The sequence below is a fragment of the Ictalurus punctatus genome, chromosome 5, assembly GCF_001660625.3.
Source record: "Ictalurus punctatus breed USDA103 chromosome 5, Coco_2.0, whole genome shotgun sequence".
NCBI lineage: Eukaryota > Metazoa > Chordata > Actinopteri > Siluriformes > Ictaluridae > Ictalurus > Ictalurus punctatus.
Genome location: NC_030420.2, coordinates 33,421,982 through 33,552,308, shown reverse-complemented (window position 1 = coordinate 33,552,308; position 130,327 = coordinate 33,421,982). Strand labels below are relative to the sequence as shown.

The following is a 130,327-nucleotide window of genomic DNA, read 5'->3' as shown; positions in this document are numbered from 1 at the left end:
ACTCCTCCAGACCTGAGAAAGATATCGGCATGTACAGTATACGGTGTCGGATTCTAGCTTCGTAAAGGAATCTATTCTGTTGTAATGTCCTACATAATGTCTTTAAGGGTCCTGTTAGAGAGAACCCTTGCTAGGTCTAAGCTTTCTTTCTGTTTATGTACACAAATAAGCATTCCTCTGTAGATGAAGTGACGTCAGCAGTTTCGCCAAATTGGTGTGGAAAAAGCAAGTCCGCAGATGGCGGTTTAAAAATGTTGGGCTGAACAGGGACGTCCAATTACCTCTTGCCTCTGTATGATACATTACCTGTATCCATGGTGAGGTGGGCGTGGCAGGAAGCGTGGCCTGAGCTGTTCCTGGCTGTACAAGAGTAAGTGCCGCAATCGGAAATGTGGACGCTCAGTAAAGTGAGAGAGACACGAGCGCCACTCTGCTTCACTTCCGTGTGTTCACCGGAGACGAGCTCGATGCCGTCCTATAGTAATAACAAACAGAGCGGATTATGGGACTTCGGTTTCACCAGCCGTTGAAAGAGTCTCAAATTTCTTACACTTGTTCAGTAAGGAAATATAGACCTTAAAGGATTAGGAAGTCTACTCTATCTTCTAATGAATGTCTAGATGACTTTACCTTTATGCTGCCCTGGAAACCAACCAATCATGTCCATGAATTAGTAACTTCTAAAGTACTGTGGGAATTATTATCCGTGATTGGGAGCCTATACCAAATATAATAAATTCGCCACTCCTCAAGTTTTTAAAGACACCATCCGATACGCAATGTGCCTTTTCTATCTAAGATTGTAGAGAAGGTTATCACCAAAAAGCTTGGTCCTTTCTAAGTAGGAAGAACAAACATGAAGTATTTCAGTCTGGTTGGCAGAAACATGATGGTACAGATTCAGCGTTTGCTAAAGTGGTCAGTGATACACCAGTTTGTTTAGAGCCTTAAAAAAGTGCAAGGTGGTATCCCACAAGGTTCTCTTTCAAGCCCCTTATTTTTTCCTTTTATACTCAGCTGCTTGGACATGACATTCATTAAAAAAAAAAAAGAAGAAGAAGAAGAGAAGAAGAATGGAAAAGGGTGTCAAATGTAAGACTGGGTAAAAATTTGAGAAGATGAAAAATTCCCATGCTGCTTACTTCTTGCGCACATCTTCTTGCTGTAAAATGAATTTCACCATAGTGCTTGATGGCTATTTTTGTCCTCTAAGACTCTCCTATTTATATCAACGTAAAAAAATTGCCAAATTCTGGAACAAACTACTCAGAATGAAGCAGGTCACGTGCATTGACCAGTATCTGTCTTGTGTGTAAAGTGTGTGTGATTACTTCATACCTTGAACCACCTGATCTCTGGGATTGGCTGCCCGGTAATAACCACAGAAAAGGTTGCAGGTTGTCCAGGCTGTACACACAGATCCTCCATGTCCACCTGCACCACTGGAGGATCTGCAAAAATACATATTAGTGGCTTACCTTAAACACGGATGTTGCAACTGTCACTCTGGAGTTTTCCAGATTAAACACTTTTACAAAAACTGAGGAATTTCGAGTCTTCGGCCAGGATGAGTCTATGGAAGCAGCGATGGAAGAAATGCTACAAACTTGGAAACATACTGTACATGGAGACATCGTACATCAACACTGACACATGAATGCCCTGCCGAAACGTTCCTGTCCAGATTTCCCAAAGTAAACTCAATAAACTCCTCCAAAAACTGTGTTCACCTGTGCACCTGTCATCTTCTCCTCTTGACACACGTGTCTCCTCATGCTCTTCCTCTGGTATGTCCAATTGTTCCTCGTCTACATCTTGTGTAGCTTGAGCCTCGCTGGTACCAAGTGCAGATCTGCAGAACGTGTGCCATGATTTCATGTGATCTTATTGGTATTGAAATGTTCTAACCCTGCGTACCAGATGTGGTACACCATGTGCAAGATATGGACTCACTGGTTAGAAGGTCCAGATTGAAAGAGCATCTGGAAAAGGTTCTTCAACAAAGCACTGGACCAGCCTTCTGAATCTGCTGCTGTACCCGAGAAAGACAGAGTCAGGATCTCACAGCAGTGAGAGTCTTATTAATTCTGTTTTGTTGTTTTATTTTGGTAAATTTTAGCATAAATAGCTATTACCAGCTACAAACCAGTGATGTGGCTGCAGATACATATTCCATAATAATTTTAAGCATAGGTAGATACAAGTATATAAATATTTGAGAATGCTATGCTACCTTAGCTTCATAGCTCCAAGGCTAACCTAAAAATGCAAAGACTGGGTAGCAAACATGTCTCTACTGACTACATTTTGGGTAAATGCTAAAAAGATCATTGCATTTTTATTTCTTTCTTTCTTTTTTTTTTTTTTTTAACCAAAATGCTATATTTGCATGTCTATTGTCAGCTAACACTTACCTTTATAACTCCAAGGATATAAGCATATCATCTCATATAATCTCAGAGACCACCATGGTTGTACTTTTTCTTTGTAAAACATATATATAGACAGAGCACATGAGCCCAAAGGCAGCAGAAGAAATGACACTGACACAACAATTGTGGTCCAAGCATATAACCAGCTTTGAAAATGAAGGAAGTTGCAAGTTAGCGCTGACAAGAAGGTAATGGGTTCATGGGAAAGAGACGTAGAGAGAGAGAGAGAGAGAGAGAGAGGGAGGGAGAGCAAGCAAGAGAAAGAAAGAGACAGAAGAGAGGTTTACATGCAATGTGTATGGGCGTCTCTCTGTATTTGTCAGGACACTTACATGAGGATGGCTCTGATTGGATCTTTAGTCTCCTGCTCTGGGACTAAAAAAGGGAGTGGGATGGAGAGAATGAAGTTAAATAAAGAGTATGGATGAACATGGTCAACAGGTTTGCAAAAGCCACTCATAACCCACTCCTATGGTATGAGTGACTTTTGATAGTGAAGATAGTGAGGCTTTCGAATGGAACGTCTGAATCATGACTTTTGCACCAGATGGATCTGTTTCAAAGGCATGCGGGTATCTCAAACTATAAACCAAGCTTCATACTGTAATATAAATCATAACAGTGAAACTTTAATGCACTGAGATGTTGTCTGAGGATGACAAGATGGTATTATGGTCAGTTTGGTTCACACAACCACAGGCAAAATTATATAAGGAAGAACCTTTTACCATAATAATCGTCAGGTTCGAGATAGAAGACATTGTTCGTTTATAGAGAATGGATGCACTGGATCGACGTACCCCTTTAACTTTTTAAAATAATAATAAAAAAGTACAATGCAAATACAAAATGATGTCACGATGAAACAAGAAAAAAAAGTTGTCAGGAAATGGCAAATTCAAATTTCGGCAATTGTCCGAGTGGACAGAATTGCCCTGCTCTCTGGGGGTTGGATAGATTTGTTGGTGTGCAGGGAACCAGGAATTTTCATTAGCAACAGACTCCATCGCTCCCAAATGTGACAGTCTAAGTACCAGAGAATAAGGCTCTAAGAATCGAGTCTGATTTTTGTATCGACTTGGACTTGTCTTAGTCTATCGTATTGGTCTCGCTAAATATGGTCTTAGTCTTGACTGAATGTATTTAAAAAAATGTATTTTTTTTTCAATGCACAAATAAAGCCAACTAGTTGAAGTAAAAGCTTGGCTTCGTAAAGAATTTGATGGTTTTCCGTCTCGATCTAGACCAGTGGTTTTCAATGTGGGGGGGCCACGGCCCCCTTGGGGGCCACCAGGGGGCACCCGGGGGGCCTCAACAATTTGGTGTGAAAAATAACTAAATGTATGTTTTCTCTTTCTCACTCTCAGACAACCACACACACACACACACACACACACAATCAATTCCTAATGCAATGTAATGTAAAGATGTAAGATGTAATTATTAATAAAAAAAAAGGCGGCTATATTCAGAAGTCTGTATTTTTAAAGACGTCTTGCAAAAGGGGGCCTCGGTCAAATTTTAATGCAGTTTGGGGGGCCTTGCCCTGGAAAAGTTTGGGAACCCCTGATCTAGACTATGTATCGCTTTCTTTTACTCAGGCTTGACTTGACCTTGACCCCCTTAAGACTCGGTTTTGAATCGCTCTTGGCTAGTCCTGGTCTTGGCAGTCTTGACTACAGTCTTGACAGTGAGTATTCAAAAGGGTATACATCAGGACTTGGTGGATTCGGGGCTGCATGGAAACCATTAACTGACAAATACTTCATTTGATGCAAGGAACCGGAACAAGGCTGAGAGGTGAAGACAAGATTTTGGACTAGGTTTGCCCCAGATGGAAGCGGATGGGTAACGGTTGTTGGTAATTGTTCTCCAGAACCTTACTGACTTTCTCTTTTCCGACAGTGAATTGCACAGGTTTTTCAAAACCATCTGTAACACAGACATCTCACACAAGGTCGGACCTGTGGGTTGGGCAGAAGCTTCAAGGAAAACCTGAGACTATTTGAGTAAATTATGGTTCGCAGTCAAAAATGTACACCCCCTGAGTTAGTGACATCATAGTAACATCAAACAAATCAGTTTTCTATACAAACATGTAAAAAATCTTGTGCTGTGTAAACAAATTTGGCCTAAATACCAGTGATATAATTATTATAAGCTATCCAAGTAACGTTGTCACGGATTCCCCCTTTAGCCGTGCGCTTTGTTTTGTCTTTGTCATTGGGTGGTTCCTCTATTGTGTACACCTGTTTTATGTTAGCTCACTAATCAGGTTCTCGATGTATACATGTCCATGTTTTGTTGCAAAGTCTGGCCTCGGTTCCGAGATCTGTTTATCTTCGTGGTTATGACTCTCCCGCACAATTCCGGTTATGAATATCGATTATCCAGGTCTGTTGCCTGTCGAGTGGACTTTGGACCGTACGGACAATGATTTTTGGATTCACCCTATTAATACGCACGTGGAGTTTTCGCACTTGTGTCCTGCCTCTATCTGCACAGTACTGGAGTGAAACATAGTAATGTTTTCAGGTACAGAGGTACTTTAAAGATACAATCAAGGATATGACCACAAAGAAGATCCTGTGAAGAAGACCTGGCGTGCTGGATTCTCTAAATTCATAAAACGTTTGGATGAAAGAAGCAAAAGCTCTCATGTCTGAAGGCAAGGTGTATGAACTAGGAAGCTTTGCTGCAGTGGTACCTTTATGAATCAGTCAACTGTATAAAATTTGTATATTTGACAGATTTGACGGAAATTCAAAGCCGTTCATATCCGTGATTGCAGCTTTACTGCATGTCTTTGGTTCCTTGGTTGATCATGGTCTGCTGACTACAGGACTCATGTCAGGTGTTAGACATAACAGATGATCTGGGGGGAAACAAAAGGATGGAAGGACTGGTGGTGGAACTGGTATGTGCTCTGTCAAACCCATGAGACCATGTCATTGCCGTAAGCAGTAGTTTCCGGTTGGAAATACTTGTTTTACCTTGTCTTATGCGGACCCTCATACCTGGAGCTGAGGTGACTTGTGGTTGGTCTTTGGCGCTGTCTGTTGCAGGGTGTGGAGTGGAGTACAACTGCGCCTTGCACTTAGCACTGCCCATCTGATTCATTATCTAAAACACAGGCAGAGTGGGCTAGTAGAACATGTAGAATTCATAGAAACGCATAGAAATAGATATACGCATAGAAATACACACATACGCTTGGAAAGCAGTGACCTGAACAGCACTTTCTGAGCATAATTGCTCCAATTCGGATGTAAATTGTCCACGATGTACCTTGTTTTGGTTAAATTTACTGTAGGTAATCTCAACATGGTGGGCTAATGTAGTGCTTCAACCAATGCGAACATTTATTAAAGTAAGTACACTGTACAGTCACAGTATAATTATATATATTGTATTTCCAGAATTTTTTTTTTACGTGCCTGAAACAAGTTCATTGACGTAATGCAATGTAGATAGCTTATCCGATTAACTGTCTAACTCGCTAGAGAGATCGGAATTCAACCTCTTGTAAGCCAATATAAGGAACAGAACAAGAAAGGGAATGGTGTTATAGGAAAATAACTAACGAGAGCATGGTGTGATGTAGCCCATCGTAAAGCAGAGTCAACCGAAGTTGATTGTTTTTCTAAAAGAACACGTCCCTAAGTGTTTTATTCCTGTTATACTAGAGAAATTTGCCCAAAAAAACAACCTGGAGACTCTTTCCATAAATGTAAAATAAACATTTCCACACGTCCATGCCTTCCCAAAATGGCAATTATGTTTGCGGATTCAACAACTCTGTGGCATAATGAGCATTATCGACAAGTTACGACAAATGATAACACCGACGGTTTATTTCTTTCGCTAAAACACTGCCCAGAGAGACAGGGATCACTGACAAACCGGGCTACCAAGTGAGTTGCCTCCAGAATGGAAAGTATGATTCAAAATGTGATTTAATAATTAGATAAAAATGTCAATATTCCAAAAGATCAAATAGAAATCAGTGTGTGTATATTGGTTGAAGTTACCTCACACTCATATTGCCCCACGTCTGTGTCTTCTGCTTTCTTTATAACCAGTAACAGGACTCCAGTCTGTGTATCACTGTCAATCTCATATTTCTTGCTTTTCTCCAGCTGTGTGCCATCCTTAAACCACCTAGGGTTAGTGATATGATGATTATATATATATATATATATATATATATATATACTGTGATGCGTTTAGCTTTTTTAAAAAAATAATTATAAATTGACCGGGAAAACAAAAATTATGATGTAATATTTTCATCACCCCTAAAACAACAGAGGTGTAAGTGGAGTAAAACTGGACAGAGCGACTGAGTGATATGAAATCAGCGTCACCTGAAAGTGGGTACAGGAATACATCCTGTTGAACACTGCAACTTCACGTCCTTCCCTTTCACCAGCGGCGTGTTCTGAAGTCTGCTTGTGAAACTAGGAGGCACTGTAAAGTGTAAATTACAGTTGGTGCTGTTACAGTTCTCACTTCAGCGCATCAAGCTACGCCAGTTAGCTTGCTAAACAACAAATAAAGAGTCACCAGAACCATGGGGTTAGGGTTTCTCAGTATCAATTTGCGCTCCTGGAAAGACCATTCGTACCAGGATAGCTTCTAACAACAACCTCGCGAGGACCTGAGAACGTTCTTTCCTGGTACGCAAATGGGTTTTGAGAAGCACAACGTTCGTCCGGTGAGTCTGTATTCGCTGTTCAGCCTGAGTAGTCGTGATGTAAATCAGAGTGCATTTTGGTGCCACCGTAAGTTGAATGTATGAAGAGAAGGAAAGTTTACAGATCCAGATCACTATTGTGCTTACCATCAACAACGATCTTGGCCAGGGTGCTAGCGTTCCCCATGGGGTTCGCTGCGTAGCACATGTACTGACCCGAATCTTCCACGGACACAGACGTCAGAACCAAATAGCAAGCGCCAGAGTTTCCCTCGGAGATAATGTGATGCTGGCCAGCCTTCAGAGCAATGCCGTCTGAGAAAGCAAGAAAGATTTAAGTGCCAGGATTCGCCGTTCCAAAAATTCTGAGAAGAACATTGACGTAAATACTACCTTTGTACCAAGTAACAAGAGGTTTTGGGATTCCCGTGACATTGCAAGCGAGTTTCATGGTCTGTCCGAGTTTAACTAGAGAATCGGTAAGAATCAGCTCGAAGCATGGCGTGCCTGTCAACATACACAAATTAAAACATTTAACGAACCAGCTATTTGTTAGAGAGACGTTATTGGACCAGTGTGCGCTGGAGTTTTACTGTAAACCCACTCCATGCTGGAAGTTTGCTGCGCTGTTGCAAATCTCGAAGGTCTTTGAGCCAGGACAAGCGGGTAAGCATGGAATGAGCTTGAAGAGTGACTTTTCGGATTGTACCTCGATGCTCATGCCAGATACCCCAGGACCGGTCATCTCCTTCTACCGTATCCTTCAAATCGACATCGCTCAGCTGCACAAAAACAAGAGCAACGGTTATCAGGAGTCTTTTTGATCAGAGATACCGAGAACACCACCTGATGATCTCCAGATCTCTTCTGCCAACCACTTCCAGGTTGACAACCACTCCTCATTCAACCCTGGAGCTGAGGCAGCAACGCTACCGACTGCACCACCATCCAGCTTTTACTAAAACAAAATTATTTATATGTGTGCGTCTTGCACATACTGCAGTTTCTAAAGTTACCTTCATCTTGTTCCTGAAGACATAGAATACGGACTGGGTGCTCAGGTCTCTTTTGGTTTTGCAGAAGACGATACAGTCCTTGAACAGGAAGATGTGACGATGATGACCCCTGAGTGAAATTTTAGTCCCGGGTGCTTCCTCCCATACAATGAAGGAACCCTGGGACGGCAAACAACCGAGAGATCACGAATCGGAGCAAAGTCTCGTGCACTGAGTTGGCGTGTTGATGTCTGATGTTCTACTGTCTGATGACCCACCTGTCGGATTGGTTCTCCGAGCCCTTTGAGAGGTGCTGGATAGTTCTCAATCAGGGACACATGCTGCATGTTCTCTGCACGCCAAGGCAAGCTGGACACCATGGAAAAGGCGTCTTCGATTAGGCAACAGCTCTGACCACTCTTCGCTTTGTTCCAGATCAACTCCTGCAAATGAACAACGAAACCACAACTTGCTTTGTTATGGTGGTTTACAGAAATGACTATCATTTTGTGAGAGCAAGTTCACAACACTACCTTGAACAGGGTTTTGTACGTCTGAAGCCTCTCCAGAGGTCTGTCCAAATACGTGCTGACGCTAAAGACTCGAGTATCCAGAGGTGCAAAAGCAGTGTTGACATATTGCTGAGAAACACATCGTCTGTAATTCCAATATGCTCTTGTGGGACAAGTTTCAGTGGGGAATCTACTTTGCAATCGTGCGTACGTACCTTAAAGAAGTGCTGTGTGTTTTTGTCTGAGATGCAGGCCTCGGCTGGAGTCTGGCCTATAATGTACTGAAGATACATTTCAAAGTCTGGGGCGTAATTTATAAAACACTGAGCCACGTCATCGTCTGTGGTGCACTGGTTTAGCTTCGGTAAAATACAACTGCAAGATGGAAACACGCGAGAAGATGCAGACTTATCGCAACAAAAACAATCAATCGTAACATTAAGCACGGAATAAAACACTCCGCATGGCGCTGTTATAGGAAAACAATCAACAAGAATGGTCGCTGTTCTGGTCACCACCCTGAAGTTTGTTCTGTTCCTAAAACAGCAACGTGTTTTATTCCTCTTATACCACAGCATGTTGCCAGCGCTACAACTTTTCATTCATTTAAAAAAAAAAAAAACATCGTCCATTTATCATCGCATCTAATGTTGTGGAACGTCCACGAGACGAGTTCATTCCTGTTCTGACTTACATTATCGAGGCTATAAAGAGACATTACCGCTTTACCTCTGACTGTTACAAAGCACTGACACTGGAGACTCCTTACATCAACGTTAAACGAATGTGTGTGTCCGCCGTACAATTCCCTGTTGTCATATCACAGCAAACCAGTGACTACATTTCCCATCCTGCACTGCGGCCTACAAACATGGCCGCCATGGACCGCAATTCCCAGAACACTCATAAATTCTAATCACGCACACCTGGATCCGATCTCACACACAATCACACCACAGTTTAAAAGGACTCACTCTTTGCATTCACTCTTTGCGAAGTATTGAGTGTTATCACCATACCAAGCGTTTGTACCCTGATCCTCGTTTGGATTCATGGTCTTTGAGCTTGTTTCTGGTTTCTCGTTCTCGATTCTTGCCTTGCCTCGTTTATGCCTGTTCGCAGATCGCCCGACCCATTGCCCGTTTTTGACCCCGCTATTGTCTCATTTCTTGGATTTGTCTGCCTGCCTCTCTTTATTAAAAGCTCTTATCTGCACTTGCGTCCATCCTAACCTCCATTACGTCGATTTCCTGACACCTGTGAATGAGCTGTTACTATAGAAACGAGAACGTATTAATATAAACCTGTGATTTGCAGCTGCGCTACCGTCAGAGCTGCCGATTAATAGAAAATGAATCAACACCTTCTGACCAACAGTGCTGTGGTAAACAAATACAGTATATTACATAAAAAAGTTTGTTTGCTTTTTGCTTTGGGTTACCATTCATGGAAGCTTGCGATGTCCTTTATGTTGCGGAATATGTACTCTTTCTGGCTAAGTATAGTGAGCGGAACCTTGTGGTTTGTCTCTACGTGCTGTAAATGGTGCTCCACAAAGAAATTCATTTCTCTCACGAACTCGATTTCACCATCCAGCAGACCTTTGATCAACTGACTGAAAAGTAAAAGCATGCAAACTTGATGTTTTTTGTCAAAAAAAAACAACAACAAAAAAGTATTGCAAACCGTATAAACTTGCTCATGCGCTAGCCCACCTTGATGTCTCTCTATATTCATCTTTAGAGGGTGTTTTTCTTCTTTTTCCGGAAATGTCTTTTGTCTCTGTTTCTTGCACCAGAGAAAGTAGTTCCTTTGAAAAGAGTCATCACACGATGGATCAGGGACAGGGGCGGAAAATACTTCAGTAAATATGCTTCGTTACTGTACTTAAGAACTATTTGGTACTAGTTGGCGAATTACTCAATTATCACTGAAATTCAAATACAAGTTCAAGAGAAATTTCGACCTTCAAAGGTCTCTCAAACTCTGTGAGATTTCTTTTTTTTTCTTATTGAGATGTTCACTTTTGCCGGATTTACCAGCGGTCGTGTCTCATTTGCCTCCCACGTAAATAAATAAATAAATACATACAATTTAAACAATTAAAACCATATTTTAAACCATATTTTTAAAACCATAAATTAAAAAAAATAAAACCATCAAAGCTAAGGACATATGTCGAGTTAGCGTTAAGTTTGGAAAATTAGCTAGTTACGTTTTGTAATTTAGCTAGATGCTTTAGCTAGTTACGTTTTGCAAATTAGCTTTGTAAATGAGCTCGCGAGTTACATTTTGTAAATTACCCTGTTAAATTCAGTAGCTAGTCATATTTTTTAATTTAGCTAGTTAAACTTGCTAACACGTTAAGCTTTGTAAATGAACTTTTTGAAGTTTTGTTTTTGTTACTAACGTGCCTTAACGTTCATTCCAAAAGGGTTACACTAGCCAACAAGCTAAATACTTGGTGTGTCTGAGTTACCAGAATGTTTTCTAGGTGAACTGGTTAGTCATGCAGGGGTTAGGTATGATGAACTTGAATACTTGAGTAGGTTTAAATGTAGATACTTTCTGATTTTCACTCAAGTATACTGTATTTTTGGCTCTGTACACCTACTTTGAATTGAAAAAGATTTCGACTTTTACTCGAGTACAATTTCTCTGTACATTTTCCAGCCCTGCTCATGAAGACGCATTCAAATTATCTGTTGACGCCACAACAATGCTAACCTTTGTCTTTTTCTCAAGGTATGCTGGAGACAACCATCCCTGTCTGGACGGAGTGGTTTTGCTTGGCTTAGTACGGACAAGCCACTTCACAGGGTGCACGGAATCGAGGATCTCCACAAACTGGCCTTCCTTAAGAATAAAGTTCTCTTTATTGCCTCCGATGGGGTGACAGTCCACTTTGGCCACGTAGATATCAAATGTCTGGGGAAGAAATACCACATGTCAAAATGACGTAGAACTCAGTGTAGAACAATAGAACCTTCATAACAATACGATATTACCTCTTCTCTTTCATCATCCTCGTCTGACTCTGAGACGGACTCTACATTGGATGAGGTCTTGAGGTTATGAGGGTATTTAGGAGATGGAGTTTTGCTTACCGGCTTTCCCTCTGTGAAAAATATCATTTGTGTTTATTCAATCGAGAAGAAATTTATCAGCATGATACAGCCAGTTGTCATAGTAGAGCTTCTTTACTTTGTGGTTAATTTTTAAACAATGAGTTAAGCTATATAAATTCACACTCGCAAGCAATAAAGAGACAGGCGACCATTCAGTTTCCGAGTTTCTACACGCGTGACACAGCCACAATTTCAGAGACTGAGCGATAAGTGACATTTGAACTGAGATGTTCTCAATTCTATGCAAATTAGGTATGACCTTCAAAAGAGGTGACAAACTCATAGAGGAAGAGACTGACCTTTTACTTTGAACTGTCCGGTGATTGTTTGTGGTTGGGGGCCGATAGCGTTTTCCTCTTCTGAACTGTTAGACAGCTGCATTTTGGGTTTTGTCTTTTCCACTACTTTGTCTCTGTAAAAACCCAAAAAATGGCTATTTCTTTTATAATTATGGATTTAAAATTAATATTAGGTTTATAGTCAGGTCTTCTTACCTGCATAGGTCACCTGTATCCACATCAGGGGCAGGGTCATAATCTGAAGGACAGGACCCTACAAAACACGAACATGGTAAGGTGTGCCATAGACAACTTCAAGTGAATATTGATAAGCGCAGGAGGAAATGTCGCATTTCTTAGAACATGTCTGGTTGATGGTAAACACCAGTGAAACGCCAGTGAAGATCCCATACTCCACTCCATGGAAAGTTTTTATGCAACTGGCAGCTTGATTTAATGACAGGATGTCCAAATTAAAATGAGGGAATAGCTGGTTAGATGTTGTGTGTTCTCTCATGCCGGGAACAATCCTGATTTTAGAAATCAAAGTGTATCGATTTTCAAAAGACAAACAATGCCTGCAAAATGCTTAGATTGCTGCAGTGACGAAGGATGCCTGGATACTACACTAAACAAGAACGCTAACCGGCTAGTTACCTAACTGATGCGGCAATACACGTGCAGTGTCAGCTTCTCCTTCGATTTTAGAGGGCAGTTGACTTGCTCTAGCTTCACCCGACACAACACAGAAGCCATCTGCCTTATAAGAGCAAATATTCCCCAACTTTCCACAAAAAAAAGTAACTGTAAGCATAGAATGGACACGTGCCATTGAAACGGTCTATAAAACGCGAGTCATGCAACACGCATAGATCTGAAACAATTATTTAAGGCAACTTACTAGAACTAACTGAAATGAGACTTTTCCTTTTCTCCTGAATTTTTCTGTAGGTGTCATCTGTAGAGAGATTGTAGATGAGCCTCAGTGAGTCCTCTTCCGTATTAGAGATCTGCCCAACTTCTCTTCCAGGAGCTGGTTCTGTTGCTGATGGCTGTGCCGTTTCACTTATAGGTTTCTTCGGATGACTGACTGTCACGTTCCCGTTGTAACTGATAGTACCAAACTTGTTGGCAACTTCACAAGTGTAGATCCCTGCATCTTTGAAACCTGCATTAGCTATAACCAGCAAGCACATACCATCTTCATGATGGCTGATCTTGTGACGCTTCCCAGGCTTTATCTCAACACCGTCCTTCAGCCACCGTACTATGCTGGGTTTCCCCTCAACGACACACTCCAAACAAAATGTATCACTCAGCTCCACATTCTGGGTCTTGAACACTGCCTTGAAAACAGGCCGCATCTCCTTCCGAGCCTTGTAGCCCTTGAAAGCAGCTTGGATCTTGATAGCTGCCTCTAGTATCTCTGTCTCATCCTCTTGACTTATGTCTATACCAGGGGGTTCTTGAGCATGCTGTTCCGGAGAGTTGGTGTCCTTTGTCGGCTCTTGGTGATCTTTGGTGATCTCTTCCCAAGATTCATGGTTGACAGTACCAACAACCAGACCCTCTATTTTGGTCTGGACTGCTACCTTTTCCTGAGATTGGATTGTTAAAGGTTCTGGGTCCACTTCCATTTGCTTCATGTTTGTCTGGTCTGTAAAACCCATCTGCACAACTGGCTCTGCTTTCTGTTGCAGGGCTTGTTTAATGGAAAGTTCTGTTGTTGTTCCTACACTAAGATGTTGCTTCTTGTATTCCTGATCTGTAATATGTGGACTTGACGCTTTCTCTGCAAGATGATCCTCAGCTTCACTTAAGGATTGGATCTTTTCACGTGCTAAAAGTTTTTCACTATGGACACCTGGTTTCTCTTCTTTTACTTCTTGCTTTACTAATGCTTCCATTGTGGTGTATTTCTCTTTGGCCATTTTAACTCCGAAATCCAGGAACCGACTCTCAGTATCTGAGGAACCTATGGAGGTTGCTTCTTCAAATGGCTCCATGACCAAAACCTGTTTCTTTGGCTCAAGAACACTGTCTTGCACTTGAAGAACAATCTGTGGCTGGGTGAACGTTCCCTTGTTGTGAGGTGGTGCTAGTGGTACAATTTTGCCTTGAATGTCGATTTTTTTCTCTGTGGTATCTATGCACTCTGGTGCTTGTTTTATATTGTCTCGATTTTGGTTGGCAGGAATATCTGTGGTAGACGTAACTGCCATCCTCTCTGCTCTGTTACTCTGCTCAGCGGTACCATGATCGTCAGGAGAAGGAGTGGGTTTCCTAATATCCACCACCACCTCGTCCTTCCAAGGGAATATTTCATTTTCCTTCACCGTTTCCCTCACTAATGTCTTCTTCTCAAAGTCTTGCTCCTCTGTCTTATTTAGACTATGATCCAAATGGTCATCCTCCCATTGCTCTAGTATAATATTAGCAGACTGCTGGCTTACAGGTGAGATTTTTGATTTGATGACATTGCCTTGTCCACCTTGCTGGGATCTCTTTCCCTTTGAGCGTGGTGGTACCTGAGGGACTTCCTTAGGTTTGGTTGGAAACACTAGATAGCATTAACAAAGAAAAATAAACATATACAGTTATCAAGATGTCAAGAAAACCTTTTTTCAGTAGTTTATTAGGATGCATCAATACCAATACCGTATGGATATCATCCTGTTACTGTGCTCATTTGCTTGTACTCATACTCGACAAACGTACCATGTGATACTATGTAATGTAAGCCTGGTGTACATCGTCATGCTAATGAACAAGCGGCACGAGATGGCGGCAATCTGAAGCTTTTTCACAATTAACATTAACCAAGCAAAGAAAACTGCAAACTGTGCTTTGTAAAAATATCAAGAAGAGGAACTACATCGTCTTCCTACAGTATAAGTAACCTGGAACATCTTATGGTGTTTAAATGGTACGTTTAATAGTGAGCCAGTTTTACGTGAATTACTGGTTATTCACGAATGTAGAGCAGTGAAGCAAGCATGCGGAGAAACTTCCACATGTAAGTGAAAGTACAGAACAGAAAAGACTTAATAAAGAACATGAACCTTTTACACCAACAGTTGCCGTTGTCTCCAGTTTGCTAGCACAGCACTTGTAAACACCACAATCTTCAGTGTTGAAGTCATAAATCGTAAGCTGTAGTTCACAGCCATTTTGCTTCATCTCATACTTATTTCCAGGCATCAGCAGAACTGTGTCCTTCTTCCACTGCGCTGAAGATCCAGGTTTAGAGAGCTCACAACACAGCACCACAGTCTTGCCTTCATCTACCTCTTGACTTTCAAGCTCCTTAGAGAAAAATAATGGATGTTCTGGAACAGAAAAAGAACATGTCTATCAGTTCTGTCTCACACAATTCATCTCTTGATTGCTCTCTGCACTGACTAAACTATATACCTTTAACCGTGATGGAGGCTGTGGTCACTAAACTACCAGCACAACATCTGTAGCACCCAGTGTCTTGATTCTTCAGGCCATAGATCTTAAGTTGATGTTTACACCCATCTTGCATCATCTCATACTTGCTTCCTGTTCTAAGCAGCTTCTTTTCCTTGTTCCACTGCACAAAAATTCCAGGTTTAGAGAGCTCACAGCAGAGCAAGGCAGTTTTACCCTCTTCTACATCCAGATTCTGAAGCTCCTTGCAGAAGAACAAAGGTTTTTCTGGAGAGAGTAAAGAGCATGGTGGTCAATGTTCTTCCACAATGATGCACTTTGGTCAACCATATTTGTTGTGTTGGTCACAACAAACCACACACCTTTCACCACAATAGATGCTGTGGTGACGAGACTGCCAGCACAACATTTGTAGGAGCCACTATCAGAACTCCTCAGATCATGGATCATAAGCTGCAGTTCACACCCATCCTGCTTCATTTCATACTTCTCTCCAGGTTTCAGAAGAAGAGCTCCTTTCTTCCACTGCACGGCAACTCCTTGTTTTGAGAGCTCACAGGACAACAAGGCAGTATTTCCCTCTTCTACCTCCAGATTTTGAAGCTCTTTACAGAAGAACAAAGATTTTTCTGGAGAGAACAGAGGACACGGTGGTCAATACTTTACTCACTAAGAAGAACATTGTAAAGAATACTGCAGAATTCATGTTTCAACTGTATTTACCCTCGTGTTGGTCGTAATATATGACCTACCCTTCACTACAATAGATGATGTCGTGACGAGGGTACCAGCACAGCATTTGTAGGAGCCACTATCAGAACTTCTCAGCTCATGGATCATAAGCTGCAGTTCACACCCATCCTGCTTCATCTCATACTTCTCTCCAGGTTTCAGAAGAAGAGCTCCTTTCTTCCACTGCACGGCAACTCCAGGTTTCGAGATCTCACAGCACAGCAAGGCAATTGTACCCTCTTCTACCTCCAGATTTTGAAGCTCCTTATAGAAGAACAAAGGTTTTTCTGGAGAGAACATAGTACATGCTGGTCAGTTCTATATCTCACAAAGGCGTAGTACCTAAAACCTATTGTTAAATGTATGCTCCACTCTTTGGTCAATCATATTTATTATGATGATCACAAGAAACTACACACCTTTCACTACAATAGATGCTGTGGTGACCAGACTACCAGCACAGCATTTGTAGGAGCCACTATCAGAACTTCTTAGATCATGGATCTTAAGCTGCAGTTCACATCCATCTTGCTCCATTTGATACTTTTCTCCAGGTTTCAGAAGAAGAGCTCCTTTCTTCCATTGTACAGCAACTCCAGTTTTAGATAGCTCACAGCAGAACACAGCAGTTTCACCTTCTTCTACCTCCAGAATCTGTAGCTCCTGGCAAAAGAACAAGGGTTTTTCTGGGGAGAGCAAAGAAGATGGTGGTCAGTTCTTTTCTCACAAAAATCTCATCATAAAACTTGTTGCCAAATACATGTTCCAACTTTATTTACCCTTATATTCACCATAGTACCCCACCTACCCTTTACAAGAATTGAGGCTGTCGTGGTGTGTATACCAGCACAACATTTGTAGGAGCCACTATCAGAACTCCTCAGATCATGGATCTTAAGTTGTAGTTCACATCCATCTTGCATCATTTCATACTTCTCTCCAGGTTTCAGAAGAAGAGCTCCTTTCTTCCATTGCACTACAACTCCAGGTTTAGAGAGTTCACAGTAGAACAAGGCAGTTGTACCTTCTTCTACCTCCAGATTTTGTAGCTCCTTGCAGAAGAACAAAGGTTTTTCTGGAGAGAAAAAATAATGCAGTGGTCAGATTTTTCTCACAACAACACAGTACATGAAGCAGACTGTCAAATTTATGCCCTCACTCTTTGGTCAATCGTATTTGCACACAACAAATATGTCATCTAAAACCACATACCTTTCACTACAATGGATGCAGTACTGACCAGGCTACCAGCGAAGCATTTGTAGGAGCCACGGTCAGATCCCCTCAGATCATGGATCTTAAGTTGTAGTTCACATCCATCTTGCATCATTTCATACTTCTCTCCAGGTTTCAGAAGAAGAGCTCCTTTCTTCCATTGCACTGCAACTCCAGGTTTTGATGTCTCACAACTCAGCAAGGCAGTTGTACCCTCTTCTACCTCCAGATTTTGTAGCTCCTTACAGAAGAACAAAGGTTTTTCTGGAAAGAACAAATAACCTGGTGGTCAGTTCTTATCTCACTAAGGTGGTCATCATAAAACATATTGCGGAATTCATGTTTCAACTGTATTTACCCTCGTGTTGGTCGTAATATATGACCTACCCTTCACTACAATAGATGATGTCGTGACGAGGGTACCAGCACAGCATTTGTAGGAGCCACTATCAGAACTTCTCAGATCCTGGATCATAAGCTGCAGTTCACATCCATCCTGCTTCATCTCATACTTCTCTCCAGGTTTCAGAAGAAGAGCTCCTTTCTTCCACTGCACTGCAACTCCAGGTTTCGAGATCTCACAGCACAGCAAGGCAATTGTACCCTCTTCTACCCCCAGATTTTGAAGCTCCTTACAGAAGAACAAAGGCTTTTCTGGAGAGAACAGAGATCATGGTGGTCAAAGTTCTCTCCCAATGACAGAGTTCATAAAACTTATTGTCGAATGTATGGCCCCACTCTTCAAAAACATACCTTTCACTACAATAGATGCTGTAGTGACCACACTACCAGCATAACATTTGTAAGAGCCACTGTCAGAACTTTTTAGATCACGAATCTTAAGCTGCAGTTCGCATCCATTCTGCTTCATTTCATACTTCTCTCCAGGCTTCAGAACTATTGTTTCCTTTTCCCACTGCACGGAAACCCCAGGTTTCGAGAGCTCACAACACAACAAGCTGGTTTCACCTTCCTCTGCTTCTTGATTTTTGAGCCCCTTGTAGAAGTACAAAGGTTGTTCTGAACACGACAGATTAATACGTTGTTAAATAGTCGTGTAACCTTTCTCAGCTCTTGGCAGATTAATGCATGCATGGAGAAGGTAATCAGTGTAATAATGGAAAATGATTACACATACCTTTGACAAGAATGATCGCTGTGGTCGCTATGGTATCAGCATGACAACTATAAGTGCCACTGTCCTCACATGTTAGATGACAAATTTGAAGTTGTAGCTCACATCCATTCTCCTTCATTTTATACTTATCTCCTGGTCTAAGCAGGACTGATCCCTTCTTCCACTGCACTGCAACCCCAGGTTTAGAGATCTCGCAGGTTAGCAAAGCAATTCCACCCTCCTCCAACTCCATATTTTGGAGTGCCTCATGAAAGAATACTGGTACTTCTACAGAGAATTCAAGGGTTATTACTAAAGTTTATTTTTACTAAACGTTATTACCATACTCTTAAATACGGTGCCCATTCTGCCAAAATGCCGTGTACCTTTCACTTCGAGGGATGCCGTGGATTCAAAGCTACCAGCGCAGCACTTGTAGGAACCACTGTCTTGATGTGTTAAGTTATGTATTTTAAGCTGTACTTTACAGCCATTTTGCCTTATCTCATATTTACCCCCAGGCCTCAGACGGGTCGTACCTTTCTTCCACAGCACTGGAACTCCAGGTTTAGAGAGCTCACAGAACAGCGAGGCAGTCTCTCCTTCCACTGCTTGCATACTTTTGAGTTCCTCAAGAAAGAATGGTGGCTGTTCTACGTGTACATAAAATATAAATACATCAGTTGATCTTACGTCACTTATTTAGTGGTTAAATTACAGGGGACCAAAACACCAACTGTAGGTTTCCATGATGTACTGTATATCAAGCTTCTTGAATTACCCGATTGCATCACTAGCGGTAATCTAGTAAATGGTTGACATTATGCGAGTAAGAAGCAACTTGCTACATAATTAGACAAGCAGGTGAATGGATATTTTACTCCTTAACATGTTCCCTTCGTGCCGCTAGCATGGCTCAATTTGACCCACTATTCCTCAAGACAGAAGGAAGGTTCGGCTCTGTCCTGGTACCGTGGTGGTGGAATGAATTTCCCCTGGCTGTCTTCAAGTAAAGACTGAAGACCTACCTCTTCACTGAGCAGTTAAATGAGCACTGATTAAAAAGAAAAAACATGTAGTAATTTTATTGCTGTACCAACTCGTACTTACTCATCTCTAAGTGTTTTAGGTTAATGGTATTCTTAGACCCTGGCTTATTTTTACGAGCATGAGGGTATGTTTTTGATAGTGACTACAAACACTTCTTTAAGTTGTTCTAGATCAGGGGTGTCCAATCTTATCCGGAAAGGGCCGGTGTGGGTGCAGGTTTTCATTCCAACCAATCAGGAGGCACACCTGATTCCACCTGTTTAATCAGTTGATCTTGGCTTTCAATAGACTTTAGGTGTGGCTTCTAATCGGTTGGAATGAAAACCTGCACCCACACTGGCCCTTTCCGGAATAAGATCGGACACCCCTGCTCTAGACAGTTGGCCATCTGACATTGTAAATGTCAATTTTGGCTTTAGACAAACTCTTCTACCTGACATGACGATCCAAAAAATGCATTGTACATACCTTTCACATCAAGGGATGCTGTAGTCACAATGCCACCTGTACAGCATTTGTAGGTACCACTGTCGTGATTTGTTAAGTCATGGATTTTAAGCTGAAATTCGCAATCATTCTGTTTCATTTCATACTTAGTTCCAGGCTTCAGCACTACTGCTCCTTTTTTCCACTGCACTGGAACTCCAGGTTTAGAGACTTTACAGCAAAGGGAAGCGGTCTCACCCTCTACTGCTTCCAGATTTTGAAGTTCCGCATGGAAAAACAGGGGTTGTTCTGAAATAGTAAAATGGACAATCTTGAGCTGGATGACTTTACATATACACATATACATACATATATATACATATATATGTATATATAGGATTTTAGAGAATTTGCATGCAATATTACCCAGAGACTGGACATACCTTTTACCATAACAGACGCTCTAGTAACCAAGCCACCAGCACAGCATTTGTAATTTCCACTGTCCAGACCCTTCACGTCATGGATCTTAAGCTGCAGTTTGCAACCATCCTGCTTTAATTCATACTTGTCTCCTGGTCTAAGCAGCACTCCTCCTTTCTTCCACTGCACCGAAACCCCAGGTTTAGAAAGCTCACAGCACAAGAAGGCGGTTTCACCCTCCTCTAACTGCTGACTTTGTAGCTCCTCGGAGAAGAAGAGTGGTTGTTCTGGGGGCGGGGGTTATTCCATTAAAGGTTTTGTAGCTCAATTCCAAATATATACATCCAACAGAAAACTTGTCATTCCTGAAATTTTATATTCTTTACCTTTTACTAGGATATTAGCCGTTGTCTCTAGGCTACCAATACAACACCTGTAGACTCCGCTGTCCTCACATTTCAAGTCATTTATCTGGAGCTCTAATTCACAACCATTCTGCTTCATCTCATATTTGATTCCAGGTCTCAGCAGCACGGTTCCCTTCTTCCACTGCACTGGAACTCCAGGCTTAGAGAGCTCACAGCACAGGAAAGAGGTTTCACCCTCTTCGACTTCCGTACTTTGGAGTTCCTCACGAAAGAACAGAGGTTGTTCTAGGAACAGGTGGCTTCAATTTAGACGTCATTAACAGAAAACATTTTTGATCATTGAATACGCTTGACACATTATGTCGAATACCTTTAACACTGAGACTAGCCTTCGTCTCAATGCTATCCACACAGCACCTGTAGATGCCGCTATCCTGAACTTCCAGGTCGTCGATTTGAAGTTGTACTTCACGACCGTCCTGCTTCATTTTATACTTGTTTCCTGGTCTAAGCAGAACACCTCCCTTCTTCCATTGCACTAAAACTCCAGGTTTCGAGAGCTCACAACGCAGGAACGCAGTTTCACCCTCTTCTACCTGTTGATTTTGAAGTTCCTCACGAAAGGAAAGTGGATGTTCTGGAACACAGAATATAGGTCCAGTTTCAACATCAACGATCCGTGTACTAATAAGGCGCAATGGGATTTACATTACAAATCATACGTACATTGACAATCTGCGTGATAATGTTTTGTAACTTTGATAACACTCTAGAACAAGGATGTGAAAGGTTCTAATGAAATTAATTTGAGATCCAAATGCCATAAATGTCAACAGTGTCTATATACAAAAACATATCATTTATAGATTCAGTCCCAGGTTGTACAAATATACTGCATATACCGATTTTTAGATTAAGCTTAATGAGTTTGACAACCATGGTCTGGAAATTATACAAGAACATACCCTAATGTTCATATTACATTACCTCTGATGGTGAGAGCAGCCATACTTTGCATGTCTCCTGTGTCACACATATAAACCCCAGTATCCTCTTTGTCCACTCTATGTATTAAAAGCAGGTTGCGCTTCCCTTCTTTACGAGGTTCATACTTTTCCCCTGCCAGAAGGGTGACGTTGTTTCGTTTCCATGTGACGGGCGTGCAGTCGTCCGAGGTAACACAGGATAATGTGGCAGTATCGCCCTCAAAGACGACCATGTCTTTCAATTGCTCTTCTATCAAGACTGTGCAAACAGAAGGTCATTAAGGATGGATGGTATAAGTTATTATTGGAGAAAACTATTCGAAAACACTCTCTTGGCATCTGACTAAGCTTTAAATAAGTCAAGGTTTCACATGTGCAGTGTTTATTCTGTTTGATTGGAACCCTTGTATGTTCTCCCCTCTCTGTGGTTCTTTAGGCAAGTAAGAACCCAGCAATCATGCTCCAGTGTGGACCAAACCAACCAGTCTGAGAGCATCTGAGTGAGGTCAGTTACAGTTAAATTTATATAGCGCTTTTCTAGACACTCAAAGTGCTTTACATAGTATGGGGAAGGGGATCTCCTCAACCACCACTAGTATGTAGAATCTACCTGGATGATGTGACGGCGGCCAGAACACCCATCACACACCAGCTGTTAGTGGAGAGGAGAGAGTGATGTAGTCTATTCAGAGATGGAGATTATTAGGGGGCCATGATAGATAAAGGCCAATGGGGGAATTTCACCAGTTATATCCCTACTCTTTACGAGAAGTGTCCTGGGATTTTTAACGACCACAGAGAGTCAGGACCTCGGTTTAACGTCTCATCTGAAAGATGGTGCTGTTTTTACAGTATAGTGTCCCTGTCACTATACTGGGGCATTAGGCCCCACACAGACCACAGGGTGAGTGCCCCCTGCTGGCCTCACTAATATCACTTCCAGCAGGTTGTTTCCATCTGTTTCAAAGCATACTCTAGCATGGTTCATTTGTAGTGCGAAAGTGATTCAAACCTGAAGTGACTCGACTTCAAGAGTATCAAAGATGGAAGAGGAATCAAACATTATGAGGGAGTTTTTAGCCATTTTTGGTTTTCTGGTTTCATTAATTTGATTAACATTTTCATTATTCGATTAAAATGTTAAATGTCCAGTGTGAAACCAAATCAAACCAAAAAGCAAATAAACCAAAAGTATTCATTTTGTTCTAATTCGGACGTGAGAACTCGACTAATCGGTGTGAAAGTGTCCTAAGGGTAAATAGGCGGCGGAAGGACCCTCACTTCCATTCTCACCTTTGGGTTTACTATTTACTCGTAGACGAGCTGAAGTCCACTCTTCTCCTACCACAAACGCCACGATACCCGACTCCTCGGGTGTTGTCATGGTAAGTGTCAGGTGATGCTCACGACCGCAACACCTCATCTGATTCATTTCATTTTCCTGCAGAACAGTGGAGTCAAGCCACCACACTCCATCTGTGACATCGCTATGTGAAAGCTCGCACACAAAATGAGCGTTTTCTCCTGCAGTTACAGTCAGGTCTCGTAGCTCTCTCACAATTCTCACACGCTCTAAGAGATAAAAAATAAATAAATAAACCCTTTAACACGACGATGGAAGCGTCGTCAAATATTTTACGCATTTCCTAAAAAGACTTTTGCCATTTACCGATCACTCTAAGGTGTGCTGATGTCGTCTTGCCCCTTGTGCTACATGTGTACACACCAGCATCCTCAGACCTTACTTTCCTGATCTCAAGCTCCTGTGTTGAGCCCTTTTGGTGTAGAGTAAATCGGCCACCTTGTGTGATCTGCTGTGAGTCTTTTTTCCAAGCCACTGGTGCATTAGGACTTGACAGCAAACAACTGAACACCACAGAGTTCCCCTCCTTCGCCTCCTGGTCCTGTAGTTCTTTCTCAAAGAACACAGAAGCTGCAGCTGCGTTTAAAGAGGAGTCATGAAAACAAGGTTTGAATGCAGGGTCTCACTTCTTTCTAAGATCTTAGAAAGTGATGTTTTTTTATTTTATTTGAAGTGGTATATGAAGCAAAATCTTTACAGATTCAGGTTTAGATAAAAAACAAAACGTCTCAGTGGTCCAACATGGTCGTCAGACGTATTCTCTTCATTTAAAAATGGGTGCAACGTGAGAATGGGAATGTGTTTGAGCAGAACAGCATGAAATTTTGAACAACGAAATGTTCTGTACAATGATATTCCGTTCATTACACGATGAAGCAGGTGTATATGGGCATGTATAATGAGTAATGGATGTATAACGAACGAGAAAACGATTGCAATACATTTTCCTGCATTTATTAAAATCAACACCTTCTTGTTTAGGAGATGAAACAGCCTGCACTGGACCTACCCCTGACGTTAACTTCAGCCGTTGTCTTTTGGTCTCCGATAACACAGCTATACTCCCCGACGTCCATAGGAAGCACATTCCGGATGTGTAACTCAGCAACTAACCCATCCTGCTTCATCTTGTACTTAGATCCGTTACTAAGTTCCTCTTCATCTTTCCACCACTGCACAGGTACCCCGGGTTTAGAAAGCTCACAGTGCAGGACTATGATCCCTCCTTCTGGAGCCTCCTGGCTCATTAGATGTTGTCTGAATGTGACCGGAGTGGCTAAACAACCAAAATAGTTGATTATGAGGAGGCAAGACATTTACTCAAGTGACAATAAAAGCTTGTGAAGACCTCGTCCTACCAGACACTTTGATGCTGGCTTTAGTAATCTGATCCCCACATGTGCAGCTATACACTCCACTGTCTTCAGGCATCGCTTTCTTGATCATTAGAGCCACTGTAGTATCTCGGTGTGTAATTTGGTATTTCAGTCCAGACTTGAGCAGTTCCTCCCCTTTTTTCCACTGAACAGGAACACCAGCTTTGGAGAGTTCACAGTGCAGGAGTACATTGCTCTCCTCTTCGACGTCTTGGTTTTTTAACTTCACTTTAAAGATAATGGGTGGAACTGGAAATAGTAGCCAAAGGGATGAAAAATGACTGAGAGGCTTAGCTTGCCTACATTCTAACTGAAAGCCATGCAAAGCCTGAGAGCACAAGAAGCAGATTTATATACTATACGAAGGAAAGTACTTTGCCACAGCAAGCAAAGCAGGAGCCGTCAAAAGCTATCCGTGCTAGCTGAATGGTGCACACCACTGGGAAACCTGCACGCCTTACCGTGAACCGTAAGCTCAGCGGTCGACTCAGAATCCTTGGTTTTGCATGAATAGTACCCAGCATCACTTTCCTCAATGTTGTGTATGATAAGCATGGTGATTTTTCCATCTTGCTTAATCTCATATTTATCTCCTGCTTTCAGAATAACTCTTCCTTTCCTCCAGTCCACCGGTGCGCCAGGTTTTGAGAGCTCACAACTGAACACGGCAGTTCCCCCTTCTTTGGCAACTCCGTTTTGGAGCTCTCGTTTGAATGTGACTGGTAGAGCTACAAACCCATAGAAATGTGACATATCCATGTGGAACAATATGAACGAAAGAATAACGTGATACATTTTTTAAATTAACCTGCCGTGAGTGTAGCAAAACCTACCCCGAACTTTGATTTCTGAGGTAGTCTTTTGGTCTCCTATTGTGCAAATGTATACACCAGCGTCCTCACATAAAACGTTCCTAATAACCATCTCGACACTCTTTCCCTCAGTCTTCATGTGGTATTTTTCACTGCAGGTCAGCTCCTCCTGACCCTTCCACCATTTCACCAATGCTCCCGGTTTAGAAAGTTCACAACGTAAAGTGATGCTCTGGCCTTCCGCTGTTTCTTGGTTTCTCAGGTTTTGTCTGAAGACCACTGGTAAAGCTGAGAACATTATACAAATTATACATGTGACATCAGAAGAATCCCAGTCAACATGTCTGTGTTATGAGGTATCCTGATGTAAGTGGTTTCATACCTTTTATTGTAACTATAGCATTGGATTTCTGATCCGGTCCTACACAAGTGTAGACACCACTATCTTGAGGTACTACTTTTCTGATGACAAGCTCCATTTTTGTGGCCATATGTCTCATCTGGTATTTCTCCCCAGGCTTGAGCAGTTCTTCTCCTCTCCACCACTCTACCTGAGCGCCGGACTTTGAGAGTTCGCAACGCAATGTGACATTGTTCCCTTCTTCAGCTTCTTGGTTCTTCAGTTCTTGCTTGAAGGTGATTGGTAGAGCTACACAAAACAATAGTTTACACCTACAGGAAATCTGCTTTTTTGCATTAAATGGTGCCCCGTATGAGGCTTCAAGATGATTGACTATCAGCTGATGATAATCAGTCTTTCCTACCATTGACTTTGATGTGTGCCTCGGCACTCTGCTCTCCACAAACACAGCGATACACTCCACTATCGTCTGGCTGTGTTCTTCTTATTAAAAGTTCTGCTGTTGCGTCTTTTTTTCTCAACTGATACCTCTCCCCAGTGCTTAGCATTTCATCTCCCTTCCACCACTCCACATGTACTCCAGCTTTGGAAAGTTCACACTGCAAACTGACGCTGTTTCCCTCTTGAACTTCCTGGTTCTTCAGAACATTTTTGAAGGTTGCAGGAAGTGCTACAAAAAGCCAGGGAAATTGTTGGGTTTCAACATGTTCCAGCATAAGCATGACAAGGAGTCCAAGAAGACATTAGTAAATAAAGTGCTGATTCCGACATTTTGAATTTTAATTTAGTCACTTTAACCAGACCAGTGCAAGCGATGGGGTTGAGCGTCTTCTTCCAAGTAACAATGGAAGTATCTGCTAAAGGCAAATTTCTGACTATAGGAATAGGATGAATCTCTGAAAGGGGGTTAAACATGACCTTATAGAGAGAAGTTCAAATGTGATGTTCTGGTGCATCAAATCTTACAGTGGATCATGGAATCTTCAACAGAAGTTCTTCTGTTGCTAGTTAGTATATGGCATGCAACCGTCCATGTTCTGGATAGAATTATGTGTAACACAGGTACTAGGAATCTATTGTGCAATCTGTTTTGTGCCTTATATGTCTTACCTTGCACAGTAAGTTCAGCGGTCGATTGTGCGTCTTTGGTTTTACAGTTATAGTTTCCAGAATCACGCACTTCCAGGTGGTTTATTTCCAATTTGGTTAACCTTCCCTCCAGCCTCATCTTGTACTTCTCTCCTGGTTTCAAAATAACTCTTCCTTTTCTCCACTCTACTGGAGCCCCAGGTTTGGACAGTTCACAGATGAACACAGCCACGTCCCCTTCTTTACAAACCTGATCCTGGAGCTCCCGTTTGAAAGTAATCGGAAGAGCTGAGGCACCAGAAACAGACTTTTCAATCCAACACTGTAGATTACAGAATGCGTATTCAACTGATTTGAGCAAACCTTTCATGAGTACCTGTGATTTTAACCTCTGCAGAGCTTTTGTTCTTTCCTGTATCACAACTGTACATTCCAGCATCGCTAGGAAGAACATTTGTGATCGCCATCTCAGCAATCTTGCCGTCTTGTCTCATCCGGTACCTCCCACCTGGCATCAAACGCTCTTCACCTTTCCACCATTGCACAGGTGCTCCTGCTTTAGAGAGCTCGCATCTTAGTACAACATTGCCTCCTTCTAAAGCTTCCTGGTTCTTCAGGTTTTGCTTGAAAGTAGCAGCCACACCTCCAAAAACCCAAAAGCAAGCCATGTAATTAAGGTAATTGGTAGAACTGTCATACTTTGAAAAATGAAACATAATACAACTGAGTAATAACTGACTCTCTTACCAACAATCTTTATCATGGCTTTGGTCTTCTGGGTTCCACATACGCATCTGTAGACTCCACTGTCTTCAGGCACAGTGTCGCAGATAATAAGCTCATGTGTTGCATCTCTTTCTCTCATCTGATACTTTTGTCCAGGTCGGAGAAGCTCTTCTCCTTTCCACCATTCCACTGGAACACCAGCTTTCGACAGTTCACAGCGCAAGGTCACTGTCTTGCCCTCCTCAGCGACCACGTTTGTTAGCTTCTCTGTGAAACGGATCGGTTGCACTACAGAAAACAATTCACCACAATAACAAAAGCGTTAACTCCAGACATACCCCTGACGAACCACAAATCAAGTAGAACAACTGGTGGAATTTTATGACACTTACTGCTAACAGTAACCCTAGCTGATGTCTGGACATCGCCACATGAGCAGCTGTATACGTCACTGTCCTCGCATATCAAACTGAAAATCGTTAGCTCTAATGCACAACTGCGTTGTCGCATCCGGTACTTTTCTCCAGACTTGAGCAACTCTTGGCCCTTTCTCCATTCTACAGGAAGTCCATCATTTGATACCTCACAGTGCAAGGTGACACTGTTTCCTTCTTCAACAACTTGAGATTTAAGCTTCTGTTTGAAGGTAATGGGTTGGGCTAGGGGAACAAAAGTTTCAGGCAATCTTCCGGTATTTATAACACCAATGCTACTAATAATGCGCTTTTATTTACCAAGTGTCCAAAAACACTGCCAACCTTTTATCTTAATCGTGGCATTGGTCCGTTGGTCAGTACACACACAGCTGTAGGTTCCGCTGTCCTCTGGCACTGGATTCCTAATGACCAGCTCATGTATGGATACTATTTGTCGCATCTGATACTTCATCCCAGGGCTGAGCACTTCCTCGTTCCTCATCCACTCCACTGGTACTCCGGCTTTGGAGAGCTCACAGCGTAATGTCACGGCCATGCCCTCCTCTGCTTCTTGATTTTTAAGTTCTTTGATGAATGTGATGGGAATATCTGCCGACAAAAATGGCAGATGTTACCCTACTGTCTTGCTCTAAAGCAAAAATACTTAAGTGAGAATATTTTTTTCTGTTTGTCATATCTTACCACGGACTGTAACAGTGGCCATGGTCCGCTGGTTTCTGCAAATGCACGTGTAAGTCCCTGAGTCCTCAAGTTTCACGTTGTGGATTGTGAGAGAAAGATAGTTTTTCCTTTGCTTCATTAGGTATTTCTGTCCTGACCTGAGCGTCTCGGCTCCTTTACGCCACAAGTACTGAACGCCAGGTACGGAGAATTCGCAGAACAGCGTCACACTACTTCCCTCGTCAGCTTCTTGACTATACAGCTGCCTTGTAAACTCAGCAGGCACAGCTAATAATGATGAAACAGAGAACAGATTCAGGGTAAACATTAGCTGGACTCTTTTAAGGTTTTAGACCAAAGGCATGTTAATTTGGTAAATACAAAGGGACAGGTATGAAAAGCTCAATTTCAAATTCAGGGGTACCAACTTTAAACAGCTGGTTTAATAAGATCTCTAGAGTCTCTTGAAGTATCTAACCTCAAAATATGCATTACAGAATTGACGCTCTCACTATTACACTGTTATGAAGGACTTTTCCGGATGCAGAAAAACGGAAAGTTTTAATGTTGCGTGAAGCTTCACCTTTAACAGTCACTGTCGCCTTGGTGCTGACGGATCCCGCGTTACACTCATACACTCCTGCATCAGTGTCCTTGACCTCGCGGATGGTCAACCTGGCCTCATTTCCATTGCGAGTCATGAAATAACTGGAGGAATTCCACATTAAGCAGCCATCCTTATACCACAGGATATGGCATGGTTTTGAGGTCTTGCATAACAGATTTAAACTTCCTCCCTCTATAGCTTCAGCGTCCTCTAACGGTTTGATAATTGTTGGACGTCTTTCTGAAAAAAAAGGCTAAATTCAGTATATCAACCTCAACACCACTTTCAGTGTATTCTGTCTAAATGCTGTTTTACAGTGTCCGATTTCCTCACGATAATGTCTCGCAGACAAAAATTTCGTTCATTTCGGTCGAGATTTCTATCGCGCAAACGTCTGGACAAAATCTCGGAATATCATATTCCATCATAGGACAATCAGGAGAGCATCTATCATGTAGTCTGATATGGAAAAATATGCGAACACGAATTAGATCGCACGGCCGGCCACGGAATCGTTACCTCTTACCTCTTACTAGCAGCGAAGCGTAAGATCTCTTGTCCCCAGCTTCGAAAGATATTGTTCCTGTGTCTTTGCGTGCAAGCTGTTTGATGGTAAGCGTGTGGTAGCCACCACTGGTCATTTGGATCTCGTTTAAATCATTAGTATACAGCAGAGTCTCGTCAAGATACCATTTAACCTCGGTGAAGACACTTGGACAGATACGACACTTGAATACGGCAGTGTCCCCTTCCAGACATTTAACATCCTCCAGTTCATCTAAAATAAGCACTTTCTGACCTGAAGCAGAGATCAGCAAGGATATAAAGAGGGTTATATAGTGTTTATAAGAATTCCTCATATGAGCGAATGCAGAAAAGCCTTACCTTGTACCGTGAGTAACGCCCTGCTCTGCATCGACCCAACATCACATGTGTACAAATCGCTGTCACCCTTCTCAAGGCTGAATATGGTGAGTGAGAGGACAACACCTTTCTTCACCATCAGGTACTTCTGACCTGACTTTAGCACCACCATGCCTTTTAACCAGGTCACCTTGGCGGCAGGTCGTTTGGTCTCACACTCCAGGACTACCATATTCTTTTCCTCTGCAGTTACATCTCTTAGCTCCTTAGCAAATGTGTGCTGTAAGTCTACCAGGGAGAAAGGGAGAGTTTTGGACATAAAGTATATTATAAAAGCTCAGTAGGCAACTGCAGGAAGCGAATCAAACTTGGCCGATGCTTGGAGAATGCATTTTGCTGTCTGGTTAGATTACCTACGTATGTACAGTGAGAAAACGAACCAAAACGCAAACGAACCCAAAGTAGTACATTTTGTTCTGATTCGGACTTGGCAACCGGAATAACAGTTGCCCTGAAAGGTATCTAAAATCTCTTGATGTCAAAGGATTCCTCCGTATATTTCATCATAACTTCACTTAGCTACAAGTTGCACAATATGACATTGCTGCACTCGCAGCAACGAGCCCATTTTATAATTACATCAACCAATAAATAATGCACTTACCTCTGACCTCTAACCTTGCCCTAGTGGCGATTCCGTCAGCCTCGCAGCAGTACTCTCCGGAGTCCTTTACAGTCGCATTTTGGACTACTAGTGTAACCAAATAGCCTTTTTGGACCATTTTATACTTAGAACTAGACTTGATCAACCGGCCATTTTTCAACCACTTGATGGTCGCTTCAGGTTTGGTAATCTCACAGCTAAGCTCTGGATCTTCTCCAGGTACTGCCTTAATGTTTAGCATGTCCTTAAATACCCGTACAGGCTTCTCTGAGAACAGACGACACGGAATATGTGCTCAATTTTACAGTTAACCAAAACAGTGTACCTTCTTCAAAATCAAGATGTACAGTATGGTATACCTTTGACAAACAGCATGGTCCTGCAACTGAGATCCTTGATTGTGAAGACCACATCTCCAGCATCAGTAATCATAACCTCTTGGATGTTCATGGTGTACTTGCGCCCCTGGTTAGCAACTTGGATTCGACCATTGCTGACGATCGGCTGGCCATTCAGTGTCCATGAGGGTTCATCAATGATGTCATGTGACAGAGTACATTCGAAACTGCAATATTCCCCCTCAAGAACCGAAATTGTCCGTAAGCGCTTGACAATGGTGATGTACAGGTCTACAAAAGAAAAAAGGAAGTCAATTTGAATTACTAGAAATGCCATGTCTGTTAGTCGGTTGATTAGATTTCAGAGTTCAGATTGGACTTACCACGAACGACAACCTTGGCTTTTGTTTGGCTAGTCCCTACGTCACAAGAATATTCCCCAGCATCGTCTTTTCTGAGCTTGTGAATGATCAGAGATAACAACTTTCCCAATTGAAGAATTTCATGTTTCTCACTGCCATTTAGGACCGTACCGTCTTTCCTCCAAACAGGGGTTACTTCTTGCTTGGAGACCTCACAGTGTAAGCAAGCTTTGTCACGTTCCTCAGCCACAACATCTTCCAAAGATCTAAGAAACACTGCTGGCCTTTCTGAGCAACGGAGACATACCAAATAAATTTCTTCTTAGATTTCTCATCGGAGTATAAATAAAAACACAATCCTTACCTTTGACCCTAAGTATGGTGGACTCACTGATGCCGACAGTCTTGAAGGTCACCCTGCTCTCCTGCTGGGTAAGCCTTTTCAGGACCAAAGTGTACACTTTGCCTGAATTCTGGATCTTGTTTGTGTGACTGGCATGAATTACCCTGTCATTGAGAAGCCACTGGACACTTGGTGCTTCATGGTTTAGCTCGCAGGAAAACACAGCTGTTCCTTCTTCTTCGACCTCTACGTGTTCCAGATGCCGTGTGATCTTCAGCTGTTTCACTGAAAAAAAAAACTTAGTTGTTTCTTACTATAAGAGCATTCCCCTACCCCCAGTTTTTCCCCCAATTTGGTCACTTTCCCATCCATCAGCTGTCATATGACAGCTACGAACCGGGGACACAGCTACCAACACATTCATCTGAAAGTTGTGATCCCAGCCGCCATATCTTCTCAAAGTGATGTTCATGCTGTGTCACAGGGCAGTGTATCGATAGGGTGAACAGTTTTCGGTTACACCACTCTGGAGCCCTAGCATAACAGTATTTTCTTCACACCGTACAACTTGATTAAAACTTTCAGGCAACACAGAGGCTTTGGAAACATTTAGACCCATACCTTCTACATTGACTCGACCCTTGCTCTCAGCTCCACCAGCCAGGCACCGATATTCCCCTGCATCTGCAGCCTTCACATTCCTGATGGTCATCTCAATGTGGTTCTTCTCCTGCCTCATGTTGTACTTGCTTGAGGGCAGCAAAGGAGCTCTACCTTTGAACCAGCGCACCACTCTTGGTGAAGGACAAAACTCACACCTGAGAGTCACCAAGCAGTTCTCTTTAACCTCCACATCTGAAATGGGCTGGGTGACCACCAAGGGGCGCTCTGTTTGGTTAAATCGAGAGGTACGTATTAATTCGTAGCAGCAAACAGATCTCTGGATCACCCCTTTGCTTTCTTTACCTGTAACAGTAAGCTGGGCGGTCGACCTGCTCTTCCCTGAGCTGAACTGGACGATGCCACACATGCTGCTGTTGGTGTTGGTGAAAGTGAGTCGGTGTGATGTTCCTTTCCTCTCGATCCTCACCTCGGGGCCGGAACTTAGCAGCTCCCCATTCAAAGTCCACTTAGGGGCTCGTTCTGCATCAATGCTTGTCTCCACTCTGAAACACGCCTCCTTAGGCTCCATTACTTCGACTGAGCTCAGTCCACGGACAATGCTGATAGCCTGCTCTGGAAGGACAGGCATAACTTAGAATCTGTAAAAGTTTATCCAGTCTTGAATGGCAGTTAGAGGAAAGGGTGGAGCTACTGTAATCACCAGGCTGGATTAGTACAAATAATTAGGATACTAGTTGGTACGTAGTAATAGTACATAATCTGAGAATCAGTACCCGCTAAATTTGGTCGAAAACATAGAAAACAAAAACATCAAACATGAGAGGTAGCTGAGCTCTGAGCCAGAATTTACACACCAGGAAGAACAATGACATACTGATACACCTCTATTACATGTAATATAAAACATGCTAAAACTGAAAATCCAAGCCATGACCATGACTCTTCTGATTTAAGTCGAACTACAGTCCGTGACTCGCCTCACGTCTCCAGGTTCTCTGGTTTGATCCCGAGGTTGGGGTACTGTTTGTGTGGAGTTTCGCATGTTCTCCACTCTCCCCCTGGTTCTCCAGTTCCTTCCCACCTCCCAGAAACATGGCAGGAAGTAGACCGACTATAATAAATTATCCCTAGGTGTGAATGAGTACCCTGCGATGGACTGGCTCATATTCGTCCAGGTATACTCCTGACTCAGTGATACACTGGTACATCGACACCATATTGTCACGACGACCCAAGGATGTACATTTTTTTAAGATGCCTACGTTCTGAGATTGTAAGTGATCCGATTGTAAGTGTCTCACCCTCTACAAACAGTCGGCAAGAAGTCTTATCATCACCGGCATCACAGACGAAGGTGTCCTCGTCCGACGAGCCCACTTCTTCAATGCTCAGCTGCCTGTAAAGACCTTCACTAATAACCTGGTACTTCTCATCAGGTGCGATTTCTCTGTCCCGTTTGTACCATGTAACCTCAGCGTTCGCGCGGGAGACCTGGCACTCCAGCAGGGCGCGGTGTCTGTACAAGGCAATCTTCACCCGGAGCGGTTTCACAATCTGAACCGGAAGCTCTGAAACACATCGCTCGGTTTTAAACTTTGGTGCGTCACACATCCCAACGCTAAGCGTTTTTAAAATATCGCATCATTGATGTTTTTACCTTTCACTCTTAGCATTGCTGTCGATGACGCTCTCTCTGCCACGAAGGTGATTTCACCAGCATCTTCTGGCTTGATGGCTTTGAAGATCAGTGAGTGAGTTTTACCTACATTTGTGTTTGGAGACAAGTTCACAAGAACAGGTCATGCTAGCGAGAAACCGCAAAGCGCAGACCTCGTCCGTTACGGCGTTCCCGCTAGGTGTTACAAAGAGCTGACGCTGGAGACTCCTTCCGTAAATGTTAAACAAACGTCTCCTTACAGAAAACTCCACCATCTGACCAATCAGAATTCGTAAGTGCTGTAAACCCCAAGTTAACAACTATTCAGGCGCCGACACTCACCTTCTTGTCTAATTCTAACGTCGTCCCTAGCTTTAATCCTGCTGCTGTTCTTGAACCATTTTCCATCCACGTCCTCCAGGTTCACTTCGCACACGAACGTCACGCTCTCCCTTTCCGTCACGCAGACATCCTGAAGATGTTTTAGGATCTGTATGTCTCTGGCTGGATGAAAAGAACAGCGGGAAATGAAAGTGGAAATAAAAATGTGTGTCTCAAAACGAGTTTTATAACGGTTTCATTAGCATTAATACAGTTCGCATGCACTTTTTTTTTTTTTGCCATTTACGTGGGGGAAAAAGCATTATTGCTGCTATCCCTATTATTCTCATGCGACTCCATCAATCTGATCAAACTTTTCTCATTATTCTATGATTATATTTATACTACAGCATGTAAAAAAAACAACAACAACAAACAAGCCCAGACTAACAATCTCATATAGTAGCGTATCTTTTTTTCATCCAGTAGCAGAAGTTTATAGCATAATGTACGACTTTGTTGTAATCTGTTCGAACTATAACAGTGTTTACCTGCTACAAAGTAATTTCATAGCTCGATACTAAAGCAATGGATATTCACTCCGCTTTAAATATCGTCATGACGCAAGTCAAAGATTGTATTTTACAGCACTCATTTTATATAAAACATCCCACGTCACCATGCAAATTATTGACCTGAGCTTATATACGTACAGCACATTCCCATGCATTATACACCTTCTTTAAACGTCGAATAAACATCGACTTACAGATAAACGTCCCACGTGTACTCCGTCCTGTTCGGTTATGTTTGATACGTTTGGTTTTTTTCAGGAGACGAGCTCACTTCACGTTGTTACCTGTTACCGTGAGATTAGCGAAGGTCTCCGCTCCGTCTGCCTGAAAGCCGATCAGGCCCACGTCTAACAGCGAGACGCATGTCAGCGTGAGAGTGTGTCTCTTCCCCCGCGTTGCGATACGACACGTGGGCTTCGATTTGAACGGCAGCCCGTTCCTCGTCCACACGCTTCGGACATAAGCGTGACTCAGAACCACCTCGAACGTCCAGGCTTCCTTTTCACACAGCGTCACATCTTCAAGACCTTTGATCACCTGGATCTTATTCACTACACAGCAAACAACGGATGAGCAAGCATTTATCAATAAAAACAAAACAAAACAATGGTTTAACCCTAAACAAATATGCGTCCTTACAAGTCATGGTAAAGCCGTCTATTCACTCACAAACGCTTGCGTCAGTTTCCACCTGGGTCACCATTTCCTCTCCTGGTGAAAAAATGATTCACATAGAATATATGCACATAAAATGGCGATTAAATTCATGCACTAATTGAAAATCCTGGATATGATCGTAGCGTTTTGCGATCCTGCTGATTCTTCACTCTACTGCAATCTACTCTCATGACCCGTTATTGTTTCTGGGTTCCTGGTCCCGTTTCACTCCACTTGAACAACTCTAGTTTCATCTAAGCCAGGGGTGTCCAATCTTATCTGGAAAGAACTGGTGTGGGTGCAGGTTTTCATTCCGACCAAGCAGGAGCCACACCTGAGTCTACTGAAAACCAAGATCCAGTGATTAAACAGGTGGAATCAGGTGTGGCTCCTGCTCGGTTGGAATGAAAACCCGCACCGGAACTTTCCGGATAAGACCGGACACCCCTGATCTAAGCCCCGGTGCGTGCACTCAACGAGAGATCACTACAACGGCTGCATAATAATCTGTCTACTCCTACTGATTTAGCGATGAAATACATTTTGGGGAAACGTTCTTGGTATTCAGATCTGGATTACACGTTAAATACAAAATGGCTTCCACGCTTCTTATCCAGCAGTGCGTAAAACAGCACCTGATCCAGTACGTCCCATTATTTTGCATTATTTAAAAAAAAAAAAAAAAACATTTTTATACCGTACATCAAAAGTAACTTGTAATGTGCTAGGTAATTAAGCCACGATACTAAACTGGTCTCATGGCTTGAAGGATAAGCTGACCAAGCGCTCATTCGCTGTGCATACAGCTCTGTGTAATTCAATTCGTAACTTTATCGGTGAATATTTCAGTTAACAAAAAAAAAAAAAGAGTAACGTCTCCGATTAAGTCTCCTCCGAAGACTTCCATACCCTCGCCTGGGTTAGGGTTCGAGTTAGGGTTAGTGATGATGACAAACGAGAAACGCGATGCTGTATAAACTGAAACATGATACCAAGCTAGCTCACTGAATAACAACAACAACAACAGCGTATGTCTAAAAAAAAATAAAATTCTGGATTATTCACAAGTAATAAATAAATAAACATACGATTGAACAGCACAAGGTATTCACACACATCATTAAACATCATGATACCGTGACGTCAGTGTCATTTCACTTTAATGAATTACTGGCAATGTTTATTAACATAACCTGAACCCCCCCCCCCCACACACACACACACACAATTATAAATAAAATTGGTGCAAAGAAAATCCAGAGACACATTTCTGCAAGTAATGTTCTACCGGTAGTGTTCACGCTCAGACTTCTGCAGAATATTACAGCAAGACGTTGCATATAAACTGACCGTCATGTTATTACTCACCCACTGCATTATTAGCCGAAGGTTTTGCACAAATCCCTAAAGATCAACAAAAACAAAAAAGGTTTGTCCGGAGTCTCCCGTGTCGCCCCGCGCGCACTCCCTCGTTCCCCGAGCTACCACACGGCAGAAAGTGTTTCCTCTCGGGGTTTTTTTTTTTTTCTTCTTCACTAAAGCTACACTAAAGCCGAACAGCTGACATGTCTATCCTCACGCTCTCTCTCTTTTTAAAATAGATACGCGTCATTACCCATAAAGATAGCAACGGGTGAGTATCGGCCTGCGCGAAGCAAAGCTCTATGACCGTACCAGTCTGAAAAGTTAGAACCGCGCGGGACAGAAACAAAGCATCTGATATCCGTCACTCTGATCTTTATTCTTAGTTGTTTTGTTATTTTTGAAAGAAAGATTTATTTTGACAAATAATCTGCTCAAATGACTACGTTTTTCATTGTTGCGTCATAAAATATAAGAGCCAATCACATTCCGTTATGCAAATACAGGACCTGCGACATGGGTTTTCCAGGGATTGGGGGGCGGGGTATGTAGGTTTGCAGGTGTTTCTAATTTGCATAATCAGAAAATAGGGATTTATTTGATGAGGGTGACTTTTGATTTGTTTAAATGATAATAATGAAAAATTTAAATGGTCAAAATAAAGACAGATATAGAAAAAAGTAGATATTAGGCAAATTTATCTAATATTTATTATTCGAATAATATTCTATGATTATTGTGAGATTTTTGGCTTCAAGGGAAACGACTGCATCTTATTGTACTGAATGATTATTTTGTTACTTTACACATTTATAATTCGTTTAGCTTATGGACGGAATATCCATAGAAACGGCTCGAATAATCGTATAATGATTCTATAATAACGTACTGATCAGATCAGCTAGCTGTATTTGACTGAATCCGTGATGTTTTCACCGCGATGCTTCGCTTGTAGGTGTCGGGCTTTGCGCGTATAGAATTATAGCAGCACGTGCACCGAGCCGTGAATTCTTGGATGCCTTTCGTCATCGGGGAACATCTCATGAGCACGAGCGGCACGCAGTGCGTCTCTGCCCATTAACCACCCATACTCCGTCGTCGTCCGAGTGACACGATCCATGTGAGACCCGTGTGAGAGAGGTTCGATGGAAAGGTCAGGGAAGGTCACCGTACCGATAAATCGTCACTCACACAATCGTCGATATTCCTCCGATACCCCGCCCTCTCGGAGTACTCGGAGTGATCGTCATAGCAAGCTTAATATTTATCAGTAAGAGAGGACGAATTAAACCCTCTGTAGTGTTTTATCGGTCCGTTCTGGACTCCTGAAGCCTTAGTTTAGTAATATAAAGCAAACAAGACTCCATTAATGGTCCGTCGCTACGTTAAAAATAGCGCGGTGGAATGTGGCACGTGAGCTTCGAAGGTCCGAGCACGCTGTTATGCGTTTCACGTTTCCTGCGGTCCCGTTTCTTTCCTCCGTGATGACAGGCATCTTAATGACTGCGTACGCGGGTACAGAGCCGACTCCAGACGTGATGTTATCGATGGAAATTCATCACCCGCCCGGACGTTTATAGATCCAGCCACCGTTATCGCGGTCTCAACATGAGCAGAGATCGCGGAAGACCAAATCCGAGCACCGCTTCCCGGGACACCATGGGCATGCGGCGGGGAACCACGGAGAACCTGACCTTTACGGCATCGAATCGGTATCGGCGAGGCGTTTCTCACCAAACCGAACGAAACGTGAAAGTGCTTTATGTATCTGTAACGGTGGTGGAGTTCAGAGAGCAGAAACGCGACAGAAACACTCATGGATCTGGATTTGTGAACGCTGATCCCCTGGCCATTTGTTGCTCTGAGATAATCTCTTAAATCCCCCGTCTGAGGGGAGCGTCTCAGTTTCACAGCTTCACCCGAGACCGATCACAGCGCTGCGGCTCTAACCGAGGCCCCAAATCCCCTTCTCCTATTAGCCGACCTTGAAACTATCCCGAATCGCATACCATCTCTTCCCCGCTGCGTACGGCTCCTAGCTCTGGTGTACGTTTCAGAAAGCAAGGATAGTTTCCTTTTTCCTTCATGTGCACCCCATGATTATTTAGACGTAGTACGTGTTTGTAAATCCGGTATCGGAATCCGTTCAGAAACGTAAAACATTGTGCTCTCGGTTCCGATCCGAGTCCTGACATACATGTACCGTACGAGCGATTAGTTCAGTAACAAGCACACACTGTTGGAAATGCGACTGGATTTGTGAGGACTTCAGTACAACATGGACACGGTATTACTCAGCATCAATCTATTCCTCCGATACCCCGCCCTCTCGGAGTACTCGGAGTGATCGTCGTAGCAAACTTAATATCTATCTGTAAGAGAGGACGAATTAAACCCTCTGTAGTGTTCCACCGGTCCGTTTTGGCCTTCTCGATCGCTGCAGCTGTGGACAAGCGGACTCCCGAAGCCTTGGTTTACCTTATAGCATAGTAATATATAAACACGGTGTATAATCACGTTCATCCGTTTAAAAGACTCATAGTCAAAAGTGTGTTCATAAAACGAAAGATCCATTTTTTAAGCAACTTTTTAATCGAATAAAACAGCAACGCACATCGCTCTCCGCGCATTGCCTCAGGCGGGATGCTAAAACACGCATTAGCGATGAGTGAAGGCGTGTACTAATCACCGACTAATGTAGAGATAACCTTAAGGCGGTCGTTACCGACGCACCAATTCATAAGACTCGCATCGTAAAGCTTAGCTCGTGATTAGTTGGCGATTGGTGCACGCCGTGGTTAGATCATATTTAAATAAGGATTAGTTCAGGTTTTAATTAGTGCATGATTATCCATGCACCGTTATTGTAAAGCGTTACGGTTGAAACACCCCAACACACACACACACACACACACACGCGCGGGCGCGTCCTGAAATGTTTAATTCCTGTTAAAAACATGTTGTACTTTTTATCCGCATATAGTTACGTTCATCGGTGGCGGTGGCTCGGTGGTTAAGACGGTGGACGTCTGACTGGACGGTCGTGAGTTCGGATCCCAGCAGGACCGAGCTGACACCGCTGGGCCCTTGGGCAAGACTATTAACTGCTCAGATACGAAATAAGATAAACGTAAGTCACCCTGAACGAGGGCGTCTTCCGAATGCTCCTGCCCAAGTTCCTTGCGAATGGGTTTTTCTATAAGGGAAAAATGGCAAAAAAAACATAACATTCTTAGGATATTTCCCATCGCTTGTTAGTTCTCTTACTAAAGGATTTCCTTTTGGTCTAATAATTCTAATGGACATCTCAGAAAACATCTCTGGAATGCCGACGCACTCATTTCTGCACAAACTTCACGTTTCACACCCTGACTCCAGAGAAACGTGACTCTAAAGACGCGTTTTATTTTTGCACCGCACTGTTTTATTGTTCGTGGAATGCGATACAGGCGTGGGTCGAGTCTACGTCCGAGTCACTTCTTTCCTTTCTTCTTGTCGTCTTTGCCTCCTTCAGCTGCCTCGTCTTCCTCTGCGTCCAGCCCTAAAGCCACCCTCGCTCTCTTCTTACCCAGAGGAGTATTCGCGTACCAGCTCTGTGGAAACAAACAAACAAACAAACAAACACATCAGGCGTCCGAGCTACAAAACGCTGAACGTCCGAGCGCGCCACCGGGATCTGGTGTTATTTTAACGCCTTGCGCCGGGTTTCTCTGGTCTCTGGAGACTGTGAAATACAGTATATTGTATATTCTGATATTTAAAAAATGATTTATTCTATCTCTGCCTCTTTCTTTCACACAGAGCCGGGGGTTTGTGTTGTTACTACATCAGTATTCCTAATAAACTGGCCACTCATATATCCATCCATCCATCCATCCATCACGGCATTACTTTGAGGGCTTCCTCTTCGTCCTGGAACACGGGGTCGATCTTGGCGAGAGGCGAGACGAACTCGGCGGCGGTCAGCGGGCGTTTAGAGAGCTGCTGAATGCGCCGCTCCGTCAGGATCCCCTTCACCACGCGCACCATGTGACCCGGCGTGTATCCGTCTGAGATCTTCACCAGGGAGCTGAGGTCCAGGGCGCTGGTCACAACGCCGCCGTTCCGCCGGATCAGCTCCTTCCACAAGACTACAGGAAAACACACGCTTTTATTCAAACCTTATTATTTACACCACGGCACTGTCGAATCCTGGATTCTGATTGGTCAGAAGGTGCTGATTAACTGCCTATAAGAGCAGCTCTGAAGGTAGTGCAGGTTTATATTAAATCGATACGTTATTGTTTCTATAGCAATAGCTACACCTCATTCACAGAGACTCGTACGACACGGCGCCGCGTAAATGGATTAGATACATTTCTTTGATACGTTTCAGAGATGTTTATGTAACGTTCACAGAAGGAGTCTCCAGTCTCGGTGCTCCGTAACAGGCGGAGGTAAAGCCGTACGGGTTCACGCTTCTTCGAGCCACGTTTTTGTTTTTTGTTTTTTAAATCGTATTTATTTGAAGAGAGAGAAAACAGAGCGTGCTGATGAGGAACGACGGAATTATAGCTGCTGGAACGTGAGCGAGAACAGGAACGAACTGGTTTCACCGACGTTCCAAAACATTAAACGTAACTAGAAATGGACAGAAAGTACGATATCGCGTGAGAATCGTAAACGTTGGTAAATTGCTGTGGTGTAAGAGAAATAAAACACTCCGAGATGTGCCGTTATAACTCTGCTTCATCACACCGCACCGACACTGATTGCTGTGTGCTATATTTTGACTTTTCTCTACTGATAATCTGAGAATTATTGTGGTTCTTGTACATAAATAAATCGATAGAAAGAGGGGCGGACTTTACCATTAGGCACAGGTCGGCAATCCCCCCCAGTCCCGCAAAACGCTAGATTTTTAGTTTTATTTTTCGCTAATTAATTATGTTTTTCTAAAAAAAAAACAACAGAATGCTTAATTCATGACTGTCTCAAACCAACCCCCCCCCGAATCCCCGAATCCGCCCCTGAATCTTCTTTTAAAAATATAATTTGACGTTCATCGTATGCGTTTTTCACGTCTTACAAAGTAAAACTTATTTCTGCTACTGGATTTCTTCTGTGTCTTCTTAACGGTACTAAATTAGCATGATCATGATGCGTCCAGGAATATATTTATACTCCCGAGTCGATACGGTTTGGATCACATACCGAATCGCGAGGCGTAGTCCGGCCGTGGTATGAGGATGATCTTGCTGTAAAGCTTACACAGAGACTTTAGGTCTGCGTTGAGAGGACTGTTTGTCGTCCCTACGATAAGGATACGGTCTTCACCTTTGAGAGTTTTAAGGATTTTGGGCAGATCTTTCTTTAGCCGCTTTGGATCTAACTGCAAGTAAAAATAAATAAATAAATGCAAGCAAGCGACGTGTTGAAACTTCAAAACACTTCCATCTAGGTGTTAATATACTGTAGATTGATTTAATTTAAGGATAACATTTTGAGCAAATTACCGCTTTCTCCTCCTTTGGTATTTTCTTATAAAACATTTTTTCAGCGTCTCCGATCCATACCACAGACGGCTGCATCAATCTGGCAACCTGGAGAGGACATGGAATTCCCAAAATCATTTCAATTCTCAATTCTGCTTATTATGGAAGTCCTTTATTAGCTTCAAACACTTGGGATCAACAATAAGTCTTTTTTTTTACGACGCTCTTACCGGTCCTAGCTAGTATCGGCTAACTAACTAGCATAGCTTGGTGTGGAAATGGAATAAAGACTGGCGTAACTCTGGTGGCGAGGACGTCTGCGTTTGCGTGGCAGTTAGAGTGATTAAAGAAGTGAAAGAGATGCAAAACTCTCCATCGATCTTCTAAGACCACATATCTTATCTAAGACACGGTAGCTTCACCTTAAACACCATGTGCAGCATCATCTGGAGCCCACTCTTCCCTGGATACTTCCCCACCAGGTTCAAAGGGGAAAGGTCAAACAGGTTAGCTCCCGTCTCCTGACAGATAGCATGGACTAGCATCTTCTTCCCCACTCCTGAAGGCCCCACCAGGAGTATGGACTTTACCAGAGGGGCTTTCTCATGGATCACCTGGGAACCTTCAGCCGAGCAAAAAAGACCGAGTGAGAACACGAGAGAGATCGAGAGAGAGATTTTCTTTCATTTAGCTCAAAATACACGGACTGAACTGCGTACCCAGCGGTAAGACGGCACAAAGACATACGACTTGGCGCACGTCCGATAACGAGGGCATGGGTTCGATGTCGGTCTGCCTCAGGGTCGTACCGAGATAGCTGTAGTCTCCTGTAATCGGAGATTTTAGAGGCATTGATAAGCGCTTTATGACCAACTAGGACTGAGTTTCCCAAAAGTGTAGACAGTACACAGATAGCTGTTAAATGGTGGCGCGAACATCATGATGAACTCTCCTAGTCACGTCTTAAACGACGCACCCGACGCTAACACAACCCGGACGTTAAAACGTCCGTACCTATGAAGTCGTGTAGCCTCACGTTAGTGGATGGTTTCAGCAGGCCCTCCACCGCCAGCTCTTCATACAGCGACTCCACGCTCCTGGTGAGAGAATTCAAAAAAAAATCAAATATACTTTACTTTACACCGGTGAATTCCGGATTCTGCAAACCACAGGTTTGTATTAATGCGCCCGTTCTGAAACGATATCGTTTCCATAGTAACAGCTCGTTCGCGGGGACGTGTGCGGCAGACGCACCCGCACAGACAGATTACAAAACCTTCGTAAATCGTTCGTACGGTTCATCCCGACATCTTCAGGACAGAAGAGAGAGTATGGACAGAACGTTTAGAGCTGCTGTACAGGAACGAGCAACATTAAATGTAGCAACAAATGGATAAAAAGTACAAACACGTGCCATCCTTTACTAAATAACAGCAGAATGCCACCGCGTGTTTTATTCTCTTACGTCAAACGCATTTTTAAAAACACAGAGAACCAAGTCACCTGTCGGCCGTAAGGTCTCGCTCTTTCTTTTTCTTCTTCTCAGCCTTTGGTGGCTTCTTCTTCTGCGTGTAAAGTAAAACGGACACGTTTAACCAATCAGCGAACGCGGATCGACAGAACGAGGTGTATTAGACGATCAGAACCTTTCCTGCAGGCTTGGCCTTCCCGCCTTTTTTTCCTTCCACGGATAACTTCCAACTAGCGAGCTCCTGCCTCATCAGCTCGTCCACCTGAACACACGAGCGTAAAAAGGCGCGTCAGGAAGTTTTTTCCGCCAGGGTCCTGCTTAAGATTTGGGTCTTAAAATGTAAGCATCGGGGCCACATTAGGGGGGAAAAAAAACACACACAAAAACACAACAAGCACGTTTTCATTCGACCTGCAGTCTTATTTCCGCCTCGAGCTCTTTCCTCTTCTCCTCTTTGATGAGCTCTGCTTCGTGTCTTTGGCTGAAGTTCTTCGACTCGTCGCGGTTTCGCCAGACCTCTGTGTGTGAGAACGTAGTTCAAGCTTAGTTGATGGACCGATATAATAAACGGCGAGATTTAAATACAGGACTGCGGAGACGTCTCGGGTAACGAAATGCTGTAAATTTGGCTTTAATAATGCATCAGTAGTCTCAGGTCTACAGACAGATTGTCTTTATACGCCAGTGTGCTTGCGAGCTACGAAGCGGGTACACGTGAACACGCCCGACTCACCTGTGAACGTCTTGTGGCCCGTCTGTAGCTCGGACAGAAACTCGGACGGCAGCAGCTTCAGGCCAGGTTCCTTTTCCTGTAAACGGGCCAATAAATATCACAAGCTACACTCTACGCGCTCTACAGTGCACTATTCCGAGCATCACGTGAAGCTATAACGTGACGGGGAGACTGTCTGTGATGCTGAGATGATCAGATCGTGCGTACCTCCTCTTCTTTCCCGGTCACCTTTGTCCCTTTGCCTTTCTGCATTTCCTCCGCTCCTTTAGCTGCCAGCTCTTCCATCAGCTGCATTCGGTTTCACAAAACAGTCAGACAACATCGTAGAACATTTATAGCTGCTATAACGCAAGTGAGGACAGGAACAAGTTTTGCAGACAATCCACAACGTTATACCTAACTACAACCAGATAAGAATAAATAAATAAACAAACAAACAAATAAATAAATAAGCATGACGTGTTGTTCTTTAATGAATAAATGAATCAGTTTGAGACATGTTGTAGTATTATGAAAGGAATAAAAACGCTCGGAGACGAGCTGTTACAGGAAGACAATCAGCTTCCGGGTGGTAAGAGTAACGCCGCTTCATCACACCACTCGGCCGTTGATTATTTTACTATAACGGCACGACACACAGTGTTTTATACCTTAATGATAACGTTTTTTTGACATGGAGATGCTTTAGTGGTACTATATATTGTGTAACATATATACGGTACAGTATTAAAGCATATAAATTAATACATATGATATGTAAATATGATCTGATAGCACTGGATCTGACGCAATGTGACACAATCTTGATTCGTGAGTCAATGATTCGATATTTGACTATAACACCGGATCTGACATAATACGATACGAAGGCAGTGGTTTAATATTTAAAGATATAATTGAACCTGATACAAAACGATACGCTACAAATTCGATTCCTGAGGAAACGATTCGATATTCGACAACACCGCGGAATCTGCTACGATACGATTCAATCCATAAAGAAACGATTCGATATTCGACAACACCGGCAAATCTGCTACGATACGATTCAATTCATGAGGAAACGATTCGATATTCGACAACACCGCCGAATCTGCTACGATACGATTCAATTCATGAGGAAACGATTCGATATTCGACAATACCGCCGAATCTGCTACGATACGATTCAATTCATGAGGAAACGATTCGATATTCGACAATACCACCGAATCTGCTACGATGCGATTCAATTCATAAGGAAACGATTCGATATTCGACAACACCGCCGAATCTGCTACAATGCGATTCAATCCATAAAGAAACGATTCGATATTCAACAACACCGCCAAATCTGCTACGATGCGATTCAATTCATGAGGAAACGATTCGATATTCGACAACACCGCCGAATCTGCTACGATACGATTCAATTCATGAGGAAACGATTCGATATTCGACAACACCGCCGAATCTGCTACGATGCGATTCAATTCATAAGGAAACGATTCGATATTCGACAACACCGCCGAATCTGCTACAATGCGATTCAATCCATAAAGAAACGATTCGATATTCGACAACACCGCCGAATCTGCTACAATGCGATTCAATCCATAAAGAAACGATTCGATATTCGACAACACCGCCGAATCTGCTACAATGCGATTCAATCCATAAAGAAACGATTCGATATTCGACAACACCGCCGAATCTGCTACAATGCGATTCAATCCATAAAGAAACGATTCGATATTCGACAACACCGCCGAATCTGCTACGATGCGATTCAATCCATAAGGAAACGATTCGATATTTGACAGTACCGCCGAATCTGCTACGATACGAATCATAACGCAACAGTTCATCCTTTACGGTGATACCACTGAATCCGACACGATGCGATTCGATTCTCAAGGCAACAGCTGGATATTTGAAGATGCCACTGAACTTGATGCAATACAATATGATTGAGGTTATCAGCCTCGGATTGACAAGTGACCAGCTTTGTTTTATATTCAACTTGTAATTGATTATAACCCATTATATTTCATTTATGAACTGTTGCATCGATTCATTTCAATCGTTGCCTTTTACCGTGCATCCGGAAAGTATTCACAGCGCTTCACTTGTTCCACATGTTGTCATGTTACAACCTTATTCCAAAATGGATTCTATTCATTATTTTCCTCAAAATTCTACAAACAATACCCCATGATGACAACGTGAAAGAAGTTTGTTTGAAATCTTTGCAAATTTATTAAAAATAAAAAACAAAAAAAGCACACGTACATAAGTATTCACACCCTTTGTCATGACACTCAAAATTGAGCTCGGGTGCGTCCTGTTTCCACTGATCATCCTTCAGATGTTTCTACAACTCGACTGGAGTCCACCTGTGGTCAATTCAGTTGATTGGACATGATTTGGAAAGGCACACACCTGTCTATATAAGGTCCCACAGTTAACACTGCATGTCAGAGCACAAACCAAGCCATGAAGTCCAAGGAACTGTCTGTAGACCTCCGAGACAGGGTTGTATCGAGGCACAGATCTGGGGAAGGGTACAGAAACATTTCTGCAGCACTGAAGGTCCCAGTGAGCACAGTGACCTCCATCATCCGTAAATGGAAGAAGTTTGGAACCAGCAGGACTCTTCCTAGAGCTGGCCGCCCGGCCAAACTGAGCGATCGGGGGAGAGGGGCCTTAGTCAGGGAGGTGACCAAAAACCCGATGGTCACTCTGACAGAGCTCCAGCGTGTCTCTGTGGAGAGAGGAAGAACAACCATCTCTGCAGCACTCCACCAATCAGGCCTATATGGTAGAGTGGCCAGACGGAAGCCACTCCTCAGTAAAAGGCACATGACAGCCCGTCTGGAGGACTCTCAGACCATGAGAACAAAATTCTCTGGTTTGATGAAACAAAGATTGAACTCTTTGGCTTGAATGGCAAGCGTCATGTCTGGAGGAAACCAGGCACCACTCATCACCTGGCCAATACCATCCCTACAGTGAAGCATGGTGGTGGCAGCATCATGCTGTGGGGATGTTCTTCAGCGGCAGGAACTGGGAGACTAGTCAGGATCGAGGGAAAGATGAATGCAGCAATGTACAGAGACATCCTTGATGAAAACCTGCTCCAGAGCGCTCTGGACCTCAGACTGGGGCGAAGGTTTATCTTCCAACAGGACAACGACCATAACCCGATTGAACATCTCTGGAGAGATCTGAAAATGTCTGTGCACCGACGCTCCCCATCCAACCTGATGGAGCTTGAGAGGTCCTGCACAGAAGACTGGGAGAAACTGCCCAAAAATAGGTGTGCCAAGCTTGTAGCATCATTCTCAAAAAGACTTGAGGCTGTAATCGGTGCCAAAGCTGCTTCAACAAAGTACTGAGCAAAGGGTGTGAATACTTATGTACCTGTGCTTTTTTTGTTTTTTATCTTTAATAAATTTGCAAAGATTTCAAACAAACTTCTTTCACGTTGTCATTATGGGGTATTGTTTGTAGAATTTTGAGGAAAATAATGAATAGAATCCATTTTGGAATAAGGCTGTAACATAACAACATGTGGAACAAGTGAAGCGCTGTGAATACTTTCCGGATGCACTGTAAACCGGCGCATCGGTCCAGATCGCCGAATTATTACACCCCTGATATTAATGCATACTTTAATGCATATGCTTAATAACATGTTTATTAGGCTCAGATGTGTTAATAACTGCATTATATCGTGTATACTAACACTACTATCGGAAGGTTTGTAAATTTCCGATTTACCTGCTCAGGTGTTTTATTAGTGAAAATACAAGCCGAGCCGCCCTCTTCCTCGTCCGGATATTCGGGAAAGGAACCCGTGGCATCACTGCACAAAAAATAAAGCTTTAGATATAGCGACCTGAGAAATGTAGAGTCCATAACAACATATTACACACACACACACACACACGTAGGGTAGGTGCATGTATGTGAATGTCTTTGTGTGATCTAATCACTCACTGGTACTCGGTGAACCATTGTCTGATCTGATCCTTCATCGTCTCCGTCATGTCAGGACCCTCGGTCTCGCGCAGGTTCATGTAGATGGAGATCAGAGCTTTCTGATAATCCTCCTCGTGCTCCTCCTGCTTCTTCTTCCTCACGGCTTTTTCCTTGTCTTCAGCGAGGACTACAGCGGGGTACGGCGGACCCAGACTGGATTTCACCGACTACAGAGAGAACAGAGACACCAGAAACCAGACATCCTCACTACACAGGGTCACAGCGACCTCTACTGGACATTTATATTAGAATAACAAAAACTAACAAACAAACAAACAGAACCTCATCAGTATGTAAATATGTAATTACCATATTTAACATTTCTTATATCAAATAATATAATTTGTTGTTTTTTTTATAACCAATTCATGTAAATATATATATATTTTTTAAAACGCTATTTAGATTATTTAGATACTTTATTACTTAAAATTGCATGTCAAATATAACTTTATTTTTCCTAAATATCACTCAATGGAAGAAAAAGAAATAAATAGATTGCAGGAATACCATAAAAATACCTGAAATAAAAAAAATCTTCCAGTGTGTTTATTAAAAAAAAATTAAAAAATTAAAAAAAAAGTTAACATTCAGGCCTAAAATATTTATGACCAGAATTACTTAAAAACTATCATTTTTGCACAAAATATAGCAAAATTTAGGACTGTTGCATGACGCAGTTAATTTCAGAGATGAATAAATAAATAAAATAAATAATTGTTTAAAAAAAAAAGGCTAAGGCCGGCACATTTTCTTTTGATTTATGATGGTAAACGGTAAAATTGTCACGATAATGATTCGTTTTAAAGGACGTAATGGTCGTAAGTGATTTGGGATCTTATCTTTCCCTAAAAACAGCTTTAAATGTACTCTCAGTTTTGCATGAAAGGGTTCAATAAAAATAAATAAAGACGTGCAGCTCTGAGAAACGACAGACGTTCAGCTCACCATGCCCAGCATAATCATCTCCTCTTCACGCTCCTGCTTCATCCTTTTCCTCTGTATGTAACCTTTCCACACCTACAGAGACGGAGATGAAGAAATTCCAGCTTTTTATTTACTCTGTATCCATGCAGTTCTTTAAATCCTCTCACAACCAGATTTTTATTTTTTTTTAAATTAAAACAGATGTACAAATGCTGAGTGAGACTTGTAGCTCAGTTACATCACCTTCTGGATTCGAATAGCAGCCTGGTTCACGGTAGCTTCGCCGAGATCCATGGCTTTAGTCTTGCTCCATCTCTCCGCATCCTTATGGATCTCCCGCATGATGCCGGCCCTCAGGCGACCCTGCCGCGCCCTCTCCGACACCTGAATGATCCTGATGGCCTCCTCCTGACTCAGGACGCGCACTTCAGTAGGCTAAGAGAAATGCGAGGGGTTTAGAATCAGCACGACCATGTGATTAAAAAAAGAAAAAGAGCATACTTTCCACACACTTGTGCTTTCTCCACCGATCCATTTTGGTCCAGTAAGCTGGAGAGAACCGCGGCTCGCTCCTGCAGCTCTTTACGCCGTTCGGTAATGAAGTACTTCGGGATTGGAATCTCAAGATCCTCCTACAAACAAAGACAGAGAATGACACGGTTAAAAAAAAAATCATGACAATGGAAACGAACAAACCGAAACCATTTGCAGTGGGGGGGGGGATAAGTTGGGACTTACTAATGTGAACCTCGAGTGATAGCTGATAGAAAGTCATTCAAAAACAATCCATAGATTAAGATAAATAAGTCTTGGCGTTTAATCAGGAAAAACTAATGGCACCCTATAAAAGGAGGGAGAGTTAGTGTGTGCCTGTGTTGGCCGACACGCTGCGATGGCTGAGCTGCATTACTGGACGTTTCTGCTGAGAGAGCGCTTTGCTATTTATGGAGTTTTGTGGGTGTGGTTAATGTAAACGTGGCATGAACGTGCTTGGTAATTTACGGCCGAATGAGTACGAAGCAAATCGGCGTTACTGAAATTTTATACATACATAATATGACCCCAATTCCAAAGACCTTATTTTTTTCTTAAAACGGTACATTTCTTATTTTCTGTGTTCTATTGTGAACAACATATGGGTTCATGAGATTTGCAAATCATTGCATGCTGTTTTTATTAACATTTTACACGGCGTCCCAACTTTTTTGGAACTGGGGATTGTAAAAGATAAACGATGAACTGCGAACATTCGAATTGCAACCCAATTTTCCAACGGGGTCATAACCGGGACTACAAACGCACAGGCGTCAGTTTCAAATCCTGGATGATATCGTCCATGTAATGGTACTCGGAGTACTCCTTCTCCACCATCTCGTTCTTCAGCTCAATCACGCGTCCCATCACGCCATCTAGCACGACCCGGATCAGCCTCCTCTTCTGCGGGTGGATGTTCTGATCGTAGACCTCCTCCAGCTGCCTGAAGATTCTGACGTAGCGCACGTACAGGGTGACGAGGCGCTGGAAGAACACCGCGCGGTCTCTCTCGGGCCGTAAGGGCTCGGATGGAAGCTCCTGGCTCAGAAGATCGCCGAGTTCCTCATGAGCTTCAGTCCAGAGTTTGTTACAGCTGCTGCAATACACGAGTGCACTTAAGTATACAACATTCGTTACAACAAGTGGACATCAAAACGTTTGCTAAATAAACACATGGAAAAAGTTTTAAAACTTTATTAATAAATGTATTGTAGAGACTGAAAAGTTTGTAGTAACACTGAGTTTATATGATTACGTCCAAAACATAATCAGAGATAGTGGTGGGGTGTTGGGGGAGATAGTGGTGGGGGGTTGGGGGGAGATAGTGGTGGGGTGTTGGGGGGAGATAGTGGTGGGGTGTTGGGGGGAGATAGTGGTGGGGTGTTGGGGAGATAGTGGTGGGGTGTTGGGGAGATAGTGGTGGGGTGTTGGGGGGAGATAGTGGTGGGGTGTTGGGGAGATAGTGGTGGGGTGTTGGGGAGATAGTGGTGGGGTGTTGGGGGGAGATAGTGGTGGGGTGTTGGAGGGAGATAGTGGTGGGGTGTTGGGGGGAGATAGTGGTGGGGTGTTGGGGGGAGATAGTGGTGGGGTGTTGGAGGGAGATAGTGGTGGGGTGTTGGAGGGAGATAGTGGTGGGGTGTTGGAGGGAGATAGTGGTGGGGTGTTGGGGGGAGATAGTGGTGGGGTGTTGGGGGGAGATAGTGGTGGGGTGTTGGGGGGAGATAGTGGTGGGGTGATGGGGGGAGATAGTGGTGGGGTGTTGGAGGGAGATAGTGGTGGGGTGTTGGAGGGAGATAGTGGTGGGGTGTTGGATGGAGATAGTGGTGGGGTGTTGGGGGGAGATAGTGGTGGGGTGTTGGGGGGAGATAGTGGTGGGGTGTTGGAGGGAGATAGTGGTGGGGTGTTGGGGGGAGATAGTGGTGGGGTGTTGGGGGGAGATAGTGGTGGGGTGTTGGAGGGAGATAGTGGTGGGGTGTTGGAGGGAGATAGTGGTGGGGTGTTGGAGGGAGATAGTGGTGGGGTGTTCGGGGGAGATAGTGGTGGGGTGTTGGAGGGAGATAGTGGTGGGGTGTTGGAGGGAGATAGTGGTGGGGTGTTGGGGGGAGATAGTGGTGGGGTGATGGAGGGAGATAGTGGTGGGGCGTTGGAGGGAGATAGTGGTGGGGTGTTGGGGGAGATAGTGGTGGGGTGTTGGGGGGAGATAGTGGTGGGGTGATGGAGGGAGATAGTGGTGGGGGGTTGGGGGGAGATAGTGGTGGGGTGTTGGGGGAGATAGTGGTGGGGTGTTGGGGGGAGATAGTGGTGGGGTGATGGGGGGAGATAGTGGTGGGGTGTTGGAGGGAGATAGTGGTGGGGTGTTGGGGGGAGATAGTGGTGGGGTGTTGGGGGGAGATAGTGGTAGGGTGTTGGGGGGAGATAGTGGTGGGGTGTTGGGGGGAGATAGTGGTGGGGTGTTGGAGGGAGATAGTGGTGGGGTGTTGGGGGGAGATAGTGGTGGGGTGTTGGGGGGAGATAGTGGTGGGGTGTTGGAGGGAGATAGTGGTGGGGTGTTGGGGGGAGATAGTGGTGGGGTGTTGGAGGGAGATAGTGGTGGGGTGTTGGGGGGAGATAGTGGTGGGGTGTTAGGGGGAGATAGTGGTGGGGTGTTGGAGGGAGATAGTGGTGGGGTGTTGGGGGGAGATAGTGGTGGGGTGTTGGAGGGAGATAGTGGTGGGGTGTTGGGGAGAGATAGTGGTGGGGTGTTGGGGGGAGATAGTGGTGGGGTGTTGGAGGGAGATAGTGGTGGGGTGTTGGAGGGAGATAGTGGTGGGGTGTTGGAGGGAGATAGTGGTGGGGTGTTGGGGGGAGATAGTGGTGGGGTTTTGGAGGGAGATAGTGGTGGGGTGTTGGGGGGAGACAGTGGTGGGGTTTTGGAGGGAGATAGTGGTAGGGTGTTGGGGGGAGATAGTGGTGGGGGGTTGGGGGTAGATAGTGGTGGGGTGTTGGGGGGAGATAGTGGTGGGGTGTTGGGGGAGATAGTGGTGGGGTGTTGGAGGGAGATAATGGTGGGGTGTTGGGGGAGATAGTGGTGGGGTGTTGGGGGGAGATAGTGGTGGGGGGTTGGGGGGAGATAGTGGTGGGGTGTTGGGGGGAGATAGTGGTGGGGTGTTGGGGGGAGATAGTGGTGGGGTGTTGGAGGGAGATAGTGGTGGGTTGTTGGAGGGAGATAGTGGTGGGGTGTTGGAGGGAGATAGTGGTGGGGTGATGGAGGGAGATAGTGGTGGGGGGTTGGGGGGAGATAGTGGTGGGGTGTTGGGGGGAGATAGTGGTGGGGTGTTGGGGGGAGATAGTGGTGGGGTGTTGGGGGGAGATAGTGGTAGGGTGTTGGGGGGAGATAGTGGTGGGGTGTTGGGGGGAGATAGTGGTGGGGTGTTGGGGGAGATAGTGGTGGGGTGTTGGGGGGAGATAGTGGTGGGGTGTTGGAGGGAGATAGTGGTGGGGTGTTGGGGGGAGATAGTGGTGGGGTGTTGGAGGGAGATAGTGGTGGGGTGTTGGAGGGAGATAGTGGTGGGGTGTTGGGGGGAGATAGTGGTAGGGTGTTGGGGGGAGATAGTGGTGGGGTGTTGGGGGGAGATAGTGGTGAGGTGTTGGAGGGAGATAGTGGTGGGGTGTTGGGGGGAGATAGTGGTGGGGTGTTGGGGGGAGATAGTGGTGGGGTGTTGGGGGGAGATAGTGGTGGGGTGTTGGGGGTAGATAGTGGTGGGGTGTTGGGGGGAGATAGTGGTGGGGTGATGGAGGGAGATAGTGGTGGGGTGTTGGGGGGAGATAGTGGTGGGGTGTTGGGGGGAGATAGTGGTGGGGTGTTGGGGGGAGATAGTGGTGGGGTGTTGGGGGGAGATAGTGGTGGGGTGTTGGGGGAGATAGTGGTGGGGTGTTGGAGGGAGATAGTGGTGGGGTGTTGGAGGGAGATAGTGGTGGGGTGTTGGAGGGAGATAGTGGTGGGGTGTTGGGGGGAGATAGTGGTGGGGTGTTGGGGGAGATAGTGGTGGGGTGTTTTAGTTAAATTTTTAGTAAATTTTAGTATCTCGATATAAACACAAGATAAGTTTAAATGCACACTTCCTCATTAATTACAGTACGTAACGCTTTGCTCCTAGAACAGAATGTTCATTTTGGTTTAAACATTTTGTTCGTTCATTTTTTTTGTAAATCTGATATAATGTACCGTATAATACGATTCAATAATGAGCATCTCATTTCTATCACACTTTTTCTTCATTCTGATGTTTGATGTGAACGAAGCTCTTGACCTCTATCTGTATGATTTCATGCACTGTGCTGCTGAGACACGACTGGCTGATTGGATAACCGCATAAATTAAAGTGGAGGGTGAGTTTACTGCATGATATTAAAGTAAAAATTAGCAGTTGATATAGTACACCCCTGGCATTGTGATACATTACAGCTTTCTGCAATGTGGACCTGACTAACATGTTTATCATGGTTACAGCCCTGTATAGTTACAATATAGATATACAGTTAAAGAGACATTTCATGTAATAGGAGACATTTTAAGTGGTGTAACCTTCCTTTTCTTTGAAAAACTAACTAAGAACTTTTCTGTTTTTATATTTTTATTACTAATAAAATGATAACGGATTTCAGATATGAATTATATGCATTATATATTTCATATTATGTGATATAGTGCACTGACAGGGTTTACTATTGAGGAAATATTTTAGAAAGTATACTATATATAAATATATATATATATATATTTTAAGTCCAGGGAAAGCTAAAGTGAGTCTGCAGGATACTCACCTATGAGACATGGCGCTGTTTGAACATTAATATCCAAATACCGCAGGAAACGGTTGTGGTGTGTTTTGCGCATGCGCAGATCACAATAATAGTAAATAAGGCGCTTGTGCTCGTGCTTAACTGCTCCAATGAGCAAATAACTGTCAGAAAATGTCCTTTCTGCTCAAAATACAGCGAGTTCTCTCTGTTTCTGTTTTTTTTTGGTCAGGTTGACTTCACACAGCTCCCTTTGAAGCTTCCAAAAGGCAAGTCTTGACCTGTCCAAGTAGGAGTCTTGGTTACGTCAGTGGAAGTTCAGGACGCTTTGATCGTCACGTGATTCGTGGAGACTTCAGATGGATCCCGGAAGTACTTGGCGGTCTATTTGAATCCATAGAGTTAGAGAGAGAGAGAGAGAGAGAGAGAGAGAGAGAGAGACAGAACTTTGCGTTTTTTGATCATTGGTAGTCAATACATGCATTGATTTAAAACATTTATATAACACACAGACTATGTGTATATAGTTACACCAATGATGTTAAAAAATAATATTAAAAAATCCATTAATATTTGAGGATTAGTGTGGTCTGTTACCTGCCTTGTTAACACGCCATGGTTAAAGACCGTGTTGCTGTTGTTTTAAATGAAATTAAAAACAAAACAAAGCCTGTTTGAACTGCCTCAAACCGCTTCTTATCGGTACACAGAAGTGAGTCATGCTCTGCGTTTCATATATATAGTAGTGGTTCAGCACAAGCACTTCAGAGCGCTCTCATTATTCTATCCTGCTTTATTATATCCTGTCTCAACCATCTTTCTGTAATAAACCTTTTTTACCTTCAGAGGGCGAGTCTGCGAGTGTTGTCTAATTTACACGACAATTTGTCGTCTATTGGCCGGGCTGCGCGAGTCTTTCAGATTTTCTGGACAACAAGCAAACCAGAGGAAGCTCGTGGAAAAGTTGGAAAAGTTTCACCCTGAAGTCTGTGTTGATGCGAAGGCGGTTTGCCCTTTGTTGTGTATAGTGAAAGACCGATGTAGCCTTACCACTGACTGGTAGGAGTCATCGAGAATTTAGAATTAGAATTTTATGAAGTCATTGTGTATTGCTGTCTCTATGGAAGGGAGTCAAAATGATATAAGAAATGCGTGTATTACATTGAGAGCAGTATTACATGGAGGCGATTTCTTATAAGAAGTATCAGGAACTCTGCCTCTGCGACGGCAGAGATATTGGTGTTTCTTAGATCACAGCTTCAAAATTAAGATATATACCAACGGGTGTAAATATATAGAGAGAGATAATAACGGTAAAGATATTTGCTAACGGAAAGAGTCCGGTTCGAGCAATAAATAAGTAAAGAGAGTACTTATTAAGAAGTGCGAGGGGCGCAGGATTATTATCAAGTGGCATGCCCCATTGACTCATTCCATCATATCAGCGGTACATGATGCATTTGGCAAATTGAAGCCACAAGCAAATTTTACTGAGATAAAGAATAATAATAATAATAATAATAATAATAATTAAGGGTGAGGCACCTGGGAACAGAAGAGGTGACATCAGACACCCAAACTATCAAGTTAGCTCACAAAGAACAGGAGTATATTCACACACCCACATCCAACATTAGTCACACTGACAATTCACAAATGTCTGAACCAGTCATGACCCTTAACCTTTTAAAGTATAACGCCTCTCCTTTCACACAGTTACCATGTATATCTCTTGTAGTTAATGGACAAAGTGGCACATTCTTGGTAGATTCAGGAGCGACGTATTCAGTGATAAAACACTGCGAATTAAACGAATCCCTGAAAATGAGTTCACGGTCGCTGCACTCCATGGGTGTAACAGGACATTCAGTATTAGAACGTTCCTCTGAACCGCTAGTTTCTGAATATGAAAATGGGAAAAGAGTAACCTACCAATTCCTAATTTTGTCTTCATGTCCAGTCAATCTACTGGGCAGGGACTTCATGTGTGTTTTAGACTGAAATTTGATCTCCTCACCTCAGGGAGTAACAGTAACTGACGACTCATCTTTGAGAACTCCGTTTGTTAAAGAAAGAGTGCTCTGTGTTTATCAACGGTCCATGCATAACAAGCGTAGAGCCTGTGCTCGTTTGTTGACAGGTTAACCTGGATGTAATATGTCATGACAAGGGAATGTTTCTGAACCTTGGGACAAGCCCCACACCCCTGGAGATACACCCACGATTGAACAAGGTGCCTCTCAGGCTGTGGGCCCAAGGGAAACATGACGTAGGCCTGATTAGAAGTGCACCGCCAGTCGTGATCACGGCCAAATCTGACTTTAGGCCCGGACAATCTCAATACCCTCTTAAATCAGAAGCTAGTGAGGGAATTAGGCCAGTATTTAACTCACTACTAAAAGCAGGGGTCATTGTTCCCTGCCCAGATTCGTCAGTGCGCACTACAATATTTCCAGCATAAGAAGCAAAAAAAAAACAAAACAAAAAAACAAACCCTACCACGTGATGAATGGAGATTTGTAGAAGATTTGTAAGCGGTTAATGCAGCAGTAAAATAGAGAGCTCCAGACGTGCCAAATCCTCACACTACATTACGCCAAGTGCCAGCGAATAGCGAATGGTTCTCAGTCGTAGATTTAGCTAATGCGTTTCTTCAGTGCATCTCTTGATAAAGACGGTTTGGGTTTGCATTCATATTTAACGGACGTCCTTACACTTTCACTCGCTCGTGTTAGGGGTATTGAGAGTCACTAACGATATACAACCAAATGCTAAAGGACAGCTTAGCACCTCCACCACGTTCTCCAGGGCACAGTGTGAAACTGACACCATTAATTTGTTGCAGAATCTCGCCAAAGAAGGACACAAAGCCAGTCCCTCCGAATTACAGTATGTACAACAAGAAGTGACATTTCTAAGGCATGACATTTCTGCAAAGGGAAAGAAAATCTCAGCCGAATGAGTATCTGCAATCCAGAAGATTCCCAAGCCTCGGACGAGGAAACGGGTTCTATCTATCCTAGGCATGTGTTCGTATCGCAGAACTTTCATTCTAAACTATTCCAGTCTAGAAGCACCGCTCAGAGAGATGGCATATGCGACAGGTTGGACAGCTCATTCTCGGGAAAGTTGGATCCAGTCGCTAGAGAGTTTCCCGTGTGTACGTGCAGTAGAAGCAGCTGAGAAAGCTGTGGTGGCATCCAGAGACCTGGAAGGTTACTCTTTGAACCTTGTGGTTTCACATGAGGTGTTATTACTCCTACTTGAACTGAAAACCTCACACCTGTCCACCCAACGGTGGCTGCACCATAACACTATACTACTGTCCACGCCACTAGATGTCACTACTAGCTGCTTATTTATGCACAGACTGCAGGACTTCTTAAACAGCAGTTCAGGGCAGTCTGCATATGTCTGTGTGGGGTTCAATCTAACACTCAGCTGGGGTTTTAGATTAAATATGAGTTTTGTTAAAATCTTTGTTTTACTGATTTAAAAAAAAAAAGGTTGCCTCTGCAAGGAGGTTAAAGTAATATTGTCTTCAATTTTGTTAGACATTACCCTCCCAAAAAAGGCTCAGTGCTGTTATTCTCTCTCCAGATATTAATTCTGGGGTGCCAATAATTTTAATACCAGTGTTTTGCATTACTTTCAGCTTTTTATTATGTTAAAATTATGATTGGAATGGTGAGTGTGTGTGTGTGTGTGTGTGAGAGAGAGAGAAGATGTTTCTTTTACATTTTTATGGAAGGAGTCTCCAGTGTGAGTGCTTTGTAACAGTCAGACGTGAAGCTGTAACTCTGTAAAACTGTCGTTTTCAGGGCAAGAGAGAAAAAAAAAAGTGGTTGGTGAGGGGCCGACTGTTTATAACTACTACACCGTAAGTGATCATTGTTTGAGCAAAGTTTCACAACATGTAAATGTAACTATAAATGGATAAAAATATAAAAAGGTATGCTGTGTCCTTCTTTAATAAATTACAAATTGTAATTGTTGGCAAATTTGTGTACAATAAGAGGAGCAAAACACTTCGGGGTAGCAACAGTAACTCGGCTTCATCACACCCGCCCCGCTGCTGCTGATTTTCCTGTAGCGGCACGACACACACGTGATTTATTCCGATGAAATGAATGCGTCTGAGACATGTGCAATCCAGATTTTAAATTAGGGGGAGGAGGTGAACAGAAGGTTTAGAGAGATCATAAGACTCATGAACACCACACCACACACACACACACACACACACACACACACACACAGTGATACATTACAGCTTTCTGCAATGTGGACCTGACTAACATGTTTATCATGGTTACAGCCCTGTATAGTTACAATATAGATATACAGTTAAAGAGACATTTCATGTAATAGGAGACATTTTAAGTGGTGTAACCTTCCTTTTCTTTGAAAAACTAACTAAGAACTTTTCTGTTTTTATATTTTTATTACTAATAAAATGATAACGGATTTCAGATATGAATTATATGCATTATGTATTTCATATTATGTGATATAGTGCACTGACAGGGTTTACTATTGAGGAAACAAATATTGTAGAAAGTAAACTGTATTATTATTATTATTATTATTATTATTATTATTATTATTATTATTATTATTATTTTAAGTCCAGAGAAAGCTAAAGTGAGTCTGCAGGATACTCACCTATGAGACATGGCGCTGTTTGAACATTAATATCCAAATACCGCAGGAAACGGTTGTGGTGTGTTTTGCGCATGCGCAGATCACAATAATAGTAAATAAGGCGCTTGTGCTCGCGCTTAACTGCTCCAATGAGCAAATAACTGTCAGAAAATGTCCTTTCTGCTCAAAATACAGCGAGTTCTCTCTGTTTTTGTTTTTGTTTTTTTGTTTTTAGGTCACCTTGACTTCACACAGCTCCCTTCGAAGCTTCCAAAAGGCAAGTCTTGACCTGTCCAAGTAGGAGTCTTTGTTACGTCAGTGGAAGTTCAGGACGCTTTGATCGTCACGTGATTCGTGGAGACTTCAGATGGATCCCGGAAGTACTTGGCGGACTATTTGAATCCATAGAGTTAGAGAGAGAGAGACAGAACTTTGCATTTTTTGATCATTAGAAGTCAATATATGCATTGATTTAAAACATTTATATAACACACAGACTATGTGCATATAGTTACACCAATGATGTTAAAAAATAATATAAAAAAAATCCATTAATATTTGAGGATTAGTGTGGTCTGTTACCTGCCTTGTTAACACGTCATGGTTAAAGACCGTGTTGCTGTTGTTTTAAATGAATTTATTCATTCATATCTATATTTTAATATTCTTAAATTTGTAAGTTAGTCAAGCGAAATCATTAAATGTCATCTTTATGACTTTCAGACAGGACAAGAGTTGGGAGACTATCAGTGATTGTCGACTCACTGCACAATGGGCTAGCATGATGCTAAGAGTGCTGTCTTAGAAAGTCCATTGCAAATAAGTGAAAGGCAAATTTTAATTAACCTTGATGTTTAAAATTCTTCATGCACCCCTGCACTTATTAAAATATACGTGAATAGATAATATATTCCGATGGAAAAACAACTTAAAACACACGTTTATACACATATTATCATATATATTTGATGTCTTTTGACTTATGCTATGCACTCATTTACAGCAACGGATTTAGAAATAAATTTCGAATAAACTGAAAAGCACGTCAAGCGTTTTTTTTGTCTGTGTCGTTTCCTCAGTGTTGTCCTTGTGTACACCATGTCCGCCATGGTGTGCTGTGCTGCATGGGGATGCTCTGATCGATCAGAGAGAGGATGACGAATGGATGGTTTCCCCCTCTACCTTTGCCATCAATTTAGAAATCACCTGGGCTGAAACATTATATAGACAGGTGATAGCCAACAGAATAACAATGCCTAAAACCCTTCACCTGTATGTTTTTGCTTACACAAATATGTAGCACAAGGATGCTCTCTTCCTAAAATATTCCTACAATATATGTGTAATAAGGAATAAAATGGATCCATTGGAGTGAACAGAGTTGAAGCAACTCTCTCTCTCTCTCTCTCTCTCTCTCTCTCTCTCTCTCTCTCTCTCTCTCTCTCTCTCTCTCAAAGGCTCTGGTCCAAGCAAGACTTAACAAGTTCATTAAGTTCTGAGACTTTACAACTGGAAGGGTGTGCAAACTTTTTTCTTTTCTTTTCTTTTTTTTTTTTTTTTGCATGCAACAGTTCCTGTTTGTTTTCTTCTCTTTTTTTTCAGTTCATCAAATATAAAGTTTTTTTTTCTTCAGTGGTTATGTTTACTTCATTTTATAATTTTTTTTTTAAAAATCACCTATTTGTCTGGGGTGCTGAAACTTTTGTATACAAGTGTATATTATGTTACAATGTTAGTTTATTGGATATACATAGAATGTGTTGAAATAGTGAAATAATGTGTTAAATAAACTCTCCAAACTTTTACCCTTGTACACTCATACATTTTGTTATATATATTCTCATGTGAGCCAGATGAAGCAGTTTAAAATCCACGCCACTAGATGTCACTAAAAGCTGCTCATTTATGCACAGACTGCAGGACTTTTTAAACAGCAGTTCAGGGCAGTCTGCATGTGTCTGTGTGGGGTTCAATCTAACACTCAGCTGGGGTTTTAGATTAAATATGAGTTTAAAATAACTATAGATTACCTTTGTTTTACTGATTAAAAAAAAAACAAGGTTGTCTCTGCAAGGAGGTTAAAGTAATAATGTCTTCAATTTTGTTAGACATCCCCCCACTCCCCAACAAAAAAAGGCTCAGTGCTGTTATTCTCTCTCCAGATATTAATTCTGGGGTGCCAATAATTTTAATATCAGTGTTTTGCATTACTTTCAGCTTTTTATTATGTTAAAATTATGATTGGAATGGTGAGTGTGTGTGTGTGTGAGAGAGAAGATGTTTCTTTTACATTTTTATGGAAGGAGTCTCCAGTGTCAGTGCTTTGTAACAGTCAGACGTGAAGCTGTAACTCTGTAAAACTGTCGTTTTCAGGGCAAGAGAGAAAAAAAAAGCGGTTGGTGAGGGGCCGACCGTTTATAACTACTACACCGTAAGTGATCATTGTTTGAGCAAAGTTTCACAACATGTAAATGTAACTATAAATGGATAAATATATAAAAAGGTATGCTTTGTCCTTCTTTAATAAATTACAAATTGTAATTGTTGGCAAATTTGTGTACAATAAGAGGAGCAAAACACTTTGGGGTAGCAACAGTAACTCGGCTTCATCACACCCGCCCCGCTGCTGATGATTTTCCTGTAGCGGCACGACACACACGTGATTTATTCCGATGAAATGAATGCGTCTGAGACATGTGCAATCCAGATTTTAAATTAGGGGGAGGAGGTGAACAGAAGGTTTAGAGAGATCATAAGACTCATGAACACCACACACACACACACACACACACACACACACACACACACACACACACACACAAATCCCTCCAAACTCCCAAACTGATTCCTTTTCCTTGTGAGCGTGCCACAGCGGGAGCGCGCATTCAGCCTTTACGCGGGACCGCGCGTTATCAGGAATAAAACGATACAGATAAAAGGAAGAGGAAAATAAAATGTCAATTAAAAAAAAGTTGTGTGAGAGGAGAAGTGATGGTGTGATGCTTTGGAGCTGAAAGGTGGGGCGAGTGTCACTGAAGAAGAAGGAGGAGGAGGAGGAGGAGGAGGAGGTAATAATAATAAATATAAAATAAAAAAAAGAAAGAAAGAAAGAAAGAAAGAAAAAAAAACCCTGATGGAGGGTAAAAGATGTCTGCGTCTCCTGCCACCCACCCGAAATCGATTGCGTTACATCCAGAAATCTCTCCAGTTTGAAGTATAAAACGAGGCGCATGGTGTGGAATAGTCGAGTGTGTTCTCCAGACTCGAACAGGAATATACACACACTCATACACACTCACACGCACGCATTCACACACACACACACGCATTCACACACTCACACACACACCACCGGCTGCCACCAAGCTGTGTAAGTGTGCACTTTTTCTTTCTTTTTCTTTTTTTAATTCTAAAGTTGTTTAAAGTGAAAAAAAAAAAAATGTGTTAGTTAGAAATAGTGAAGAGAAATCCGCGCGTGCTTAATTCATAAACACCTACAGTACCGAGTTAACACCTTAACACCGCGTATCTGTGTCAAGCTGGACTTATAATAAGGTGACTGCTTATTATAACCCTCATCACCCACAGCGTGTACCTGTTATTATACCCGCGCCTTGAATGTATAGCAATCAAACGACCTGAACACAGGAGCCGTTCATTCACTGCCGCTGCTCTTCATTCAGTATAAGACACAAAAAGAATCGATTCAGTGCTTTACGAGTATTACAGGTGTCGGTTCCATCCAGTAATTAAAACGCAGGTAAATCTGAGGGGCAATTAATTCATCACCGACGGTGTTAATGCGACACACTGGCTGCTGTAAAGTGTTCATTTAAATATAAGAGGTCATTAATCAACACCTGGGGTGTGTTTATTCTGTACAAGTCAGATTTGATTCAGTCCTGTAAGAGTAGGCTGTTCGGGGTGCCCAGTCAACACAGTAGCCCAGTCAGAAGTGTGTATTTCAAAACTTTTAATGTAAGTATTGATTCAGTGTTAATTCGGTGTAGTGAGCAAGAACTGATCGGACACTATAAGAGTGTTCTTTTAATTCAGCCGTGTAGTTACATGCAGTGAACTAGACACCGCTTAGGCATGGGTTTTAAATCCAAGTGGTATTTAATCAACACTGGAAGTGTTCAGGCGAGACACTGCTGTCTTGTGTTTTTATTTCAGTAAGTGAGAATTGATTGAATGCTTTAAGAGTAGGCAGTCGTAGGCGTTCATTCGACACGGTGACTGTGGTCATTAACATGGTAAGTATTGATTCAGTGCGTCGGGTGTTCAGTGTAATAAGGAAGAACTAAAGGTGTTAATTCAGCACAATAACTGAACACGGTCTAACACAGGTAAAAGTGTTCAGCTGAAGTCCAACACTGCTGCCGGTGTTAATTCGATATAGTAAGTGAGAATCGATTTAGTTCGGTAAGAGTGGGCCGTCTGAGGTGTTGATTAACACAGCAACTGTTGAAATGTTTAGATTCAAAACTGAAGTGGTGATCCATCAGTACTGTACGTATTGAGTGTTAATGAAACATCCGAGTTAAGAACAGAACTTCGGTACTTTAAGAGAGGGCTACGAGAGGTGTTCATTCGACACAGGCGAGCATTGATTTAAAGTCTAAGCGTTAATGGATCACTATTAGACTGGAGGCGTGAACATTTATTTCGTCCTGTAATCCAGACGTCGATTCAACGCTGTTAAAGTTTGAACTCAACCCTTTGGGTGTTAGTGGAAGTTAACATAATGACTAACAGTTGAGGTGATACTTTAAAAACGAAGCTGTTAACCCTTAAAACACTTCTAACGTGCGAGAAGTCAATAATCAGCACGGTGTTCGTTCAGCCTGATACGTAAGCGTTGACTCAACACTTTAAGAGTGTTACGGCCATGGAATTAAATACGGCGAAAGCATGACGTCGAGTCAAAGAGGTCATTCATCGACACTGTAGGTGTTAATTCACTGCCGCAGGCGTTCACCGAACACATTAAGGGTCTGCTGAAACCTAGACCTTCGTTAAACTCGGAATAGTTGCACTAAAACGGATCGTTACAGCATCGACGGTCCACGTATAGACGCCGTATGTGTTAAATCAACCCAAACCGATGTTAATTTTACTCCGTGGGCGTTAATTTAACACTGTAAAAGTTACGCCAAGACACAAAAGGTGATCTTTCAATGCCGAGCGTGCATTTATGGACGCCGCGTGTGTTAAATCGACACAATCCGATGTCAGTGCGATAACGTACGCTACTGTATGTGTTAATTCAGTGTTGCTGCGTGTTCACTGAAGATCGTTAAACAGCGTAGGCGTTCGTTTAAACACCGCAAAGGTTAAGTAAAGACACCGAAAGCGATCGTTTAGTGGCAACGGATCGGTTATATAGACACGTTCGGTGTTCAATCGATACAGATACGTGCTACTTTAATGCTGTACGCTCTTATGTGTTCGCCGAAGATCATTAAACATGGTAGGTGTTAGTCTAAGACTGTGGAGCGTAAGTCGTTGTACTAAAATGGATAATTATAAGGATAACAATAGGTTCGGTCATAGACATGACATTAACTCGACACGTATCTGTGTTAACTGAATGCTGTATGTGTTCAGACTGAAGACTGTTAAGCGGTGTAGGCGATAATTTAACACCGTGGAGACGCCATTCAGTGCTAGTAGTTTAATATGGATCATTAATTTAGCGATACCGTGGGACTAATAAGGAGTGTCAAGTATGCAACGGTAGCATTAAATAAAATATGAATGAGTCAGCCGTTAAAATATATACAGTGTACACAGCATTAGTTATTAACTCTATATGTGGGTCAGTGACAACAAAGAAACTTTCACCGGACGGAAAACATCGGGTGGCACGAGCACGCGCGAATGAATAATCATTATTTTCTTTTTAAAAAGTACAAAAAAAAAAAAAGAAAAGAAATAAATGTATCTACGATTTACTTTAAATGCGGTTAATGGTCTTTATACAGTGGCGTCTGCATTTTATACGACATCGTACGGCGCATTTTTATTTTCACAGACACGACCGTGTTTTAAACATTCGGTCTCTTTTTAAAAATACAGAAAGTTTAAAAAAAAAACAACGACGACGACGACGACGACAAAACACGGAGAGCATGTATGAATTACAGGAGCTGTTGCGCTTACAGGTCTCACGTGTGGGAATTTACGAGTTTCTGAAGAAAGTCTTTCTTTGTGAGCGTCAGATCGTTTTACGGATTTTGGATCATGGCTTGTGTAGGTGTCTGGTGGCCTTGACGTGATCCGTCTAGCTCGTTAACGCAGCGTTTAACCCTTTATGACTGTTTGCTTAGTGCTGTCGGACATCTTAAAGCACACTGAAATTTATGGGGATCGAATGCTGTCAGATTGTCAGGGATTTTTGTACGAACGTGTTTTGACTGGGTTTCCTGTGTGTGTGTGTGTGTGTGTGTGTGTGTGTGTGTGTTTGTTTATCAGGCTGAAAAAGCCATGCAGGCTGAGAAGACATGGCACATATTGTTGAGTGTAATTCTTTTGCTCATCACCTCCAGCCAGTGCATGGACAGCAGGGAAGCGACGCACAGGGACAAGCAAACTCTGCTGGACCTGCTGCTGCCCGTGATGAGGGACGGCCATCGGGAAAAGCTCAACACGCGGGAAAAATCCGCCCACAGCAGGCCCATAGGTGAGCTTCTGCTGACGATGATGATGATGATGATGATATCCCTGCTGTTACATGTTCGTGTGAGCGTTCTAGCATGATCTCTGGATGTAGCTGTGGTTTCACATGAGTTCTTATAATCCACTTCTAGTCTACTTCTGGTGTACTGAGTGAATCGAGTCGCTTGTGATCGACCACGAGACGTCGTACAGGGTGAAACGCACGTACAAACGAACGCCGTAGGAGATCGTTCATTTAATGATTACGGTAAAGTTTAATCTGACACGGTACAAGGTGTCGTTACCCTCCGTTCAATACGACTGGATTCTCAAATCTCCAGAGTGTTGGTTATTTTTCTGTAACGCCCCGGCTCTGACCCGGGTCCGTCCGTAATGTACGGTACAGTAAATGAGTCACAGGTTTACACGAACACGCTCGTTCTTATATGTTATCGCTTCCATAGTAACAGCTCTGTCACAACACTCTGCATAATCTAAGTCTGATGATGAACAGGCGGAAAAACATACAATCCTTAATATAGTCCTAACAGGTCGTGTTCACTGCCTCTAGTGGCAGTTGGATGTATTGCACCTACATTTTGTCCGTCCCATGCGAACATGGTGTACCTTCGATGCACAAAAAATGGTATTAAAATCTCTAACCCTACGTAAGACGTGTCATTTATAATAGAAAATTGTTCATGATTCAGATCAGGTATATATTTCTGACAAATCGTGGCGTTGAAGCTTTCATTCCTCCGACAACAGTAGTACACCTCGTTCTAATGAAACAAAGACATCAGACGATAAAATATCAAATTAGCGCCTGCTTTACTGCAGCGCGGTGGCGCTACGTATTCCACGTAGCTAGCTAGCAAGTTGTGGAGAGCTCAGACTATAACTGTTATGCTTCGCTGTAGCGCTAACTACCTAACCTCAGCTCGATATACCCGCATAACATAACAGCTAAGTTACATCTATGTTCGTATTTTAGGAATTTTTAGGAACTTTCCTTAGTGATAATGATATCACTGAATCACACAACACATTCAAAACAAATGTAGTATGCACAAAGCTAAACTGGTGTTAGCATACTGGTTAGCTCTATTAGCTACATGATATCTGTAGTAAAGGAAACCCTATGTTTAAAACTCATGCTATATTTAGTGCTGGTGTTTATTTTGCCCGGGTTGATGGTGGCGATTTGCGTAACCGAGCGTTCCCTCGCTCCTCGCTCTAAGGAAGGAGGTTCGCCAGCTGCCGTAGCGGTGTTTGGCTCAGAGCTCGAGCGCTGGCGAGGCTAACCTGACGGGTGATAACGATGCGAGAGAGCGTCGTACCGCCAAGCATTAAAGTCTGATCCAGAGGTAGAATTGTATGACGGATACTACATTAATCTAAGGACTAATAATACGATTAAAAGACGTGCACCAGTTAAAGTGTCTGCGGAATAATATTATGGTTTCTATAGTAACAGCTCGTTCAGAGGGAGCCGTACGGCAGGAACGGATTTTTAAAAAGCGTGTAATCGTCCATGTGACGTTTTCTAGAAGGAGATGTGTAATTTAACGTTTACGGAAGGAGTCTCCAGTGTCGGCGCTTTCTAACAGTCAGATGTAAAGCTGTAGCTGTTAAGTTTTCAGACATTTTCAGGACAGATGTTTTAGTTCTTATTTATTTGAATTGTCGATTTTATTTATTTATTTATTTATTTATTTATTTATTTATTCTTTTTACGCGGTACGGTTTGATTAAAGACGAAAGAGACGAGCCCTGATAACGCTGACGTGTGAGACCTTTGCGAGTCCGATTTCATTCTGTAGCCTGTGAAATGTCTGCAGAATGACGGATTACGTTGTGAAAGAAGTAAATTCTTCCTCCTAGCATCTGCAAGTTTTTGTGTGTGTGTGTGTGTGTGTGTGTGTGGTTCCCCCTTTGCGCCTTGGAGTTTAATTGATTACAAACGGTGAGTCTGGCCGGTCCACACACGCGCTGGACTTGAGCCACGTCGGAATATCTACGCACGCGTCACACGTACGACTCACGTGGAGGAAAACGTGTAAAGAGCTGTCCATAACGTCACCGAATCCTAGCTAATGTTGCGCGTAATGTCCCTAATGGCCGGCGATTTCCTCTTTACTGTCAGAAACGAACCGAGTTACGCTGACATGTGAGCGCTCTGTGTTAATAAGTCACGCTGTAAATTAACCATCCATCTCAAATTCATTCATAATACAGGGTGAGTAATCGCCGTTGTCCGCAGGAGGCTATAATTAGCAACCGCACGGATTTGGGCATCTGACGTTGATCAGCATTACAACGCTGAGAAATAATCTCCTTACAACGGGAGATTATTTAGGAGATGTTAGAATTTATAATGACAGGATATTTTGGACAAAAGTCACGCGTGAACTGTTTAAGCAGGCCGCTTCTGAAGCCGTAGTGAAACCAGTGGATATTGCGTTGAAGCGTCCCCACTCGACTGTACAGCGCCCTCCAATAACGTCGGCACCCTTGGTAAATATGAGCAAAGGAGGCTGCGGGAAATCGTCTTTATTTTTGAACCTCCGTCGAACGGCGCGTTCCAGGTTTACTCCCCCCTTTGCTGTTATAATGCGCTCTACTCTGTCTTCTGGGAAGGCTTTCCACTAGATTCCGTGGGCGTGGCCGTGGGGATTTGTGTCGTGTCGTGTTCGTTCGGCTCTAAGAGCGTTAGCGTTAGCGAGGTCTGGTTTGCCGTCGGCGTTCCAGTTCATCCCAGAGGTGTTGAGGTCAGCGCTCTGTGCGGGACTCTTCTACCTCCTCTTCCAATCTTTACACACCACGTCTTCACGGAGCTCGCTTTCCGGACCGGGGCGTCGTCGTGCCGGAACGGTGTCCGTGCCTCGGAGTTCCCGTGAGGAGAAATCGCAATGCTACGGCGTACAGAGACGTCCTATACGACCGCGTGCTTTAAACTTCGTAGGGAAGAACCACATATGGGTGTACAAACTTTTGGAAGTATAGTGCATGGAAACCGATGGAGCCTTCACACCATCCGAGGTGCATTTCGAGTTCCGCCGCGACCTCCGAAGCACACGCTAATAAGGACTTTCCGTTTCACTGGAAAGTCTGCGCCTGATACTAAAACTTCACCACTTCTAGCACTGCACTGAAACGAAACACCGTGCAGCTGGATTCGGGAGGAATCCGGGCGTGGCTGCCGATTCAAACGAGAACAAATACCTCCGCACACCCTCACATATCACGCGCAGATATTCACTTATCTCGGTGTAATAACACGCAGATAAACAGGGCTCCCGATTTCCATCGGCTCTTCATCACCAGCGGGATAAAAATAAACGGCACGGATAGGGCGGATAAAGTGCGCGCGCTTCCCGACGCTATATATCGTTTAACCCGTCAGACTTTGAGATTATTATCCACATGTTCATCTTATAGTGTAGAATTGTCTACAGTGAAGCGAATAAGGGAGGCGCGAAGTTACTGACGCGTTTGGTCACGTGACTGAGGAACACATAAAAGCGTAAAAACTCCTCTGTCCTGAAGATGTCGGGACATTTACAGCGTTACCTCTGACGCTGGAGACTCCTTCCGTAAACGCTAAACAAACATCACTGTATCAGTTAAATAACAGTTTGCTCATCCTCTTAGCTGGGCTGTTACTATGGAAACGCTAACATATTAATAATAATAATAAGAAGAAGAAGAAGAAGAAGCAGAAACTTTATTTTTTAAAGCGCCTTTAAAAGCAGCTTCTCAAAGCGATGTGCACAAAATTCCGAGGTTGTTTATAAGACTGCAATGCGTTAGCGTCGTTAACAAATAACCGGCTATCGCTAACATTACATGGAGCGGAACGTTCGCCGGTTCCACGGCAACAATGCCAGCCGCCTCAAGCAAACATAATATAGGACCGTCTTTCAGGTGCTTCGAAAAAAAACTCCAGGTGTTTATCCGAAATGTCCGATAGCATCGGTTGCACACCGGAAACCGATACTCGCTTTCCTCTCTTTTCCTCTCAACGAGTCGGGGCGGAGCTAAACTCCTTAAGCTAAGCTGTAGTGTTTCCCGTGTGCTTGTAGGCCTTCTTCTTCTTCTTCTTCTTCTTCACCGCTTGTGGACTTGTCGACTAATACACTTACGCGTATCTGCTGCCCCCTTCAGTTCCGGAGGAATTGCAACCTCGGTACCCGCGGTACTTACGCAACTGCAGAGAAACGAGTACCGTCACGTTTTGAGCATGTTGGTACCGACTTGGTACCGAAGTATGGGTTCTGGTGACGTCACTACACAGAAAATTAAAACATATAAAAGTTAATAAGAACAACAACGTGAATAATAATAATAATAATAATAATAATAATAATAATAATAATAAAAGTAGACATCAGCAATCAAATGCAAGTTTAAAAATGTGTGTCTTAACTTGAGCTTTAAGAATGCCAAAGGTCTGAGCTTCCCTGAGTTCAGGAGGAAGAGAGTTCCAAAGTGACGAGTGTAGAAACCTAAATATATTTCAGAGATACTGTTATATAAAATTATTCAACACATTCTGACCAATCAGAACCCATTATGATGCGGTGTATATATGTATATATATACATTTCATTCGCGGCAGTCAATCTCACCTTCGAAGCGATTCACAGGTTGGGATTTGAAACTTTTCTCCTCGTAGGCACTTCTAAAACCTTCCACGATCAGGCTGTAGCGTTATCAGTGCTAGTCGATGGAACGCTCACCGAACTGCTTCATCGGTGACCCGCCGCTCGCTCTCCCGGGCTCTCGGCTTTTTAGCATTTTGCTCGCGTTCTTAAAAAACGCCGGCAACGATAACTGCGTTCTTATCGCCGTGACGCGCTCTACAACGCGAGACGTGTGTTCGGGGTCTGTGTGGTGATCTCCCGTACGCCTGTCTGCTTTCCGGCGATGTTCATTTATCCACCCTTACGCTGTTTAAACCGGAACAGATCTTCAGAAACAGCGTACAGACATGTACGGAGAACCTGCGGGACCTAAACATCTGCTCACCTCATCTGGGATCTCTGACGTTCTCTAAAGCTCTCTGACGTTCTCCTGTGCAGCCGAAGACTGTTTCAAAAGCTTGTCTTCTGTTTTTTTTGTGTGTTCATCAGAGATCGTCCTGAGAGACATCAGCATTAAAGACAGGTTTATAAAACATTTCGCAGGTAAGAAATCCTGATTCGCAAGTTCCATCTTTTACACCAGTGACAATAGCAGAATAGAAAACGTCCGAGGTCTGATTCATGCCCCGTCTGTTCGTCTGCAAACGCACCTAATGTCATTTAAAAATAAAAAAAAAGACCTAAAAGTAGCACAAAAAAAAAACAACAACCCAGACCTGGTTTTCCCTCTGCCTTCGTGCGTGGGGAAACAAGGTCACGCCTTTCTGAAGTTCTCCCGTTTCCCCTCGATCATGCTCGGACGTGATTGGCGTTCGACCACCGACGCGACGTCACCGATATCTTGTCTGTTAGATTCCGGTAGAAATTCGGCAAGCGTTTGAACCTCAGCAGCAGTAATTTTGCATCCGCTTGCGCTCTGTTGCACGCAGCGGTCAGTTAGACGTTCACGTTCAGGTGACCCGGAGCCGCTTAAGCCGATTAATCGCCCCGGGTCCTGAGGCGGCCGCGATAAACGGTGCGAAAATCCATTATCCGGAAGCTAATCCGAAGAACCTGACACGCTTTACTGAAACGTTTAATTCTTCGGCCTGGTGCGAAGCGGGCGTCCGCGCTAATCCCTTCTTTCGGATCCCTGCACGGCTAAGGCGGGCCGACTCGCTTTTCCCGAGAGGATAAAGACATCTCCAGCGGGGTGAAAAACGTCAGCTCCGTCGCCGTCGGCGGACTGTACGGATGTAAAACCGCGCTCGTGCGTCGACGGCCGACGGGAGCGTCTCAGACCTGTGAAGTTTTCTTTCTTTCCTGTTAGCATGTCTGTTTCCTAACCTTGACTAAAAAACTGTCTTTCTTTTAAGCAGGACCGGTCAAGTTCCCGTCGCAGTGCGGGATTCATTTCCACAGAATTTACCACAACACGCGGGAGTGCACGAGACCAGAATGTACGTCCGCACGTCACTTTTCACGTTTCACATCCGAGTGGTGTCGAATTAGTCGTCGATCAGGGACGCGTCGATGCTGATACCGGTGTGCGGTGCTGATCCGATACCCTGCTCCGATACCGGCGGTGACAGCGATATAGGAATAGACTTATTTCTCTACGAATGATCAAAGCAGACTGCGAGCGGCTCTGCGAAAATATCAGAAGAGAACGAACTACAGCTTCGATCTTCTGTACCGTTCAGGAGAATTCAATCGGGGACAAAACCGCCGCTAACTAACTGTTAAAGAGACGGACGAAAACAGACGAGGAGGAAGAAGAAAACGTGTCTGAAACTGAAAACAGTGAACTCAGCGTAACGTGGGCTTCGAATAAACAGCGCTCTCGGTTAACAGCTTCCTTTTCCGCAAGTTTACCTCACGTGCGGGCGGGGCTTAACAGCGACGTACTCTCATTGGCTAGTGAGAGTCGGATCGACAGCTTCCCTGACCAGGAAGTCGAGAGCGTTCTGGAACGTTCTGGTTCTGTGTGTAGTTCATCAGTCTTTGTACTTTGTAGTGGAAATGACTTCCTTACTGAGTCAATATATAAGTGCGTATATATATAATATATAAATATTTAAATATTTGAGGTCTGGGTACGACTCGTACGACAGTTTTTTTCTAGATCAGCTCTCAGGAGCGGCACAGAACGGCGTCATCGTCATCGTCATCATCATCATCGACGCCATCCTCCTTCTCGGCCGGACACTCGAGCCGTCGATCCAAAATCGCACTGGCCAATGAGAGCTAAGCCCCGCCCACACGAGAGACACGTGCGGATCACGACCGAGAACTCTGGCAGCGCGTTCGAAAAAACGAAGAAGAAGACCGCTAAGAAAGGACGCCGTTCGGTTGAAGAGCGGGTTCGATTTTCGCCGCCGAGTTCGCCGTGTTCGGTTCCAGAGCGTTCTTCTTCTTTCCGATTCTTCACCCGGTTCTTTCCGGCGCAGTCGCGAAGGACGCGCGCAGAGAAACTGTCGAGCACTTCAGTTCTGCAGCGCTGAAGAAAACGCTCCATGGCGTCCCCGATCGATTAATACGAAACAGGTTACTCACTCTCTGGTTGTGTAACTGTAATTTTGGGGGGAAGGGTGGGGGTGGGGGGGTTGGGGGGGGGGGGGGGGGCTGTTTTTTGTTTTTGGTTTATTTTTGCTTGATGCTGGAATGCACAGGGAGGCTTTATTAGACAATTTCACAATCTCTCTGCAATGTCTGCAACTTCAACTCCCAGGCTTCCTCTCCACCCTTTTTAAGGAGTTTTCCTCAGCACACTCACCGTCCAGGAGCCAAGATAAAGAGAGACAGGATTTATTTGTAAGGGTCGTACGGTGGAAAGTCAGAGATCCGTTAAAAAAAAAAAAAAGGGATTAAAAGCAAAGAAGCGGGCGTATTTGAAAAAGGATCGTTAATACAGAAGGCCGCCGATCACTCATATACTTATATTAATGCTCTCGCTCTATCACGTTATCGTTTCTATAGCAACAGCTCAATCTTTCACGCGGACCTAAACGGGTGCGTAATTGTTGATATGGTGAGTTTTTTTTTTTTGTGTGTGTGTAAGAAGACGTTTCATTGAACGATTATGGAAGGAGTCTCCAGTGTCAGCACTCTGTAACAGTCAGGACAGCTTTTTTTTTTTTTTTTAAGGGAACGAGCGTTTATAGCTGGGACAGGGACGGACCCGTTTCTCCGACGTCCCACGACTTTCAATTGGACCGTAAATGGATAAAAAGTAGGATGTGTCACGATCGGAGAAATCGCCAACGAATCTCGTTTCGAGCGGCGTAAGCCCTAGACGGGACGCCGGTTTGGACTAGCAACCGACGACACGTGTTTTCGCACGGAGGTGGTTTCTGAAGCGTGGACCAGGATCGTTTCCGTTTTAAAATCAGAACGCCCTCGTGTGAACAGCGTGATGTCATCCGTTTGCGTTCTAAACAGAAGGTAACACGGTGATGTCTGCGTATTTCAGAAGACATTCAGCAGCCGGCGTAGATCGTGGCCGAATCAGAACGTTTATCATCGTAACAACTCCGTGAGGAAGAGTGAAAAATAAAGGCAACAAAAGAGAGCGTGCCCGGGTGACTAGGGGACACTTGAAGGTAAAGGTGTTTTATTTATTTTTTTAAAGCTGCTTTATGTTTTCCTCCTCAGTCTATAAAAGATGCGCGAGATTGCTGATGAGGCTAGCCATGAGCCCGCTGTGTGCTCAGCCGTAGCAGAGAGAGTGTAAGGTAAGTCTGATTTCTAAATAATCCCCCCGTTCAAAAATGTTCCAAGTTTGCTGAACCGAATCAAAATGCAGATTGATTGGACTATTGGGTAAGACTTAATGCGAGTTTAATCGCAACCACCGGTCAGCTTTCTTGTAGAGAGTGGATCCGGGCCAAGGTTGGACAAAATATTAAGAACCGCCGCAGCTGTTCGATGACCCCTTTGGAAACCCGATGGCAGGTGAACATATCCACAAATTGGCTGCTCTCTCGTGTCCTGGATTGATGTTTCTGTTTGGATGAAGATGAAATGAGAAGTGAAAAAAAAAAAAAGAGATGAATTTCAGCTGGATTATTCGTTCTTTCGCAACGCGGCATGTGTAAGCGTGACTCACCGCCCCAGAACTAAACACACAGAAACGTCTATATTTCGGTATCCGTGCCTTCAGGAGACGAGAGCCTCGGAGAGAAAAAACGGATCAAGGCGTAATCGATGCAACAAATGTACGTCGTGCGTCCTGCGCCAAGACCGTGCGTCGCTGCCGTTGTGTTTATTGTGCGTGATTCTGTAAGGCCTGACCTTCTTCTGTTGAATTCTGGCTTCGCTGTTGTTTATTGTAATCAGGGGTAAAGATCAGAAGGGAGGAAAAAAGGAATGGAATAAGGAGGAGATCAAAATGCGAAACTTTTATTAAAAAAAAAAAAAGAAAAGAAAAAGAAGAAAGAAAACACGGTTATTAAAATCTAGTCTGGATCCGAATAAATGACCGCGCGTAGGAGTCAGCTGTCATTTTTATTTTATTCTGATTTCACGAATTCCCCTCTCTGAGTGCAACAAAAGCTGCTTTGATGTTTTGTTTTTTTTTCCCTTTCCAAGCTCCGCCCCTGTCCCGTCATTTGTTTGTTACCTGATCGTGTTCACCTGTTCCGTGTCTCGCCCTTGATTATTTGCAACGTCTTTTTTTTTTTTTTCGCGTTACGTCCGAGTGTTTTTTCCCCCCCCGGTGCCGTGTGACACGTTTTCCCCGTCTTGTGATTATGGATTATCCGAGTTTGTTGCGCTAAGAACTCGGACAGTGATAAAGCAAGCGCTTTCGTTTACACGCTCGCGTCCTGCTTTCTTTCCTTTCACCGTTTATTACATTACTACACCGTTAAGCGATCGTCAGTTCTTCGGGTCTTCAGCTCTAGGTAGAAGGGTGTGTTTCTATACCATAAACGGGTCCAAGCAGAACCCTTTTCGAAAGGATAAGAATCATCCCTTATTATCCACTGAAAAACTACTGCGGAGTTATTTTTCTGAGTGTGAGCTAAATGTTAAGGAAAATAACGAGCAATAATTTGGACTTTGTACCACAGACCTTCCCAGTTAATACACACGGAGGGTTCTTCGAGGGTTCTTAGCTCCCGAAAAGCGATCGGATCTTTGCGAGATCGTCGTTTTTACCGATTAAAGCAGAACTGCTGTCATTTTTCACCGAACGAACAATAAACCGATGACTAAAATCTGACTGAATCTGAATCCGAATGAGCTGTTAGAATGAACACCGACGTAATCCTCAAATGAGCTGAAGAGCAGAGTAGTATTCTTCCACCGGTGTTGTGACACGTGCGGTGGCAGTAATGGACGGCCGAGGACAAATCCTAACGCGTGAAAGCATGGAGAGCGTGGCTCGATTAGGAAATGAAGTGTGAAAGATTCACCCGGAGTCACTGTTCCTCTTGTGTTTCCTAAAAGCTAACAGAGATGTTCAGTGGGCCGTCGATATATTGAGTCAGTAATTGTCTGCGAATTAGTAAAAGACGTGTCTCAGGCACTTTATGACAGTTTGAGGGGTCGAACTTGAAACCCTTTTACACTCAGGATCGATTCTGGGCTTGTGGTTTGGGGGCGGGGCTTATAACGGCTGCTTTGCGTTCACTGGATTCACCGCAAAACAACAACAACAATAACAACAACAAAAACCAATGCGAGTGGATCTTAAAACTAGGCAAAAACGCCAACATTTAAGCAAGTTGTGCTAATTGCAAGCAATGAATACTCGTTTATTCAAGGTAGACTTACTTAAAGTGAGTATTTTGGTGGTTTGATTGAGCTGACTTTAAGAATTTATTCACATGACACATGATAACAACAAAAGCTTGACAATTAGGCGCTGAAAAACTAAAAAAAAAAAAAAAAAGCTTATTAGGGGTAACACAGGACAGGTGCGAGTGATCAGTGGGACATGTGACATGCTGGGGCTGATGGGTAATGTGTGGATTTCAGCATAACCATGACACATGGCTGCTTCAGTGAAAATGTTGAATTGTGCAAGTGCAAGTCTCAGTCTAAAAATAAAGAAAAGCATCTTGATGCACTGATGGAATGTTCTGCAAACCGTTGTTGTAGCTTGTTACTGGTTAAATGTCGCTCAGTATTAGCTGGAGATATCGGATTAAGACAAAGTTAGCTATGTTTTCTTCAAATGAGATCACTTTTCTAACGCAAAACATGCTCGACAAGATTCATTTTCTTTTTACACACAGAAACGAGGCTTTTTTTACTTTCTTGAAATGTTTTTTTTTACAGCATTGGATCAGTGGGGGGATGGATGGATAGACAGGTACAGGGGTGGATGGATAGACAGGAGGGGGATGGATGCACAGACAGGTGTAGGGATGGGTGTAAAGACAGATGGGGAGATGGATGGACAGACAGGTGGGGGGATGGATGGACAGACAGGTGGGGGGATAGATGGATAGACAGGTGGGGGGATGGATGGATAGACAGGTGGGGGGATAGATGGACAGACAGGTGGGGGGATGGATGGATAGACAGGTGGGGGGATGGATGGATAGACAGGTAGAGGGGAGGATGGATAGACAGGTGGGGGGATAGATGGATAGTCAGGTGGGGGGATAGATGGACAGACAGGTGGGGGGATGGATGGACAGACAGGTGGGGGGATAGATGGACAGACAGGTGGGGGGATGGATGGACAGACAGGTGGGGGGATAGATGGATAGACAGGTGGGGGGATGGATGGATAGACAGGTGGGGGGATAGATGGACAGACAGGTGGGGGGATGGATGGATAGACAGGTGGGGGGATAGATGGATAGACAGGTACAGGGGTGGATGGATAGACAGGTGGGGGGATAGATGGATAGACAGGTACAGGGGTGGATGGATAGACAGGTGGGGGGATGGATGGATAGACAGGTGGGGGGATAGATGGATAGACAGGTGAGGGGATAGATGGATAGACAGGTCGGGGGATGGATGGATAGACAGGTGGGGGGATAGATGGATAGACAGGTGGGGGGATAGATGGATAGACAGGTGGGGGGATGGATGGATAGACAGGTACAGGGGTGGATGGATAGACAGGTGGGGGGATAGATGGATAGACAGGTGGGGGGATAGATGGATAGACAGGTGAGGGGATAGATGGATAGACAGGTGGGGGGATGGATGGATAGACAGGTGGGGGGATGGATGGATAGACAGGTGGGGGGATAGATGGACAGACAGGTGGGGGGATAGATGGATAGACAGGTGGGGGGATAGATGGACAGACAGGTGGGGGGATAGATGGACAGACAGGTGGGGGGATAGATGGACAGACAGATGGGGGGATAGATGGACAGACAGATGGGGGGATGGATGGACAGACAGATGGGGGGATAGATGGATAGACAGGTGGGGGGATAGATGGACAGACAGATGGGGGGATAGATGGATAGACAGATGGGGGGATAGATGGATAGACAGATGGGGGGATGGATGGATAGACAGATGGGGGGATAGATGGATAGACAGGTGGGGGGATAGATGGACAGACAGATGGGGGGATGGATGGACAGACAGGTGGGGGGATAGATGGATAGACAGGTGGGGGGATAGATGGATAGACAGGTGGGGGGATAGATGGATAGACAGGTGGGGGGATAGATGGACAGACAGGTGGGGGGATAGATGGATAGACAGGTGGGGGGATAGATGGACAGACAGGTGGGGGGATGGATGGACAGACAGGTGGGGGGATGGATGGACAGACAGGTGGGGGGATGGATGGATAGACAGGTGGGGGGATAGATGGATAGACAGATGGGGGGATGGATGGATAGACAGATGGGGGGATAGATGGACAGACAGATGGGGGGATGGATGGACAGACAGATGGGGGGATGGATGGACAGACAGGTGGGGGGATGGATGGATAGACAGATGGGGGATGGATGGATAGACAGATGGGGGGATAGATGGACAGACAGGTGGGGGGATAGATGGACAGACAGGTGGGGGGATAGATGGACAGACAGGTGGGGGGATAGATGGACAGACAGATGGGGGGATGGATGGATAGACAGATGGGGGGATGGATGGATAGACAGATGGATGTTGACAATTCCATGTCACTTTTGTGCAAACTAAATGAAAGTCCATACTTTAATTGCTTGTTGTATTATTTTTCACTCAAAAAATCAAAAAAAAGATTTTTCTCAAAATTCATCTCTCAGTGGTTCTAATGGGTTTCAACACAGAACAACAGAACGTCGGATTATTCCTTAAATCATTTCCGAAACAGAGATGATGACATTTGAATGCATTTCGGATGAACTGTAGGTTAAGCGGTGAACATAGTTTGGGCTACGAAATGGCACATCTGCATTAAAACCATCGCGTTCTAATCCAGAATGCGTGTTTATGTTTCAGATACTGGATCTGCAGAAGACGGAGCTCTGGGGAACTTGGAGCAAATTTATTTTCAGAGGAAGTGCCTTCCAGTCACACCAGTTAGAGCTAGAAATTAAAATATCTTACTGAAATAAAAAGAAATGAAAAAGAATAACTCTTTTTTTCTTTTTTAAACCATTAAATAATTTGTGTCCATATTAAAAATCCTTCACACTATAGTTCGCTTTGAATTTCCTGTGTTATTTAACACAACAGCCGTCTATTTATTTAAATGATATGTAAATATGGAGTCCTGATAATCAGATAATATATATTTAAAAATGTATGTTTTGTTCTGGAAATATATTGTTTTGTGTCCCGCAGATAGTTTTATAGATATTTCTATATTCTTCATTTTATCCTCATGTTTGATTTTGTGTTTCTGTGAATATGAAAGTTGCCTCTTATTTGTCCGAGTTGTTACGATGCTGTGGTTCCGGTGATGGTTAATGTGGCACTTATAGATATCATTTCAAACAGTTTAAACAAAGAAAAGTCGATAATGGAAAAATTGCACTGATGTTTTGAAAAAATAAAAAAAAAGATTCAAGCACATGACTGTGGTGAAATTGTTTAAGATGGGAATGAGCAGAAAGAAAGAAAAGAAAGAAAGAAAGAAAGAAAGAAAGAAAAGGTGGACATTTGGATGGATGCACAGACAGGTGTGGGGGGGGGGTATAGACAGGTGGGGGGTGGATGGGCAGACAGATGGGAGATGGATGGATGGATAGACAGGTAGAGGGATGGATGCACAGACAGGTGGGGGGATGGATGGGCAGACAGGTGGGGGGATGGATGGGCAGACCGGTAGGGGTATTGGATAGATCGACAGGTGGGGGGATGAATGGGCAGACAGATGGGAGGATGGGTGGATGGATGGATGGATAGACACACGGTGGGATGGATGGATGGATAGACCAAAACCAATAAATTCCACACTAAAGAATAAACCAAGAGTCAAAAGCACTACAAACAGCAGAAACATGTAAATTACCAAACACTCCTTAACATTGTTCTTCAGCTGGATCGAGTATTTTTATAAAACATTTCTGATTAAAGAACAAACACAGAAAATCACACTACAAATGTACACCCCGAGTCTGTGAATTAGGCAGTGTACACCCTTGCACACAAACAATACAATTCATACAAGAACAAATGTACTAACTGGAACGCTGGTGCTTCGGAGCCAATTCTGAAATACTTGGCAACCCGTTCTTCCGTCTCGGGGGAAACACAATTTCCTCATAATCTCTGAAGAACAGCAAACCTCACGGTCTTCAAACATGTAACAGCTGACGGAAGCGACTCTCCAGCTCACTCATATATTTCAGATTAATACAGAGTGTATAACTTTCATACACTCACATACTGAAACACTGAAACACTGAAATACTGAAACACTAAAACACTGAAACACTGAAACACTGAAACACTGAAACACTGAAACACTGAAACTCTGAAACACTGAAACACTGAAACACTGAAATACTGAAACACTAAAACACTGAAACACTAAAACACTGAAACACTGAAACACTGAAACTCTGAAACACTGAAACACTGAAACACTAAAACACTGAAACACTAAAACACTGAAACACTGAAACTCTGAAACACTGAAACACTGAAACACTGAAATACTGAAACACTAAAACACTGAAACACTAAAACACTGAAACACTGAAACACTGAAACTCTGAAACACTGAAACACTGAAATACTGAAACACTAAAACTCTGAAACACTGAAACACTGAAACACTGAAACACTGAAACACTAAAACACTGAAACACTAAAACACTGAAACACTGAAATACTGAAACACTGAAATACTGTAACACTAAAATACTGAAACACTGAAATACTGAAACACTGAAACACTGAAACACTGAAACTCTGAAACTCTGAAACATTAAAATGCTGTAACACTAAAATACTGAAACACTGAAACACTGAAACTCTGAAACTCTGAAATACTGAAACTCTGAAACACTGAAATACTGAAACTCTGAAACACTGAAACTCTGAAACACTGAAATACTGAAACTCTGAAACACTGAAACACTGAAACATTAAAATGCTGAAACACTAAAATACTGAAACACTGAAACACTGAAACTCTGAAACACTGAAACATTAAAATGCTGTAACACTGAAACACTGAAACACTGAAACTCTGAAACACTGAAACATTAAAATGCTGTAACACTAAAATACTGAAACACTGAAACACTGAAATACTGAAACACTGAAATACTGAAACACTGAAACACTGAAACACTGAAATACTGAAACATTAAAATGCTGTAACACTAAAATACTGAAACACTGAAACACTGAAACACTGAAATACTGAAACACTGAAACACTGAAACACTGAAACACTGAAATACTGAAATACTGAAACACTGAAATACTGAAATACTGAAATACTGAAATACTGAAACACTGAAATACTGAAATACTGAAACATTAAAATGCTGTAACACTAAAATACTGAAACACTGAAACACTAAAACACTGAAACACTGAAACACTGAAACACTGAAACACTAAAACACTGAAACACTGAAATACTGAAACACTGAAACACTGAAACTCTGAAACTCTGAAACATTAAAATGCTGTAACACTAAAATACTGAAACACTGAAACACTGAAACTCTGAAACTCTGAAATACTGAAACTCTGAAACACTGAAACTCTGAAACACTGAAATACTGAAACTCTGAAACACTGAAACACTGAAACATTAAAATGCTGTAACACTAAAATACTGAAACACTAAAATACTGAAACACTGAAATACTGAAACATTAAAACACTGAAACACTGAAACACTGAAACACTGAATACTGAAACACTGAAACATTAAAATGCTGTAACACTAAAACACTGAAACACTGAAACACTGAAATACTGAAACACTGAAACTCTGAAACACTGAAACTCTGAAATACTGAAACTCTGAAACACTGAAACATTAAAATGCTGTAACACTAAAATACTGAAACACTGAAACACTGAAACACTAAAACACTGAAACACTGAAACACTGAAACACTGAAACACTGAAACATTAAAATGCTGTAACACTGAAACACTGAAACACTGAAATACTGAAATACTGAAATACTGAAACACTGAAACACTGAAACACTGAAACTGAAACTCTGAAACACTGAAACACTAAAACTCTGAAACACTGAAACTCTGAAACTCTGAAACTCTGAAACACTGAAACTCTGAAACTCTGAAACTCTGAAACTCTGAAACTCTGAAACACTGAAACTCTGAAACACTGAAACTCTGAAACTCTGAAACTCTGAAACTCTGAAACTCTGAAACACTGAAACTCTGAAACTCTGAAACTCTGAAACACTGAAACTCTGAAACTCTGAAACTCTGAAACTCTGAAACTCTGAAACACTGAAACTCTGAAACACTGAAACTCTGAAACTCTGAAACTCTGAAACTCTGAAACTCTGAAACTCTGAAACACTGAAACACTGAAACTCTGAAACTCTGAAACTCTGAAACTCTGAAACTCTGAAACACTGAAACTCTGAAACACTGAAACTCTGAAACACTGAAACACTGAAACTCTGAAACACTGAAACTCTGAAACTCTGAAACACTGAAACACTGAAAAGTTTTATTAAATTTGACATTTTAAACACTCAAAATGCCTCAAACTCAAACACTCCTCCAAAACATACCACCCATTTTTACATCACATAAACTCACTTATATTCACATATGGATATCATAATTAAAAATTAAATAAAAACAAGTAAATAAGTATAAAATATTTTTTAAAACCTTTTCAAATATGTACAAAGATACGAATATCACTGGATTATAATTCACACCGGACTGTCCGGAACGTCACCACCTTCTGACTCCTTCAGAGTCCACAGATGTGCCCCGTACTTTATCAAACACTCTCCGTTTCTGTTTCAGGGTTTTGTTCGTAAACAGGAATTGAACTCTTCCAAGTCTTCAAAGACGGTCTACATACAGCACGCTCTTCCCCGACATGCGAATCAGGCATCTAGCACGCAGTAGGCAGAAATCCAGCAATTTACCTTTGTGTTTCTTAAGTGCTGATGTCTCAGCGTATGGGCCAAAAAGCGTACGTAGCTAAGGGCATAAGGGAATAATCTGGAAGAGAATTTTGGAAATATTTCCACTTATTTGTTTGCAAACATTCTGTATTACTACACACAAGTCCCTTGCTGTTCAGAGCATTTTACATACGTATCTGGGAGAAAAGAGAGTGAACCACTGAAGAAACGTCAGACCACGGGCTCGCTCTGAGGCACCGCTCCGGCCGATCGTCTGGATTCATCGCTTCACAAACGGAGAAAATCTCAATTCAGATATTACACTTTTGGGGGTTTTTTTTCCCCACTGAAATTCTAGGAAATATGCGAAACTTTGTGGTTTCACATATCTAAAGGTACTTCGTGTGTAATTTAGTAAATACGCAGATGTCCCTTGTCAAAAAGGTCTAAAGGACTCCAATAAGAAACATGTGCAGGATTCTAATTAGAATGTCTGTCATATTTGTCCTATAAGATCGCTCATGGGATTGTCTAACAGGGCAAGACATAAATATGCCGTAGGACCCCTTCTACAGGAGTTTTTTTTTAAACGGGATCCATGTGGGTTCCTATTCAGGTCTATACGGGGGTTCAATATGATAGTTTTAAGAAACCTGAAGGTGCGCTTCCCACGGCGACTTTTTATTTGATTTTTTATGGTATTTTGCAGGCACCCTTATCCAGAGCAACTTACAGTTATCTCATTTACCACCGAGCAGTTGAGGGTTAACGGTCCAGCGCTGGGATCGGAACTTACAACCTTCTAATCAGTAGTCCGACATCGCTACCACTGAGCTACCAGTTTTTACAAAACGGCACTAAATGTATTTCCAATGAGGTTATTCACATGAAATTTTCACCAGACATCTGCGTTAATTCAAGAAATCTGGGAATATAAAGAATTAGGCAATTGCAGCTGGTTCCTCGCGTTACCCCGCCTTGGAGAACTGTCGTTTCTTCGCGTGTTCGGTACTTTTCTCCCGTGTGATTCCACTTTATTACACGTAACTTTATTTACGGCCTTTAATGTTGTGAATTCTTGATATTTTCCAGATTTCTTGAATTTCTTGAGCTGAATTTCATGTGAATAACCTGATCTATATATTTACTGAAGACAACGTCGACGCGTCCGATACTTATCACCCCCCCCCCCCACCCCCCCCCCCCCCCGCTGTATTAGTAATAGGAACTCTTTTAGGATTTTAAAACTTCCAAAGCGCCCTCTGTAACTTCTTATAAGTTTCCGAAAAGAGGACATTATTTCCGATACGCTTCTAAAAATCGAGTAAGAACCTACAGGAACAACCGCAATTCCGATAGGACTTCTTTTCTTTTATTTTTTTTTTGGAAGGGGTGTGAGATGTGTATGATGTTGTTATAATACGAGAACTTTACGAACCGCTGTAATGGTAGGTGATTATGGAAATCTCTCAGGAAGAGCTCGGGGAGGAATTTGAGCTGAGATGCTTATCTCGCCGCTTTCCTCACAGACCAGAAGACCGTTTTTGGCTCGCTCTCCACTATAACGCTTGTTTTTACATCGGCGAAGAACAACACAGACAGGACGTGACATCGAGCGAGATGAATTTCTGTTTGCGCTGCTTGTTTGTCCTCATTAAACTGAATTGTTGCAGGCTGAATATACACTGTAGAGGTTAATACCGACACCAATAAACCGCTGAGAACTTAACCGTCGACTACTGCGGGAATAACCCGCAGGGTGACACAAAGTTATAGGAAGATAATCAGCGACAGAACGGTGTGATGAAGCAGAGGTACTGTGACCACCCTGAAGTGGCGCATTTACCTAAAACATCATGTCCTGAAGTGTTTTCTTCCTTTTATCCATCCATCTTCTATACCGCTTACTCCTTTTCAGGGTCACTGGGAACCTGGAGTCTATCGCGGGGAGCATGGGGCACGAGGCGGGGTACACCCTGGACAGGGTGCCAATCCATCGCAGGGCACAATCACATACACACTCACACACCCGTTCATACACTACGGACACTTCAGACACGCCGATCAGCCTACCGTGCGTGTCCTTGGACTGGGGGAGGAAACCCGGAGGATCTTCCTTTTATATCACATACATTTTTTTAAATGATGTTTAAAGTTACCTGTAATGTTGTAGAACGTCCACAAAGTTAGTTCCTGTCCTCGCTTATGTTATAACAGCTATAAACAGCAGCATCTTTCCCACACCAGCCTCTCTCTTTTCTCTCGCCCTCATCACGCCACAAAGCATGAAAATCAAAGCGTTGACACTGGAGACTCCTTCCATAAATGTTACATAAACATGTCAACAATTACACACATGCAAAAGAAAGAAAGAAAGAAAGAAAGAAAGAAAGAAAGAAAGAAAGAAAGAAAGGGATGGACTATGTTTGTTTATTTATTCCACTATAGATGCTAATTTATTAAGAAGAGTTAGCAAGGATCGGCTTGCTAACTAGCTAGCAGAGGTTGTTCGACCTTCTATCGGCTGTCCTGTTCAAGTAAAACAATAAATAAATAAATAAATAAATAAATAAATAAATATAACATTTGAATTCATCATATAAAATGCTTACCGTAGAATAGAATTATTAGAGATTCACTGTAGCGTTAAATCCACTACAGGTCATTAATTCCATATAGCACCGTGCATAGGCTTGTGTGTAGCTTTTCTCTTAAACTGAAATAGTTCACGAGTGCCGGACGTTAAAATTAAAACATTAACATCACCGGCGTCCTGGTTTGATGTGAGGGGCTACAGAACAGGTCTCGAGATAGCGTGACCCTGCGAGAGACTTTAATTGTGGCTTAATGTGTTCTCCAAACACTCGCAGCTCCCTAAGAATATCACCCCGGCCCAAAGCGGAGCTAAAACAAGCAACATCTGTGCCAGAAAAACCGGTCCGCACAGCATGTTCTCACGCCACGGAGTCTCTGAAGACTCCTCAGAAACGCTGGAGATCGTCTGAAGAACACTGAGCTAGTTCCAGACACAACCTCTTCGGATTGCTTACATCCACCGTGCTCCGATTCGCACGTTTTTAGGACTTCAGCTCATTCACTTTGCAGGGGAAAGTAGCTACCACGTGCTCTAACGCTAGCTAGAAGTCGCCAGATGATGTCAGGGACTAATTTGCATGGTCGTTCGCATGTCGAATCGTGTTGCGCGAAGAAGGACGATTTTTTAAATGTAATCTTCCTAAAAAGATAGACTAGAGTTTATCAGACAAGACAAGCATGGATTTAAAGGGGTGGTTCGCACCAAAATTAAATTTCTGTAATCATTTACTCATCGCCGTGTCGTTCCAGACCTGTACGCGTTTCTTTCTTGTGCGGAACATAAAAGGAGATATTGTGGAGAATGTTTGGTAACCAAACCGTTTTGGTGCCCATTGACTTCTACTGTATGGACAAGAAAAGAGAAAAACACAGACATTTCTCAAAATGTCATCAACGATGACAGGATTTTCATTTTGGGGTGAACTCTCCCTTTAACTCTGAAGTGGTTACGTTATTTTCCACCGCCGCATGTCTGGGGTGTGTTTACATACCGTACGTATATACTACAGCGTTTCACACAGCGCTGTTGGGTACCGGATCTCGGATCGGTCAGGAGGTGTCGATGCATTTTCTATAACCGCGGCTCTGACGGTAGCGCAGCTGCAAATCACAGGTTTATTATTATCAATGCGCTCGTTCTGATACGTTATCGTTTCTACGGTAACGGCTCGTTCACAGGGACTTGGAAGGAGTCTCCAGTGTCAGAGGTTAAAGCTGTTTCCCCACGTCTTCAGGACAGAGGGGTTTTCGGGGAATCGTTGCGTTTTCTCGGTAACGTGACAAGCTGCGTGTTTTTGTTAACTTCAAGAGAGACAGAATAAAGAGAGGGCCGGTGATGGAACGACTGTTTACAGCTGCTATAATGTAAGTGAGAACAGGAACGAATTTGTTTCCTGGGCGTCCGACAACATTAAACGTAACTATAATTGGATAAAATAAAAACGTATGATGCTTTGTTATTCATTAAGTGAAAAATTGTATTACTCTATACGGTTGGTTAGCGGTTAGCCGTTAGCACGTTCGCCTCACACCTTCGTGGTCGGGGGTTCGATTCCCACCGTGGCCCTGTGTGTGTGCGGAGTTTGCGTGTTCTCCCCGTGCTGCGGGGGTTTCCTCCGGGTACTCCGGTTTCCTCCCCCAGTCCAAAGACACACATGGTAGTCTGATCGGCGTGTCTAAAGTGTCCGTAGTGTATGAACGTGTATGTGATTGTGCCCTGCGACGGACCAGGGTGTACCCCGCCTCGTGCCCCATGCGCCCTGAGATAGGCGCCGGGTTTCCCGTGACCCTGAAGGATAAGCGCTATAGAAGATGGATGGATGATACAGTGGTTGAAAAAAAGGAATAAAACACTTTGGTGATAACAGCAACTCCATAACCCTATCTCAAGTGTTGTATTGATGTACCATAGCTTATATAGAATACCCATAATGCACCATGGTGTATGTATGGAAGATGGAATGGAGCAGCATTTCAGACACAGAGTTAGTTAGCATCTGAAACGAAGTTTGTTACTCCGTCTAATTCTGACAACCCTGAAGAGAAGACCTCGCTCCGCCACTCCGCGGTTAAAGATTTAAGGATTTAAAAACGTCTGAAAAGTTTCCAGTCGACGTTTATCATTTTTATCTCGGGTGACATTTTTCCTTTCTTTTTTTTACAGCCCTTTTTAGACCGTTGGCCAGACCGGTCCCTGGTCGGCTTTAAAAACCGTCCTCACAGTAAAACACCCGGAGTGTTTTCGTGAATCAACACAGTTTATCGGAGACCATCTGGATACCGGTGGACGACATTTCAACACGTAGCTGAACATCGGTGGTGCCAAACGGCCTCAAAAATTCATGTATTCATTCCCTCTTTATAATGGGATTCGAATCAGGAGACGTTACGGGCTGCGGTTACAGTATCAGGTGAAAGGTCACGGATCTGTATGGTTTGCAGAATGACTTACGGTTAAACGTGGTATGAGTCGTGATTAACGGTGTGGAAACCGTCAGCTCAGATGGGAGAAGCTGTCCACGGGAAAACCACAACGCTGGACTTTACAGAAGAGCGGGGAGGAGAGAGAGAAAAAAAGAAAAGGAGAAGAATGTTCTCGGGTCACGTCGTGACGCGTACGTCTCGGGCTTGGGTACGAGGTGTAGCGTTTAGCAGAAATTCACGACTGCTCATCGTTCTGGGAAGATCACGTGTAACGTGAAGCGTGGTGGTGGTCGCATTGTGTGGCTTTCGGGGTGGAGGGAAGGATTGATGGAGTACAATACACACACACACACACACACACACACACACCTTACTGTAGGTGTTAATAAAAAGTTCATGCTGCAAAATAAAGTCCTTTCCCCACATAGGAAGTCTAAAGTTTAACTTTATCAATCAGTCCATATGAGAGGAAGTAATGAAGAGGCCACAGTGCCAGGTGTATGTGTGTTCATGTGTGTGTGTGTGTGTGTGTGTGTGTGTGTGTGGACCCTTGAGAAACACACTAAACCAATTAGCAGGGCTATAAATAAAGTCACGTCCATCACCGGCCCCTACAGAGCGCCCTTCACCTGATCCCTCCCCGAGCTGGAGATCACTTTAACCAGGAGACAGACAGCACAGATTAAAGGAAGAGACAGAGGAGACACACAGGGGAGTGTGTGTGTGTGTGTGTGTGTGTGTGTGTGTGTGTGTGGGAGGGTGCTAACACAATTACACACAACACACACACACACACGCTCCTTCTGCTTATGATCCTGTCTGATTTCCTGTTCAATAACACACACACACACACACACACACACACACACACACACACACGCTGAGTGGCAAAAACAAACACACACACACACACAAACATACACACACACAATTGTTCACACACACACACACACAACTGTTCACACACACAAACACACATACCTGTTCACACACACACACACCTGTTCACACACACACACACACCTGTTCACGCACACACACACACACACACACACACACACACACACAGAGTGTTGAGCAGCACTATAACAGTGTGTGTTTCAGTAATGTGTGTGCATCGCTCGGCCCTGGAGCTTCAGCACTGCGAGTGTAAACACTTTAATCCCGTTATCCGCTCCGAGGCTCCGAGTGAACACGGTGCTGTTATTTACAGCGCTCCCTCCGTGTGTTTATGGAGGCGGCTTCACTGCATCTGTTGGTGTGACGTTACTTTATGACTCATAACTCTTCATTCAGGAAAACAAACTTCTTTTCTGAATTGAAAAAAGCCGATGGTTTTATCCGCGTGGGGCCTCGCGAACGTCTCTCTTACGTGTAACAAACGTCACGTTCACTTCGGTTCACGGCCATCACTTCAGCGCTGATCTCACAACCTCGACGTCATTCCTCAAAACTCTACGCAACAGAACTCACCATCAAAACGCACATCGCTCTAGACTCGGACGCTTTTTCCAGTCGCTCGGACGCGATAAAGTTCAGTAATGACATTCGCCGTAAAGCGCATCTATTATGGATTTGAATCGCGCCTAATTTTGTACGATACGATAGACTCGCACGCATCCGAGGTCAAAAAACACTTTAATTTAACGTGCTCATCGTTTAAACTGCAGCGTCACCTTTTCCCCCGGTGTCACAAACGACTCGTTCGATGATCCGTTCTAAACTCCTCCTTTCAGAGAGTATACTCTGCTCTGATTGGTCTACTGCCGTCAGCGTGTGTTTCAAAAAGGAAACGCCCACTACCGTAACGAGTTTCAGCTCCGTCTGTCAGCGAGCAGGCGATGAAGACCGGGGGCGGGGCTTTGTGTTACAAACCTACGTAGGTTAGTACAGGACGTAAAGTCTGGAATCGCTAACGACTCGATTCAGCTGTTCAGAATCGATTCCTTCGTTCGGGAGTCGGTGACTCCGTCTGTCGTGAGCTTTGAATTTTTGAAACTTTGCAGATGTCTTTACATTCACAGACAGCTCCGTATGTAACACTCTACATGAAAGGGAATGTCTGAAAAACCGTAATAGGCGCGGTTAGGTCCAGTAGGTCCAAGGTGGACGCCATATGTTCGACTACACTATTGCACGCGTGCTGAAAAGGCACCGGGTGTCTCTGAACCGTCTATACCGTGTGTCTTTGGAAAGACGTGCAGACGCGGTGAAGAAACTGAAGACCGGGTAGGTTCGGGTCTGCTCGGTTTCAAGATGCGTGCCGTGAAAATTTGAAGCTGGATTGCTGACGAAAACCATCCGGAATACAGCTTTCTGGATGAGGCAGGACTCTTCAACCCGGCCAAGACGAGGAGACGTCGGAATTTCATTTGGCCAGCGGGCAACCGTCCAAGTACCTGGACAACCCGGGGCCAACATCAACATGGGCGGGGCTGTATCGGAAGATACGGCGCAGTGGGACGCAGACCTAGTCTCAGATCATGTCATGCAGGTCTCCTCGTAACGTCCTTGATGAGGTCCTGTCGAGCTGATGGTGTGACCTGCTGTGATGTCATTGTGTGTGTTAACGTCAGGTTCCACCGTGCTCAAATGGAGCAAGCATGGTTTCAGGATCATCCACGGTTTACCATCCCGTACTCACCCCCACACTCTCCTTTCCTTTACCCGACTGAGGGACGTTTCTCCACACGCAGGTGGAAGGTACCACGCGGAAACAAGCATCGGACGCGTCGACACTTTTTTCAGTAAATATATTTCCAATGAGGTTCCTTGCCTTGGAGAACTGCTTTTCCTTAGCGTCTTCGGTGCTTTATTCCACATAACTTTATTTTATGGACTTTAATGTGAAAATTAAAGTCCATTAAATCCCCCCCCCCCCCCCCCCCAGTTCCGTTCCCATATTTCCACGAGATGCTAAACGTATCCATAAAGTACACTGATGCAAAAATAGACATTTTGAAGTATTTTAATGCGTATATTTCAGGATAAAGTGGAGTTACAGTGAATCCAGACGGTACATTTTGTAGATTTTATGAATGTTTTGAATCTTGTATATTTGTCGTTGTGAAGGAAACTGCGTTAATGGTTAATACTTTACTTTTCGTGCACGTTTATAAATGAAATAGCGATCGGACACAAAAGAAAAGCTGTCTGTCAGGTTGCCACATCCTCGTTTTATCAACCGTCTCCGGTTAATAATTCCGCGGCGGCAAATGCGACTGTTAACGGATGGTTTTTTAAGTCCGTGGTTCATAAGTAATACGTACGTTAGACATGCGAGTCGCTGCTAACTCTGTGGAGACGAACGCTAGCATGCTAGTCAGTCCTGTTAGAGACGATAGTTGGCGTGAACAAAATTTGCATTTCCGAACTTGTAGAAAGGATGGGGTCAGACCTAACATCCGTCCAAAACCCGATCGGAAGCCATCGACGACGAATCCAGACGTTAAGGCGGATAAATTAATACTCGGGACGAAAGTAATGGCGCCGTATAAAAGGAGGGAGCAGGAGGAGTTAGTGTGTTTCTACGGTGTTACCTAAACACGCTGCGGCGGCTGAGCCGCATTACTGGAAGATTTAGCACACGCCGCGCTTAAAGGGGCGCTTTTTCGTCCTTCGGTCGCCGTTTTGAGTGAGCTTGGCCTTTTACCGTTCTCCGGAGGCGTGGCTAAATGTACATCAGCTGTGCCGCGAACACGTGGCGGTTTACTTGGTGAACAGGCTGCCCTGAGAATGAAGAAAAAACGGCCACGCTTGTGTGAAGCTGGTGTGCAGCTTCCGTTCAGGCGGTGAATGCGGGGTTTCATGCGCTCGGTATCGACGGGAGAAGGACGTCAGGTGACGCCGCACTGTCGTCGTGCGTCCGGGTGCGGCGTGTCGGGGGAAAGGGTCGGGTAAGGACGCTCGAGCTGCGTTTGTGCGTGGGTGGAAAGGGGTCCGTTATCCGAAAAGCTAAAATTAAAAATGCCAGATGGTCCTGTATAAACTGATGGGGACAATTTAGCAGGAAATTGTCAGAAGATCCGGTTGTGATCAAACCACACACACACACACACACACACACACACACACACACCCTCTAGAAATGTGAAACAAAATGTGCTTTCTAAAACTATTCTGTAATAACTGATATTATAATATCAGACTGTGTTTAGTATCACACACACACACACACACACACACACACACACACACACATTCTGTGAGTCATTCTGGTCATTTTTGCTGATTATAAACATTAATAGTTCTGTAATTCAGCACTGTTGTCTCGTACTGGCATCTTACACTAGAACCCTTAGTGTGTGTGTGTGTGTGTGTGTGTGTGTGTGTGTGTGTGTGATTCGAGTGAAAAACAAACAACAGAAAAGAAAAAAAAAAGAAGCGATTTTAACTGGGGTGTGTAAACTTTTTATCTCCACTGCAGAGGCTCGCGGAGGTACGAGATCTAGACGCGGGCGTTTTAGTAGCCGTCTCTCGGTGTTGCGTTTATTCGACTGGACGACGCTTTCATGCAGACAATCCGATCTCAAATCCGATCTCTAAACGAAACGGGAATAAAGGCCAGGAGCCGCTCGCGCGTGGATGGAGGGAAGAAAGAAAGGCGGGTATGATACGATCGGATAATATTAAATATATCATAATAATCCACTGGGATTCGTTTCCTCGTACCGGGTCCTGAAGTTCTGATGTGTCTGTGCGACGGCGGGTCCTGATCCGTTTCCGTCCTCTCGCGCCTCAGCGACATGCCGAGGGTGAAGATTTTTCATCGATCGAAAGAAAACGTCATGGTTCGGATCGGTTTGTAGTCGAGGAACGTCCACGGAACGACGCTCTAGCAGCTATAAACACTCGTTCCCTCAGCAGCCTCGCTTCAAACCCATCGTCATGATAACGAGAATTATATAACAGACGCGTCCTCGGTCCCGAACACGTCGAGAAACGTGACGTTCCAGTTTTACCTCTCACTCCGGAGACTCCTCCTGTAAACGTTAAATGAATCGCTGGAAACCGCTGTGGTACAAGCGGAATGGAACGCGCAGAGACGTGCTGAGGACAGCGCCGCCGCCGATGGAAAGGACGGCAGGCTATGTGAATAAATAAGAGATGAAAAGAAGGCGAGTAGCGTGCACTCGTGCAGAAACACGGACGGGAAAGAAAAAAAAAACGCGGGAGAAGGCGGGTGAGGAAACCGAGACCAGCGTTCTGATCCATCCGCTGATCAGAGAATGGGCTCGCTGTCGTTCCAGCTCACGGCTGCGTCCGTCCATCTGTAAGACCAACACACACACACACACACACACACACACACACACACACACACGTGTACGTTTTTAGATCGCGGGGATTCTCGGTTTTATGTTAGAGCTCAAAGCGTTTCGGAAACGGACCTGGTCCTGATGCAGAGCTCCAGCGGAGGCGTGAGGTCCGAATCCACATCCTCGGCGTCCGCCATCTTTACAGCCGAGTCTGGATCTGAAAACACACACACACACACACACACACACACACACACAACACCATTCAACTCTTCAACTACAGTACAGATCAGATTTCTCATGTAATCTTCACTGATGTTTAACATTGTGGTTTGTTCGATGTCTTTTTTATAGAACTTAAAACGTGAGGCCTTACAGGTTACCTGTGACCCCCCCCCCCCCCCCCCCCCACACACACACACACACACACACACTCCCAAGTAAAATCAGTCCGTACAGGATTTCGCGGCGTTTCTTTGCGATCGTTGCGTACAAAAACGCTCGATTCTGCGGCATCTGCGGCTCGGCGACTTGCGGAGTTTCCGGTCTTTCCGAGCGAGACCTCTCAGCCGTACTCGTGTTCGACGCACGTGAACCCGAAGAGCGCCGGAACCTGCGCGTTTTTTTTTTCTCGGAAAAATCGCGAGCTCCTCCGAATACCGCGGAGTTCGGCGTTAATTCCTGCCGTCGCGAAATCCTGGAGGGACTGTAGCACGGCTCGGGGACGCGCGTGTCGGGCTCCCGTGCACACTCACACACTGTTAATCGGACGGGGTCTTGCTGGTTGGCCAGGCCGTCGTAGTAATGCAGGTCAAACTCTCGCGGGCTCCGGCGGCTGGACGTCAGATCCTCGCACGGCGAGAACAGGACGCTGAAGTGACTCTCGCTGCACACCACCCAGATCGGAAACCTGGGGTTCTTCAGGTAAGAGCCGACCTGCAGCGGCAAATCACGCCGTTCGTTACTTGTCACAGATAATAAACGATGGAGGCGCGGCCTCCGCAGAAGCGTACTAAACCTCTGGGAAAAACACGCCGGGAAAACTGGAATTCTCTTCGTGAGAGTGGGCGGGAATGGAGGCGTGGGCTCGGGGAGTGAAAATAAATAAATAATTCAAACGTCAAACCAACCTAACTGTTAGAGACTTCATCTTAAAATAATAATAATAATAATAATAATAATAATAATAAGCTTACCTAATGCATCTTTAAAGGGGCTTTTGAGAGTATTTGAGAAAGTGCAGTTATAGGAAAATAAACAACTTCAGGAAGTCTTGAGAATAACTTATTGCATATGTATGGCGATTACACAGAAAATACACACACACACACACACACACACACACACACACACACACACACACGCGCGGTTTTATGATTTTAACACGAGGAACATGCGTTTAAAAAAACCCGTGTTCGTACGTAATCACAAACGCGGAGGCTCTCTCACCTTACAGATGTTGTAATGCTCGTACAGCGACAGCAGTCCGAAGTCGCAGCGCTCTTTGATCCCCTTCAGGAGGGTGAAATTCCCGTTTCCCGAGTCGAGCTTCATCTCGTCGTCGAACACGTTCGAAACCGCGCGTCCGCAAAGCAGCAGGTTTACCAGCTCCTGCAGAAAAGACGGCGGATCCGGAGGCGTCCATGAGTTTTCTACAACGGCGGCTCTGACGCTAGTGCGGCTGCCCGTCGGATACGCGAGCGTTTCTACAGTGACGGCTCGTTCACAGGAACTCGTACGTGAACGGGTTTGAAATCGTTTTTTTTAATAAAAAAAAAAACGTGTGCAATTGAATAATAACGTTTTCTGTAAGGAGATGTTTATTTCTTTACGGAAGGAGTCTCCAGTGTCAGTGCCTTGTACCGGGCAGACGTTGAACTTTTTCGACACCTTCGGGACGGGAGTTTACGCTTTTTACGGCGCGTGTGAAAACGTGACGTTACAGCTTTACCTCCGTGACGTGTCGCTGTTTAATAAACACACCGTTTTGTTCCGTTTATTAGGATGCTGATGTGATGATTATGAGCTTTTCATCCAAACAGCAAACACAGATCAGAGCCTTTTCTTGGGTTATAGTGCTGATGCACGGCTTTAAAAAAAAATTTTTTAATTAAAGCCATCCTTTACGCCCCGTCTCATGTTTACTTCTATAGGATGAAAAAAAGGGAACAGTCTGGAAGTCTTCTATGAGCTTCGGACCCCTCGGCGTACGCGGGACGGTTCGGCGTCGTGTTATATCTAAACAGCTCGAAATCGTAGCACGTGAAATGATCGTTTTAAACGCATCACGTCGACGCTGGACGTGTCATTTCAGATTTTCCTGCAGGCACTGAGTCAGGCTTTCATTATTCGAGTTAAAACGACGGGCTTTCTGCGTATTTTTCGCATCGCCGCTTCAGACTAGTCGTCAGGGTTCACGCACCAACCTGCGTGCAGTAGCCGTGTGCGCCGATCAGAGTGGAAGTAGGGACGTCCATGTCCCCTCTGACCCTGCACACAAAAGGAGAAAGAAATGAATCCGCCGCTTTAACGCAGGAATGGACCTGTTTTAAGTGTCAGACTCTGTGTGGAACAAATGGAGCGTTACGTGTGAATCGTTCTGGACAGGACGGCAGAGACGATGAGCAAGACGCAGCCGAACGGACCCGACTCAAACTGGAGGAGGGAAGAAAAAAAAAAACACACACACACACAATGGCCTGGGTGAACGGCTGCGCCGATCTGGACACGTGATGCAGACGTTAGTCATATGGTGAAGCGGTACACGTCAGATTAATGAAACGTACCTGATGAACGTGCTGTTCGATCAGCAGCTTTAAGTCGTCAAAGCTCTGAACGTCCACGCAGGTGATCTGAGGAGACGGAACAAATGAACACGCCAATACGTTATTTTCAAATCGTTAAACGCTTAAACAAACCGTATGTAAATGTCAAACGAAGTTAAAAATCACTAACGTGAGTAATCATTTACTTATTAATCATACAACAACCATAGCAAGCTACTTAACATTTGTAGACGAAGTTAGCCGAGAGGTCGTCCGCCATTTAGTTTCGAGCCGAGAGGCTTCAGAAAACATGGCGCCGTCTCCTCTTGGAAGGAGGCGTGGCCTGTGTGTCTGTCTCTTGGTAGGAGGCGTGGCCTGGGTGTCTGTCTCTTAGAAGGAGGCGTGGCCTGTGTGTCTATCTCTTAGAAGGAGGCGTGGCCTATGTGTCTGTCTCTTAGAAGGAGACATGGCCTGTGTGTCTGCCTCTTAGGAGAAGGCGTGGCCTGTGTGCCTGTCTCTTAAAAGGAGGCGTGGCCTGTGTGTCTATCTCTTAGAAGGAGGCGTGGCCTGGGTGTCTGTCTCTTAGAAGGAGGCGTGGCCTGGGTGTCTGTCTCTTAGAAGGAGGCGTGGCATGGGTGTCTGTCTCTTAGAAGGAGGCGTGGCATGGGTGTCTGTCTCTTAGAAGGAGGCGTGGCCTATGTGTCTGTTTCTTAGAAGGAGACATGGCCTGTGTGTCTGCCTCTTAGGAGAAGGCGTGGCCTGTGTGCCTGTCTCTTAAAAGGAGGCGTGGCCTGTGTGTCTATCTCTTAGAAGGAGGCGTGGCCTGTGTGTCTATCTCTTAGAAGGAGGCGTGGCCTGGGTGTCTGTCTCTTAGAAGGAGGCGTGGCCTGGGTGTCTGTCTCTTAGAAGGAGGCGTGGCATGGGTGTCTGTCTCTTAGAAGGAGGCGTGGCCTATGTGTCTGTCTCTTAGAAGGAGGTGTGGCCTATGTGTCTGTCTCTTAGAAGGAGACATGGCCTGTGTGTCTGCCTCTTAGGAGAAGGCGTGGCTTGTGTGCCTGTCTCTTAAAAGGAGGCGTGGCCTGTGTGTCTATCTCTTAGAAGGAGACATGGCCTGTGTGTCTATCTCTTAGAAGGAGGCATGGCCTGTGTGTCTATCTCTTAGAAGGAGGCGTGGCCTGTGTGTCTATCTCTTAGAAGGAGGCGTGGCCTGGGTGTCTGTCTCTTAGAAGGAGGCGTGGCCTGGGTGTCTGTCTCTTAGAAGGAGGCGTAGCATGGGTGTCTGTCTCTTAGAAGGAGGCGTGGCCTATGTGTCTGTCTCTTAGAAGGAGGCGTGGCCTGTGTGTCTATCTCTTAGAAGGAGGCGTGGCCTGGGTGTCTGTCTCTTAGAAGGAGGCGTGGCCTGGGTGTCTGTCTCTTAGAAGGAGGCGTGGCCTGGGTGTCTGTCTCTTAGAAGGAGGCGTGGCATGGGTGTCTGTCTCTTAGAAGGAGGCGTGGCCTATGTGTCTGTCTCTTAGAAGGAGGTGTGGCCTATGTGTCTGTCTCTTAGAAGGAGACATGGCCTGTGTGTCTGCCTCTTAGGAGAAGGCGTGGCTTGTGTGCCTGTCTCTTAAAAGGAGGCGTGGCCTGTGTGTCTATCTCTTAGAAGGAGACATGGCCTGTGTGTCTATCTCTTAGAAGGAGGCATGGCCTGTGTGTCTATCTCTTAGAAGGAGGCGTGGCCTGTGTGTCTATCTCTTAGAAGGAGGCGTGGCCTGGGTGTCTGTCTCTTAGAAGGAGGCGTGGCCTGGGTGTCTGTCTCTTAGAAGGAGGCGTAGCATGGGTGTCTGTCTCTTAGAAGGAGGCGTGGCCTATGTGTCTGTCTCTTAGAAGGAGCCGTGGCCTATGTTGCCGTCTCTTTGAAAGAGGCGTGGCCTGTGTGCCTGTCAGTCTCAGTGAAGGATGTGTCTGACGTCACACATCAGATCATTAGCGACGTATCAGGTTGGGTATCGGATTGTCTCAGAAGGAGAGAGACACACCCAATCTCTGGACTCACAAATGAGAACTTTTTTCCCCACAATAATCACGTTATATAAAAGAGTTGATTTGAGAAAACTGAGCGAATTACTTACCATGTCCAGAACACCGTCAGATCTGTAGTGGCCCATGGGGGTGAACTGACTCCTCCCTGAGTTTCTGTAGACAGAACGTAAGCAGGTGAGGAGCTCTTTATTATTAAATTCAGTTACACACTTAATCATCCGTTTTTTTTGTTTTTTTTTACATGGCGACGGTGACGTTCTTCCTGTCTGCAGCTCTCCACAGGATTCCAGCCACGGCGTCAGTCAGGCACTTCGTCCTCGTGGCGTCGGACAGTCTCCTAAAAACAAAACCCTGCGTTAATAACGTAGTAATAACTCCCGCTTTAAACACGCCCACTGCAGTGACCGGTGCTGAAGCAGACTTTCACAGACACAACATACTTTTGTGATGAGAATCCGTGGCCCTTTAATGAAGGTGTTTAAGTGAAAGAACTCAACAGGGTTCACGGAAAAGCTGTAAGAAGGTCGAAATGACATTAAGAGGAGAACTGATGCGTGAAAGCGCTTACTCAGAAAGTGCGTCAGTGCTGGTTCCTCCGAACAGAAGCTTCTGGAGGACGGCGGCCTGAACGGCAGCGAGCACTCCACACGGCCCGCCCTGCTCACAGCATCACAACACCGTGCGCTTATTAACAGCGGATCAAACCGTAGCATCTCAACACGCACTCTCAATCGCTCACGCAAGCGTGCGTTTGTGTAAACATTTCAATGTTGTGCGATTTGGTATTTGGAAATTTTCATTAACATAATTATCCTAAGCATTTATTTACTAATTTATTGTTTTAATTATTTTTTCCCCCATTCACTCGTTCATTAATTCGATCTGCTGTTACGAGTTATTTCACTGTTTATCATCATCAACAATTTCCAAAACATTTATATATTTATTTACTCATTTGTTTACTTTATTTTTAATTTTATTAATTTATCTAAGAATTATGTGTTGCTGTTTGTTTACTGATTGGTTTGTTTGTAAATATTTATTTATTTTTATTTTACTGTTCTATTTGGCTATTATGATTCATTTTTAAAATGTATAAATAATTTTATATATAATTATTTATTTATTTCCTTGCATATTAATTTATGTAAAAAAAAAAAAATTATTTGCTTTTTGTAAAACGTATTTATTTATTTTATTTTTTTTACAATTTATCGTATTTATTTATATATTTCATTTGTTATTTATTTACTTGCTTGTGCCCATCGATTCATTTGCTTAAGGTGCACTAATATTGGCACCCTGGGTAAATATGAGGAAAGACGGCTGTGAAAAATTGTCTTTACTGTTTAACATTTTGATCTTTTGTCCAAAAAATTCACAAAAAGACTCTGCTGTCGTGGATATCAAACAATTACAAACACAACACAGGTTCATATATAAAAAAAAAATCTTTCTTAAATATATTCACCCCTACGAATTCATATCAGAAAAATATATTTGAAGTATATTCCCGTTGATATGTTAGATTTATTTTAGTACACCTGGGTGACTAGGAACGGGAAATTGTTCAACCGTGACTTCCTGTTTCACAGGGGTATGAATATGAGGTAACACACAGGCCAGATTCCCCTAGTCATTCATAACGATGGGTGAGAGCGAGGAATGTAGCTGTGATGTGCGGCAAAAGGTTGTTGAGCGTCACACAATGGGAAGAGGCTGTAAGAAAATGTTCTCACCAAGGGTGCCAATATTAGTGGTGGGCACTTCACTTATTAATTTATTTCAAACATTATTGACTTATTTTTAATTTTTGTCATTATTATTTATTTGAATCTTTAATGATCTTTTTATTTATTGAATCTGTCGTCATGAGTTTATTGTGTTTCGAAACATTTATTTCATTTTTTCATTCATTCATGAATTTGCTTACTTATTTATTTATTTATTCCCTGCCTTAAAGCTCTCTCTAGATCATTTAGAAATATTCACCTTGCCGTTTTGGAGACATTTATGTACCTGAACCCTTTTAACTGACCCCTTTTGCCATTTCTTAAACCCCAGACAGCGTTTTAGATTAGCGGCTAATGACCTTCTTCTGCACGATGCCGTATCTCAGAGCGGGTCTGCTGGAAAAGCTGAAGCTCTGACATCTCCATTCCTCGCTGAAGCAGGCCGCGGGGGAGCCGAAGATGATCTCCTTCAGTGCCTGGAGTTACAGCGGGGATAATGTCATTGTCCAGGGGCAGGTCACATGGTACAGGCTCAGACTCATAAAGCGCAACGGGAACGTATTCTACGAAGCGAACACAGCTCCGATGGATATAAGTGCAATGTCGATTCTGGAGGTTTCGTGCTGTTTATTACGTGAGGAATACATCCCGCCGTGCCGTGCTGTTACAGGACAATAATCCCTGATGCAGAAGCCTTAAAGCTCCAGTGTTACCTCTGTCTGTTTACAAATCGCTGACACTGGAGACTCCTTCCATAAACGTTAAATAAACGTGTCTTTACAGAAAACACAGACGATTACACACGGATCTGTTAATCTCTTCACGTCCAATATACAAGCCCTGCACTGTATATAAACGCCCTGTTACTATAGAAACGATAACATATTAGAACGACGGCATTACAGCAGTTTCGGACAAGTAACCATCGCCTTCTCTTCTGGCCAATCAGAATCGAGAATGTAACAGCACTGGGTTTACAAAGTGATCATGTTTATCCTACCGTGACATCACAAGGTCACTATTCATTTGTATTAGCTAATATAAGCATAACGTCATATTGTTCTGCACCTTTTTACATTTAGGCTTCGATAATAATAATAATAATAATAATAATAATAATAATAATAATAATAATAATGTCCTTACGATAGCTGTTTTCTGGTCCATGGGACGTTTATTCCAGACACGGTGACGCGAGAGGATATCAATGGGAACAGCGGGCAGTCCGGTCGAGACTTCCCGATCGTCTACGTCATCTGCAAAGCAGATCAAACGAGTGTCACGTTCACGAATGCACGTAGACAGGCGTCATTAGATAGGAGGGGGGAGGGAGGGGGGGGGACTTTTTGTTATGCGTGTCTTTGACGTTAAAGACGCAGTACCCAGGACCAATCCCGCCATGTGAAGAGCATCCGGTCTTGGACTAGGCGCCGAGTCATTTCTGAAGGATATAAATAAATAAATAAATAAATAAACACACTGAGTTCATGCACGTTTCTGATGATAACACGTACAGTCAGGATTTCTAGGCGGGAACGCGAGTTCGCTTACCTGTGAGCCCTGAGTCGAGGCGTTCTGTCGCTCTGTCCAGTCTGTCTGATCGACGGCGTGCTTTCTCGCTCGAGGGCGTTCAACTCGTCCGATCCGGTGTGTGACGCGCCCGTGGTGCTGCTGCTCCAGTTCCTCCGGTTCCGTCCGGACGAATCCTCTTCTTCGTTCTTGGGTAAAAGAGACGGAGACGCTGCGGTCTTTCTGACAGGACCACGTCTCCTGGCGTTTTCCTGCTGAGCGATACGTCAACATGAGCACGCCGCTTGAAAAAAAAATCTGTGACGCTTCGTAAAATAGGGCTTTCAGAAGGAGTGTTTCAGAAGCAATGCTGGAGCCGTACTCTCTGGAACAATAACACTGAACAACCTGCGGGACGGCAAACGAACTGTACACAGTCTCTGCTAACACTTACGGAAGGCTCTCAGGAGCGGTCCATGACAACAATCACGACGACAGCGGGACGTTTTAAAGAGACGCGGAGCTCGTCGGTTTGCGCTCGGCCGCGCATAAAACCGCTAAACGGGGACGTTTCGGCCCTAGAGTCTGACGAACGTCGCTTTCGAATCATCGCGCACGTATGAGACGCGGCGAGCGAGTGAACGACGTCGATAAGGAACCGGGCTTGGGCGGTTTCGCATCGTGATTGTTGATATGGTGACGTTTTCTGTAAGGAGGAGTTCGCTGAACGTGTAATGAAGGAGTCTCCAGTGTCAGCGCTTTGTAACAGTCAGAGGAAAAGCTGTAGCTTTACATTTTCCGATATCTAACCGTCGAGAGAGAGAGAGAGAGAGAGAGAGGGGGGAATAAAGAGAGGCTGATGAAGGAACGTAAGTGAGAATGGGACTGTAACTGTAACTTTGCTTCTGCTGATTGTTTTCCTAACACGGCACGTCCTGGAGTGTTTAACTGCTTGCTTTGCTCGTGTATTAACACAAACTGCAGCCATATTTTCTCTGGGGAATTTCTCAGTAAAAAGAAGCCACAAGAAACGATGCTAATCGGTAGACGTGCGGATGAATCGGTGCGCGGTACCTGAGAGGAGGCAGCAATAGGACCTGCCATGATGCCTCTCCTCATTCTGCTGCCCCTGCTTGTCTGCCCGTCCCCACCTCCGAGCGTCTGCTCCGAGCCCGGGCCTGCCGTCGGTGACATGGCGTTGAGGTTTCCTTCTATCTCTGGCGGAGACGAGGAGCCGAGCCGGGACACGGCGCTCGTCTCAGATGACCTGAAAACGTTTCGAAATGGAAATGAAATATACGCAGCGTGTATATTTATACAATCAAGACTTTCTTTACGAAACACGTTAAGACACCTCATCTCGTCCGTGTGCGGTTGTGCGAGATCTCTTCCCCTTGTCACGCGATCTTCATCGGCGGCGGAGTCAGAACCGGGTTTCGACGCGGTACGCTCCGCGCTCCCATCCCCTTCGACTGGGCGCTTTTTGACGTCTCCGGCCTTCTTCATCCGCTCCTTCGTCATGATCTCCAGCATGGTTTTCAGCGGCCGATCTTCGCTCTAAAGATTTTTCCGAAAGAAATTAGACAGGACCTACTGCGCCGGTCTGTTGCGTTACGCGCCGTGTCGACTCTTTACCTTATTCTTCTTGTACAGACTCTCTAAGTGGAGCACTCGGCACAGCTCCGAGCGGTTGTTTATGCTCGAGTTTGTCCGTGGAAACTCTTCGTCCATGCAGGCGATGGTTTTCTTCAGACCCTACGGAACAGGTTTAATCGAGCTTGCGTCAGCAGCCAGTGCGAAAGCATCAGAAATGTAAACGTGTACCTCGCAGGTAGTCCGTCTAAAATTATACCCGAAGTTTGTTTTATTGATTTTTTGCACTGATTTTATTTGTTGTTGTTTTGTTTTTTTTTATATCCTAATTATACGTCTAAATGAATTAATAAACATTTGAGTTTGTAACCGCCTCACTAACATGTTCGGGGGCCGGTAAGATCTTGCATTAAAGTAAACGACTGGAATTAAATCGGATCGATTCTCACAAACAAACACATGGTTATAGCAAACAAAGGAAAAGCGTAAGTGCAGACAGTGTAGCTGCGATGTACAGAAGCGTTTTATGTGGTATGATATAGAGATGGCACCGATCCGATACCCCACGATCGTGATCCGCCGGATACCAGCTAAATGAATTTAATTCCATTCTGTAACAAATGGAAAAGACTGGAATTGGCTATAGAGAAGTTTTTTTTCCCGCTTTGGAACGGAAAACCAGTTCCAGTTCATCCCAAAGGTGTTCAGTGGGCTTGAGCGCAGGGATCTGTGCAGGACGCTCGAGTTCTTCTACCTTCTTCCGACCTTCGCACACCCCGTCTTCATGGAGCTGGCTTTGTGCACAGGAGCGTCGTCGTGCTGGAGCAGTGTTCGGGGACTCTTATTTCCAATGAAGGGAAATTATAGCTTTAAAATTATGAAGACTAAATTCTACACAGTTGTGTACTTACAAATGTGAGGAACCGGTTTGGAGAAGAACTACTTGTGCGTGTGTGAGAGAAGGTCAGGGGTGTACAAACTTTTGGTCATATAGGTTAATCATCTGTGCTCTGTTTATTAGCATACGTATACGTGATGTATGTGTTAATAAATGTTCTATAAATGTTTATAACCAACCGATCCACTTTTATTGAACAGATATTAGGGTTCCATGCGTCTAAACACAGTGAAGTGTTATTATTTCAGCACAGAGACACGTGACACGTCACCCGGAAGTAGAAGGTTTGTTTGTTTATTTATTTATTTATTTATTTATAACTTTAATGCCTTGCTCAATTGATCAGAATCTGCTATAGTTATGTAGGCTAACCTACAGCTCTGTGTGATAAACATTAGCTTATTTTTTAATTTCATCTTTTACCCACCTTTCTGCTGAGATATTCCCGCACCACAGCGGCCGCGACCTCCTCCACATCTCTCCCCATGATGATCAACACCGACACCGGGGAGCTAGCTTACCTAGATAACCTGTTAGCAAGCCGCCTAGCTCGCAAGCAAGCTAACAAACTACACACACGGTGGGGGGGGGAAATAATAATCCGTTATTACTGTTAAAACATGTTTTTATGGCTGTAAGTTAGCCTGCTAGTCAAGCTACGCTAGCTAGGTCTGTTGGTATCCATGGTAACCTACTTAGCGCGTTCACACGAACACGCTCTGTGCGTGTTTGGTATATCTCCTGTCTGAATGGCTGAGTCATGAAATGATTGACAGCAGCGCTACCCAATTACACGCCCTTTGGTCGGACGCGTTATTTGGCGCAGCAGCAGCGCCCTCTTGTGGTTAAAATGGGTCACTGGTGCACTTGTGCTTAAGAAAAGAAGTAATGTTTTGCAAAGATAATATATATATCTATATGTGTGTGTGTGTGTGTGTGTGTGATCTTTTATTTTTTTTAATTATACATATTTCTAGATTGAATCATTGTGTACTTTTTTTTTCTTTAATTGTTTTGATTTTAATTTTTTGTGTGGGTGCCATAACTTTCAAGATTCATGACTTGTATCAAAGGAAGGAAATTTGCCCACGACACACCTTAAACACACTTCAAATACAGTACAACACACAATGAACCCAAGGCGAACACAATGACCGAACACTATATAATCTATTTAATCTATATCATTAATCATTAAACTTCCTATAAATTAATTTATGCGCAGCAGCTATAATTAAATCCCAGTGTTAAACTTAATAATAATTCTAAGATTGCAAAATGACATATTTTGTAATAGACGAATAGATAGAATTTTGTATGGATTACAAAATTACAACAACAGCAACAACAACAAAAAAAACACAATGGAAGAGTAAATAATGAATAAAAATGCCTTAGTATAATAAATGAATTAGCTTAAAATGGAATGTTGCATATTAATTAAAACATGTAGCATAAATAAACAAAGTATATATTATTATTATTATCTTACATTATCCTGAGAAACCCAATTAAAGCTAACGTTATTTCTGAATTTAAATGTACACCATTACCAAGGAGATCCTCCAAGCAGATATTTTGTTGGCTTTTTTTTATTATTTACACTGCGTAAACACATACTTGAATTAATATCTCACTGTATTGCATTTGTGTGTTAATATTTTGAAAATCTCAAAGACTCTACAGAAACAGGACTTCCGTTGCTCTTCGGTTGACGATCAGGTCGTCGGTGACGCCAAAAAAAATGACGGCACGCGGGGTTGAGTTTTTGTACGTTTTATTAAAAGTTTAAATATCACAAATACCGATTCCGTTTCTAACCTAACCTCACCGTATGCAAACCTCAGCAGAGTGTTTAATCACGACAGTCTTTAACTCAACATAAAAACACATGGCCTTATGAAAACGTGAACAATTCGTCAACTTTAAATCACAGACGGGATGAAAACCGTTGTTCCTGCATTGTTTAAAAAAAAATCTTTTTAAATAATAATAATAATAATAATAATAATAATAATAATAATAAAAGTACTGTTAAAGGACCGGATCACTCAGAAATCAGTGAGCTAACGACTGAGGAGTAACAACTGACTCACATGGGTGTTGATTAGTTTTCCAGAACGGCGGCTCTGACAGTAGCACAGCTTTATATTAATGCGCTCGTTCTGATACGTTACGGTTTCCATAGTAACAACGAGTTACAAAGGATACAAAGAAAATCGTTGACGCGGTGAAGTTTGTGTATCGCTTAAGGAAGGAGTCTCCAGTGTCAGCGCTTTGTAACAGTCCGAGGTGAAGCCGTAGCTGTAAGGTTTCTGACATGTCCGGGACAGATGGGTTCACGCTTTGGCGGGTTTATATATAGTTTTAGATAGAGTTTTACAGTTCAATAAACGTCACGATTCCGTGTTTTTTTCAGATTTCTGAGCAAACCGATTCCGTTAAACAGTCGACTTTCCTTCATTCCTCCGTAAAAGAAAAGAAACAGCAGTTGACCCTGTTGCGTTACTCAAGACGTGAATCTTTTTCGGATCGCGGTGTCGGTATGAGCGACTCGTGAGAACTGCGCGTCTGTTTTTGGGGCAGATTCGCCAAAAGTCTTCTTTCCGTAGGCGAGGGCAGCTTTCGCATGTAAACAACACGGCTTTCACTTCAACTTCGAGCGGATTCTTCGGAGGAATGGTGAAAACACACACACACGCGCGCGCACACACACACACACACACACACACACACACACACACACACACAGGCTGCTTTCTTCCTCTGAAGAAGAATGTTTGGCCCTACCATGAGATATGAACGTCAAAAAGACATGAAAAAGACAGGGAAAGTTCCGGAGAGAGAGAGAGAGAGCGATGGGGCGCGTCAGTAGTCCTCAGCTGGAGAGAGAGAGAGAGAGAGAGAGAGAGAGAGAGAGAGAGTCATGATCATGAGGTAGATGAAACTAGATGAGCAGCGACGGATCATTCATAAATGATTCGTCCTTTACAAATGACTCCTTTACTCGAGTCATCAGGAGACTCGATACATAAAACAAGCGCTAAGGACTACATTCAGAGTTGGTGGGTTTTTTTCTTCTTCTTCCAAATGTAATGTTAATAGTGACGCAGGGAAAGTTCTGGGTATTCAGAGTCGGGTTACGCAGCTGTTTAACCCTCCTGTTACTTCCATGTTGGGGAAAAAAAAGTTCCATCCACTATGTTATGGGTCCAAATGACTTCCACAGTTTTAAATACACAAAACACACAGCAGAGAACAGCTTGAAACCGTAAACAAACAGCTTAAAGAAGTAAACAAAGGGTCACGAACTTATATATGTATATAAGTTCGTGACCTTAAATGAGGAAAGTCAAAACATTTCAAAGAGAAAAAGAGAGATGAACCAGTCGTTCAGACCTCTCAAACTGACCCATAACATAACAGGAGGGTGAAGCTGATGTTCCGGGCTCTTTATTAAGATATTAAGCGAATAGTCTGATTATTAGAATTGCCTCCCAGCTTTTAAATACAAGTGCTCACCTTTAAACCTAAAAAAAAAAATGTAAAAAGAAGCGTTAGGGATAGAAAATACGGACTGAAGAAGTAAACAGCAAAGTTAACTTCAGAACTTTTTTCATAACTCGAGATGTTTGGAGTTACGTCTGAGGTCTGGATAGCGTTGTAGGCAATTTCGGGAATTAAATCCTCGCCGCGCACTCGGACTCTGAATACGGCCCAAGGACTGAAGGTCGGAATCGGATATATTTAGAAACAGATCAGTGTTAAACGACATTTCAGAATTTGTTGACCGGAGAAATGACGTCTCTTTTGCGAATAGGCCTGCTGTCATGGCCTCTGTGTGTTACATCATACAGCGTTAGCAAACTAACAGGGGTGAACTAGCTTACGTTCACACTTAGCAAGCTGGCATTGGGTGAAAATTTGTTAGTGGAGAGAAGAAAATTCTGCTGTCAGTACATAAATATGTTTTAAAAAATGACATAAAGGGGTGTGGCCTCTAGAAAGAAGGAGGTGTGGCCTCTGTGTACATGAATGCAATTAAAGCAGGTGTGTCCCCTTGTCTGTGAGTAAGGTAAGTGTGGCTTCTGTGCCTTTAAGGCCTAATAAAAGGAGTCTTGTTATCTGTGACTATCAGTATTAGTAAAGGGGGCATGGCCTCTTGGCTGTAATAGTAAAGAAGGTGTGGTCTCTGTGCCTTTCAGTATTAGTAAAAAGGAGGTATAGCTTCTGTGACTATCAGTATTAGTGAAGGAGGTGTGGCCTGTTGGCTGTAATAGTAAATAAGGTGTGGTCTCTGTGCCTATCAGTATTAGTGAAGGAGGTGTGGCCTGTTGGCTGTAATAGTAAAGAAGGTGTGGTCTCTGTGCCTATCAGTATCAGTAAGGAAGGTGTGGCCTCTGTGACTATCAGTATTAGTGAAGGAGGTGTGGCCTGTTGGCTGTAATAGTAAAGAAGGTGTGGTCTCTGTGCCTATCAGTATTAGTGAAGGAGGTGTAGGCCAATTGGCTGTAATAGTAAATAAGGTGTGGTCTCTGTGCCTATCAGTATTAGTGAAGGAGGTGTGGCCTGTTGGCTGTAATAGTAAAGAAGGTGTGATCTCTGTGCCTTTCAGTATCAGTAAGGAAGGTGTGGCCTCTGTGCCTATCGGTATTAGTGAAGGAGGTGTGGCCTGTTGGCTGTAATAGTAAATAAGGTGTGGTCTCTGTGCCTATCAGTATTAGTGAAGGAGGTGTGGCCTGTTGGCTGATAGTAAGGAAGGTGTGGCCTCTGTGCCTATCAGTATTAGTAAAGGAGGTGTGGCATCCATGCCTGCTACTCCCAGTGAAGGAGGAGTGGCTCTGTGTCTGTCAGTCTCAATGAAAAGGTGTGGCCTCTGTGTCTGTCCGTCACAATGAAGGAGGCGTGGCCTGTATCTCTCACAATATTACATACAGTGTAACTCGCACAGTATTGAAATCAGTGGCTACTTTAAATGTATAATTCATACATCATGTATCAAGATAAATTGTTGTAAATTATAAACGTGGCTTGTGTAATTATTATGTGGAATGTGGTTAATATGTTTCCGCTCAGACTCTTCACAAGAATAAGTGAATAAGTGAAATGATTCAGAACACCCATCACTACAGAAGAGGATAAAGGGGGATGCAGTTTATTTGGAGTTAGTAGCAGGATTAGAAGGAACGCTGGCATGCGCTGGTTAACAGGAAGTGACATCGGCGGCGGCGGCTTACTCTCTATAGTGAGGATACACGTGCTGGCGGCGCTGCCGCGGCTGTTCACGGCCTTGCACATGTACTCGCCCTCGTCCTCTGGGAAGGTCTCAGGCAGGTAGAGGCAGTAGGTCTCGCCACGCTCGATGTACTGATAATCCTCGCAGTCCTGCAGCAGCTCACCCTCGAACCACCACGTCACCTCAGGCTTGGGCTCGCCCGTGATCTTCACCGTGAAGCGCACAGGCTCGGAGTCCACCACCGTCTGGTTCCTCAAGGGCTTTTTGAACCACGGAGCGCCCGACCGGCCGTGATCGTCCTCCTCATCGTAGGAGCCGTTCACAACGCTGCCTTCCTCTTCATCTTCATCCTCCTTTTTCTGACACATACACCACAACATGTTTCAGGGTCCATGGAGAGAAAAATCCAAAAAGTCCAAAGCGTGCATGCAGATCCATCATGCATTAAGAGGGATGCATCAAACACAGTATCGTTAGGGGGTTTTGTCTGAGTTTGATCTGGATGAATAGTTATTAATATTCCAGACTGGTTTATTTCATGAGCTTCAGGAGGATCTAGCTAACTCTGATCACTCGTCTGATCAGTGCATCTATTTCATTTACATTCACGGCATTATTAAGGGCAGACGCCCTTATCCAGAGCGACTTACATTTATCTCATTTATATTTAACTGAGCAGTTGAGGGTTAAGGGCCTCGCTCGAGGGCCCAACAGTGGTAGCTTGGCAGTGCCGGGATTTGAACTCCTGACCTTCTGATCATTCACCCAGATCCTTTAACCACTGAGCCTCCACTGCCTCATTTCAGCACCAACTCACTAACTGATCTGTAGGTAAAACACACAAAAAAACTAACACGCGTGCAACCATCTACGCGAGCATGCTCCCCACAGCTAACACAGCCCTTTTAGTTCAAAGCGTCGGATTTCATTTTAGAACGAAGCATGACATGGAATTTCCCCCCCATCATGCAGAACGTCCAACAGTTAGCTCTGAAACAAAGCGTCCCACAAGACTTTTACATTTTGGAGAGCGGCGTCGATTTCCTGCTGCTCGAAATGCATCCTCTGGAGCTTCTGCTCTTCGATCCTCCTCTTCTCCTCCTCCTCACGTGCTTTGGCCATCTGCTCGAACCGTGCGCGCATGTCCACTTTCTGCTTGAACGGCGCGTCCTCCATTTTCACGGCGCCCTTCGTGTCCTCGTCCTCATCCTGCAGGGAAGAAAAAGCACATGTCACCAAAGACATTTGGGTTTGAGATCAAAAGATGTAGATGGGACGAGAGGTTAGGATTCCAGCTTTTATGTTTCTCCCTTCAGTCTCCTCTTCGGGTTGGGTGAAGGTCTGGTGATTGACTTGAACAGTCTAAGACCTTCCACTTTCTCCCCTGATGAAGTCCTTTGTTGAGGTGGCAGTGTGTTTTGGATCGTTGTCCTTCTGCATGATGAAGTTCCGCACGATTCATCGGATGCATTTCTCCGTAAATTGTCAGACAGGATGTTCCTGTAGACGTCTGAATTCCTTCTGCTGCTACATCATGAGTTCCATCATCAATAAAGATCAGTGAGAATGTTCCAGAAGCAGCCGTGCAACCCCAAGCCATGACGCTACCTCCACCGTGTTTCACAGATCAGCTTGTATGTTTTGTTTCATGAGCAGATCCTTTCTTTCTCCACACTTTGTCCTTTCCATCACTTTGGTAGAGGTTCATCTTGGTTTGTGGATCATCTCTGTATTATCTTGTCTCATGCCCTCTATATTTCTTCTCTCGAAGTCTTCTTTGCACGGTGGATTGTGATACCTTCACCCCTGCCCTGCGGAGGTTGTCGGTGATGTCACTGACTGTTTTGGGTTTTTCTTCACAGCTCTCTCAGAACGTTTCCGTCATCACCTGTTGTCGTTCTCCTCGGCCGACCCGTTCGGTATCTGTCGCTCGGTACACCGGTGGGTTCTTTCTTTTTCAGGACGTTCCTGAAATTGTTATTGTATCGGCTATACCCGATGCTTGTGCAATGCCTCTGATGGATTTTCCCTCTTTCTCTCAGCTTCAAAATGCCTTCCTGTTCTCCCATAGACAGCTCTCTGATCTTCATGTTGGTTTAACCTTTTTAACAACAAATGCAGTCTTCACAGGTGAAATTGAAGGCTAAAACCGAGACTAGATGTTCAGAGCTATTTATCGTTTAAACAATCGATTGTTTGAACAGTCGAACAGGTCACACCTGGATAACAAGAAACACCTGTCAGGCACACGTTCCAATATTTTTGCTCGCCTACAAATTGGGTGGTCTGAAACAAAATGTGCTATGTTCCTGATAAGTTTCCTGATTAAAAAGCTCCTGGTCTAAAAAAAAGTTGGTTGTTTTCCCACCGCTACAGTTTGCTTTTGTAGTTGTGCGTATGGTGTGTTGTAATCCTGAAGCTCGGTATTTTCATCCCACTACGTACACGGTAAATAAATAATAAATCTAGATCTGTCATGTTTGTGGCCCATACCTCCGCACAGCGCTCCGCTTCCCGCTCCTTGATTTCCTCATCGATGGCTTTCCTCCTCGCTCTCTCCTCTTCGATCTTCCTCTGGATCTCCTCCTCCGTGAGCTCTTTGATCTTCTCAAACTTCACCTTCAGGTTCTTGGCATGGATGGAGCCGGTTCTCTTCAGTTTTGTCAGCTCCTGGTACTCGGAGCTCACCACCTCCGTCGTCTCGTTGATCTCCTCCTGGGACACACAAGCACGCACACACACACACACACGCACACGCCACAGAATTAGTCGGACATTGGAGTTCGTGTGATCACTTTGTAGATAATATACAGACTTCTACAGTAAGAATAGTAAGATTGATATTTACCTCGCCCATCTCCTGACGTATCTGCTCAAACTCTTTCTTCTCCATCTCCATCTTCTTACGCCGTGCCTCCTCCTTCTTTTTCCGCTCCTCCTCCTCTTTCATCTTCATCATCTCCTCGAAATTGATCTCCAGCTTCCCAGGATGCATTGCTTCCTGCGATTCCGTCCTCACCAGGGTGTCGTCCTCGTCCTGCACCTGCAGGGACAGATGCAGGGATAAAAGCTTATAAGTACAAGCACCTCAGGGCCAAGTAAGGTAATGTTAATAAACGATACATTTTAAAATTCTTGCACTTTAATATATATAACGTTTATGAGCTCTACGTATGATCCGATATGAGTCTCAACGCAAAAGATGCTAACGTCGGAGACCGAACACGTCCGACATATTTATAATTATCTGCTGCATGTAAAAAATAAATAAATAAATAATGATTTTAATCCATAAGAGCTGAAACAGACAGCAGTCACTGCTTTAGTCACTTTAGTAATCAGCATCAGGCAGAATTACAGCCATGAGAATGAAAACACATCACAGTGTTATTTACGCTGTTTAATATCATGCGTGCTCTATGCTCGTGTGCCAAATTATAAATAAAGACTTCACAGAGTAGAACATAATATGAGCGAATAGAACAGAATGCAATAGAATTCCAAGTGAACAGAACAGATTAATAGAATAGCGTACGGAACAAAATAAAACACGATAAAATTCGATTCATTAGAGAAGGACAAGAGAAGAGAATAAAACTAAATGGAATACAATGAAATATAATGCGACTAACAAGAACACAATGGAATTCGTTTCAGTAGAATTGAACTAAATAGAATAAGGACGGAATCCAAATTTTATGAGAATAGAATACACTGAAGAGAACAAAATTCAGCTGAATCCCAATAGAACAGGACCAAGTGGAATGGAATAGAATCCAGCCAAACAGATGAGAAACAGAATACAACTAAAGTACAGTAGAATGGCAGAACTAAATAGCATAGAGTGTAAGATAGTTCGATAAGAGAGAATAGAATGCAGCTAAAAGGAACAGAGTGAAATAGAACTGAACAGAAAGGAGTACAGCCAAATAGAATAGAAGAGAATTTAATGGACTAGAATAGAAATATACGAGAATGGAATAGAATATATAGAATAATTTGACTCTGATAGAATAAGAGAATGTAACAAAATGGAATGGAATAGAATAGAACTAAATAGCACGGATCGGTGGATAATTCAATAAGAGAGGATAGAATACAGCTAAAAAGAACTGAAATAAACAGCAGAATAGAATGGAGTACGGCTGAATAGAGCAGGACAGGACAGAACAGAATAGATTATAAACTAAATAGAATAGAGTCGAATAGAACAGAATAGAATAGACAGAAACAGAATCAAAGAGAACAGAATGGAGTAGAATAAAACAGAATAGAACATAATAGAATAGAATAAAGTAGAACAGAATAGAATAGAGTACACCTAAGTAGAAGAGAATAAAATAGAATGGACCCGAATATAATAGGAGTCCAAAGAAATAGAATCAAATAGAACATAATAGAATCAATTAGAATAGAATAGAGTGCAACTAAGTAGAATAGAATAAAATAGAATGGACCAGAATATAATAGAGTACAATTCAATAGAATCAAATAGAATAGAATCTAATAGAATAAGAATAGAACAGAATAGCGTAGAACCATAACGGAACAGAATAGAGTACAACTAAATAGAATAGAATGAAATAGAATAGAACAGAAACTGTTTTTTTACAGTCCAATCAAACAGGCTTGCATCTACCAGGATCCTATTACTTACATCTATTACTTATACGTACATATCATATTCATGAGGCTCAGTAACCATGACAACAGCACATTATTTTTATATATTAGTTTTGCCTGATATCCTTCAATTGTTAAATATATCTGACCTGTAGAGTTTAAATAGAAAGTGCCTTACTTCTCCTGCCCCGAGCGCCGGCGTATCGCCCTGATCCCGGGACCCGCTCTTTGAGAGACAAAATGCAGAGAAGCACAGCAGCGTCGCACCACGTGAGCACACCTTCATACACTTCATTACCGTGACAGACATTTCTACTTCCTCTCAGCGACAGTGAGATTAGAGCTCTTTCCTCGTGTTTAACCTTCCGTTCTCTTCCAGTTTCATGTAATAATAAATAATATCGGGCACATTAAAGGTGCAACAGAAACCAGAAGGAAGGGGTTAAAGATAGGTAAAAGAAGAAGAATAATAAGTACTTCATATTAGAGTAAGCAGGAAACTGACGATATTGTGTGCTCAGATGATATACGGGTTAGCAAGCATACATCCGCCGTGCGGACACGCAGGCATTCTGGGTTATGGTTACATTAAGACTCTCCTGGCTAAATGTTTCAAGAATTGAACAAAAGATAAACCGGCCAGTCGCCAGTCGCACCAGATGAACTTAAGTTTCAAGATGTAGCACTATATCAGAGTTTAGGAAAGAAACACCACACATATAAACTAGCGTGATAAATCAGAGTGAACCACAAAGTTAGCTGGCTGTACTGTAGCGAGCTAGCATGTTGAGCGATAAGCTACAGAGAGGCGAATTGATTAAATGAGAGAAATGGAAAGATAGATATAGAGATAGATGGAGGGAGATGGATATATAGAGAGTTAGATATAGGTAGAGAGACAGATGTGTATATATGGTATATAACGCTAGATTTATGCGAAATACTTTCAAGTATAGGACCGGACAGAATTATTATCAAAACTAAGGTTCAGCTGGTGACAACTGACAGAAGGAGTGTTACCTCAGGGCCATCACCGAATAACCGAATCCAAAATGGCTCCCCAGAAGTGTGGAGGCCATTTTGTATTCAGCTGATATTAACTCTCAGAGCCAACGCATGCAGATTCATGCGAATCTGGAAAGGATCGTCCCCATTTTCACCGTTTCGCCTCACCATGTTCTTGCGAGCCTCGGCGAACAGCCTCTTCTCCTCCTCCAGGCGACGCTTGGCCTCTTCCTCCTTCCTCTTCTGCTCTTCCTCACGTCTCTGCCTCTCCAGTTCCTCGAAGCTGATGGTCAGTTTACCTGGATTGTCCCCGGCGTCGACGCTCATGGCAGCCAGCAGGATGTCGTCTTCGTCGTCCAGATGCTGAAAACAACGCGAGAGCTGTGTAAGATGTGTTAGCAAACCGGGGATCATGACACGCAGCTCAATGCTCATGTCTGCAGTTTATAACTATGCTATTTATGCTAACGTCGTCCGCTTCCGTCTGATGCTTCGTGATCGCAAAAGATTGGAAATCTGACAGGACAGTTGAGATGAGCCCAATGGACCCCTTCATGCTAGGACATTAAAGCCCAATCCTGGTGTTAAGTCGTGCTAGCTCTGGCTAATTGTGAGTAATTAACACGTTTTGAATGCAAAAGCTTTACTTTTGACCCACTTGTAACAATAATCCAGGTATTTTACTGTATCATGTACAGTTTATTCATAAATATCTTTTCAAGCTAGCGATAAGTTAGCGATAACGCTAAATGATACTAAGGAATCAACCGTTTTTGTTTTTATGCTAATAAAATAAAGCCATGCTAGCTCCTCATGGTTAAATCTGTGCCAATACATTTGGAAAATTTAGAACAAATAGATTACTTAAGACTCATATTTATTCCAGGTATGTTACTGTATTATGGGAAGTGTATTTGAAAATACGTTTTCAAACCAGCATTAAGTCTGCACTTTTATGCTAGTAAAATAACAGTCATGTAGCATGCTAGCATTTATGCAAGTTTATACATAAAAAAAAAAAAAATGCTACCTGGTGGCTAATGCCTTTTATGAACTTAATAAAAGTGAACTATTAACTAAATGCCTTTTATTATTATGTTTAGCGCAGTCTATTTACGTAATAAGCTAAGTTGTTAAGTCATGCTAGTACGACAGGACCGATGTTTGAGGAATTGAGAAATTTTCAGGTTTTAAAGGTTCGATTCCTTGACACCCAGACATGACATATATAACGACACTAATAATAAATCTAACAACCAAAATGCTGATAAAACATGCTACTGTACACGTTGGCTAATATCTTTCATTTGCTGTTAGCTGTGCTAGCATGTCTGCTCTGCTTCTGAGCTCAAAGCCTTTCGTACACGTTTGTACGTCTTGAAACGGACGCGCTTGCATATTTAACTATCAGTGCAATGTGCGTAATGTGTTCAGGACCATCGAAATAAGGAAACGTCGGAGATTTTTCGTGCTAGACTTTAGCGTATAGCGTAAGTGCGCGATCCGAGACGTGGCTATAGTTAGCTAGCTGTGTCAGTGATATATATTTAGCATGCTGTGTTTGTTTTTTGTTGTATTTTTTATTTTTTTTTAATCAGTGACTGATCTGACCATGCTCTTTCGGGCGTCGGCGAACGCCTTCCTCTCCTCCAGGATGCGTCTCTTCCTTTCTTCCTCCACACGTTTGTGTTCATCCTCCAGTCTCTGTCGTTCTAGCTCCTCGAAGCTGAGCCTCAGTTTCCCCGGCCGGATCTCGTCCTTCTCGCTCTGTTCGGTGGTCACGTCCTCGTCATCCTGAGGCTGGACCACGTGAAGACACAAACCACAGTATTTGTGCTTTTGTAAAAACGTTACAGTAAACCCCCCCCCCCCCCCCCCCCCCCTCAAAAGAACGTTAAATCAATCAATCAATCTGGCGTTCTTTCTTCCGAGAACTTTTATACGTAAGGAATCAGAAAGCAACACAATAATCAACAACACCTAGGTGTGATGAAGCGGAGTCGCTCAGTACGTTCACACGGACAACAATAATCTGATGTTAACCCGATTAAGACGATACTCTGATTAAGAAACTAGCATGTAAACGGAGATTTCTGATGATCTTAATCCGACTAAAGTTATACACGGAGTAAACACAGATGGAATTAAGACGTGTGGAGTGTTCCTGTTTTAGTCGCATTACGGACATGTACACACCGTAATCACACCATGTGGGAGTTTTCACCGCATTGTGCGACGCCATGAGAGTCAGGATTAGTCTTGTGGACGTTAAGTGTAACTATAAACAGATTTTTTTAAAAAGGGGGCGGAGTATGGACCAAAAAGGGTGTTAAAGGGTGTACCATGCCCATTTTGGCCTCCTCGAAAGCTTTCCTCTCCTCCTGGAGCCTCCTCCTGGCCTCCTCCTCGGCCTGCTTCCTCTGCTGCTCCTGCCTCTCCTTCTCCTGCTCCTCGAACGTCAGACGCAGCTTCCCTGGAGTCACGCGCTCCTTCTCTTTCCCCTCGGCCTCCTCGTCATCCTGCGCAACCAAAATACATCAGATTAATCGACGTCCCTGTTTTCTGAAGAAGCTTCACTGTGCTCTTTTCTGCCCTTCGTTCCAGTCACAGATCCACCTTCCCACCCCCCACCGATCCACCCGACCTGGTTTGTGGAAACGGAGCGTCGCTTGGCCTCTCTGAACGAGCGCCGGTTCTCGTCGTATCTCTTCTTCTTCTCCTCCTCGGTCCTCTTCTTCATCTCCTCCTCTCGACTCTTCTCCATGTCCTCGAAGTTCACGCTGATCTTCCCGGGTTGTTTCTGCGCTTTAGCCGGGACGACTCGCACCAAGACGCTGTTGTCTCCGTCCTGTGGACGGAATGGAGTTCACAAATCGGACGTCAGCATCGGACCGGCGTGGTGTGAAACGTACCAAAGTGTGCGCACCCTTAACGCGTGAGATCTTCGCCTAAACAATCCAAACTCCTTATTAAAGCACCCGAGTTCTTATTTTAAAACAGGTTTCTGTTCAAGATTACCTTACGTGCTCCATTACACTGCTCGTACGCTAAGCGAAATCCAAAAACGTGCCCATGGGTCTCCATGGGTCTCACCTTTAAGTCTGCTGATATTGAGTCAAAACCAGTTATTAAGCCGTTAGCAGCAGGACATCACGACAGCAGATTTTCTCCACCTCGGGTTGGAATTATGAGCACAAAAAGAATAAATCCATCATGTGATCACTAGCTGGAGCAATTCTCACCAACAGAAGTGTCTAGATTTCTCCAGATCTCCAACGTGACCCCTTTTTCTGTTGATATTGTCGATATATCGTGCGTTAGCTGTTAAGAGATGGCGACGGAAATTTACAAGAAGAAAAAAACCTGAAGAAGAAGAAGAAGAAGAAGCGACGGGTGTGTGATCGGGATGGTTGTCATGAGCAGACGTGTTCCTGTATCCTGCTCTGACACACACACACACACACACACACACACAAAGAGACCCAGACGAGTTGTAGCTCAGCCCTCGCCGTTCTGCTGGCTCAGCTGTTTGCTCTGAACGAGTCCCAGCGCCTAATTCACTCCGAAAAAGTGGCTGACCTCTCGTTTTAGACCGCATGGGAAACAGTTGCCGGTCACATGTCGTCCGGACCTGCCAGATTTACTGCCTCGGTACAGAGTCAGAGTTCTGGGGCAGATGCGATGTAGACGATTGTTCCACGTGAGTGCTATGTTTATTTTGAAACAAACGATTTGGCCCCTTATTGTTCTCTCATTCCTGACCCACAATCGTTTATGAAACGCTTCGGCCGGTACGGATCTAATTAACGGCGGTCTCAGCGTCTAGCACGCTTCCGCCAGTAAAGAGCACAACATTCCAGGCGCTATTTTAAACCACTGTCTCCACACGCCACGTGTTAGCGCTCTGAAGTGATGCCCGGCGCTGCTAACGCCAGCCGGCCGGATACGATACCTCCGAAGATACAGAAACTACGCAGCGTTTTGTCGGCCGTTATTTCTGTTTTCGCTTTAATTAATCGGCGTAAATGAGGAATAAACCCGTTATAGGAAAATAATGTCGTACTTTTTAATCCGTTTATCGTTACATTTCATATAGGCGCTGTAAACAGTCGTTCCCGATCCAGCCTGTCTCTCGAAGACAAAAAAAAAAAACGCGCGTTTGTCGTGTTAGCGAGAAACCGCAAAGAAAAATCAGAAAACTTTACGTTAAAGCGCTGACACCGGAGACTCCTTCCCTAAACGTGCTCGCTCACCTCCTCCGCCTTCTTGGCCAGCTCCTTCTGAATCTTGGCCTTCTCCAAGGCCTCCTGAGTGACGCGCTTCTTCCTCTCTTCCTCCGTCTTCCTCCTCTGGTCTTCCTTCCTCTGCTTCTCCATCTCAGCAAACTTCCCCTTCACGCTGCCTGTGGAGACAGAAACGGGATTACGGATTAAAAAGAAGATGTAGGTTTGGATTTCTGGTCGCTTTCAGGACGCCGGTGTCTGCCTGTGTTTTCACGTCTTCCGACTCACCGATGATCTTGGGGACGTACGACTTCTCAACCTTGGCCGGTTGGACTTCCTCCTCCTCCTCGTCGCTGGAGGCGAGCAGCTCTTTTATCTGCGGAGGATGAGACAGCAGGTTGTTGTGAGGTTAGAAAGGGTTTATCTGGGGGATCATCTGCTTTTATACGGCCTGCGCCGTGATTACACCGTAATGGCTGGTAATCCTATAAGTACAGCATGCAGCGAGGAAACCGATTGGACCTTCTATAGTCATGTGACCAGCGTCTCCTGCAAAGTCTTTAAATATCCATCATTTTTTCTGAATCGGGACGCATGTTATTTATTTTTTGGATACACCGACGCTCACATACTGACCATCTGCTTTTTGCGCATCCTCTCTCGCTCTTTGACGTACTGCTCCTTGCGTTTCTTCTGCTCCTCCTCGCTCCTCATGCGGTTCCTCTCCTCCCTGACCTTCTGCATGGCCTCAAACTTGCTCTTGACGTCCCCTTTGCCTGATTTTGGGATGTAGCTTTTCTGCACTGGTTTTTTGGACTTGAGGAGTCTCTTTGGGAAGAAAGTAAGAAGGATGAGGGACGTTCAAAAGGAGGACGTTCAAAAGGAGGACGTGCTTGAACCTAACATGACTTATCTGATTCATTGAAGAACCTCCAACGGGCATCCTATCGAGCCACGTCGTCTCTTTATACCACTTTGACATCAATGGCATTTATTGGAAAATCCCCCGATTTTATATATTTTATATTTCTGTGCTGATCAATCAAAGACCTTCATACTCTTAGTGGAAATAAAGGTCTCCTCCATACCTCTTGTTTCAGCGCGACGTCTGTCGGGTCGGCTCCGCCCGTCTCCGTCGAGCCGTCCTCGAAGGTCCCGACGTCGTTCATGTTTCTCACCTCAGTGATGCCGGCGTCGGAGCTCTTCTGCGGCCTTTCGCGCTTTCTCGTCCTGCCGGTCTTCTTTGTGTCCGCTTCCTCCGTCACGCCGTTCATTTCCTCCTCCTGAGTCGTGGGGTTCTCCGTGTCATCTAGGTGGCTTACGATGTCGGTCATTCTGGCGTCTCTCCGTTAGACGGGATGATGAGGCCTAAAGATGGATCCTTCAGATGAAGCCTGTGATGAAGCGGCGCGCCTGAAGGAAAGAGAGAACCAAATCAACAGACATCAAAGCAAAGCGGCGTATAAGGAAGAAGTTTAAGGAAGCATAATTAGGCACACCAATATAATGATCACACTTTAGGCAAAGAACCACCATCTTTATACCAGCGGGGCCAAACTGAATTCATGTAACATCAGATTAACCTCATTACATTAACATCGCCATAAAAAAACCCCCACGGTTTTACCATACAGTGTCTTGCATAAGTATTCACCCCCCTTGAACTTTTCTAGATTTTTACAACCTGAGCTGAAATGGACTAAACTGGGATTATGTGTCAATCATTTTTTGGTCAGGTTTTGCCAGTAGATGAGTTTACAGCCCTGACCTTATCGCTCTATTTTGCCCCCTCGAGACACCTAGAAAGAGACTAGCTCTGTATTTCTAATCTTTCAACTCGATTACGGTCCACGATATGATTTTAATTGATAGCGTACACTCTAAATTCCTCTAAAATTCCTCTACATGCATGCTTTGGCTCTGTGGCTGATTTGATCGGTTCCAAGTGATGACGAGACCCTGTAGTATTAGACAAGACAAGCTTCTCACAGTCCAGTAATCGCACAACAACACCTGGTACAGAGTGATGGCGGAGTATGACAATGTCATTTGAAGTTAGTATATGAAATCTTGGACATAAATTTGTAGAAATTATTTCCATGACTTAAAGGAGGGCGGGTTTTTTTTTTTTTTGGGGGGGGGGGGGGGGGGGGGGGGTGTTATCTAGGAACATAACCAAATACGAATACATTGTTGAACAGAAACTATCACAGAAATCCATCATAGGTTCCAAATGGTATTTACAAATTTGTAACCATTACAAACCATCAGCTAGCAGTTAAAACCATTACCATTAATGGACTCCACTAGACATAACATGCCGCCAACAGAAAGCAGTAAACTACCAGTAGCATCCCAGTTATAACAATTTCCATTAAAACCATTAAAACCATTACAAATTCTATTCAGATTTCTATCGTTTGTTTGTATTTCAGTGAGGAATACAGATACAGGGTTTTTTTTGTTTTTTTTTTAAAGAAGCTTGAAAGAAATCTTAGGGCCAAACAAAGATTACAACATTACCCAGCGTTATTTAACACTGTTAATTAACAAGAAGGTCGACGCCGTGAGAGATGCATTTACCGCATCCTTACTAACTAACTGCCTGGTCAAGCTCACGGCGATTTCAACTAGACCACTAGTTTGTTTATAATTTGAGAAATACAAGCAGCCGAATTTGTTAGGAGATATTTCAAGTGCGTGCAAATAAAAGTGATAACGTATTTCTTTTTAACAGTCTTGCACACATCTCTAAGTGAGTGAGAGAGAGAGAGAGAGAGAGACCTGTCATGAACTACAATGATGTAGCTGAGGTCGAGAATCTGTCAAAGCCAGAAATTCACAAAGCCACGCCCACTTCTGGTTTAAACTGCAATACGGATACGGATATTTGGAACACATACAGCGTTTGCGTTCGACCAAAACACGAGCAAAGCGACAATACCGAACACGTTTTTTTTTTTTTTTTTTACGGAAACGTCATCAAACACGCGAACGCAACACGAGCGTTGGACGTCATTTCAAAGCTCCGTCGATTATCCTTATGTTTCTACGCCTTGTAATAACGTCACAGTCATAACGGTGAATATGTGGCGTCGTAATCCTTCGCTTTTTATAGGGAAATCTATTTTAGCTGTGTGATGAAGCGGTCTTAATGTCATCACGCCCGAGTTTCCCGAGCGTCCCTTTCCCCTTACGCTATCACGACCCCCTCGCCTCTCTTTCCCTCTCTCGAATTTAACGAGACGAAAACGAAACGAAACTCGAGAAAACCACGACGAGGCGTAAACTCCTCCGGCCCTGAAAATGACGGAAAACGTGACGTCTTGCCTCGGGCTTCACCTCCTGAAGACCGTTACAAAGCGCCGACGCCGGAGACTCCTTCCACGCACGTCAAGTCACGGAAGAATTTCAGCGTGGTAGTTAGTCATCTTTATGAAGCTCTAAAGTTGTGGTTTTTTTTGTATACTTTGAAATGGAGAGACGGTTTGCGTCGCGACGGGTTTTGGCGACGTGGTTTGTGGGACGCTAACGACTAAACCTTCTAGCAACCTGTCGGATAGACCGAACGTCGTGAGAACGTTCTCCACGGGGACGAAATCCCAGCACGATATGCAGAGGCTAAATTTAACTGCTGTCGGTGAGGGCCCATGTGACCCATGGCTATTTTTGAGGACAGCTATGTGGTGAGATTTGAGGGGGTCGGGGAAGAGGGCGTGTGTGGCGCGCGGGGGGGGTGGGGGGGGTGCGCGCTGAACACACACACACACACAGAGTGTATATCATTACACTTAAAAAATAGAAGAAGAAAAAAGAATGACGTTTTATAAACCATTATTTTTTTTCCACTGAATTGTTCCCAGCGTAAATTCTATTCTAAAACCTGCCCTCGAGTTTCTACGCCGTTTCTACTTCACATCCGAAGGACAGGATATAACTGACGAGTCTCTGATAGCGACCGTATCGAGTCAGTTTGCTGGTGGATGGATTTAAAAAAATCAGTTTTAGCACGTACACACGTACGCTAAATAATCCGACGTTGATTATTATCGAAATGTCCGCGGTATTAGCGTTGTCCCGAATACCGCACTGAATACCGGATACGTTCGTTTATCGCACCGAAAACTTCATATACACACGATATTTTTTTTTGAAGACGAAGTCGTCTGGAAAGTATGTTCAGCTCAGATCTGCCTTTAATTTACATTTGATGTTTATGTACGTTTATTTTTTATTAAAGTGGCTGTCGAGCGTGACCTTTACACCCAGGTAAAGGGAGGTATTTTTATTTAAATCGCGTTCTTTTTGTGAATCAGGGTTAATAACCGTGCCGTTTTAAGAAGAACGTTGACATCAGGTTCGGAAAATGTATAAAACACGGTCCATACGATGAATGAAATCAATTGGAAGGAAACTTCGTCAAAAAGAAAACACAAACTGAGAATAAAACCGTAAAAATAGGCCAACAACAATGCAATAAATAAGAGCATATATATATATATATATATATATATATATATATATATATATATATATATATATATATATGTATATATTAAGAACATGCGTACAAATAGAATAAAAGTTTAATACTTTTTTCTTTTTTTTTCTTCTTTACTTTTTTATTATTATGTAAAAGTAAGGCGGATAATAAAAGCCATGTTAAAAGTGTGAGAATAAATTTGTACCATTTTTTTTTTTTTTTTTTTTTTAAATCAGAGGAGCCTGACGTTATTATTATTATGATTAATTCTGTGAGAGACTCAGGTATACATTTAAAATACGTTTAAAATTCCAGCGTTTTTTTTTTTATCGATCGTTTCTACACACATACAATTATAAAATTTCACAACATTTAAAATTTTTTTTTTTTTTTTTTTTTTTTTTAAATCGATAATAAAACCTACCGGTTTGTAGTTCCTCCTCCTCCGAGTTCTCTCATAAGAACTTTTCCACAGCAAAAAAAATAAATAAACCTCTGGTGTCCACAGCGAGATCCAGATCCGTAATTCCACACTGCACTGTGTGTGCGCGAGTGTGTGTGTGTGTGTGAGAGAGAGTGTGTGACTGTATGTGTGTGTTACTTTGACAGACAGGAGAATGAGTGAAGCTTACAGACGGACCTGCCCTGGCCATAAAAGCCCTGTTATACTGACCACCGCATTCCGCACGCGTCACCACTCCACAGCTGTCACCCCCCACACACACACACACACACGGCTGCCCTTTTTACCCCCCCAGTTTCCTCTAACCCTGTCCTGTAGCTGAGCATTATGGGTCTTCAGAGCCATTTTTGTGCTTTGAGTAATTAGTGTTGAATCAACACCGACAGTTTTACAGAGTTTCTATCGTTCCATGACTGAACACCGTAAGAGTCCCTTCGACACCAGAACGCCTAAACTCGACCCGACACTGTCGAATGAATTTAGCGTCACAGTAATTCATCCAACACAGTGAGAGTGACTTCAACACCACTTAGCAACGCCGTGACAACAGTTACAACTCAACGCTACTGAAGTTACAAGCTAATTCAGCACCGTTAGGAGTTCATTAAACACTGCAGGTGTTCGTTCACCGGCACGCGAGGTCAATCAAGGTCGTGAAATCGTCAACACTATTGATTTTAGGACTTAAATGGACAGGACACACTTTGATGCAAGACTGCGGGAGATAATCCAACACCACGCGACTTTATTGAACGCCGTCGGAGTTTCTGTAACACTGCGGGAATAGCAATTTAGCATGGTAATTACAGTCATTCGACACGACGTAAGAACCGAAGAGCTCGTTTAACACTGTCAGAGTTCATCCGCGATCGCGACAGAGTGAACTCTACACTACGCGGCGCCCTCCACTAATATTGGCACCCTTGGTAAATATTTGTTTAAACTTTTGAGCTTTTGTTAAAAAAAAAAAAAAATTGCTCTCATGGATGTCAAACTATTACAAACACAACACAGGTTTATATAAATAAAATCTTTGTTAAATATAGTGTGCAACAATTATTGGCACCCTTTTAGTCAATACTTTGTGCAAGCTCCCTTTGTCGAGATAACAGCTCTGAGTCTTCTCCTATAACACTGATGAGGTTGGAGAACACATGGTGAGGGATCTGAGAGCGTTCCTCCGTACAGAATCTCTCCAGATCCTTCACATTTCGAGGTCCACGCTGGTGGACTCTCCTCTTCAGTTCACCCCACAGGGTTTCTATGGGGTTCGGGTCAGGGGACTGGGATGGTCATGGCAGGATCTTGATTTTGTGGTCAGTAAACCGTTTTTGTGTTGATTCTGATGATGTTTTGGATCATCGTCCTGCTGGAAGATCCAACCACGGCCCATTTGAAGCTTTCTGGCAGAGGCGGTCAGGTTTTCATTTAATATCTGATGATATCTGTTGTTCATGATGCCATGTTTGCACTGGAAAGAGTTTGTTTTGTTGTTTATTTACATATTTATTATTGAATGTATTGAATTTGTTAAATAATTATATATTTTTTACATTTACTGTACAGTTGCGGTGTTGAGGATTGAGCTATAAACACAAGGTATGTGTGTGTGTGTGTGTGTGTGTGTGTGTGTGTGTGTGTGTGTGAGGAGATATATCAGCGTTATCTTCATGACGCTTTTTGATAACCTAAATACCACAGCTACTCTGAGCCACGCACACACACACACACACACACACACACACACACACACACACACAGTCACAGCCCTGTTTATCAGCTCAGACTCAGACTGCGTCAGTGTAAGTGAAATGGAAAGAAGATGGCCGTAAAGACCACACTAGATTACAGTTACTGTAGATCTTTATTTACGTCCAGAGTTCTTCCTCGGGAACTTCCCGTGTGCTGAGGTTCTCTCTTACTAAAATAAGGAGGCTGAGGAGACAGCTGTCCTTCTCAACCATTTTATCTGAGCAGAGCAAATGGCTGCAGCCAAGAAATCTCTGACATCTCTGCAGCCTCGAGCAGTCCGTGTGGGATAATGTTCAGAAGTGTCCACGATGACAGTGCTGCTGAGTTCTGGACTCTGATTGGACAGAAGCTGGAGATTCATTTTTGGTTCTCAGGTTGTCTCACTGAGGGAATCTTTCAGTGCAGAACACTAAACGGAGTGATTCTCTATCAGAAAAAGCTCCACGCAGAACGCTTTGGGTGACGTTAAGAACCCTTGATTACCCAGGAACCCCTTTAAGAACCCCTAAAGAATGATTTTCTTTTTTCTAATGGTGTGTGTATTACTGGGTAAATGTGGAGTACAAACTCCAAATTATTGTTCATTATTTTCTTCCTTTGTAGAACCCTAAACCCAGTGTAACACTTAAAGAATCTTTTTGGAAGCTAGGAACCTTTAATTAGACAAAGAACCCTTGAAGAACCCGTTTTTTCCTCTAAAAGTGTGTATGTTAACTGGGTGAGTGTATGGTGTCAACAGTTAAACATTCTGCATCTTAGTACTTGTTCTGTAAGGGCTCGTTGTTTGATCATTAAGAGTTCTTCACCTTTTAAAGGGTTCGAATTGTTTTGGGTTTTTTTTTAAAACCAGGGTTCTCCTCGAGGGACAACTGAAGAACTTAAGGGTTCTAAGTTTCAGGCACAGAAAATGTGCAACTACTTATGATTTATTTTTTTCCTTTCGCGTACATCAGAAGTTCCTGCCGAAGTTTGCACTCAGACTTCACTCTGGGTTTTTGTTGTTGTTGTTGTTGTTGATGATGATTAAAGTATTGGCACCCTCGACTTTAAAACAATCTCGTTCTGATCCTGTGAAAGAAAACGTGACTGGGCCCAACACACGTTTGAACACATGGGGGGGGGGGGGGGGGGGGGGTACATGGCCACCTCCATGTTTGTCTCTTGCTAGCATCAAGCTAGCCAGCTAACTTTAATAAGCGATGTATATTTTCCGCTGTATAGTCAGTTATAGATTGTTTACTGTTGATGCTGTGAGCGGCCATGTCGATTTGACGTCACTCGCTGAACTCGGAGTTAGAGAAAAACCATCCCGAGCTCCCGAGTAGGAATTCCGAGTAGTCGAGGAGCGTTTTCTTTGCTCTTTTTTTTTTTCCTACTCTGAAGTCTTTACGAGCTACAAGTCAGGACCTTGAGTCGAATGCAGCATATTCTTTTCTCGGCGATTATTAGAGATGGTCGATGCTGAAACCTTTAGGATTCCCCGCTGTCTTGAGGATTCGCAGGATTCGTCCCGACGATCTATTTCTGCTCGCAGCTCTCCGCACGTCTTCACGTTTTCTTCATTCTCAGAGACAGATGAGGTCTCTCCCCCTTGCTTCAGCGTTTCATTTCATACGGATACTGTCGATTTTGTAGCTAAGCGCTGCCGCTGCAATCATAAAGACTGCCCTGAAGCTCATCTCAGGACTCTTACTCACAATATATCACACTCAGTACTGATTGTCTTTACTCTTATAGATCTGTATGCTGTAATGATTTATAATCGAACCCAGACGAGCGTGATTCACTCCATTTCAATCCATTTCTGGATTGTTCATTGGGAATCTAAATCTATATCGGGATTTCTGTAAAGCTGCTTCGTGAGAATGCTTTCCAGACGTTGTAGTGCGCTAGATGTTAAAGCGGGTAGCCATATCGGGAAAAGGATAAGTAATGGCTCCGATCGCAGCTGCTGACTCACTGACCGTCGGACTCATCTGCGTGGACTCGTCTGAGATCATCAGAGAAATGATTTCGCAAAGCAGATGGAGATAGATTTTGAGGTAAGACCGACTCTAATTTCCTCTGCCGCCCCTCCTCGCAGTGTGATTTTGTCCTTGAGGAAAGTCGGCGTGCGAATAAAGCGGCGTGGAGCTCAGCACCGCTCCTGTAACCTGAGGAGTGACCCAGCATGCATCTCTCTCTCTCTCTCACTCTCTCTCGGGGACGCTGCAAGACACTTGGATTTCATTTCGAGTCAAAAGGCTGAAGGTCAAATCTGCACTACCTTTGAGGAGATTCATAAAATAAAGCACTGGATAGGGTTCCTCTGTTCCTCAGGCCAAAGTGAAGTGTACAGGGCGACGGCCGAAAATAACACACACCTGTGCGCAGCGATCAGAGCAACAGGACAGCTAGCCTGCACACACACACACACACACACACACACACACACACACACACACACAGCTGCCATCGTCCCGCCTCCACACAACCCTCAGAACGCTCCATCCTTTTATTTTTTCTTTTTTTTTTTAGTCTTCCTTGTCATTGTTAAAATTTTTCACATTTTCTGGAGTATATACCAGTTCTGGATTCTGATTGGTCAGAAGGTGCTGATTAACTTTCTAGAACAGCAGCCCTGACAGTAGCGCAGGTTTCTTTTAAAGCGCTCGTTCCAATACCTTACCGTTTCCATAGAAACAGCTCATTCGCAGTGCGTACGTTCCACTAGTACTAAACAGAATAAACAAATGTGTGTAATCACTGATGTGGTGAAGTTTTCCGTAAGGAGAAATGTGTTTATTTACCGTTTACGGAAGGAGTCTCCAGTGTCAGCGCTTTGTAACAGTCAGAGGTTCAGCCGTAACTGTAAGTTTTCCGACGTCTTCAGGGGAGAGGTTTTAATGCTTCTTCTTTTTTTTCTCGGTAACATGACATGCTGCGTTTATTTTTATAAACTGGTGAGGGAATGACGATGATGTTTATAGCTACTATAATGTAAGTGAGAACAGGAACTAACATGTTGTCACAACATTGAATGTAACTATCAATGGTTAAAAAGTATGACGTGTGCAGAAGAGCAGTGTGTCCTCTGAAAATGGCGGCCCTGTGCTGAACAGCTCTCCGTCTCTGCTGGATGTGTTTACAGCAGTGCTATCGGCTCACGGTGGAGGCTAAATTAGGGTGTGTGAGAGAGCAGCGCTGGCCTCCTGCCCACGGTGACTTATCAATCCTGAATAACTTTCCCATGATGCACTGCTCTGATCACAGTTACACATCTAAAGCAGGGGTGGGGGGCAGGGACAAAACTGTACAAGATGGTAGAGTAGAACCACAGTAGAAAATAGAATTGGAATGGTATAGAATTAAATAGCATTGCATTAAGTTGTGCAGAATAGGATAAAACAGAATGGAACACAAAAGAACAGAATAGAATAGAATCTGTGTGGAATAGAATAGAAAAGAACAGAAAAGGAGGGCTGCAGAATAGAGTTCTGTAGAATACAATAGAATATGGTGGAATACCACAGAATAGAGTCTGTGCAGTATGCAGTTCTGTAGATCAGAACAGAGTATGAATGGCATAGAATACAACAGAATAGGAAAGGCAAAGAATGGAGCTGTATAGAATATAATAAAAAAAAGGTTCTGTAGAATAGAACAGAATAGGAATGGCATAGAATGGAGTTGCATAGAATAGAGTTGTGTTGAATAGAACAGACTAGGAATGGTATAGAATGGAGTTCTGTAGAATAGAATCTGTGCAGAACAAAGTTCTGTAGAATAGAGTAGAATCCTGTTGAATAAAGTCCTGAAGAATAGAATTGTGTTGAATAGAGTTCTGTAGAATAGAACAGAATAGAATATTGTTTAATAGAACTTGAACTAGAGTTCTGTACGATTGAACAGAACTGTATTTAATAGAGTTCTGTAGAATAGAATCGTATTGAACAGAGTTCTGTACAATAGAATTGTGTTTAACAGAGTTCTGTTGAATAGAATAGAATCGTATTGAATAGAGTTCTGTAGAATAGAATCGTGTTTAATAGTTCTGTACAACTGAATCGTGTTGAATAGTTAGAATAGAATCGTGTTGAATAGAGTTCTGTAGAATAGAATTGTGTTGAATAGAGTTCTGTGCAATAGAACTGTGTTTACCAGAGTTCTGTAGAATAGAATCGTATTGAATAGAGTTCTGTAGAATAGAATCGTGTTTAATAGTTCTGTACAATTGAATCGTGTTGAATAGTTAGAATAGAATCGTGTTGAATAGAGTTCTGTAGAATAGAATCGTGTTGAACAGAGTTCTGTAGAATAGAATTGTGTTTAATAGAGTTCTGTAGAATAGAATCGTGTTGAACAGAGTTCTGTAGAATAGAATCGTGTTTAATAGAGTTCTGTAGAATAGAATCGTGTT

At 43.5% G+C, this 130,327-nt stretch overlaps 5 protein-coding genes across 14 annotated transcripts in view; 1 reads left to right on the top strand and 4 right to left on the bottom strand.

Annotated features, from left to right (window-relative positions):
- obscna (obscurin, cytoskeletal calmodulin and titin-interacting RhoGEF a) overlaps positions 1 to 37,553 on the bottom strand; it is a 51,299-nt gene extending 13,746 nt beyond the window's left edge. Inside the window, exons 1-67 of the mRNA XM_053680579.1 lie at positions 36,977 to 37,553; positions 35,591 to 35,662; positions 35,236 to 35,502; positions 34,398 to 34,559; positions 34,056 to 34,160; positions 33,700 to 33,966; positions 32,741 to 33,010; positions 32,396 to 32,662; positions 31,796 to 32,059; positions 31,453 to 31,719; positions 31,091 to 31,360; positions 30,732 to 30,998; positions 30,089 to 30,355; positions 29,730 to 30,002; positions 29,180 to 29,443; positions 28,618 to 28,884; positions 28,258 to 28,524; positions 27,892 to 28,158; positions 27,521 to 27,787; positions 27,150 to 27,416; positions 26,795 to 27,061; positions 26,088 to 26,354; positions 25,706 to 25,972; positions 25,345 to 25,611; positions 24,973 to 25,239; positions 24,494 to 24,760; positions 24,145 to 24,411; positions 23,442 to 23,711; positions 23,066 to 23,344; positions 21,774 to 22,031; positions 21,157 to 21,423; positions 20,805 to 21,071; positions 20,439 to 20,705; positions 20,038 to 20,304; positions 18,906 to 19,172; positions 18,541 to 18,807; positions 18,156 to 18,422; positions 17,790 to 18,056; positions 17,400 to 17,666; positions 16,996 to 17,262; positions 16,607 to 16,873; positions 16,208 to 16,474; positions 15,818 to 16,084; positions 15,456 to 15,722; positions 15,104 to 15,370; positions 12,943 to 14,601; positions 12,258 to 12,315; positions 12,063 to 12,175; positions 11,644 to 11,753; positions 11,363 to 11,563; positions 10,351 to 10,445; positions 10,077 to 10,250; positions 8,851 to 9,010; positions 8,657 to 8,764; positions 8,402 to 8,566; positions 8,145 to 8,303; positions 7,733 to 7,910; positions 7,522 to 7,635; positions 7,276 to 7,443; positions 6,800 to 6,902; positions 6,464 to 6,593; positions 5,286 to 5,555; positions 1,954 to 2,060; positions 1,731 to 1,852; positions 1,339 to 1,451; positions 307 to 475; positions 1 to 12 (exon numbers count right to left, since the gene is read on the bottom strand). The exon at positions 1 to 12 is cut by the window's left edge and continues 109 nt beyond it. Of these exons, the coding sequence (XP_053536554.1) occupies positions 1 to 12; positions 307 to 475; positions 1,339 to 1,451; positions 1,731 to 1,852; positions 1,954 to 2,060; positions 5,286 to 5,555; positions 6,464 to 6,593; positions 6,800 to 6,902; positions 7,276 to 7,443; positions 7,522 to 7,635; positions 7,733 to 7,910; positions 8,145 to 8,303; positions 8,402 to 8,566; positions 8,657 to 8,764; positions 8,851 to 9,010; positions 10,077 to 10,250; positions 10,351 to 10,445; positions 11,363 to 11,563; positions 11,644 to 11,753; positions 12,063 to 12,175; positions 12,258 to 12,315; positions 12,943 to 14,601; positions 15,104 to 15,370; positions 15,456 to 15,722; positions 15,818 to 16,084; positions 16,208 to 16,474; positions 16,607 to 16,873; positions 16,996 to 17,262; positions 17,400 to 17,666; positions 17,790 to 18,056; positions 18,156 to 18,422; positions 18,541 to 18,807; positions 18,906 to 19,172; positions 20,038 to 20,304; positions 20,439 to 20,705; positions 20,805 to 21,071; positions 21,157 to 21,423; positions 21,774 to 22,031; positions 23,066 to 23,344; positions 23,442 to 23,711; positions 24,145 to 24,411; positions 24,494 to 24,760; positions 24,973 to 25,239; positions 25,345 to 25,611; positions 25,706 to 25,972; positions 26,088 to 26,354; positions 26,795 to 27,061; positions 27,150 to 27,416; positions 27,521 to 27,787; positions 27,892 to 28,158; positions 28,258 to 28,524; positions 28,618 to 28,884; positions 29,180 to 29,443; positions 29,730 to 30,002; positions 30,089 to 30,355; positions 30,732 to 30,998; positions 31,091 to 31,360; positions 31,453 to 31,719; positions 31,796 to 32,059; positions 32,396 to 32,662; positions 32,741 to 33,010; positions 33,700 to 33,966; positions 34,056 to 34,160; positions 34,398 to 34,559; positions 35,236 to 35,502; positions 35,591 to 35,597 (15,721 nt within the window). The 5' untranslated portion in view covers positions 35,598 to 35,662; positions 36,977 to 37,553. The remainder of the gene's footprint in view (positions 13 to 306; positions 476 to 1,338; positions 1,452 to 1,730; positions 1,853 to 1,953; positions 2,061 to 5,285; positions 5,556 to 6,463; positions 6,594 to 6,799; positions 6,903 to 7,275; positions 7,444 to 7,521; positions 7,636 to 7,732; positions 7,911 to 8,144; positions 8,304 to 8,401; positions 8,567 to 8,656; positions 8,765 to 8,850; positions 9,011 to 10,076; positions 10,251 to 10,350; positions 10,446 to 11,362; positions 11,564 to 11,643; positions 11,754 to 12,062; positions 12,176 to 12,257; positions 12,316 to 12,942; positions 14,602 to 15,103; positions 15,371 to 15,455; positions 15,723 to 15,817; positions 16,085 to 16,207; positions 16,475 to 16,606; positions 16,874 to 16,995; positions 17,263 to 17,399; positions 17,667 to 17,789; positions 18,057 to 18,155; positions 18,423 to 18,540; positions 18,808 to 18,905; positions 19,173 to 20,037; positions 20,305 to 20,438; positions 20,706 to 20,804; positions 21,072 to 21,156; positions 21,424 to 21,773; positions 22,032 to 23,065; positions 23,345 to 23,441; positions 23,712 to 24,144; positions 24,412 to 24,493; positions 24,761 to 24,972; positions 25,240 to 25,344; positions 25,612 to 25,705; positions 25,973 to 26,087; positions 26,355 to 26,794; positions 27,062 to 27,149; positions 27,417 to 27,520; positions 27,788 to 27,891; positions 28,159 to 28,257; positions 28,525 to 28,617; positions 28,885 to 29,179; positions 29,444 to 29,729; positions 30,003 to 30,088; positions 30,356 to 30,731; positions 30,999 to 31,090; positions 31,361 to 31,452; positions 31,720 to 31,795; positions 32,060 to 32,395; positions 32,663 to 32,740; positions 33,011 to 33,699; positions 33,967 to 34,055; positions 34,161 to 34,397; positions 34,560 to 35,235; positions 35,503 to 35,590; positions 35,663 to 36,976) is intronic.
- Positions 37,554 to 40,201: 2,648 nt separating this feature from the next.
- zgc:153738 (uncharacterized protein LOC558115 homolog) lies at positions 40,202 to 59,948 on the bottom strand. Of its 3 annotated transcripts, none has more exons than XM_053680475.1 (20): positions 55,752 to 55,945; positions 54,936 to 55,295; positions 50,901 to 51,225; positions 50,111 to 50,230; positions 49,842 to 50,033; positions 49,620 to 49,691; positions 48,630 to 48,838; positions 48,411 to 48,495; positions 44,856 to 44,936; positions 44,649 to 44,724; positions 44,327 to 44,433; positions 44,091 to 44,177; positions 43,948 to 44,009; positions 43,459 to 43,541; positions 43,164 to 43,271; positions 42,867 to 43,066; positions 42,466 to 42,552; positions 42,164 to 42,341; positions 40,862 to 41,100; positions 40,202 to 40,563 (listed from the first exon to the last, which is right to left on the bottom strand). In XM_053680475.1, exons 2-20 carry the CDS (start codon positions 54,944 to 54,946, stop codon positions 40,444 to 40,446), a joined length of 2,442 nt encoding a protein of 813 aa, XP_053536450.1. In that variant the 5' UTR covers positions 54,947 to 55,295; positions 55,752 to 55,945; the 3' UTR covers positions 40,202 to 40,443. The 3 variants fall into 3 exon arrangements, with proteins under 3 accessions (XP_053536450.1, XP_017324007.1, XP_017324006.1); XM_017468518.3 differs by lacking the exon at positions 55,752 to 55,945 and adding an exon at positions 59,577 to 59,948 and having other exon boundaries at positions 40,205 to 40,563; positions 50,901 to 51,228; XM_017468517.3 differs by having other exon boundaries at positions 40,205 to 40,563; positions 50,901 to 51,228.
- Positions 59,949 to 62,366: 2,418 nt separating this feature from the next.
- alkal1 (ALK and LTK ligand 1) lies at positions 62,367 to 79,829 on the top strand. Of its 4 annotated transcripts, none has more exons than XM_017467057.3 (6): positions 62,367 to 62,925; positions 66,107 to 66,240; positions 71,351 to 71,404; positions 72,220 to 72,300; positions 74,495 to 74,574; positions 79,256 to 79,829. In XM_017467057.3, exons 1-5 carry the CDS (start codon positions 62,786 to 62,788, stop codon positions 74,557 to 74,559), a joined length of 474 nt encoding a protein of 157 aa, XP_017322546.1. In that variant the 5' UTR covers positions 62,367 to 62,785; the 3' UTR covers positions 74,560 to 74,574; positions 79,256 to 79,829. The 4 variants fall into 4 exon arrangements, with proteins under 4 accessions (XP_017322546.1, XP_017322545.1, XP_053536449.1 ...); XM_017467056.3 differs by having other exon boundaries at positions 72,217 to 72,300; XM_053680474.1 differs by having other exon boundaries at positions 66,033 to 66,240.
- Positions 79,830 to 91,317: 11,488 nt separating this feature from the next.
- Positions 91,318 to 104,908, bottom strand: mindy4 (MINDY lysine 48 deubiquitinase 4). 3 transcript variants are annotated; one of them, XM_017468956.3, is made up of 18 exons: positions 104,571 to 104,908; positions 103,288 to 103,407; positions 103,007 to 103,209; positions 102,727 to 102,919; positions 101,695 to 101,927; positions 101,526 to 101,584; positions 101,290 to 101,399; positions 100,503 to 100,619; positions 98,979 to 99,067; positions 98,652 to 98,747; positions 98,500 to 98,563; positions 96,410 to 96,475; positions 96,211 to 96,278; positions 96,050 to 96,113; positions 95,073 to 95,234; positions 94,379 to 94,559; positions 93,756 to 93,840; positions 91,318 to 93,635 (listed from the first exon to the last, which is right to left on the bottom strand). In XM_017468956.3, the coding sequence occupies exons 1-18, from the start codon at positions 104,628 to 104,630 to the stop codon at positions 93,587 to 93,589; spliced, it is 2,019 nt and encodes a 672-aa protein (XP_017324445.1). In that variant the 5' UTR covers positions 104,631 to 104,908; the 3' UTR covers positions 91,318 to 93,586. The 3 variants fall into 3 exon arrangements, 2 of the variants coding, with proteins under 2 accessions (XP_017324445.1, XP_017324446.1); XM_017468957.3 differs by having other exon boundaries at positions 101,695 to 101,924; XR_001812787.3 differs by lacking the exon at positions 94,379 to 94,559.
- Positions 104,909 to 105,903: 995 nt separating this feature from the next.
- Positions 105,904 to 124,365, bottom strand: nexn (nexilin (F actin binding protein)). Of its 3 annotated transcripts, XM_047155744.2 has the most exons (15): positions 124,138 to 124,364; positions 120,319 to 120,643; positions 119,867 to 120,058; positions 119,519 to 119,606; positions 119,261 to 119,409; positions 117,652 to 117,855; positions 117,350 to 117,526; positions 116,619 to 116,807; positions 115,176 to 115,370; positions 114,181 to 114,228; positions 112,228 to 112,422; positions 111,873 to 112,094; positions 110,400 to 110,588; positions 109,381 to 109,738; positions 105,904 to 107,025 (listed from the first exon to the last, which is right to left on the bottom strand). In XM_047155744.2, exons 2-15 carry the CDS (start codon positions 120,562 to 120,564, stop codon positions 107,012 to 107,014), a joined length of 2,466 nt encoding a protein of 821 aa, XP_047011700.1. In that variant the 5' UTR covers positions 120,565 to 120,643; positions 124,138 to 124,364; the 3' UTR covers positions 105,904 to 107,011. The 3 variants fall into 3 exon arrangements, with proteins under 3 accessions (XP_047011700.1, XP_017324009.1, XP_047011701.1); XM_017468520.3 differs by lacking the exon at positions 114,181 to 114,228 and having other exon boundaries at positions 124,138 to 124,362; XM_047155745.2 differs by lacking the exons at positions 117,350 to 117,526; positions 117,652 to 117,855 and having other exon boundaries at positions 124,138 to 124,365.
- Between the last annotated feature and the right edge of the window lie 5,962 nt (positions 124,366 to 130,327).

Bases quoted from the DNA above. Each gene is read 5' to 3' on its own strand.
- zgc:153738 (XM_017468518.3), bottom strand. The intron at 50,231-50,900 runs GTGCGTTTGTAG...CTTTGTTTGTAG, and splicing joins AGGATTTGAAACTGACGCCT to GAGGATCTTGAGATTCCAAT. The intron at 41,101-42,163 runs GTATGTGATCCA...GTTTTCCTGTAG, and splicing joins GGACTACGCCTCGCGATTCG to TCTTGTGGAAGGAGCTGATC.
- alkal1 (XM_017467056.3), top strand. From the start codon at position 62,786: ATGGTGTGGAATAGTCGAGTGTGTTCTCCAGACTCGAACAGGAATATA. The intron at 62,926-66,106 runs GTAAGTGTGCAC...CATCACCTCCAG, and splicing joins ACCGGCTGCCACCAAGCTGT to CCAGTGCATGGACAGCAGGG. The intron at 72,301-74,494 runs GTACGTCCGCAC...TTTCCTCCTCAG, and splicing joins GGAGTGCACGAGACCAGAAT to TCTATAAAAGATGCGCGAGA.
- mindy4 (XM_017468956.3), bottom strand. From the start codon at position 104,630: ATGGGGAGAGATGTGGAGGAGGTCGCGGCCGCTGTGGTGCGGGAATAT. The intron at 102,920-103,006 runs GTGTCTTAACGT...AAACGTTTTCAG, and splicing joins CCGCACACGGACGAGATGAG to GTCATCTGAGACGAGCGCCG. The intron at 93,636-93,755 runs GTCCGTTTCCGA...TTGGTCTTACAG, and splicing joins GAGCTCTGCATCAGGACCAG to ATGGACGGACGCAGCCGTGA.
- nexn (XM_047155744.2), bottom strand. From the start codon at position 120,564: ATGACCGACATCGTAAGCCACCTAGATGACACGGAGAACCCCACGACT. The intron at 119,607-119,866 runs GTCAGTATGTGA...CATCCTCCGCAG, and splicing joins GGATGCGCAAAAAGCAGATG to ATAAAAGAGCTGCTCGCCTC. The intron at 112,423-114,180 runs GTAAGGCACTTT...CTGTCCCTGCAG, and splicing joins CGGCGCTCGGGGCAGGAGAA to GTGCAGGACGAGGACGACAC.